General features: G+C 51.9%; 1 long non-coding RNA gene, 7 other non-coding genes and 1 pseudogene across 8 annotated transcripts; 4 read left to right on the top strand and 5 right to left on the bottom strand.

The window, feature by feature from the left end:
- The first annotated feature begins 49,695 nt into the window (after positions 1–49,695).
- Positions 49,696–49,769, top strand: trnai-aau (transfer RNA isoleucine (anticodon AAU)). Its single transcript has one exon. It is a non-coding gene; the product is annotated as a tRNA-Ile (tRNA).
- Positions 49,770–49,966: 197 nt separating this feature from the next.
- On the top strand, positions 49,967–50,048 carry trnas-cga (transfer RNA serine (anticodon CGA)). Its single transcript has one exon. It is a non-coding gene; the product is annotated as a tRNA-Ser (tRNA).
- Positions 50,049–50,265: 217 nt separating this feature from the next.
- Positions 50,266–50,339, bottom strand: trnai-aau (transfer RNA isoleucine (anticodon AAU)). The gene has a single exon. It is a non-coding gene; the product is annotated as a tRNA-Ile (tRNA).
- Positions 50,340–55,313: 4,974 nt separating this feature from the next.
- Positions 55,314–55,405, bottom strand: trnar-ucu (transfer RNA arginine (anticodon UCU)). The gene is given in 2 exon segments: positions 55,314–55,349; positions 55,369–55,405. It is a non-coding gene; the product is annotated as a tRNA-Arg (tRNA).
- Positions 55,406–57,446: 2,041 nt separating this feature from the next.
- On the top strand, positions 57,447–57,538 carry trnar-ucu (transfer RNA arginine (anticodon UCU)). The gene is given in 2 exon segments: positions 57,447–57,483; positions 57,503–57,538. It is a non-coding gene; the product is annotated as a tRNA-Arg (tRNA).
- A 16,074-nt stretch (positions 57,539–73,612) lies between these two features.
- trnai-aau (transfer RNA isoleucine (anticodon AAU)) lies at positions 73,613–73,686 on the bottom strand. Its single transcript has one exon. It is a non-coding gene; the product is annotated as a tRNA-Ile (tRNA).
- A 2,818-nt stretch (positions 73,687–76,504) lies between these two features.
- LOC148135284 (uncharacterized) lies at positions 76,505–89,999 on the bottom strand. Its single transcript, XR_015755342.1, has 3 exons — positions 89,898–89,999; positions 85,088–85,207; positions 76,505–77,591 (listed from the first exon to the last, which is right to left on the bottom strand). It is a non-coding gene; the product is annotated as an uncharacterized LOC148135284 (long non-coding RNA).
- On the top strand, positions 81,352–81,443 carry trnar-ucu (transfer RNA arginine (anticodon UCU)). The gene is given in 2 exon segments: positions 81,352–81,388; positions 81,408–81,443. It is a non-coding gene; the product is annotated as a tRNA-Arg (tRNA).
- Positions 90,000–127,285: 37,286 nt separating the features above from the next.
- Positions 127,286–130,610, bottom strand: LOC148135283 (immunoglobulin kappa light chain-like; annotated as a pseudogene).
- Positions 130,611–144,179: the final 13,569 nt, after the last annotated feature.

Raw genomic sequence — 144,179 nt, 5'->3', positions numbered from 1 at the left:
GAGCAGACTGACACCACTGTGTGTGTATCACTGACCCCTGGGGGGGGGGGGGGGAGCAGACTGACCCCCACTGTGTGTGGAGCAGTGACCCCTGGGGGGGGGAGCAGACTGACCCCACTGTGTGTGTATCACTGACCTCGGGGGGCGGAGCAGACTGACCCCATTGTGTGTGTATCACTGACCCCGTGAGGGAGCAGACTGACCCCACTGTGTGTGTATCACTGACCCCGGGGGGGGGGGGAGCAGACTGACCCCACTGTGTGTGTATCACTGACCCCGGGGGTGGGGAGCAGACTGACCCCACTGTGTGTGTATCACTGACCCCGGGGGGCGGGAGCAGACTGACCCCACTGTGTGTGTATCACTGTCCCTGGGGGGGGGGGGAGCAGACTGACCCCACTGTGTGTGTATCACTGACCCCGGGGGTGGGGAGCAGACTGACCCCACTGTGTGTGTATCACTGACCCTGGGGGGTGGAGCAGACTGACCCCACTGTGTGTGTATCACTGACCCCGGGGGGCGGGAGCAGACTGACCCCACTGTGTGTGTATCACTGTCCCTGGGGGGGGGGGGGAGTAGACTGACCCCACTGTGTGTGTATCACTGACCCCCGGGGGGAGCAGATGACCCCACTGTGTGTGTATCACTGACCCCGGGAGGGAGCAGACTGACCCCACTGTGTGTGTATCACTGACCCCGGGGGGAGCAGACTAACCCCACTGTGTGTGTATCAGTGACCCCTGGAGGGGGGAGAAGACTGACCCCACTGTGTGTGTCTTCCTGACCCCGGGGGGGGAGCAGACTGACCCCACTGCGTGTGTATCACTGACCCCACTGTGTGTGTATCACTGACCCTGAGGGGGGGAGCAGTCTGACCCCACTGTGTGTGTATCACTGACCCCGGGGGGAGCAGACTGACCCCATTGAGTGTGTATCACTGACCCCGGGAGGTAGCAGACTGACCCCACTGTGTGTGTATCACTGACCCCGGGAGGGAGCAGACTGACCCCACTGTGTGTGTATCACTGACCCTGGGGGGGAGCAGACTGACCCCACTGTGTGTGTATCACTGACCCCGGGAGGGAGCAGACTGACCCCACTGTGTGTGTATCACTAACCCTGGGGGGGGAGCAGACTGACCCCACTGTGTGTGTGTGTGTATCACTGACCCCCGGGGGGAGCAGATGACCCCACTGTGTGTGTATCACTGACCCCGGGGGGGGGGAGGAGCAGACTGACCCCACTGTCTGGGTATCCCGGACCCCGGTGGGGGGAGCAGACTGACCCCACTGTGTGTGTATCTCTGACCTCGGCGGGGTTGGGGGGGGCGAGCAGACTGACCCCACTGTGTGTGTATCACTGACCCCAGGCGAGAGCAGACTGACCCCACTGTGTGTGTATCACTGACCCCGGGGTGGGGAGCAGACTGACCCCACTGTCTGGGTATCCCTGACCCCGGGTGGGGGTGCAGACTGACCCACTGTGTGTGTATCACTGACCCCGGGCGGGGGGGGGTTAGCAGACTGACCCACTGCGTGTGTATCACTGACCCCGGTGGGGGGGGGGTTAGCAGACTGACCCACTGCGTGTGTATCACTGACCCCGGGGGATTAGCGGACTGACCCACTGCGTGTGTATCACAGACCCCTGGAGGGGGGAGCAGACTGACCCCACTGTGTGTGTATCACTGACCCCGGGGGGAGGGAGCAGACTGACCCCACTGTGTGTGTGTCACTGACCCTGGGGTGGGGAGCAGACTGACCCCACTGTGTGTGTATCACTGACCCTGGGGGGGCGAGCAGACTGACCCCACTGTGTATGTATCACTGACCCTGGGGGGGGGGCGAGAGCAGACTGACCCCACTGTCTGTGTATCACTGACCCCGGGGGGGGAGCAGACTGACCCCACTGTGTGAGTATCACTGACCCTGGGGTGGGGAGCAGACTGACCCCACTGTGTGTGTATCACTGACCCTGGGGGGGCGAGCAGACTGACCCCACTGTGTGTGTATCACTGACCCTGGGGGGGGGGCGAGAGCAGACTGACCCCACTGTCTGTGTATCACTGACCCCGGGGGGGGAGCAGACTGACCCCACTGTGTGAGTATCACTGACCCATGGAGGGGGGGGAGCAGATTGACCCCACTGTGTGTGTATCTCTGACCTCGGCGGGGGTGGGGGGGGCGAGCAGACTGACCCCACTGTGTGTGTATCACTGACCCTGGGGGAGAGCAGACTGACCCCACTGTGTGTGTATCACTGACCCTGGGGGAGAGCAGACTGACCCCACTGTGTGTGTATCACTGACCCTGGGGGAGAGCAGACTGACCCCACTGTGTGTGTATCACTGACCCTGGTGGGGGAGCAGACTGAACCCACTGTGTGTGTATCACTGACCCCGGGGGGAGGGAGCAGATGACCCCACTGTGTGTGTATCACTGACCCCGGGAGGGAGCAGACTGACCCCACTGTGTGTGTATCACTGACCCCGGGTCGGGGGGGCGCAGACTGACCCCACTGTGTGTGTATCACTGACGCTGGTGGGGGAGCAGACTGAACCCACTGTGTGTGTATCACTGACCCCGGGGGGAGGGAGCAGATGACCCCATGTGTGTGTATCACTGACCCCGGGAGGGAGCAGACTGACCCCACTGTGTGTGTATCACTGACCCTGGTGGGGGAGCAGACTGACCCCACTGTGTGTGTATCACTGACCCCGGGGCGAGGGAGGAGACTGACCCCACTGTGTGTGTATCACTGACCCCGGGAGGGAGCAGACTGACCCCACTGTGTGTGTATCACTCACCCTCTGGGGGGAGCAGACTGACCCCACTGTGTGTGTATCACTGACCCCCGGGGGGAGCAGACTGACCCCACTGTGTGTATATCACTGACCCTGGGGGAGGGGGAGCAGACTGACCCCACTGTGTGTATATCACTGACCCCTGGAGGGGGAAGCAGACTGAACCCCACTGTGTGTGTATCAGTGACCCCTGGAGGGGGGAGCAGACTGACCCCACTGTGTGTGTATCACTGACCCCGGGCGAGAGCAGACTGACCCCACTGTGTGTGTATCACTGACCCCGGGGGAGCAGACTGACCCCACTGTGTGTGTATCGCTGACCCTGGTGGGGGGAGCAGACTGACCCCACTGTGTGTGTATCACTGACCCCGGGCGAGAGCAGACTGACCCCACTGTGTGTGTATCACTGACCCCGGGTGGGGGGGAGCAGACTGACCCACGCTGTGTGAGTATCACTGACCCTGGGGGGGGGGAGCAGACTGACCCCAATGTGTGTGTATCACTGACCCCGGGGGGGGGGGGGGGAGCAGACTGACCGACAGTGTGTGAATCACTGACCTCGGGGGGCGGAGCAGACTGACCCCATTGTGTGTGTCACTGAACCCGGGGAGGGAGCAGACTGACCCCGGGGGGGAGCAGACTGACCCCACTGTGTGTGTGTCACTGACCCCCGGGGGGAGCAGACTGACCCCACTGTGTGTGTATCACTGGCCCCGGGGGGGGAGCAGACTGACCCCACTGTGTGTGTATCACTGACCCCGGGGGGGGGGTAGCAGACTGACCCCACTGTGTGTGTATCACTGACCCCGGGGGTAGCAGACTGACCCCACTGTATGTGTATCACTGACCCAGGGGTAGCAGACTGACCCCACTGTGTGTGTATCACTGACCCCAGGGTGGAGCAGACTGACCCCACTGTGTGTGTATCACTGACCCCGGGGGGGGGGGGAGCAGACTGATCCCACTGTGTGCGTATTGCTGACCCTGGGGCGGAGGGGGGGAGCAGACTGACCCCACTGTGTGTGTATCACGAACCCTGGGGGGGGGAGCAGACTGACCCCAATGTGTGTGTATCACTGACCCCGGGGGGGGAGCAGACTGACCCCACTGTGTGTGTATCACTGACCCCGGGGGAGCAGACTGACCGCACTGTGTGAGTATCACTGACCCCGGGGGAGCAGACTGACCCCACTGTGTGTGTATCACTGACCCCGGGGGAGCAGACTGACCCCCACTGTGTGTGTATCACTGACCCCGGGGGAGAAGACTGACCCCACTGTGTGTGTATCACTGACCCCCGGAGGGAGCAGACTGACCCCACTGTGTGTGTATCACTGACCCCCGGAGGGAGCAGACTGATCCCACTATCTGCGTATCACTGGCCCCGGGGGGGAGCAGACTGACCCCACTATGTGCGTAACACTGACCCCGGGGGGGGAGCAGACTGACCCCACTGTGTGTGTATCACTGGCCCCGGGGGGGGAGCAGACTGACCCCCACTGTGTGTGTATCACTGACCCCTGGGGGGGGGAGCAGACTGACCCCACTGTGTGTGTATCACTGACCCCGGGCGAGAGCAGACTGACCCCACTGTGTGTGTATCACTGACCCCCGGAGGGAGCTGACTGACCCCACTATCTGCGTATCACTGGCCCCGGGGGGGAGCAGACTGACCCCACTAAGTGCGTATCACTGACCCCGGTGGGGGGAGCAAACTGACCCCACTGTGTGTGTATCACTGACCCCTGCGGGGGGGAGCAGACTGACCCCACTATGTGCGTATCACTGGCCCCGGGGGGATGGGGGTGGGGGAGGGTGGTGGGGGGGGGAAGACTGACCCCACTGTGTGTGTATCACTGACCCCGGGGCGGAGGAGACTGACCCCACTGTGTGTATCACTGACCCTGGGGGGGGGGGGGGGGGGGGGAGCAGACTGACCCCTCTGTGTGTGTATCACTGACCCCGGGGGGGCGGGTGGAGAGCAGACTGACCCCACTGTGTGTGTATATCACTGGCCCCGGGGGGAGGGGAGCAGACTGACCCCACTGTATGTGTATCACTGACCCCGGGGGCGGGGGGAGCAGACTGACCCCACTGTGTGTGTATATCACTGGCCCCGGGGGGAGGGGAGCAGACTGAGCCCACTGTGTGTGTATCACTGACCCCGGGGGGGGGGCGGGTGGAGAGCAGACTGACCCCACTATGTGTGTATATCACTGGCCCCGGGGGGAGGGGAGCAGACTGACCCCACTGTGTGTGTATCTCTGACCTCGGGGGGGGGGGGGGAGCAGACTGACCCCACTGTGTCAGTATCACTGACCCTGGGGGGGGAGGGTAGCACACTGACCCCACTGTGTGTGTATCACTGACCCCGGGGGGTGAGCAGACTGACCCCACTGTCTGGGTATCCCTGACCCCAGCGGGGAGCACACTGACCCCACTGTGTGTGTATCACTGACCCCAGGGGGAGCAGACTGACCCCCACTGTGTGTGTATCACTGACCCCTGGCGGGGGGGAGCAGACTGACCCCGCTGTGTGTGTATCACTGACCCCGGGGGGAGCAGACTGACCCCACTGTGTGTGTATCACTGACCCCGGGTGGGGGCGGAGCAGACTGACCGACAGTGTGTGTATCACTGACCTCGGGGGGCGGAGCAGACTGACCCCATTGTGTGTGTATCACTGAACCCGGGGGGGGGAGCAGACTGACCCCACTGTGTGTGTATCACTGACCCCGGGGGGGCGGGTGGAGAGCAGACTGACCCCACTATGTGTGTATATCACTGGCCCCGGGGGGAGGGGAGCAGACTGACCCCACTGTATGTGTATCACTGACCCCGGGGGCGGGGGGAGCAGACTGACCCCACTGTGTGTGTATATCACTGGCCCCGGGGGGGGAGCAGACTGACCCCACTGTGTGTATATCACTGGCCCCGGGGGGAGGGGAGCAGACTGACCCCACTGTATGTGTATCACTGACCCCGGGGGCGGGGGCAGCAGACTGACCCCACTGTGTGTGTATATCACTGACCCCTGGGGGCGGGAGCTGACTGACCCCACTGTATGTGTATCACTGACCCCGGGGGCGGGGGGAGCAGACTGACCCCACTGTGTGTGTATATCACTGGCCCCGGGGGGAGGGGAGCAGACTGAGCCCACTGTGTGTGTATCACTGACCCCGGGGGGGGGGGGCGGGTGGAGAGCAGACTGACCCCACTATGTGTGTATATCACTGGCCCCGGGGGGAGGGGAGCCGACTGACCCCACTGTGTGTGTATCTCTGACCTCGGGGGGGGGGGGAGCAGACTGACCCCACTGTGTCAGTATCACTGACCCCGGGGGCGGGGGGAGCAGACTGACCCCACTGTGTGTGTATATCACTGGCCCCGGGGGGAGGGGAGCAGACTGACCCCACTGTGTGTGTATCTCTGACCTCGGGGGGGGGGGGGAGCAGACTGACCCCACTGTGTCAGTATCACTGACCCTGGGGGGGGGGGTAGCACACTGACCCCACTGTGTGTGTATCACTGACCCCGGGGGGTGAGCAGACTGACCCCACTGTCTGGGTATCCCTGACCCCAGCGGGGAGCACACTGACCCCACTGTGTGTGTATCACTGACCCCAGGGGGAGCAGACTGACCCCCACTGTGTGTGTATCACTGACCCCTGGCGGGGGGGAGCAGACTGACCCCGCTGTGTGTGTATCACTGACCCCGGGGGGAGCAGACTGACCCCACTGTGTGTGTATCACTGACCCCGGGAGGGGGCGGAGCTGACTGACCCACTGTGTGTGTGTCACTGACCCCGGGAGGTAGCAGACTGACCCCACTGTGTGTGTATCAGTGACCCCAGGGGAGCAGACTGACCCCACTGTGTGTGTATCACGAACCCTGGGGGGGGGAGCAGACTGACCCCACTGTGTGTGTATCACTGACCCCGGGGGGGGGGGGGAGCAGACTGACCCCACTGTGTGTGTATCACTGACCCCGGGGGTAGCAGACTGACCCCACTGTATGTGTATCACTGACCCAGGGGTAGCAGACTGACCCCACTGTGTGTGTGTCACTGACCCCCGGGGGGAGCAGACTGACCCCACTGTGTGTGTATCACGAACCCTGGGGGGGGGGGAGCAGACTGACCCCACTGTGTGTGTATCACGAACCCTGGGGGGGGGAGCAGACTGACCCCAATGTGTGTGTAACACTGACCCCTGGCAGGGGCAGGGGGGGAGGTCGGAGCAGACTGACCCCACTGTGTGTGTATCACTGACCTCGGGGGGCGGAGCAGACTGACCCCATTGTGTGTGTATCACTGACTCCCGGGGGGAGCAGACTGACCCCACTGTGTGTATATCACTGACCCCCGGAGGGAGCAGACTGACCCCACTATCTGCGTATCACTGGCCCCGGGGGGGAGCAGACTGACCCCACTATGTGCGTATCACTGACCCCGGGGGGGGAGCAGACTGACCCCACTGTGTGTGTATCACTGGCCCCGGGGGGGGAGCAGACTGACCCCACTGTGTGTGTATCACTGACCCCTGGTGGGGGGGAGCAGACTGACCCCACTGTGTGTGTATCACTGACCCCGGGGGGGCGGGTGGAGAGCAGACTGACCCCACTGTGTGTGTATATCACTGGCCCCGGGGGGAGGGGAGCAGACTGACCCCACTGTATGTGTATCACTGACCCCGGGGGCGGGGGGAGCAGACTGACCCCACTGTGTGTGTATATCACTGGCCCCGGGGGGGGGGGGGGGGGGGGGAGCAGACTGACCCCACTATGTGTGTATATCACTGGCCCCGGGGGGAGGGGAGCAGACTGACCCCACTGTATGTGTATCACTGACCCCGGGGGCGGGGGCAGCAGACTGACCCCACTGTGTGTGTATATCACTGACCCCTGGGGGCGGGAGCTGACTGACCCCACTGTATGTGTATCACTGACCCCGGGGGCGGGGGGAGCAGACTGACCCCACTGTGTGTGTATATCACTGGCCCCGGGGGGAGGGGAGCAGACTGAGCCCACTGTGTGTGTATCACTGACCCCGGGGGGGGGGGGCGGGTGGAGAGCAGACTGACCCCACTATGTGTGTATATCACTGGCCCCGGGGGGAGGGGAGCCGACTGACCCCACTGTGTGTGTATCTCTGACCTCGGGGGGGGGGGGGAGCAGACTGACCCCACTGTGTCAGTATCACTGACCCTGGGGGGGGGGGGGGTAGCACACTGACCCCACTGTGTGTGTATCACTGACCCCGGGGGGTGAGCAGACTGACCCCACTGTCTGGGTATCCCTGACCCCAGCGGGGAGCACACTGACCCCACTGTGTGTGTATCACTGACCCCAGGGGGAGCAGACTGACCCCCACTGTGTGTGTATCACTGACCCCTGGCGGGGGGGAGCAGACTGACCCCGCTGTGTGTGTATCACTGACCCCGGGGGGAGCAGACTGACCCCACTGTGTGTGTATCACTGACCCCGGGAGGGGGCGGAGCTGACTGACCCACTGTGTGTGTATCACGAACCCTGGGGGGGGGGGAGCAGACTGACCCCACTGTGTGTGTATCACGAACCCTGGGGGGGGGGAGCAGACTGACCCCAATGTGTGTGTAACACTGACCCCTGGCAGGGGCAGGGGGGGAGGTCGGAGCAGACTGACCCCACTGTGTGTGTATCACTGACCTCGGGGGGCGGAGCAGACTGACCCCATTGTGTGTGTATCACTGACTCCCGGGGGGAGCAGACTGACCCCACTGTGTGTATATCACTGACCCCCGGAGGGAGCAGACTGACCCCACTATCTGCGTATCACTGGCCCCGGGGGGGAGCAGACTGACCCCACTATGTGCGTATCACTGACCCCGGGGGGGGAGCAGACTGACCCCACTGTGTGTGTATCACTGGCCCCGGGGGGGGAGCAGACTGACCCCACTGTGTGTGTATCACTGACCCCTGGTGGGGGGGAGCAGACTGACCCCACTGTGTGTGTATCACTGACCCCGGGCGAGAGCAGACTGACCCCACTGTGTGTGTATCACTGACCCCCGGAGGGAGCAGACTGACCCCACTATCTGCATATCACTGGCCCCGGGGGGGAGCAGACTGACCCCACTATGTGCGTATCACTGACCCCGGGGGGGGAGCATACTGACCCCACTGTGTGTGTATCACTGGCCCCGGGGGGGGAGCAGACTGACCCCCACTGTGTGTGTATCACTGACCCCTGGGGGGGGAGCAGACTGACCCCACTGTGTCAGTATCACTGACCCTGGGCGGTAGCAGACTGACCCCACTGTCTGGGTATCCCTGACCCCAGGGTGGGAGCAGACTGACCCCACTGTGTGTGTATCACTGACCCCAGGGGGAGCAGACTGACCCCCACTGTGTGTGTATCACTGACCCCGGGAGGGGGCGGAGCTGACTGACCCACTGTGTGTGTATCAGTGACCCCTGGAGGGGCGAGCAGACTGACCCCACTGTGTGTGTATCACTGACCCCGGGGGGGAGCAGACTGACCCCACTGTGTGTGTATCACTGACCCCGGGGGGGGAGCAGACTGACCCCACTGTGTGTGTATCACTGACCCCGGGGGGGGAGCAGACTGACCCCACTGTGTGTGTCTCACTGACCCCGGTGGGGGAGCAGACTGACCCCACTGTGTGTGTCTCACTGACCCCGGTGGGGGAGCAGACTGACCCCCACTGTGTGTGTATCACTGACCCCTGGGGGGTGAGCAGACTTACCCCCACTGTGTGTGTATCACTGACCCCTGGGGGGGGGTGCAGGCTGACCCCACTGTCTGGGTATCCCTGACCCCGGGCGGGAGCAGACTGACCTCACTGTGTGTGTATCACTGACCCCTGGGGGGGGGTGCAGGCTGACCCCACTGTGTGTGTATCACTGACCCCTGGGGGGGGGTGCAGGCTGACCCCACTGTCTGGGTATCCCTGACCCCGGGCGAGAGCAGACTGACCCCACTGTGTGTTTATCACTGACCCGGCGGGGGGGAGCAGACAGACCCCACTGTGTGTGTATCACTGACCCCGGGCGGGGAGGGGGTTAGCAGACTGACCCACTGTGTGTGTATCACTGACCCCGGGGGGGGGGGTTAGCAGACTGACCCACTGCGTGTGTATTCCTTACCCCGGGCGAGGGGAGCAGACTGACCGCACTGTGTGTGTATCACTGACCCCCGGGGGAGCAGACTGACCCCACTGTGTGAGTATCACTGACCCATGGAGGGGGGGTAGCAGATTGACCCCACTGTGTGTGTATCTCTGACCTCGGCGGGGGTGGGGGGGGGCGAGCAGACTGACCCCACTGTGTGTGTATCACTGACCCCTGGGGGGGGGAGCAGATTGACCCCACTGTGTGTGTATCTCTGACCTCGGCGGGGTTGGGGGGGGGGCGAGCAGACTGACCCCACTGTGTGTGTATCACTGACCCCAGGCGAGAGCAGACTGATCCCACTGTGTGTGTATCACTGACCCCGGGGTGGGGAGCAGACTGACCCCACTGTCTGGGTATCCCTGACCCCGGGTGGGGGTGCAGACTGAACCACTGTGTGTGTATCACTGACCCCGGGCGGGGGGGGGTTAGCGGACTGACCCACTGCGTGTGTATCACTGACCCCGGTGGGGGGGGGGTTAGCAGACTGACCCACTGCGTGTGTATCACTGACCCCGGGGGGGGGGATTAGCGGACTGACCCACTGCGTGTGTATCACAGACCCCTGGAGGGGGGAGCAGACTGACCCCACTGTGTGTGTATCACTGACCCCGGGGGGAGGGAGCAGACTGACCCCACTGTGTGTGTGTCACTGACCCTGGGGTGGGGAGCAGACTGACCCCACTGTGTGTGTATCACTGACCCTGGGGGGGCGAGCAGACTGACCCCACTGTGTGTGTATCACTGACCCTGGGGGGGGGGCGAGAGCAGACTGACCCCACTGTCTGTGTATCACTGACCCCGGGGGGGGAGCAGACTGACCCCACTGTGTGAGTATCACTGACCCTGGGGTGGGGAGCAGACTGACCCCACTGTGTGTGTATCACTGACCCTGGGGGGGCGAGCAGACTGACCCCACTGTGTGTGTATCACTGACCCTGGGGGGGGGGGCGAGAGCAGACTGACCCCACTGTCTGTGAATCACTGACCCCGGGGGGGGAGCAGACTGACCCCACTGTGTGTGTATCTCTGACCTCGGCGGGGGTGGTGGGGGCGAGCAGACTGACCCCACTGTGTGTGTATCACTGACCCTGGGGGAGAGCAGACTGACCCCACTGTGTGTGTATCACTGACCCTGGGGGAGAGCAGACTGACCCCACTGTGTGTGTATCACTGACCCTGGGGGAGAGCAGACTGACCCCACTGTGTGTGTATCACTGACCCTGGGGGAGAGCAGACTGACCCCACTGTGTGTGTATCACTGACCCTGGGGGGGGGGAGCAGATGACCCCACTGTGTGTGTATCACTGACCCCGGGAGGGAGCAGACTGACCCCACTGTGTGTGTATCACTGACCCCGGGTCGGGGGGGCGCAGACTGACCCCACTGTGTGTGTATCACTGACGCTGGTGGGGGAGCAGACTGAACCCACTGTGTGTGTATCACTGACCCCGGGTGGAGGGAGCAGATGACCCCACTGTGTGTGTATCACTGACCCCGGGAGGGAGCAGACTGACCCCACTGTGTGTGTATCACTGACCCTGGTGGGGGAGCAGACTGACCCCACTGTGTGTGTATCACTGACCCCAGGGGGAGGGAGCAGACTGACCCCACTGTGTGTGTATCATTGACCCCGGGAGGGAGCAGACTGACCCCACTGTGTGTGTATCACTGACTCCGGGGCGGGGGTAGCAGACTGACCCCACTGTGTGTGTATCATTGACCCCGGGAGGGAGCAGACTGACCCCACTGTGTGTATATCACTGACCCTGGGGGAGGGGGTGCAGACTGACCCCACTGTGTGTATATCACTGACCCCTGGAGGGGGAAGCAGACTGAACCCCACTGTGTGTGTATCAGTGACCCCTGGAGGGGGGAGCAGACTGACCCCACTGTGTGTGTATCACTGACCCCGGGCGAGAGCAGACTGACCCCACTGTGTGTGTATCACTGACCCCGGGGGAGCAGACTGACCCTACTGTGTGTGTATCACTGACCCCGGGCGAGAGCAGACTGACCCCACTGTGTGTGTATCGCTGACCCTGGTGGGGGGAGCAGACTGACCCCACTGTGTGTGTATCACTGACCCCGGGGGAGCAGACTGACCCCACTGTGTGTGTATCGCTGACCCTGGTGGGGGGAGCAGACTGACCCCACTGTGTGTGTATCACTGACCCCGGGCGAGAGCAGACTGACCCCACTGTGTGTGTATCACTGACCCCGGGTGGGGGGGAGCAGACTGACCCACGCTGTGTGAGTATCACTGACCCTGGGGGGGGGGAGCAGACTGACCCCAATGTGTGTGTATCACTGACCCCGGGGGGGGGGGGGGGGAGCAGACTGACCGACAGTGTGTGTATCACTGACCTCGGGGGGCGGAGCGGACTGACCCCATTGTGTGTGTATCACTGAACCCGGGGGGGAGCAGACTGACCGACAGTGTGTGTATCACTGACCTCGGGGGGCGGAGCGGACTGACCCCATTGTGTGTGTATCACTGAACCCGGGGGGGAGCAGACTGACCCCATTGTGTGTGTATCACTGAATCCGGGGGGGGAGCAGACTGACCCCACTGTGTGTGTAACACTGGCCCCGGGGGGGGGGGAGCAGACTGACCCCCACTGTGTGTGTATCACTGACCCCGGGGGTAGCAGACTGACCCCACTGTATGTGTATCACTGACCCAGGGGTAGCAGACTGACCCCACTGTGTGTGTGTCACTGTCCCCCGGGGGGAGCAGACTGACCCCACTGTGTGTGTATCACTGGCCCCGGGGGGGGAGCAGACTGACCCCACTGTGTGTGTATCACTGACCCCGGGGGGGGGGTAGCAGACTGACCCCACTGTGTGTGTATCACTGACCCCGGGGTTAGCAGACTGACCCCACTGTATGTGTATCACTGACCCAGGGGTAGCAGACTGACCCCCACTGTGTGTGTATCACTGACCCCGGGGGTAGCAGACTGACCCCACTGTATGTGTATCACTGACCCAGGGGTAGCAGACTGACCCCACTGTGTGTGTGTCACTGTCCCCCGGGGGGAGCAGACTGACCCCACTGTGTGTGTATCACTGGCCCCGGGGGGGGAGCAGACTGACCCCACTGTGTGTGTATCACTGACCCCGGGGGGGGGGTAGCAGACTGACCCCACTGTGTGTGTATCACTGACCCCGGGGGGGAGCAGACTGACCCCACTGTGTGTGTATCACTGACCCCGGGGGGGAGCAGACTGACCCCACTGTGTGTGTATCACTGACCCCGGGGGGGGAGCAGACTGACCCCACTGTGTGTGTCTCACTGACCCCGGTGGGGGAGCAGACTGACCCCACTGTGTGTGTCTCACTGACCCCGGTGGGGGAGCAGGCTGACCCCACTGTCTGGGTATCCCTGACCCCGGGCGGGAGCAGACTGACCTCACTGTGTGTGTATCACTGACCCCTGGGGGGGGGTGCAGGCTGACCCCACTGTGTGTGTATCACTGACCCCTGGGGGGGGGTGCAGGCTGACCCCACTGTCTGGGTATCCCTGACCCCGGGCGAGAGCAGACTGACCCCACTGTGTGTTTATCACTGACCCGGCGGGGGGGAGCAGACAGACCCCACTGTGTGTGTATCACTGACCCCGGGCGGGGAGGGGGTTAGCAGACTGACCCACTGTGTGTGTATCACTGACCCCGGGGGGGGGGGTTAGCAGACTGACCCACTGCGTGTGTATTCCTTACCCCGGGCGAGGGGAGCAGACTGACCGCACTGTGTGTGTATCACTGACCCCCGGGGGAGCAGACTGACCCCACTGTGTGAGTATCACTGACCCATGGAGGGGGGGTAGCAGATTGACCCCACTGTGTGTGTATCTCTGACCTCGGCGGGGGTGGGGGGGGGGCGAGCAGACTGACCCCACTGTGTGTGTATCACTGACCCCTGGGGGGGGGAGCAGATTGACCCCACTGTGTGTGTATCTCTGACCTCGGCGGGGTTGGGGGGGGGCGAGCAGACTGACCCCACTGTGTGTGTATCACTGACCCCAGGCGAGAGCAGACTGATCCCACTGTGTGTGTATCACTGACCCCGGGGTGGGGAGCAGACTGACCCCACTGTCTGGGTATCCCTGACCCCGGGTGGGGGTGCAGACTGACCCACTGTGTGTGTATCACTGACCCCGGGCGGGGGGGGGTTAGCAGACTGACCCACTGCGTGTGTATCACTGACCCCGGGGGGGGGGATTAGCGGACTGACCCACTGCGTGTGTATCACAGACCCCTGGAGGGGGGAGCAGACTGACCCCACTGTGTGTGTGTATCACTGACCCCGGGGGGAGGGAGCAGACTGACCCCACTGTGTGTGTGTCACTGACCCTGGGGTGGGGAGCAGACTGACCCCACTGTGTGTGTATCACTGACCCTGGGGGGGCGAGCAGACTGACCCCACTGTGTGTGTATCACTGACCCTGGGGGGGGGGCGAGAGCAGACTGACCCCACTGTCTGTGTATCACTGACCCCGGGGGGGGAGCAGACTGACCCCACTGTGTGAGTATCACTGACCCTGGGGTGGGGAGCAGACTGACCCCACTGTGTGTGTATCACTGACCCTGGGGGGGCGAGCAGACTGACCCCACTGTGTGTGTATCACTGACCCTGGGGGGGGGGGCGAGAGCAGACTGACCCCACTGTCTGTGAATCACTGACCCCGGGGGGGGAGCAGACTGACCCCACTGTGTGTGTATCTCTGACCTCGGCGGGGGTGGTGGGGGCGAGCAGACTGACCCCACTGTGTGTGTATCACTGACCCTGGGGGAGAGCAGACTGACCCCACTGTGTGTGTATCACTGACCCTGGGGGAGAGCAGACTGACCCCACTGTGTGTGTATCACTGACCCTGGGGGAGAGCAGACTGACCCCACTGTGTGTGTATCACTGACCCTGGGGGGGGGGAGCAGATGACCCCACTGTGTGTGTATCACTGACCCCGGGAGGGAGCAGACTGACCCCACTGTGTGTGTATCACTGACCCCGGGTCGGGGGGGCGCAGACTGACCCCACTGTGTGTGTATCACTGACGCTGGTGGGGGAGCAGACTGACCCCACTGTGTGTGTATCAGTGACCCTGGTGGGGGAGCAGACTGACCCCACTGTGTGTGTATCACTGACCCCAGGGGGAGGGAGCAGACTGACCCCACTGTGTGTGTATCACTGACTCCGGGGCGGGGGTAGCAGACTGACCCCACTGTGTGTGTATCATTGACCCCGGGAGGGAGCAGACTGACCCCACTGTGTGTATATCACTGACCCTGGGGGAGGGGGTGCAGACTGACCCCACTGTGTGTATATCACTGACCCCTGGAGGGGGAAGCAGACTGACCCCACTGTGTGTGTATCAGTGACCCCTGGAGGGGGGAGCAGACTGAACCCCACTGTGTGTGTATCAGTGACCCCTGGAGGGGGGAGCAGACTGACCCCACTGTGTGTGTATCACTGACCCCGGGCGAGAGCAGACTGACCCCACTGTGTGTGTATCACTGACCCCGGGGGAGCAGACTGACCCTACTGTGTGTGTATCACTGACCCCGGGCGAGAGCAGACTGACCCCACTGTGTGTGTATCGCTGACCCTGGTGGGGGGAGCAGACTGACCCCACTGTGTGTGTATCACTGACCCCGGGCGAGAGCAGACTGACCCCACTGTGTGTGTATCGCTGACCCTGGTGGGGGGAGCAGACTGACCCCACTGTGTGTGTATCACTGACCCCGGGCGAGAGCAGACTGACCCCACTGTGTGTGTATCACTGACCCCGGGTGGGGGGGAGCAGACTGACCCACGCTGTGTGAGTATCACTGACCCTGGGGGGGGGGAGCAGACTGACCCCAATGTGTGTGTATCACTGACCCCGGGGGGGGGGGGGGGGAGCAGACTGACCGACAGTGTGTGTATCACTGACCTCGGGGGGCGGAGCAGACTGACCCCATTGTGTGTGTATCACTGAACCCGGGGGGGGAGCAGACTGACCTCACTGTGTGTGTATCACTGACCCCGGGGGGGGGGGGGGGGGGGGGGGGGGAGCAGACTGACCCCATTGTGTGTGTATCACTGAATCCGGGGGGGGAGCAGACTGACCCCACTGTGTGTGTAACACTGGCCCCGGGGGGGGGGGAGCAGACTGACCCCCACTGTGTGTGTATCACTGACCCCGGGGGTAGCAGACTGACCCCACTGTATGTGTATCACTGACCCAGGGGTAGCAGACTGACCCCACTGTGTGTGTGTCACTGTCCCCCGGGGGGAGCAGACTGACCCCACTGTGTGTGTATCACTGGCCCCGGGGGGGGAGCAGACTGACCCCACTGTGTGTGTATCACTGACCCCGGGGGGGGGTAGCAGACTGACCCCACTGTGTGTGTATCACTGACCCCGGGGTTAGCAGACTGACCCCACTGTATGTGTATCACTGACCCAGGGGTAGCAGACTGACCCCACTGTGTGTGTATCACTGACCCCGGGGGGGGGGGGGGGAGCAGACTGACCCCACTGTGTGCGTATTACTGACCCTGGGGCGGGGGGGGGGGGAGCAGACTGACCCCACTGTGTGCGTATTACTGACCCTGGGGCGGGGGGGGGGGGAGCAGACTGACCCCACTGTGTGTGTATCACGAACCCTGGGGGGGGGCAGCAGACTGACCCCAATGTGTGTGTAACACTGACCCCGGGGAGGGGGGTTGGGTGAGCAGACTGACCCCACTGTGTGTGTATCACTGACCCCGGGGGGGGAGCAGACTGACCCCGCTGTGTGTGTATCACTGACCCCGGGGGAGCAGACTGACCGCACTGTGTGAGTATCACTGACCCTGGGGGAGCAGACTGACCCCACTGTGTGTGTATCACTGACCCCGGGGGAGCAGACTGACCCCCACTGTGTGTGTATCACTGACCCCGGGGGAGAAGACTGACCCCACTGTGTGTGTATCACTGACCCCGGGGGAGCAGACTGACCGCACTGTGTGAGTATCACTGACCCCGGGGGAGCAGACTGACCCCACTGTGTGTGTATCACTGACCCCGGGGGAGCAGACTGACCCCCACTGTGTGTGTATCACTGACCCCGGGGGAGAAGACTGACCCCACTGTGTGTGTATCACTGACCCCCGGAGGGAGCAGACTGACCCCACTGTGTGTGTATCACTGACCCCCGGAGGGAGCAGACTGATCCCACTATCTGCGTATCACTGGCCCCGGGGGGGAGCAGACTGACCCCACTATGTGCGTAACACTGACCCCGGGGGGGGAGCAGACTGACCCCACTGTGTGTGTATCACTGGCCCCGGGGGGGGAGCAGACTGACCCCCACTGTGTGTGTATCACTGACCCCTGGGGGGGGGAGCAGACTGACCCCACTGTGTGTGTATCACTGACCCCGGGCGAGAGCAGACTGACCCCACTGTGTGTGTATCACTGACCCCCCGGAGGGAGCTGACTGACCCCACTATCTGCGTATCACTGGCCCCGTGGGGGAGCAGACTGACCCCACTAAGTGCGTATCACTGACCCCGGGGGGGGGAGCAAACTGACCCCACTGTGTGTGTATCACTGACCCCTGCGGGGGGGAGCAGACTGACCCCACTATGTGCGTATCACTGGGCCCGGGGGGATGGGGGTGGGGGGGGGGGGTGGGGGGGGGAAGACTGACCCCACTGTGTGTGTATCACTGACCCCGGGGCGGAGGAGACTGACCCCACTGTGTGTATCACTGACCCTGGGGGGGGGGGGGGGGTGGGGGGGGGGGGGGGAGCAGACTGACCCCTCTGTGTGTGTATCACTGACCCCGGGGGGGCGGGTGGAGAGCAGACTGACCCCACTGTGTGTGTATATCACTGGCCCCGGGGGGAGGGGAGCAGACTGACCCCACTGTATGTGTATCACTGACCCCGGGGGCGGGGGGAGCAGACTGACCCCACTGTGTGTGTATATCACTGGCCCCGGGGGGAGGGGAGCAGACTGAGCCCACTGTGTGTGTATCACTGACCCCGGGGGGGGGGGGGGGAGCAGACTGACCCCACTGTGTCAGTATCACTGACCCTGGGGGGGGAGGGTAGCACACTGACCCCACTGTGTGTGTATCACTGACCCTGGGGGGTGAGCAGACTGACCCCACTGTCTGGGTATCCCTGACCCCAGCGGGGAGCACACTGACCCCACTGTGTGTGTATCACTGACCCCAGGGGGAGCAGACTGACCCCCACTGTGTGTGTATCACTGACCCCTGGCGGGGGGGGGCAGACTGACCCCACTGTGTGTGTATCACTGACCCCGGGGGGGGAGCAGACTGACCCCACTATGTGCGTATCACTGGCCCCGGGAGGGGGGGGGGCAGACTGACCCACTGTGTGTGTATCACTGACCCCTGGGTGGGGAGCAGACTGACCCCACTGTGTGTGTATCACTGACCCCGGGGAGACGGGGGTGTGGGTGGGGCAGACTGACCCCACTGTGTGTGTATCACTGACCCCGGGGTGGAGGAGACTGACCCCACTGTGTGTGTATCACTGACCCTGGGGGGGGGGGGGTGGAGAGCAGACTGACCCCACTGTGTGTGTATCACTGACCCCGGGTGGGGGGGAGCAGACTGACCCCCACTGTGTGAGTATCACTGACCCTGGGGGGGGGGAGCAGACTGACCCACTGTGTGTGTATCACTGACCCCGGGTGTGGGGAGCAGACTAACCCCACTGTGTGTGTACTACTGACTTGGGGTGTGGCGGGGGGGGGGTGCTGACTGACCCACTGTGTGTGTATCACTGGCCCCGGGGGGGAGCAGACTGACCCCACTGTGTGTGTATCACTGACCCCAGGGGGAGCAGACTGACCCCCACTGTGTGTGTATCACTGACCCCGGGAGGGGGGAGCCGACTGACCCCACTGTGTTTGCATCACTGACCCCGGGGAGGAGGGTTGGGTGAGCAGACTGACCCCACTGTGTGTGTATCACTGACCCCGGGGAGGAGGGTTGGGGGAGCAGACTGACCCCACTGTGTGTGTATCACTGACTCCCGGGGGGAGCAGACTGACCCCACTGTGTGTGTATCACTGACCTCCGGAGGGAGCGGACTGACCCCACTATCTGCGTATCACTGGCCCCGGGGGGGAGCAGACTGACCCCACTATGTGCGTATCACTGACCCCGGGGGGGGAGCAGACTGACCCCACTGTGTGTGTATCACTGGCCCCGGGGGGGGAGCAGACTGACCCCCACTGTGTGTGTATCACTGACCCCTGGGGGGGGGAGCAGACTGACCCCACTGTGTGTGTATCACTGACCCCGGGCGAGAGCAGACTGACCCCACTGTGTGTGTATCACTGACCCCCGGAGGGAGCAGACTGACCCCACTATCTGCGTATCACTGGCCCCGGGGGGGAGCAGACTGACCCCACTGTGTGTGTATCACTGACCCTAGGGGGAGCAGACTGACCCCCACTGTGTGTGTATATCACTGACCCCGGGCGAGAGCAGACTGACCCCACTGTGTGTGTATCACTGACCCCGGGAGGGGGGAGCAGACTGACCCCACTGTGTGTGTATATCACTGACCCCGGGCGAGAGCAGACTGACCCCACTGTGTGTGTATCACTGACCCCTGGGGGGGGTGCAGACTGACCCCACTGTGTGTGTATCACTGACCCCGGGCGAGAGCAGACTGACCCCACTGTGTGTGTATCACTGACCCCTGGGGGGGGTGCAGACTGACCCCACTGTGTGTGTATCACTGACCCTGGGTGGGGGGAGCAGACTGACCCCACTGTGTGTGTATCACTGACCCCGGGGGTGTGGGGGAGCAGACTGACCCCACTGTGTGTGTATCACTGACCCCTGGTGGGGGGGGGTGCAGACTGACCCCACTGTGGGTGTATCACTGACCCCTGGGGGGGGGGTGCAGACTGACCCCACTGTGTGTGTATCACTGACCCCGGGGGTGTGGGGGAGCAGACTGACCCCACTGTGTGTGTATCACTGACCCCTGGTGGGGGGGGGTGCAGACTGACCCCACTGTGGGTGTATCACTGACCCGGGGGGGGGGAGCAGCCTAACCCCACTGTGTGTGTATCATTGACCCCTGGTGGGGGGGGGTGCAGACTGACCCCACTGTGTGTGTATCACTGAGCCCTGGTGGGGGGGGTTAAGACCGACCCCACTGTGTGTGTTTCACTGACCCCGGGGGGGGGCAGACTGACCCCACTGTATGTGTATCACTGACCCCAGGGTGGAGCAGACTGACCCCACTGTGTGTGTATCACTGACCCCAGGGTGGAGCAGACTGACCCCACTGTATGTGTATCACTGACCCCTGGAGGGGCGGGAGCAGACTGACCCCCACTGTGTGTGTATCACTGACCCCTGGGGGGGGGGGCGCAGACTGACCCCACTGTGTGTGTATCTCTGACCTCGGGGGGCAGAGCAGACTGACCCCACTGTGTGTGTATCACTGACCCCGGGGGGGGGGGTGGGCGAGCAGACTGACCCCACTGTGTGTGTGTCACTGACCCCGGGAGGTAGCAGACTGACCCCACTGTGTGTGTATCAGTGACCCCAGGGGAGCAGACTGACCCCACTGTGTGTGTATCACGAACCCTGGGGGGGGGAGCAGACTGACCCCAATGTGTGTGTAACACTGACCCCTGGCGGGGGCAGGGGGGGAGGTTGGAGCAGACTGACCCCACTGTGTGTGTATCACGAACCCTGGGGGGGGGAGCAGAGTGACCCCACTGTGTGTGTATCACTGACCCCGGGGGGGGGGGGGGGAGCAGACTGACCCCACTGTCTGGGTATCCCTGACCCCAGGGGGGGAGCAGACTGACCCCACTGTGTGTGTATCACTGACCCTAGGGGGAGCAGACTGACCCCCACTGTGTGTGTATCACTGACCCCGGGAGGGGGCGGAGCTGACTGACCCACTGTGTGTGTATCAGTGACCCCTGGAGGGGCGAGCAGACTGACACCACTGTGTGTGTATCACTGACCCCTGGGGGGGAGGGGAGCAGACTGACCCCCACTGTGTGTGGAGCAGTGACCCCTGGGGGGGGGAGCAGACTGACCCCACTGTGTGTGTATCACTGACCTCGGGGGGCGGAGCAGACTGACCCCACTGTGTGTGTATCACTGACCCCGGGGGGAGCAGATGACCCCACTGTGTGTGTATCACTGACCCCGGGAGGGAGCAGACTGACCCCATTGTGTGTGTATCACTGACCCTGGGGGGGGAGCAGACTGACCCCACTGTGTGTGTATCACTGACCCCGGGGGGAGCAGACTAACCCCACTGTGTGTGTGTCAGTGACCCCTGGAGGGGGGAGAAGACTGACCCCACTGTGTGTGTCTTCCTGACCCCGGGGGGGGAGCAGACTGACCCCACTGCGTGTGTATCACTGACCCCACTGTGTGTGTATCACTGACCCTGGGGGGGGGAGCAGTCTGACCCCACTGTGTGTGTATCACTGACCCCGGGGGGAGCAGACTGACCCCATTGAGTGTGTATCACTGACCCCGGGAGGTAGCAGACTGACCCCACTGTGTGTGTATCACTGACCCCGGGAGGGAGCAGACTGACCCCACTGTGTGTGTATCACTGACCCTGGGGGGGAGCAGACTGACCCCACTGTGTGTGTATCACTGACCCCGGGAGGGAGCAGACTGACCCCACTGTGTGTGTATCACTAACCCTGGGGGGGGAGCAGACTGACCCCACTGTGTGTGTGTGTGTATCACTGACCCCCGGGGGGAGCAGATGACCCCACTGTGTGTGTATCACTGACCCCGGGGGGGGGGAGGAGCAGACTGACCCCACTGTCTGGGTATCCCGGACCCCGGTGGGGGGAGCAGACTGACCCCACTGTGTGTGTATCACTGACCCCAAGGGGGGGAGGAGCAGACTGACCCCACTGTGTGTGTATCACTGACCCCGGGGGGAGCAGACTGACCCCACTGTGTGTGTATCACTGACCCCGGGGGGGGAGCAGACTGACCCCACTGTGTGTGTATCACTGACCCCGGGGGGGGGAGCAGACTGACCCCACTGTGTGTGTATCACTGACCCCGGGGGGAGCAGACTGACCCCACTGTGTGTGTCTCACTGACCCCGGTGGGGGAGCAGACTGACCCCCACTGTGTGTGTATCACTGACCCCTGGGGGGTGAGCAGACTTACCCCCACTGTGTGTGTATCACTGACCCCTGGGAGGGGGTGCAGGCTGACCCCACTGTCTGGGTATCCCTGACCCCGGGCGGGAGCAGACTGACCTCACTGTGTGTGTATCACTGACCCCTGGGGGGGGTTGCAGGCTGACCCCACTGTGTGTGTATCACTGACCCCTGGGGGGGGGTGCAGGCTGACCCCACTGTCTGGGTATCCCTGACCCCGGGCGAGAGCAGACTGACCCCACTGTGTGTTTATCACTGACCCGGCGGGGGGGAGCAGACAGACCCCACTGTGTGTGTATCACTGACCCCGGGCGGGGAGGGGGTTAGCAGACTGACCCACTGTGTGTGTATCACTGACCCCGGGGGGGGGGGTTAGCAGACTGACCCACTGCGTGTGTATTCCTTACCCCGGGCGAGGGGAGCAGACTGACCCCACTGTGTGTGTATCACTGACCCCCGGGGGAGCAGACTGACCCCACTGTGTGAGTATCACTGACCCATGGAGGGGGGGTAGCAGATTGACCCCACTGTGTGTGTATCTCTGACCTCGGCGGGGGTGGGGGGGGCGAGCAGACTGACCCCACTGTGTGTGTATCACTGACCCCTGGGGGGGGCGAGCAGACTGACCCCACTGTGTGTGTATCACTGACCCCGGGCGAGAGCAGACTGATCCCACTGTGTGTGTATCACTGACCCCGGGGTGGGGAGCAGACTGACCCCACTGTCTGGGTATCCCTGACCCCGGGTGGGGGTGCAGACTGACCCACTGTGTGTGTATCACTGACCCCGGGCGGGGGGGGGGTTAGCAGACTGACCCACTGCGTGTGTACCACTGACCCCGGTGGGGGGGGGGTTAGCAGACTGACCCACTGCGTGTGTATCACTGACCCCGGGGGTGGGGGATTAGCGGACTGACCCACTGCGTGTGTATCACAGACCCCTGGAGGGGGGAGCAGACTGACCCCACTGTGTGTGTATTCCTTACCCCGGGCGAGGGGAGCAGACTGACCCCCACTATGTGTGTATCTCTGACCTCTGCGGGTGGAGCAGACTGACCCCACTGTGTGTGTATCACTGACCCCGGGGGGAGGGAGCAGACTGACCCCACTGTGTGTGTGTCACTGACCCTGGGGTGGGGAGCAGACTGACCCCACTGTGTGTGTATCACTGACCCTGGGGGGGCGAGCAGACTGACCCCACTGTGTGTGTATCACTGACCCTGGGGGGGGGGGGCGAGAGCAGACTGACCCCACTGTCTGTGTATCACTGACCCCGGGGGGGGAGCAGACTGACCCCACTGTGTGAGTATCACTGACCCTGGGGTGGGGAGCAGACTGACCCCACTGTGTGTGTATCACTGACCCTGGGGGGGCGAGCAGACTGACCCCACTGTGTGTGTATCACTGACCCTGGGGGGGGGGGGCGAGAGCAGACTGACCCCACTGTCTGTGTATCACTGACCCCGGGGGGGGAGCAGACTGACCCCACTGTGTGAGTATCACTGACCCATGGAGGGGGGGGAGCAGATTGACCCCACTGTGTGTGTATCTCTGACCTCGGCGGGGGTGGGGGGGGGCGAGCAGACTGACCCCACTGTGTGTGTATCACTGACCCTGGGGGAGAGCAGACTGACCCCACTGTGTGTGTATCACTGACCCCGGGGGGAGGGAGCAGATGACCCCACTGTGTGTGTATCACTGACCCCGGGAGGGAGCAGACTGACCCCACTGTGTGTGTATCACTGACCCCGGGTCGGGGGGGCGCAGACTGACCCCACTGTGTGTGTATCACTGACCCCCGGGGGGAGCAGACTGACCCCACTGTGTGTGTATCACTGACCCTGGTGGGGGAGCAGACTGACCCCACTGTGTGTGTATCACTGACCCCGGGGGGAGGGAGCAGATGACCCCACTGTGTGTGTATCACTGACCCCGGGAGGGAGCAGACTGACCCCACTGTGTGTGTATCACTGACCCTGGTGGGGGAGCAGACTGACCCCACTGTGTGTGTATCACTGACCCCGGGGGGAGGGAGCAGACTGACCCCACTGTGTGTGTATCACTGACCCTGGTGGGGGAGCAGACTGACCCCACTGTGTGTGTATCACTGACCCCCGGGGGGAGCAGACTGACCCCACTGTGTGTATATCACTGACCCTGGGGGAGGGGGAGCAGACTGACCCCACTGTGTGTATACCACTGACCCCTGGAGGGGGAAGCAGACTGACCCCACTGTGTGTGTATCACTGAGCCCGGGCGAGAGCAGACTGACCCCACTGTGTGTGTATCGCTGACCCTGGTGGGGGGAGCAGACTGACCCCACTGTGTGTGTATCACTGACCCCGGGCGAGAGCAGACTGACCCCACTGTGTGTGTATCACTGACCCCGGGTGGGGGGGAGCAGACTGACCCACGCTGTGTGAGTATCACTGACCCTGGGGGGTGGGAGCAGACTGACCCCAATGTGTGTGTATCACTGACCCCGGGCGAGAGCAGACTGACACCACTGTGTGTTTATCACTGACCCTGGGGGAGTAGACTGACCCCACTGTGTGTGTATCAGTGACCCCTGGGGGGGGGAGCAGACTGACCCTACTGTGTGTGTATCACTGACCCCGGGGGAGCAGACTGACCCAACTGTGTGTGTATCAGTGACCCCTGGGGGGGGGGAGCAGACTGACCCCACTGTGTGTGTATATCACTGACCCCGGGAGGTAGCAGACTGACCCCACTGTGTGTGTATCACTGACCTCGGCGGGGGGGGTGGGCCAGAAGACTGACCCCACTGTGTGTGTTTCAATGACCCCAGCGGGGGGGGTGGGCCAGAAGACTGACCCCACTGTGTGTGTATCACTGACCCCGGGCGAGAGCAGATTGACCCCAATGTGTGTGTATCACTGACCCCGGGATGGGGAGCTGACTGACCCCACTGTGTGTGTGTCACTGACTCCTGGGGGAGGGAGCAGATGACCCCACTGTGTGTGTATCACTGACCCCGGGAGGGAGCAGACTGACCCCACTGTGTGTGTATCACTGACCCCCGGGGGGAGCAGACTGACCCCACTGTGTGTGTATCACTGACCCTGGGGGGGGAGCAGACTGACCCCACTGTGTGTGTATCACTGACCCCCGGGGGGAGCAGACTGTCCCCACTGTGTGTATATCACTGACCCCTGGAGGGGGCAGCAGACTGACCTCACTGTGTGTGTATCACTGACCCCTGGAGGGGGAAGCAGACTGAACTGCACTGTGTGTGTATCAGTGACCCCTGGGGTGGGGGGGAGCAGACTGACCCCACTGTGTGTGTATCAGTGACCCCTGGGGTGGGGGGGAGCAGACTGACACCACTGTGTGTGTATCACTGACCCCAGGGTGGAGCAGACTGACCCCACTGTGTGTGTATCACTGACCCCTGGAGGGGCGGGAGCAGACTGAACCCACTGTGTGTGTATCTCTAACCTCGGGGGGGGGGGGAGCAGACTGACCCCACTGTGTGTGTATCACTGACCCCAGGGTGGAGCAGACTGACCCCACTGTGTGTGTATCACTGACCCCTGGAGGGGCGGGAGCAGACTGACCCCACTGTGTGTGTATCACTGACCCCGGGGGGGGAGCAGACTGAACCCACTGTGTGTGTATCACTGATCCCGGGGTGGGGAGCAGACTGACCCCACTGTGTGTGTATCACTGACCCCGGGGGGAGGGAGCAGATGACCCCACTGTATGTGTATCACTGACCCTGGTGGGGGAGCAGACTGACCCCACTGTGTGTGTATCACTGACCCCCGGGGGGAGCAGACTGACCCCACTGTGTGTATATCACTGACCCCTGGTGGGCGAGCAGACTGACCCCACTGTGTGTATATCACTGACCCCTGGAGGGGGAAGCAGACTGAACCGCACTGTGTGTGTATCAGTGACCCCTGGAGGGGGGAGCAGACTGACCCCACTGTGTGTGTGTATCACTGACCCCGGGGGGAGCAGACTGACCCCATTGAGTGTGTATCACTGACCCCGGGAGGTAGCAGATGACCCCACTGTGTGTGTATCACTGACCTCGGGAGGGAGCAGACTGACCCCACTGTGTGTGTATCACTGACCCTGGGGGGAGAGCAGACTGACCCCACTATGTGTGTATCACTGACCCCCGGGGGAGCAGACTGACCATACTGTATGTATATCACTGACCCTGGGGGAGGGGGAGCAGACTGACCCCACTGTGTGTGTATCAGTGACCCCTGGAGGGGGGAGCAGACTGACCCCACTATGTGTGTATTCCTGACCCCGGGGCTGAGCAGACTGACCCCACTGTGTGTGTATCACTGACCCCTGGAGGTGCGGGAGCAGACTGACCCCCACTGTGTGTGTATCAGTGACCCCTGGGGGGGGGAGCAGACTGACCCCACTGTGTGTGTATCTCTGACCTCGGGGGACAGAGCAGACTGACCCCACTGTGTGTGTATCACTGACCCCGGGGGGGCGGGCGAGCAGACTGACCCCACTGTGTGTATATCACTGACCCCGGGGGGGCGGGCGAGCAGACTGACCCCACTGTGTGTGTATCACTGACCCCGGGGGGGCGGGCGAGCAGACTGACCCCACTGTGTGTGTATCACTGACCCCGGGCGAGAGCAGACTGACCCCACTGTGTGTGTATCACTGACCCTGGTGGGGGGGGGGGGGGAACTGACCCCACTGTGTGTGTATTACTGACCCCGGGGGGGGAGCAGACTGACCCCACTGTGTGTGTATCACTGACCCCGGGGGGGGAGCAGACTGACCCCACTGTGTGTGTATCACTGACCCCGGGGGAGCAGACTGACCGCACTGTGTGAGTATCACTGACCCCGGGGGAGCAGACTGACCCCACTGTGTGTGTATCACTGACCCCGGGGGAGCAGACTGACCCCCACTGTGTGTGTATCACTGACCCCGGGGGAGAAGACTGACCCCACTGTGTGTGTATCACTGACCCCGGGGGAGCAGACTGACCGCACTGTGTGAGTATCACTGACCCCGGGGGAGTAGACTGACCCCACTGTGTGTGTATCACTGACCCCGGGGGAGCAGACTGACCCCCACTGTGTGTGTATCACTGACCCCGGGGGAGAAGACTGACCCCACTGTGTGTGTATCACTGACCCCCGGAGGGAGCAGACTGACCCCACTGTGTGTGTATCACTGACCCCCGGAGGGAGCAGACTGATCCCACTATCTGCGTATCACTGGCCCCGGGGGGGAGCAGACTGACCCCACTATGTGCGTAACACTGACCCCGGGGGGGGAGCAGACTGACCCCACTGTGTGTGTATCACTGGCCCCAGGGGGGGAGCAGACTGACCCCCACTGTGTGTGTATCACTGACCCCTGGGGGGGGGAGCAGACTGACCCCACTGTGTGTGTATCACTGACCCCGGGCGAGAGCAGACTGACCCCACTGTGTGTGTATCACTGACCCCCGGAGGGAGCTGACTGACCCCACTATCTGCGTATCACTGGCCCCGGGGGGGGAGCAGACTGACCCCACTAAGTGCGTATCACTGACCCCGGGGGGGGGAGCAAACTGACCCCACTGTGTGTGTATCACTGACCCCTGCGGGGGGGAGCAGACTGACCCCACTATGTGCGTATCACTGGGCCCGGGGGGATGGGGGTGGGGGGGGTGGTGGGGGGGGGAAGACTGACCCCACTGTGTGTGTATCACTGACCCCGGGGCGGAGGAGACTGACCCCACTGTGTGTATCACTGACCCTGGGGGGGGGGGGGGGGGAGCAGACTGACCCCTCTGTGTGTGTATCACTGACCCCGGGGGGGCGGGTGGAGAGCTGACTGACCCCACTGTGTGTGTATATCACTGGCCCCGGGGGGAGGGGAGCAGACTGACCCCACTGTATGTGTATCACTGACCCCGGGGGGGGGGGGAGCAGACTGACCCCACTGTGTGTGTATATCACTGGCCCCGGGGGGAGGGGAGCAGACTGAGCCCACTGTGTGTGTATCACTGACCCCGGGGGGGGGGGGCGGGTGGAGAGCAGACTGACCCCACTATGTGTGTATATCACTGGCCCCGGGGGGAGGGGAGCAGACTGACCCCACTGTGTGTGTATCACTGACCCCGGGGGGCGGGTGCAGACTGACCCCACTGTGTGTGTATCACTGTCCCTGGGGGGGGGGGAGTAGACTGACCCCACTGTGTGTGTATCACTGACCCCCGGGGGGAGCAGATGACCCCACTGTGTGTGTATCACTGACCCCGGGAGGGAGCAGACTGACCCCACTGTGTGTGTATCACTGACCCTGGGGGGGGAGCAGACTGACCCCACTGTGTGTGTATCACTGACCCCGGGGGGAGCAGACTAACCCCACTGTGTGTGTATCAGTGACCCCTGGAGGGGGGAGAAGACTGACCCCACTGTGTGTGTCTTCCTGACCCCGGGGGGGGAGCAGACTGACCCCACTGCGTGTGTATCACTGACCCCACTGTGTGTGTATCACTGACCCTGGGGGGGGGAGCAGTCTGACCCCACTGTGTGTGTATCACTGACCCCGGGGGGAGCAGACTGACCCCATTGAGTGTGTATCACTGACCCCGGGAGGTAGCAGACTGACCCCACTGTGTGTGTATCACTGACCCCGGGAGGGAGCAGACTGACCCCACTGTGTGTGTATCACTGACCCTGGGGGGGAGCAGACTGACCCCACTGTGTGTGTATCACTGACCCCGGGAGGGAGCAGACTGACCCCACTGTGTGTGTATCACTGACCCCGGGCGAGAGCAGACTGATCCCACTGTGTGTGTATCACTGACCCCGGGGTGGGGAGCAGACTGACCCCACTGTCTGGGTATCCCTGACCCCGGGTGGGGGTGCAGACTGACCCACTGTGTGTGTATCACTGACCCCGGGCGGGGGGGGGGGTTAGGAGACTGACCCACTGCGTGTGTATCACTGACCCCGGTGGGGGGGGGGTTAGCAGACTGACCCACTGCGTGTGTATCACAGACCCCTGGAGGGGGGAGCAGACTGACCCCACTGTGTGTGTATTCCTTACCCCGGGCGAGGGGAGCAGACTGACCCCCACTATGTGTGTATCTCTGACCTCTGCGGGTGGAGCAGACTGACCCCACTGTGTGTGTATCACTGACCCCGGGGGGAGGGAGCAGACTGACCCCACTGTGTGTGTGTCACTGACCCCGGGGGGCGGGTGCAGACTGACCCCACTGTGTGTGTATCACTGTCCCTGGGGGGGGGGGAGTAGACTGACCCCACTGTGTGTGTATCACTGACCCCCGGGGGGAGCAGATGACCCCACTGTGTGTGTATCACTGACCCCGGGAGGGAGCAGACTGACCCCACTGTGTGTGTATCACTGACCCTGGGGGGGGAGCAGACTGACCCCACTGTGTGTGTATCACTGACCCCGGGGGGAGCAGACTAACCCCACTGTGTGTGTATCAGTGACCCCTGGAGGGGGGAGAAGACTGACCCCACTGTGTGTGTCTTCCTGACCCCGGGGGGGGAGCAGACTGACCCCACTGCGTGTGTATCACTGACCCCACTGTGTGTGTATCACTGACCCTGGGGGGGGGAGCAGTCTGACCCCACTGTGTGTGTATCACTGACCCCGGGGGGAGCAGACTGACCCCATTGAGTGTGTATCACTGACCCCGGGAGGTAGCAGACTGACCCCACTGTGAGTGTATCACTGACCCCGGGAGGGAGCAGACTGACCCCACTGTGTGTGTATCACTGACCCTGGGGGGGAGCAGACTGACCCCACTGTGTGTGTATCACTGACCCCGGGAGGGAGCAGACTGACCCCACTGTGTGTGTATCACTGACCCCGGGCGAGAGCAGACTGATCCCACTGTGTGTGTATCACTGACCCCGGGGTGGGGAGCAGACTGACCCCACTGTCTGGGTATCCCTGACCCCGGGTGGGGGTGCAGACTGACCCACTGTGTGTGTATCACTGACCCCGGGCGGGGGGGGGGGTTAGGAGACTGACCCACTGCGTGTGTATCACTGACCCCGGTGGGGGGGGGGTTAGCAGACTGACCCACTGCGTGTGTATCACAGACCCCTGGAGGGGGGAGCAGACTGACCCCACTGTGTGTGTATTCCTTACCCCGGGCGAGGGGAGCAGACTGACCCCCACTATGTGTGTATCTCTGACCTCTGCGGGTGGAGCAGACTGACCCCACTGTGTGTGTATCACTGACCCCGGGGGGAGGGAGCAGACTGACCCCACTGTGTGTGTGTCACTGACCCTGGGGTGGGGAGCAGACTGACCCCACTGCGTGTGTATCACTGACCCTGGGGGGGCGAGCAGACTGACCCCACTGTGTGTGTATCACTGACCCTGGGGGGGGGGGCGAGAGCAGACTGACCCCACTGTCTGTGTATCACTGACCCCGGGGGGGGAGCAGACTGACCCCACTGTGTGAGTATCACTGACCCTGGGGTGGGGAGCAGACTGACCCCACTGTGTGTGTATCACTGACCCTGGGGGGGCGAGCAGACTGACCCCACTGTGTGTGTATCACTGACCCTGGGGGGGGGCGAGAGCAGACTGACCCCACTGTCTGTGTATCACTGACCCCGGGGGGGGAGCAGACTGACCCCACTGTGTGAGTATCACTGACCCATGGAGGGGGGGGAGCAGATTGACCCCACTGTGTGTGTATCTCTGACCTCGGCGGGGGTGGGGGGGGGCGAGCAGACTGACCCCACTGTGTGTGTATCACTGACCCTGGGGGAGAGCAGACTGACCCCACTGTGTGTGTATCACTGACCCCGGGGGGAGGGAGCAGATGACCCCACTGTGTGTGTATCACTGACCCCGAGAGGTGGCCGACAGACCCCACTGTGTGTGTATCACTGACTCCGGGGCGGGGGTAGCAGATGACCCCACTGTGTGTGTATCATTGACCCCGGGTGGGAGCAGACTGACCCCACTGTGTGTGTATCACTCACCCTCTGGGGGGAGCAGACTGACCCCACTGTGTGTGTATCACTGACCCCCGGGGGGAGCAGACTGACCCCACTATGTGTATATCACTGACCCTGGGGGAGGGGGAGCAGACTGACCCCACTGTGTGTATATCACTGACCCCTGGAGGGGGAAGCAGACTGAACCCCACTGTGTGTGTATCAGTGACCCCTGGAGGGGGGAGCAGACTGACCCCACTGTGTGTGTATCACTGACCCCGGGGGAGCAGACTGACCCCACTGTGTGTGTATCGCTGACCCTGGTGGGGGGAGCAGACTGACCCCACTGTGTGTGTATCACTGACCCCGGGCGAGAGCAGACTGACCCCACTGTGTGTGTATCACTGACCCCGGGTGGGGGGGAGCAGACTGACCCACGCTGTGTGAGTATCACTGACCCTGGGGGGGGGAGCAGACTGACCCCAATGTGTGTGTATCACTGACCCCGGGCGAGAGCAGACTGACACCACTGTGTGTTTATCACTGACCCTGGGGGAGCAGACTGACCCCACTGTGTGTGTATCAGTGACCCCTGGGGGGGGGAGCAGACTGACCCCACTGTGTGTGTATCACTGACCCCGGGGGAGCAGACTGACCCAACTGTGTGTGTATCAGTGACCCCTGGGGGGGGGGAGCAGACTGACCCCACTGTGTGTGTATATCACTGACCCCGGGAGGTAGCAGACTGACCCCACTGTGTGTGTATCACTGACCTCGGCGGGGGGGGTGGGCCAGAAGACTGACCCCACTGTGTGTGTTTCAATGACCCCAGCGGGGGGGGTGGGCCAGAAGACTGACCCCACTGTGTGTGTATCACTGACCCCGGGCGAGAGCAGATTGACCCCAATGTGTGTGTATCACTGACCCCGGGATGGGGAGCTGACTGACCCCACTGTGTGTGTGTCACTGACTCCTGGGGGAGGGAGCAGATGACCCCACTGTGTGTGTATCACTGACCCCGGGAGGGAGCAGACTGACCCCACTGTGTGTGTATCACTGACCCCCGGGGGGAGCAGACTGACCCCACTGTGTGTGTATCACTGACCCTGGTGGGGGAGCAGACTGACCCCACTGTGTGTGTATCACTGACCCCCGGGGGGAGCAGACTGTCCCCACTGTGTGTATATCACTGACCCCTGGAGGGGGGAGCAGACTGACCTCACTGTGTGTGTATCACTGACCCCTGGAGGGGGAAGCAGACTGAACTGCACTGTGTGTGTATCAGTGACCCCTGGGGTGGGGGGGAGCAGACTGACCCCACTGTGTGTGTATCAGTGACCCCTGGGGTGGGGGGGAGCAGACTGACCCCACTGTGTGTGTATCACTGACCCTGGTGGGGGAGCAGACTGACCCCACTGTGTGTGTATCACTGACCCCCGGGGGGAGCAGACTGTCCCCACTGTGTGTATATCACTGACCCCTGGAGGGGGGAGCAGACTGACCTCACTGTGTGTGTATCACTGACCCCTGGAGGGGGAAGCAGACTGAACTGCACTGTGTGTGTATCAGTGACCCCTGGGGTGGGGGGGAGCAGACTGACCCCACTGTGTGTGTATCAGTGACCCCTGGGGTGGGGGGGAGCAGACTGACCCCACTGTGTGTGTATCACTGACCCCAGGGTGGAGCAGACTGACCCCACTGTGTGTGTATCACTGACCCCTGGAGGGGCGGGAGCAGACTGAACCCACTGTGTGTGTATCTCTAACCTCGGGGGGGGGGAGCAGACTGACCCCACTGTGTGTGTATCACTGACCCCAGGGTGGAGCAGACTGACCCCACTGTGTGTGTATCACTGACCCCTGGAGGGGCGGGAGCAGACTGACCCCACTGTGTGTGTATCACTGACCCCGGGGGGGGAGCAGACTGAACCCACTGTGTGTGTATCACTGATCCCGGGGTGGGGAGCAGACTGACCCCACTGTGTGTGTATCACTGACCCCGGGGGGAGGGAGCAGATGACCCCACTGTATGTGTATCACTGACCCTGGTGGGGGAGCAGACTGACCCCACTGTGTGTGTATCACTGACCCCCGGGGGGAGCAGACTGACCCCACTGTGTGTATATCACTGACCCCTGGTGGGCGAGCAGACTGACCCCACTGTGTGTATATCACTGACCCCTGGAGGGGGAAGCAGACTGAACCGCACTGTGTGTGTATCAGTGACCCCTGGAGGGGGGAGCAGACTGACCCCACTGTGTGTGTGTATCACTGACCCCGGGGGGAGCAGACTGACCCCATTGAGTGTGTATCACTGACCCCGGGAGGTAGCAGATGACCCCACTGTGTGTGTATCACTGACCTCGGGAGGGAGCAGACTGACCCCACTGTGTGTGTATCACTGACCCTGGGGGGGGAGCAGACTGACCCCACTATGTGTGTATCACTGACCCCCGGGGGAGCAGACTGACCATACTGTATGTATATCACTGACCCTGGGGGAGGGGGAGCAGACTGACCCCACTGTGTGTATATCACTGACCCCTGGAGGGGGAAGCAGACTGAACCCCACTGTATGTGTATCAGTGACCCCTGGAGGGGGGAGCAGACTGACCCCACTATGCGTGTATTCCTGACCCCGGGGCTGAGCAGACTGACCCCACTGTGTGTGTATCACTGACCCCAGGGTGGAGCAGACCGACCCCACTGTGTGTGTATCACTGACCCCTGGAGGTGCGGGAGCAGACTGACCCCCACTGTGTGTGTATCAGTGACCCCTGGGGGGTGGGAGCAGACTGAACCCACTGTGTGTGTATCTCTGACCTCGGGGGACAGAGCAGACTGACCCCACTGTGTGTGTATCACTGACCCCGGGGGGGCGGGCGAGCAGACTGACCCCACTGTGTGTATATCACTGACCCCGGGGGGGGCGGGCGAGCAGACTGACCCCACTGTGTGTGTATCACTGACCCCGGGGGGGCGGGCGAGCAGACTGACCCCACTGTGTGTGTATCACTGACCCCGGGCGAGAGCAGACTGACCCCACTGTGTGTGTATCACTGACCCTGGTGGGGTGGGGGGAAACTGACCCCACTGTGTGTGTATTACTGACCCCAGGGGAGCAGACTGACCCGACTGTGTGTGTATCGCTGACCACGGTGGGGGGGGGAGGAAACTGACCCCACTGTGTGTGTATTACTGACCCCAGGGGAGCAGACTGACCCCACTGTGTGTGTATCACTGACCCCGGGGGAGCAGACTGACCCCACTGTGTGTGTATCGCTGACCCTGGTGGGGGGAGCAGACTGACCCCACAGTGTGTGTATCACTGACCCCGAGGGAGCAGACTGACCACACTGTGTGTGTATCACTGACCCCGGGGGAGCAGACTGACCCCACTGTGTGTGTATCACTGACCACTGGTGGGTGGAGCAGACTGACCCCCACTGTGTGTGTATCGCTGACCACGGTGGGGGGAGCAGACTAACCCCACTGTGTGTGTATTACTGACCCTGGGGGTGGGGGGGAGCAGACTGACCCCAATGTGTGTGTAACACTGACCCCTGGCGGGGGCAGGGGGGGAGGTCGGAGCAGACTGACCCCACTGTGTTTGCATCACTGACCCCGGGGAGGAGGGTTGGGTGAGCAGACTGACCCCACTGTGCGTGTATCACTGACCCCGGGTGGGAGCAGACTGACCCCACTGTGTGTATATCACTGACCCCTGGTGGGCGAGCAGACTGACCCCACTGTGTGTGTATCACTGACCCCTGGAGGGGCGGGAGCAGACTGACCCCACTGTGTGTATCACTGACCCCGGGCGGAGGGAGCAGATGACCCCACTGTATGTGTATCACTGACCCTGGTGGGGGAGCAGACTGACCCCACTGTGTGTGTATCACTGACCCCCGGGGGGAGCAGACTGACCCCACTGTGTGTATATCACTGACCCCTGGTGGGCGAGCAGACTGACCCCACTGTGTGTATATCACTGACCCCTGGAGGGGGAAGCAGACTGAACTGCACTGTGTGTGTATCAGTGACCCCTGGAGGGGGGAGCAGACTGACCCCACTGTGTGTGTATCACTGACCCCGGGGGGAGCAGACTGACCCCATTGAGTGTGTATCACTGACCCCGGGAGGTAGCAGATGACCCCACTGTGTGTGTATCACTGACCTCGGGAGGGAGCAGACTGACCCCACTGTGTGTGTATCACTGACACTGGGGGGGGAGCAGACTGACCCCACTATGTGTGTATCACTGACCCCCGGGGGAGCAGACTGACCATACTGTATGTATATCACTGACCCTGGGGGAGGGGGAGCAGACTGACCCCACTGTGTGTATATCACTGACCCCTGGAGGGGGAAGCAGACTGAACCCCACTATGTGTGTATTCCTGACCCTGGGGCTGAGCAGACTGACCCCACTGTGTGTGTATCACTGACCCCAGGGTGGAGCAGACCGACCCCACTGTGTGTGTATCACTGACCCCTGGAGGTGCGGGAGCAGACTGACCCCCACTGTGTGTGTATCAGTGACCCCTGGGGGGGGGAGCAGACTGACCCCACTGTGTGTGTATCTCTGACCTCGGGGGACAGAGCAGACTGACCCCACTGTGTGTGTATCACTGACCCCGGGGGGGCGGGCGAGCAGACTGACCCCACTGTGTGTATATCACTGACCCCGGGGGGGCGGGAGAGCAGACTGACCCCACTGTGTGTGTATCACTGACCCCGGGGGGGCGGGCGAGCAGACTGACCCCACTGTGTGTGTATCACTGACCCCGGGCGAGAGCAGACTGACCCCACTGTGTGTGTATCACTGACCCTGGTGGGGGGGGGGGGAAACTGACCCCACTGTGTGTGTATTACTGACCCCAGGGGAGCAGACTGACCCGACTGTGTGTGTATCGCTGACCACGGTGGGGGGGGGAGGAAACTGACCCCACTGTGTGTGTATTACTGACCCCAGGGGTGCAGACTGACCCCACTGTGTGTGTATCACTGACCCCGGGGGAGCAGACTGACCCCACTGTGTGTGTATCGCTGACCCTGGTGGGGGGAGCAGACTGACCCCACAGTGTGTGTATCACTGACCCCGAGGGAGCAGACTGACCACACTGTGTGTGTATCACTGACCCCGGGGGAGCAGACTGACCCCACTGTGTGTGTATCACTGACCACTGGTGGGTGGAGCAGACTAAACCCACTGTGTGTGTATCACTGATCCCGGGGTGGGGAGCAGACTGACCCCACTGTGTGTGTATCACTGACCCCGGGGGGAGGGAGCAGATGACCCCACTGTATGTGTATCACTGACCCCGGGAGGGAGCAGACTGACCCCACTGTGTGTGTATATCACTGACCCTGGTGGGGGAGCAGACTGACCCCACTGTGTGTGTATCACTGACCCGCGGGGGGAGCAGACTGACGCCACTGTGTGTATATCACTGACCCTAGGGGAGGGGGAGCAGACTGACCCCACTGTGTGTGTATCACTGACCCTGGTGGGGGAGCAGACTGACCCCACTGTGTGTGTATCACTGACCCCCGGGGGGAGCAGACTGACCCCACTGTGTGTATATCACTGACCCCTGGAGGGGGAAGCAGACTGAACCGCACTGTGTGTGTATTCCTGACCCCGGGGGTGAGCAGACTGACCCCACTGTGTGTGTATCACTGACCCCAGGGTGGAGCAGACTGGCCCCACTGTGTGTGTATCACTGACCCTGGGGGGAGCAGACTAACTCCACTGTGTGTGTATCACTGACCCCGGGGGGAGCAGACTGACCCCATTGAGTGTGTATCACTGACCCTGGGGGAGCAGACTGACCCCACTGTGTGTGTATCACTGACCCCGGGGGAGCAGACTGACCCCACTGTGTGTGGATCACTGACCCCGGGAGGTAGCAGACTGACCCCACTGTATGTGTATCACTGACCCCGGGGGGGGGGAGCAGACTGACCCCACTGTGTGTGTATCACTGACCCCGGGGGGAGCAGACTGACCCCACTGTGTGTGTATCACTGACCCCGGGAGGTAGCAGACTGACCCCACTGTGTGTGTATCACTGACCCCGGGGGAGCAGACTGACCCCACTGTGTGTGTATCACTGACCCCGGGGGGGCGGGCGAGCAGACTGACCCCACTGTGTGTGTATCAGTGACCCCTGGAGGGGGGAGCAGACTGACCCCACTGTGTGTGTATTCCTGACCCCGGGGGTGAGCAGACTGACCCCACTGTGTGTGTGTATCACTGACCCCAGGGTGGAGCAGACTGACCCCACTGTGTGTGTATCACTGACCCCGGGCAAGAGCAGACTGACCCCACTGTGTGTGTATCACTGACCCCGGGAGGTGGCCGACTGACCCCACTGTGTGTGTATCACTGACTCCTGTGGGGGGGGAACAGATGACCCCACTGTGTGTGTTTCACTGACCCCGGGAGGGAGCAGACTGACCCCACTGTGTGTGTATCACTGACCCTGGGGGGCGAGCAGACTGACCCCACTGTGTGTGTATCACGGACCCCCGGGGGGAGCAGACTGACCCCACTGTGTGTAAATCACTGACCCCTGGAGGGGGAAGCAGACTGACCCCACTGTGTGTATATCACTGACCCCTGGAGGGGGGAGCAGACTGACCCCACTGTGTGTGTATATCACTGACCCCGGGGGTGGTGGGGAGCAAACTGACCCCACTGTGTGTGTATTCCTGACCCCGGGGGTGAGCAGACTGACCCCACTGTGTGTGTATCACTGACCCCGGGCGAGAGCAGACTGACCCCACTGTGTGTGTATCACTGACCACGGTGGGGGGGGGGGGGGGGAACTGACCCCACTGTGTGTGTATTACTGACCCCAGGGGAGCAGACTGACCCCACTGTGTGTGTATCGCTGACCCTGGTGGGGGGAGCTGACTGACCCCACTGTGTGTGCATCACTGACCCCGGGGGTGCGGGGAGCCGACTGACCCCACTGTGTGTGTATCACTGACCCCTGGGGGCGGGAGCAGACTGACCCCACTGTGTGTGTATCACTGACCCCGGGCGAGAGCAGACTGACCCCACTGTGTGTGTATCACTGACCCCGGGGGAGCAGACTGACCCCACTGTGTGTGGATCACTGACCCCGGGGGGAGCGGACTGACCCCACTGTGTGTGTATCACTGACTCCCGGGGAGAGCAGACTGACCCCACTGTGTGTGTGTCACTGACCCTGGGGAGGGAGCAGACTGACCCCACTGTGTGTGTATCACTGACCCCCGGGGGGAGCAGACTGACCCCACTGTGTGTATATCACTGACCCCGGGGGGGAGCAGACTGACCCCACTGTGTGTGTGTCACTGACCCTGGGGAGGGAGCAGACTGACCCCACTGTGTGTGTATCACTGACCCCCGGGGGGAGTAGACTGACCCCACTGTGTGTATATCACTGACTCCGGGAGGGGGCAGCAGACTGACCCCACTGTGTGTGTATCACTGACCCCGGGGGGGAGCAGACTGACCCCACTGTGTGTGTATCACTGGCCCCGGGGGGGGGGAGCAGACTGACCCCCACTGTGTGTGTATCACTGACCCCGGGGCGGAGGAGACTGACCCCACTGTGTGTGTATCACTGACCCCGGGGGGGGGGGAGCAGACTGACCCCCGCTGTGTGAGTATCACTGATCCTGGGGGGGGGGGAGCAGACTGACCCCAATGTGTGTGTATCACTGACCCCGGGTGGGGGGGAGCAGACTGACCCCACTGTGTGTGTATCACTGACCCCGGGCGAGAGCAGACTGACCCCACTGTGTGTGTATCACTGACCCCGGGCAAGAGCAGACTGACCCCACTGTGTGTGTATCACTGACCCCGGGTGGGGGGGAGCAGACTGACCCCCGCTGTGTGAGTATCACTGATCCTGGGGGGGGGGGGAGCAGACTGACCCCAATGTGTGTGTATCACTGACCCCGGATGGGGGGGAGCAGACTGACCCCACTGTGTGTGTATCACTGACCCCGGGCGAGAGCAGACTGACCCCACTGTGTGTGTATCACTGACCCCGGGCGAGAGCAGACTGACCCCACTGTGTGTGTATCACTGACCCCGGGTGGGGGGGAGCAGACTGACCCCACTGTGTGTGTATCACTGACCCCGGGCGAGAGCAGACTGACCCCACTGTGTGTGTAGCACTGACCCCGGGCGAGAGCAGACTGACCCCACTGTGTGTGTATCACTGACCCCGGGTGGGGGGGAGCAGACTGACCCCACTGTGTGTGTATCACTGACCCCGGGCGAGAGCAGACTGACCCCACTGTGTGTGTATCACTGACCCCGGGTGGGGGGGAGCAGACTGACCCCCGCTGTGTGAGTATCACTGATCCTGGGGGGGGGGAGCAGACTGACCCCAATGTGTGTGTATCACTGACCCCGGGCGAGAGCAGACTGACCCCACTGTGTGTGTATCACTGACCCCGGGTGGGGGGGAGCAGACTGACCCCCGCTGTGTGAGTATCACTGATCCTGGGGGGGGGGGGAGCAGACTGACCCCACTGTGTGTGTATATCACTGACCCCGGGAGGTAGCAGACTGACCCCACTGTGTGTGTATCACTGACCCCGGGAGGTAGCAGGCTGACCCCACTGAGTGTGTATCACTGACCCCGGGGGGAGCAGACTGACCCCACTGTGTGTGTATCACTGACCCCGGGCGAGAGCAGATTGACCCCAATGTGTGTGTATCACTGACCCCGGGATGGGGAGCTGACTGACCCCACTGTGTGTGTGTGTCACTGACTCCTGGGGGAGGGAGCAGATGACCCCACTGTGTGTGTATCACTGACCCCGGGAGGGAGCAGACTGACCCCACTGTGTGTGTATCACTGACCCCCGGGGGGAGCAGACTGACCCCACTGTGTGTGTATCACTGACCCTGGGGGGGGAGCAGACTGACCCCACTGTGTGTGTATCACTGACCCTGGGGGAGGGGGAGCAGACTGTCCCCACTGTGTGTGTATCACTGACCCCCGGGGGGGGGTGCAGACTGAACCGCACTGTGTGTGTATCAGTGACCCCTGGAGGGGGGAGCAGACTGTGTGTGTATCACTGACCCCGGGGGTGGGGGGGAGCAGACTGACCCCACTGTGTGTGTATCACTGAGCCCGGGCGAGAGCAGTCTGACCCCCACTGTGTGTATATCACTGACCCCGGGTGGGGGGGAGCAGACTGACCCCCGCTGTGTGTGTATTCCTGACCCCGGGGGGGGAGGGTTAGCAGACTGACCCACTGCGTGTGTATTACTGACCTGGGCGGGGTGGGGGGGTGTTGTGCTGACTGACCCACTGTGTGTGTATCACTGACCCCGGGGGAGCAGACTGACCCCACTGTGTGTATATCACTGACCCTAGGGGAGGGGGAGCAGACTGACCCCACTGTGTGTGTATCACTGACCCTGGTGGGGGAGCAGACTGACCCCACTGTGTGTGTATCACTGACCCCCGGGGGGAGCAGACTGACCCCACTGTGTGTATATCACTGACCCTGGGGGAGGGGGAGCAGACTGACCCCACTGTGTGTGTATTCCTGACCCCAGGGTGGAGCAGACTGACCCCACTGTGTGTGTATCACTGACCCCGGGGGGAGCAGACTAACCCCACTGTGTGTGTATCACTGACCCCGGGGGGAGCAGACTGACCCCATTGAGTGTGTATCACTGACCCTGGGGGAGCAGACTGACCCCACTGTGTGTGTATCACTGACCCCGGGGGAGCAGACTGACCCCACTGTGTGTGGATCACTAACCCCGGGGGGAGCAGACTGACCCCACTGTGTGTGTATCACTGACCCCGGGAGGTAGCAGACTGACCCCACTGTGTGTGTATTCCTGACCCCGGGGGAGCAGACTGACCCCACTGTGTGTGTATCACTGACCCCGGGGGAGCAGACTGACCCCACTGTGTGTGTATCACTGACCCCGGGAGGTAGCAGACTGACCCCACTGTGTGTGTATCACTGACCCCGGGAGGTAGCAGACTGACCCCACTGTGTGTGTATCACTGACCCCGGGGGGAGCAGACTGACCCCACTGTGTGTGTATCACTGACCCCGGGAGGTAGCAGACTGACCCCACTGTGTGTGTATCACTGACCCCGGGGGAGCAGACTGACCCCACTGTGTGTGTATCACTGACCCTGGTGGGGGGAGCAGACTGACCCCACTGTGTGTGTATCACTGACCCCGGTGGGGGAGCAGACTTACCCCCACTGCGTGTGTATGACTGACCTGGGCGGGGTGGGGGGGTGTTGTGCTGACTGACCCACTGTGTGTGTATCACTGACCCCGGGGGAGCAGACTGACCCCACTGTGTGTGTATCACTGACCCCGGGGGAGCAGACTGACCCCACTGTGTGTGTATCACTGACCCTGGTGGGGGAGCAGACTGAACCCCACTGTGTGTGTATCAGTGACCCCTGGAGGGGGGAGCAGACTGACCCCACTGTGTGTGTATTCCTGACCCCGGGGGTGAGCAGACTGACCCCACTGTGTGTGTGTATCACTGACCCCAGGGTGGATCAGACTGACCCCACTGTGTGTGTATCACTGACACCGGGCAAGAGCAGACTGACCCCACTGTGTGTGTATCACTGACCCCGGGAGGTGGCCGACTGACCCCACTGTGTGTGTATCACTGACTCCTGGGGGGGGGGGGAACAGATGACCCCACTGTGTGTGTATCACTGACCCTGGGAGGGAGCAGACTGACCCCACTGTGTGTGTATCACTGACTCCTGGGGGGGGGGAACAGATGACCCCACTGTGTGTGTATCACTGACCCCGGGAGGGAGCAGACTGACCCCACTGTGTGTGTATCACTGACCCCGGAGGGGAGCAGACTGACCCCCACTGTGTGTGTATCACTGATCCTGGGGGGCGAGCAGACTGACCCCACTGTGTGTGTATCACTGACCCCGGGGGGAGCAGACTGACCCCACTGTGTGTAAATCACTGACCCCTGGAGGGGGAAGCAGACTGACCCCACTGTATGTATATCACTGACCCTGGGGGAGGGGGAGCAGACTGACCCCACTGTGTGTATATCACTGACCCCTGGAGGGGGGAGCAGACTGACCCCACTGTGTGTGTATATCACTGACCCCGGGGGTGGTGGGGAGCAGACTGACCCCACTGTGTGTGTATTCCTGACCCCGGGGGTGAGCAGACTGACCCCACTGTGTGTGTATCACTGACCCCGGGCGACAGCAGACTGACCCCACTGTGTGTGTGTCACTGACCCCGGGAGGTAGCAGACTGACCCCACTGTGTGTGTATCACTGACCCTGGGGGAGCAGACTGACCCCACTGTGTGTGTATCACTGACCCCGGCGGGGGAGCAGACTGACCCCACTGTGTGTGTATCACGAACCCTGGGGGGGGAGCAGACTGACCCCAATGTGTGTGTAACACTGACCCCTGGCGGGGGCAGGGGAGGAGGTCGGAGCAGATGTGTATCACTGGGTGTGTATCACTGACCCCGGGAGGGAGCAGACTGACCTCAATGTGTGTGTATCACTGACTCCTGGTGGGGGGAGCAGATGACCCCTCTGTGTGTGTATCACTGACCCCGGGGGGGAGCAGACTGACCCCCACTGTGTGTGTGTCAGTGACCCCTGGAGGGGGGAGCAGACTGACCCCACTGTGTGTGTATTCCTGACCCCGGGGGTGAGCAGACTGACCCCACTGTGTGTGTGTATTCCTGACCCCGGGGGTGAGCAGACTGACCCCACTGTGTGTGTATCACTGACCCCGGGGGAGCAGACTGACCCCACTGTGTGTTTATCACTGACCTCGGGTGGCGGAGCAGACTGACCCCACTGTGTGTGTATTACTGACCCCGGCGGCGGGGGGGTGGGGGGAACAGACTGACCCCACTGTGTGTATCACTGACCCCGGGAGGGGGGAGCAGACTGACCCCACTGTGTGTGTATCACTGACCCCGGGAGGGGGGAGCAGACTGACCCCACTGTGTGTGTATCACTGACCCCGGGGGAGCAGACTGACCCCACTGTGTGTGTATCACTGACCCCGGGGGGGGGGAGCAGACTGACCCGACTGTGTTTGTGTCACTGACCCCTGGTGGGGGGAGCAGACTGACCCCACTGTGTGTGTATTACTGACCCCGGCGGGGGGGGTGTGGGGAGCAGACTGACCCCACTGTGTGTATCACTGACCCCGGTGGGGGGGGAGCAGACTGACCCGACTGTGTGTGTATCACTGACCCCGGGGTGGGGGGGGGGGGAGCAGACTGACCCCACAGTGTGTGTATCACTGACCCCGGGGGGGGGGGGGGGGGAGCAGACTGACCCCACTGTGTGTGTATCACTGACCCCGGGGGGGGGGGGGGAGCAGACTGACCCCACTGTGTGTGTATCACTGACCCCGGGTCGGGGGGGAGCAGACTGACCCCACTGTGTGTGTATCACTGACCTCTGGTGGGGCGAGCAGACTGACCCCACTGTGTGTGTATCACTGACCCCGGGTCGGGGGGGAGCAGACTGACCCCACTGTGTGTGTATCACTGACCCCTGGTGGGGCGAGCAGGCTGACCCCACTGTGTGTGTATCACTGACCCCGGGCGGGGGGGGGAGCTGACTGACCCCACTGTGTGTGTATCACTGACCCCGGGCGGGGGGGGGAGCTGACTGACCCCACTGTGTGTGTATTACTGACCCCGGGTCGGGGGGGAGCAGACTGACCCCACTGTGTGTGTATCACTGACCCCGGGTCGGGGGGGAGCAGACTGACCCCACTGTGTGTGTGTCACTGACCCCGGGTCGGGGGGGAGCAGACTGACCCCACTGTGTGTGTATCACTGACCCCGGGCGGGGGGGGGAGCTGACTGACCCCACTGTGTGTGTATCACTGACCCCGGGTCGGGGGGGAGCAGACTGACCCCACTGTGTGTGTATCACTGACCCCGGGCGGGGGCGGGAGCAGACTGACCCCACTGTGTGTGTATCACTGACCCCGGGCGGGGGGGGGAGCAGACTGACCCCACTGTGTGTGTATCACTGACCCCGGGTCGGGGGGGAGCAGACTGACCCCACTGTGTGTGTATCACTGACCCCGGGGGGGAGCAGACTGACCCCACTGTGTGTGTATCACTGACCCCGGGCGGGGGGGGAGCAGACTGACCCCACTGTGTGTGTATCACTGACCCCGGGGGGGAGCAGACTGACCCCACTGTGTGTGTATCACTGACCCCAGGGGGGGGGAGCAGACTGACCCCACCGTGTGTGTATCACTGACCCCGGGGTGGGGGTGGGGGAGGGGAGCAGACTGACCCCACTGTGTGTGTATCACTGACCCCGGGGGGGGGGGAGCAGACTGACCCCACTGTGTGTGTATCACTGACCCTGGGTCGGGGGGGAGCAGACTGACCCCACTGTGTGTGTATCACTGACCCCGGGGGAGCAGACTGACCCCACTGTGTGTGTATCACTGACCCCAGGGGAGCAGACTGACCCCACTGTGTGTGTATCACTGACCCCGGTGGGGGAGCAGACTTACCCCCACTGCGTGTGTATGACTGACCTGGGCGGGGTGGGGGGGTGTTGTGCTGACTGACCCACTGTGTGTGTATCACTGACCCCGGGGGAGCAGACTGACCCCACTGTGTGTGTATCACTGACCCCGGGGGAGCAGACTGACCCCACTGTGTGTGTATCACTGACCCTGGTGGGGGAGCAGACTGAACCCCACTGTGTGTGTATCAGTGACCCCTGGAGGGGGGAGCAGACTGACCCCACTGTGTGTGTATTCCTGACCCCGGGGGTGAGCAGACTGACCCCACTGTGTGTGTGTATCACTGACCCCAGGGTGGATCAGACTAACCCCACTGTGTGTGTATCACTGACACCGGGCAAGAGCAGACTGACCCCACTGTGTGTGTATCACTGACCCCGGGAGGTGGCCGACTGACCCCACTGTGTGTGTATCACTGACTCCTGGGGGGGGGGGGAACAGATGACCCCACTGTGTGTGTATCACTGACCCTGGGAGGGAGCAGACTGACCCCACTGTGTGTGTATCACTGACCCCGGGGGGGGGGGGGGGAGCAGACTGACCCCACTGTGTGTGTATCACTGACCCCGGGTCGGGGGGGAGCAGACTGACCCCACTGTGTGTGTATCACTGACCTCTGGTGGGGCGAGCAGACTGACCCCACTGTGTGTGTATCACTGACCCCGGGTCGGGGGGGAGCAGACTGACCCCACTGTGTGTGTATCACTGACCCCTGGTGGGGCGAGCAGGCTGACCCCACTGTGTGTGTATCACTGACCCCGGGCGGGGGGGGGAGCTGACTGACCCCACTGTGTGTGTATCACTGACCCCGGGCGGGGGGGGGAGCTGACTGACCCCACTGTGTGTGTATCACTGACCCCGGGTCGGGGGGGAGCAGACTGACCCCACTGTGTGTGTATCACTGACCCCGGGTCGGGGGGGAGCAGACTGACCCCACTGTGTGTGTGTCACTGCCCCGGGTCGGGGGGGAGCAGACTGACCCCACTGTGTGTGTATCACTGACCCCGGGCGGGGGGGGGAGCTGACTGACCCCACTGTGTGTGTATCACTGACCCCGGGTCGGGGGGGAGCAGACTGACCCCACTGTGTGTGTATCACTGACCCCGGGCGGGGGCGGGAGCAGACTGACCCCACTGTGTGTGTATCACTGACCCCGGGCGGGGGGGGGAGCAGACTGACCCCACTGTGTGTGTATCACTGACCCCGGGTCGGGGGGGAGCAGACTGACCCCACTGTGTGTGTATCACTGACCCCGGGGGGGAGCAGACTGACCCCACTGTGTGTGTATCACTGACCCCGGGGGGGGGGAGCAGACTGACCCCACCGTGTGTGTATCACTGACCCCGGGGTGGGGGTGGGGGAGGGGAGCAGACTGACCCCACTGTGTGTGTATCACTGACCCTGGGGGGGGGGGAGCAGACTGACCCCACTGTGTGTGTATCACTGACCCTGGGGGGGGGGGAGCAGACTGACCCCACTGTGTGTGTATCACTGACCCTGGGTCGGGGGGGAGCAGACTGACCCCACTGTGTGTGTATCACTGACCCCGGGGTGGGGGTGGGGGAGGGGAGCAGACTGACCCCACTGTGTGTGTATCACTGACCCCGGGGGGGGGGGAGCAGACTGACCCCACTGTGTGTGTATCACTGACCCTGGGTCGGGGGGGAGCAGACTGACCCCACTGTGTGTGTATCACTGACCCCGGGGGAGCAGACTGACCCCACTGTGTGTGTATCACTGACCCCAGGGGAGCAGACTGACCCCACTGTGTGTGTATCACTGACCCTGCGTGCGAGCCTCTCAGCGATATTCCTGCCCGGTACAGCTCAGGTTGGGTCAGGGTGAATCACCGATCTCGGAGCAGACCTGACCCAACTGGCGATGACCTTTGACAAGATTTTATAATCCACATTCAACAGTGAGATTGGTTGCCCATTTCCAATCTCCTCCCTGTCCCCCTTCCGCTTGTCGATGAGGGTAATGATGCCTTTCCTCATGGGTCCACACCTGCAAGTAGCATACTGGCATACACCTGCGGCAGGTCCTGACCAATCGGGTCCCACAGAGCAGCATAACGTTCGACCGGGAAGTCATCGCTTCCGAGAGTTTTATCCTTTTTGAAGGATTTGAGGACCTTGGTCAGCTCATCCAGGGATAGTGGCTGGACCAGCCTCTCCCGTGTTCTGTCGTCTAAGACCTCCGTGATAGAGGACAGGAACGACGGGGAGGCCGCGCTGTCGGTTGGCTTCGAGTCATACAGACTGGCACAGAAGGATTTACAGATCCTCATGACGTCAGCCTGAGGTGACGTTACTGAGCCATCACCTTCCTTCAGGCTGCTGAGCACAGATTCCTCCTTGTACACCTTCTGGATGAAGAAATGTGAAGAAGATTATCTTGGAGGCCTCCGGGGCAGAGAGTGAGGCTTGCTGGCCTTTCACCTCCTCCACCACACTGACCCCCATCGTCTGCAGCGGGACCAAGTTCTGCATGATTTCCCGGAGTCTGGACAGTTTTCCCCGCCTCTCTCTTGCCTCCTGAACCCCTTTGAAGACGAAGAACCTCTTGATGTTCCCTTTTCCCGTTTCCCACCAGTTCTCTGGAGACTCAAAGAGGGTTCTCCAGCCTCTTGAGCTCCTCAATGTTTTCTTGGGGTCAACAGCTTGGTGTTCAGCGTCCACGTTCCCTTGCCAACCTGCTGCTTGTCCTGTAGGTGACAGTCGGCCAGCAGGAGGCAGTGGTCAGAGAAGAACACCGACTTGACGTCGGTGGATCTGACCGAGGGCATTCGGCGGATGGTCTGATGGCCTTCATTGTGAGAGGAATTGAGCACTGGGACAGGGATGTCTTGCTGCAACTTTACAAGGCCTTGGTCAGACCGCACCTGGTTATATTGTGTGCAGTTGGTCTCTTCATCTGAGGGAAAATGTTGTGATGCAGGAGGTGCAGGACTGGCGGGCCTGATCTACAAGGAGAGACTGGACCAGTTCAGACTATATTTACTGGAATTCACAACTTGGAGTAGCCGGTGTTGGATTGGCTGGACAAAGTTAAAAATCACACGGCAGGTTATAGTCCAACAGGTTTAATTGGAAGCACACTAGCTTTCGGAGCGACACTCCTTCATCCGGTGGTTGTGGAAGTTAAGATTGTGCTCACAGAATTTATAGCCATGTGTCATGGAGATGTGATGCAGCAGACAATCTTAGGTAAACACTTCCATCTTTTATAACGGGACACGCTGTTCTTTGATATGGAGTTTAGGACGAGCAGAATAAGCAGCCATGGCCCTGTTGAATAACAAAGCAGGATAGACTGGTCCAATGGCTTTGTCCTCTTCTTCATCCTCTGCTCCTGAAAGACATCTGATGCTCCTGCTTGGATTAGAAGTCAGGGTATCTCTTTGGCTGAGAGAGGAACGCAGGAGCAGAAAACCTCCGAGTGAAAGTTTGTCATGCATTCAGTCAACATTTGTGTACAAGGGAGAGTGCATTGTTTTACAATTGTGGTCAAGATTAAAGTGGTGCTGGAAAAACACAGTAGGTCAGGCAGCATCTGAGGAGCAGGAGAATCGACATTTTGGGCAAATGCCCTCCATCAGGAGATTGATTTTTCCTGCTCCTCTGATGCTGCCTGACCTGCTGTGCTTTTCCAGCACCACTCTAATCTTGACCCTGATCTCTAGCAAGTACATTTTGCAGAATAGGTGGTGTCCTTCACAAAGCTGGACATGAGACATGCATGATGCTTGGTCACTACTTTTCGTCATTTATGTAAATGATTTGGATGTGAGCATAAGAGGTTAGTAAGTTTGCAGATGACACCAAAATTGGAGGGGTAGTGGACAGCGAAGAAGGTTACCTCATATTACAACAGGATCTTGACTAGTTGGACAAATGGGCTGAGAAGTGGCAGCTGGAGTTTAATTTAGTTAAATGTGAGGTACTGTATTTTGGGAAGGCAGGTCTTGGTGGGACTTATACACTTAATGGTAAGGACCTAGGTAGTGTTGCTGAATAAAGAGACCCTGGAGTGCAGGTTCATAGCTCCTTGAAAGTGGAGTTGCAGGTAGATAGGATAGTGAAGAAGGCGTTTGGTATGCTTTCCTTTATTGGTCAGAGTATTGAGTACAGGAGTTGGGAGGTCATGTTACAGGACATTGGTTAGGTCACTGTTGGAATATTGTGTGCAATTCTGGTCTCCTTCCTATCGGAATGATGTTGTGAAACTTGAAAGGATTCAGAAAAGATTCACAAGGATGTTGCCAGGGTTGGAGGATTTGAACTATAGGGAGAGGCTGAACAGGCTGGGGCTGTTTTCCCTGGAGCATCAGAGGCTGAGGGGTGACCTTATAGAGGTTTATAAAACCATGAGGGGCATGAATAGGGTAAATAGGCAAAGTTTTTTTCCCTGGGGCGTGGGAATGCAGAACTAGAGGGTATAGGTTAGGATGAGAGGGGAAAGATATACAAGAGACCTAAGGGGCAACTTTTTCACCCAGAGGGTGGTACGTTTATGGAATGAGCTGCCAGAGGAAGTGGTGGAGGTTGGTACAACTGCAACATTGAAGAGGCATTTGGATGGGTATATGAATAGGAAGGGTTTGGAGGGATATGGGCCGGGTGCTGGCAGGTGGGACTAGATTGGGTTGGGGTATCTGGTCGGCATGGACGGGTTGGACCGAAGGGTCTGTTTCCGTGCTGTACATCTCTATGACTCTATCTGCAGTACCCATTTTTGCCCTGTGCTTAGGGAGACACGAAGGAGGCGGGAGGAACTCAGCAAGCCTGGGACTGGCCTCACAAGTGGCAGGGTTGGGATTGAGCAACCAGTAGTGTCAGGGAAAGAGAGAGATATTTATATATATATATATATATATATATATATATAGGGTAGTAGCAGTGAGCTACCATGAATTGAATTGAATTGGATTTATTGTCACGGTGTACCGAGGCACAGTGAAAAGCTTTGGTTATAAATGTAGTTCAAAGAGATTAAATTCTTACTCAATGACTGGGAAACTCGGCGAGCGCTGGTTGCGTGAGACGGCCGGTTAGCTCAGTTGGTTAGAGCGTGGTGCTAATAACGCCAAGGTCGCGGGTTCGATCCCCGTACGGGCCATGCTCAAGTTTTTTTTTGTTACCAAAAGCAGTGAGTTGTTTCCCTTTGACAGCCAGCGACGTGGGGGGTGGGCAGGTATTTGCAAAAGGAAACACACGGAAAGTAAACACGCAGAGGGGTGAAAAACCCCATACTCGGAGCTGGAAAGCACTTGCTGCCCGGTATTAGTATGAGAAATGCAAAGGCAGTTTCCTGTAGCTGCGATGGCCGAGTGGTTAAGGCGTTGGACTCGAAATCCAATGGGGTTTCCCCGCGCAGGTTCGAACCCTGCTCGCAGCGAGCTCCTCACTCTTTTTTGGCAATTTGAAAGGTTTCCCCCCCGAGTGAGACGCCACTCAGACATCGTTTTACAGTAAACATTAAAGGGTGCAAGGTCCCCTTTGCAACTCCCCTGCCCTGTTCCTGACTTAGCCTCTCCTCCCCAAAGCAATGTTAAACCGTCTTCCCTTTATGCACCAAGGAAGATAATCAAAATTACTAAAACAAATTAAATTAATGGCCCGTACGGGGATCGAACCCGCGACCTTGGCGTTATTAGCACCACGCTCTAACCAACTGAGCTAACCGGCCAGTTGCAAGGATTTCCCTTTGTACTCTTTCATAGAGTTGCTGTACTAATTGGTTTGCTCTCATGCTCTGCTACCTTCCACACAGAATTGTGGCACCACCCCATTGCTCTCTCACTTAGAATCGCAGTAACCCATGATTACTCTCTTTCCAGCACTGTTTTACTTATTGCACTCTCACAAGATGTTTCTGTGACAGCACCTTACTCCTCTCAAAATTGTTACAGCTCTTGGAGTGCTCTCTTCACAGCTGTTTTGCAACTACTCCTGCCCAGGTCAAAATCAGATTATAGTCCAACAGGGCTATTTAGAAACATTAGCTTTCTCCTCACAGCTTCAGTGCATTATCTGGGCCAGCATTGTTCAAGTTCACCTGACAATAAAGAAAATTCTAGGATTTACTTATGAAAGAACTGAAACCAACATGCCCATTCTAAAAGATGAGGGACTTAACAAACAATCAAGGTATTTTTCAATGTATAATTTCAGTTACATCACACTGTAAACTTTCGTTATAAGTTCTGTGTCTTACAATTGCGTACTCCACAACCAACTGATGAAGGAGCAGCGCTCTGAAAGCTAACATTCACACAACACCAGATTATAGTCCAACAGGTTTAATTGGAAGCACTAGCTTTCAGAGCGCTGCTCCTTCATCAGTTGGTTGTGGAGTACGCAATTGTAAGACACAGAACTTATAACGAAAGTTTACAGTGTGATGTAACTGAAATTATACATTGAAAAATACCTTGATTGTTTGTTAAGTCTCTCATCTGTTAGAATGACCATGTTAGTTTCACTTCTTTCATATGTAATAGAGTCATAGAGATGTACAGCATGGAAATAGACCCTTCGGTCCAACCCGTCCATGCCGACCAGGTATCCCAACCCAATCTAGTCCCACCTGCCAGCACCCAGCCCATATCCCCCCAAACACTTCCTATCCATATACCCATCCATATGCCTCTTCAATGTTGCAGTTGTACCAGCCTCCACCACATCCTCTGGCAGCTCATTCTATACACGTACCACCTTCTGCGTGAAAAAGTTGCCCCTTAGGTCTCTTTTATATCTTTCCCCTCTCACCCTAAACCTACGCCCTCCAGTTCTGGACTCCCCAACCCCAGGGGAAAGATCTTGTCTATTTACCCTATCCATGCCCCTCATAATTTTGTAAACCTCTATAAGGTCACCCCTCAGTCTCCGACCCTCCAGGGAAAACAGCCACAGCCTGTTCAGCCTCTCCCTCTAGCTCAGATCCTCCAACCCTGGCAACATCCTTGTAAATCTTTTCTGAACCCTTTCAAGTTTCACAACATCTTTCCAATAGGAAGGAGACCAGAATTGTAAATCACAAAACTTTTTTTTAAAAGTTACATTCTCAGGTTAACTGTAACAATTGGTGTCAGTCCAGACAATGTGTTGAAGGTGTTAGCCCCCTGTGTGCTGTGGTCTGTGCCATAATGTTTAGATTGATTCTAATCTAAACAAAATAAGTTAACAGAGATTCATGCAGTTTTTGAGCAAAGTATGATGTAACTCTGCAAGTTCAAATTCACCCCACAAACATATAAGTGTATGTGTGCATGTGTGTGTGTCTGTACACCTCAGTCCAGCACCAGCATCTCCAAATCAGCTCTGCCCAGGATTACAGAGAGTCATGAACACAGCCCTTCTCACCTGCTGGGTACAGCAGGTGAGAAGGAAAGCAAATGTAATTTTAGCATTTATTGCCAAAGGAACAGTGTATAAATGAAAAGGCATTTTAGAGACTTAGAGTATTGCACACAATTTTGGTCCCTTACTTGATGACGGATGTACTGAAAGCAGTTCAGAGGAGATTCAGAGAGTCATAGAGATGTACAGCATGGAAACAGACCCTTCGGCCCAACTCATCCATGCTGACCAGATTTTCTAACCTGAACTAGTCCCGTTTGCCTACATTCAGCCCTCTAAACCTTTCCTATCCACGTATGTGTCCAAATGTCTTTTAAATGTTATAATTGTACCAGCATCTACCATTTCCTCTCGCAGCTCGTTCCATGTACACACCACCCTCTGCATGAAAAAGTTGCCCCTTAGGTCCCTTTTAAATTTTTCCCTTCTCACCTAAAACCCTATGCCCTCTACTTTTGGACTCTCCTATCCTGGGGAAAAGACCTTGGCCATTCATTTTGTCATGATTTTATAAACTTCTATAAGGTCACCCCTCAGCCTGCTACGCCCCAGCCTTTCCTTACAATACAAACCCTCCAGTCTTGGTTCCATCCTTGTAAATGTTTTTTTGCATCCGTTCCAGTTTAGGGACATCCTTCCCATAGCAGGCTGACCCAGAATTGTGTGCAGTACTCCAAATGTAGTCTTACCAATGTACTGTACAGCTGTAATGTGACACCCCAATTCCTGTAATTAATGCTGAAGGCAGGTGAGTGCTGTCTACCTGTGATGCCACCTTCAGTGGGTTATGTGCATGCACTCCTAAGTTTGTCTGTTTGAAAATATTCCCTAAGCCCCTACCATTAAGTGTGTAAGTCCCGCCCTGGTTTGTCTTACCAAAATGCAACATCTTGCATTTATGGAAATTAAACTTCATCTGCCACTCCTCGGCCCATTGGCCCAGTTGATCAAGATTCCTTTCTACCCCGCGATAATGTTCTTCACTGCCTGCTATGCCACCAAATTTGTTGTCATCTACAAACTGACTAACCATTCCTCTTATGCATTCTCATCCAAATTGTTTATGTAAACGACAAACTACAGTGGACCTAGCACCGATCCAGGCATCAAGCCTGAACAACAACCCTCTACCCACCACCCTCTGTCTCCTACCATCCACCCACTTTTGTATTCAGTTAGCTGGCTCTCCCATGTGGCCTAACCTTACTAACCAGTCTACCTTGTGGAACCTTGTCGAAGGCCTGGCTAAAATCCGTGTCGTCGAAAAGTATGGCGCTGGAAAAGCACGCGGGTCAGGCAGCCTCGAAGGAGCAGGGGAGTCAATGTTTCGGATGTAAGCCCTTCATTAGGAATGTTCATCAGGAATCCTAAAGTCCACGCAGAGCATGTCTACTGCTATGACTTCATTGGTCATTTCTTCGAAAAGTTCCATCAAGTTTGTGATACACGGCTTCCCACGCACAAAGCTGTGTTAGCTATTCCTAATCAGTCCTTACCTTTCCAAATGCACGTAGCATCTCTCTCAGAATCCCCTCCAACTCCCTGGCCTTTCCTTGCAATCTTTTTAAATAATAGCACAACATTAGAGTCATAGAGATGTACAGCACAATTGTCCAACCCGCCCATGCTGACCAGATATCCTAACTTCATCTAGTCCCACTTTCCAGCACTTGGCCCATATCCCTCTAAACCCTTCCTATTTATATACCCATCCAAATGCCTTTTAAATGTTGTAATTGTACCAGCCTCTACCACTTCCTCTGGCAGCTCATACCATACCTGTACCACCCCTGCGTGAAAAAGTTGCCCCTTAGATCCCTTTTAAATTTTTCCCCTCTCACCCTAAACCTATGCCCCTCTAGTAGTTACTCTCCAAGTCTTCCAGCACTAGTATTTCCAAATAAACCGGTTGGACATGTAACCTGGTGTTGTTTTGATTTTAACTTTGTCCACTCCAGTCCAGCACCGGCACCTCCATATCAACCCGATTCCTCTTACAACTATCTGTGACCTCCCGAGATATTTGTTGCTCAATTTCCCGCTGACTATTGGGGGCCTAATGTACAATCCCATCAAAGTGATCACCCTCTTTTATTTTTGCAATTCCAGCCACAGAGCTTCACTGGATGATCCCTCAATCCTCTCCAAGTATTGTCGCATTGTTATCCTTCATCAAAAAAAGGCATTTTCCCTCCTCTCTTGCCTCTCCTTCTATCCTTCCATGTGCATCTCTACCCTGGAACATTGAGCTGCCAGTCCTCTCCCTCCCTCAGCAAGGCAGTGTGTTCTATGCCCCTACTATTCTCTGAGTAAAGAAGCTACCTCTGACATCTGTCCTATATCTATCACCCTTCAATTTAAAGCTATGTGACCTCGTGCCAGCAGAAGGAAAAGGCTTTCACTGTCCACCCTATCTAACCCTCTGATTATATTATACGCAGTCACCCCTCAACCTTCTTCTCTTTAACGAAAACAGCCTCAAGTCCCTCAGCCTTTTCTTCGAAGACCTTCCCTCCATACCAGGCTACACCTTATAAATCTCCTCTGCACCCTTTCCAAAGCTTCCACATCCTTCCTATAATGCAGTGACCAGAACTGTATGCAATACAGCCGCACCAGAGTTTAAGGGTGAAACTTTTAGAGTTGAGACTAGAGGCAATTTCTTTCCTCAGAGAGTGGTGAAATTCAACAGATAGGGTTGAGACCAAAACATTGTGTGTTTTCAAAAAGAAAGTAGATATAGATCTTGTGATTAAAAGATTGAGGAACGTGGGGCAAGGTCGGATTGGGGTATTGATGATCAGCCATAAAGATGGCAGAGCAGGGTCCAAGTGTACAGTGGGCTAGACTTATGCCTATTTGCTACATTCCTTTGTTGAGTTACAGTTAGTTGAAAGGTTATGGAGCGCAGGTTGGAAAGTGAACACGAGGCCAAGATGAAATCAGTTACAACCAAGGAGCAGTGCTCCGAAAGCTGCTGCTTCCAAATAAAGCTGCTGGACTATAAATTTTAAATTCCCTACAGTATGGAAACAGGCCCTCCGGCCCAATGAGTCCACACTGACCCTCCGCAGAGTAACCCTCCCAGACCCATTTCCCTCTGACGAATGCACCTAACACTGTGGGCAATTTAGAATGGCCAATTTGCCTGACCTGCACATCGCACCCAGACACAGGGAGAATGTGCAGACACCACGCCAGGCCGGAATCGAAGCTGGGTCGCTGGCGCTGTGAGGCAGCAGTGCTAACCACTGAATCACCCCAAAATAGCCCTGCACCCCAAAGAATGCAGCTTAAAACCCAACTCTGGTGGGACTCGAACCCACAACCTTTGAATACCTTCAACAGTCTCAGACTAGAAGTCCAACACGCTATCCATTGTGCCACAGAGCTTGGTACATCACAGTCCAACATTGGCACCTTCAAGAGGTGAAATTGTATCGAATGACAAAAGAGACTGGCGGGACTGCTCCTCATTCCATTATATTCTCTCTTCAAGAATATTTACAACACCTTATCACTCTCTCAGCAGACTTATTTAACTCTCTCTCTCTCTCAGAATTGTCACTCAAACTTGCTAGTGTCTCTCGGAATCGTTCCAGTTTAAGAAGGAGAGTTCCACAAGTCAGCACTGCCCCTTTTTCACCACCTCCCCGACCTCCCCCACCCCAGCCATCCTGCCAGAGTTAAAGAAAACAACTCTCAAAAGTCACATCTTCCCTCGCAGGGGTGCATGGAGCCCAGAAACAATCCAGGCCGTGACGTTTTGCGTTGTTTACAAATGGCAGTATCAGTGTGCCATTGAGAGCATTCTGTCTGGATGTATCACTACCTGGTATGGCAACTGTACCATTCAAGGTCGGAGACGGTTACAGAGAGTGGTGAACTCGGCCCGGACAATCACAGAGGCCTACCTCCCATCTATAGCATCCATCCACCAGGCCCCGCTGTCAAGGGAAGGCCGCCAGCATTCTCAAAGATCCACCCCCACCCTGACAATGGTTTTCTACAACCTCTACCATCGGGGAGAGGATACAGAAGCCTGAACACACGCACCAGCCGGTTTCTACCCTCCTGTTGTTAGAATACTGAATGGACTCACAAACTCTGAACATTGGCCTGTCCCTGTGTTTTTGTTTTTGTCGCTGTTTACCCATCATGTACTTCTCTATGCTACTTAACCATGTGATCTGCCTGTATTGTTCGCAAAACAAAGCTTTACATTTTCTTTTCTTTCTCTTTTTTTTGAACTTTACCCCCACACTACCACATGTGGTAGGGCTTATATTTTCCCCAGCACCCATGTTGTAATCACAGCGTGTGTGTATACAGAGAGACTGATCACAGTGTGTGTGTATACAGAGAGACTGATCACAGTGTGTGTGTATACAGAGGGACTGATCACAGTATGTGTGTATACAGAGGGACTGATCACAGTGTGTGTGTATACAGAGGGACTGATCACAGTATGTGTGTATACAGAGGGACTGATCACAGTGTGTGTGTATACAGAGGGACTGATCACAGTGTGTGTGTATACAGAGGGCTGATCACAGTGTGTGTATACAGAGGGTTGACACAGTGTGTGTGTATACAGAGGGCTGATCACAGTGTGTGTATACAGAGGGCTGACACAGTGTGTGTGTATACAGAGGGACTGATCACAGAGTGTGTATACAGAGGGCTGACACAGTGTGTGTGTATACAGAGGGACTGATCACAGTGTGTGTATACAGAGGGACATGATCACAGTGTGTGTATACAGAGGGACTGATCACAGTGTGTGTATACAGAGGGACTGATCACAGTGTGTGTGTATACAGAGGGACTGATCACAGTGTGTGTATACAGAGGGACATGATCACAGTGTGTGTGGATACAGAGGGACTGATCACAGTGTGTGTATACAGAGGGACATGATCACAGTGTGTGTATACAGAGGGACATGATCACAGTGTGTACACAGAGGGACTGATCACAGTGTGTGTATACAGAGGGACATGAGCATACACACACTCTGTTATCTCACTTTTTAGATTGGAATCAATCTAAACATCAGGTCATAGACAGAGAACACAGGGGGCTAACACCTTCAACATATTGTCTATCTATCACCATTGTTAACAGCTAACCCGAGAATGCAACTTTAAAGAAAAGGTTTTGTGATTTACACATGAAAGAAGTGAAACTATCACTGTATTCTAACAGATGAAAGACTTAACAGACAACCAATTTTTCAATGTATAATTTCAGTTACATCACACTGCAAATTTTTGCTATAAATTCTGTTACGATCGAGCCCTCCACTACCATCTGATGAAGGAGCATCGCTCCGAAAGCTAGTGCTTCCAATTAAACCTGTTGGACTATAACCTGGTGTTATGTGAGTTTTAGCATCATCATAGGAAGCATATATCGCAGGGGCGACGCAAGAGGCTCTGTGGCGCAATGGATAGCGCGTTGGACTTCTAGTCTGAGGCTGTTGAAGGCATTCAAAGGTTGTGGGTTCGAGTCCCACCAGAGTCGGGTTTTAAGCTGCATTCTTGGGGGTGCGGGGCTATTTTTCCTGCAGCCCCAGGGACAGGTGAGTCAAGGTCCGCTGGACCCGAGGCTGAACGACCTGTGATACGTCCTGCCTGCAGTGAGTCTCGGGCAGGTGAGGGGCATGTGAAGCGAGATTGACTCGCCCAAAGCCTTGCTCTGATGGGGTCTGTTTGCACCGCACTGTCCGGGGTCTGGAGGAGGTGGGGGGAAGGGAGGGAGGCATGTTCGCTTTGTTGTGTTGGCTGTTTTTGTGTGTTTTGTTTTTCTCGAAAGATGCATTTGGAAAAACGGCTAGTTCTGCGTTTGTCTGCAAGGCAAGGGAAAGCCAACAGGCGCTTCCAGCTTCAGAGTATTTGTTTGGGAAATAACCCTGCAATTTCACGCACACCCCCCCAAACACACACACACACACAACCCCCCAAACACACACAGACACACACAAAATCCCCCAAACACACACAGACACACACACAAAACCCCCCAAACACACACAGACACACACACAACCCCCCAAACACACACAGACAAACACACACAGACACAAAACCCCCCAAACACACACACACACACACACACACAACCCCCCAAACACACACACACACACAACCCCCCAAACACACACAGACACACACAACCCCCCAAACACACACACACAAAACCCCCCAAACACACACAGACACACACACAACCCCCCAAACACACACACACAAAACCCCCCAAACACACACAGACACACACACAACCCCCCAAACACACACAGACAAACACACACACACACAAAACCCCCCAAACACACACACAACCCCCCAAACACACACACACAAAACCCCCCAAACACACACAGACACACACACACAACCCCCCAAACACACAAACACAAAACCCCCCAAACACACACAGACACACACACAACCCCCCAAACACACAAACACAAAACCCCCCAAACACACACAGACACACACACAACCCCCCAAACACACACACACAAAACCCCCCAAACACACACAGACACACACACAAAACCCCCCAAACACACACAGACACACACACAACCCCCCAAACACACACAGACAAACACACACACACACACACAACCCCCCAAACACACACACACACACACAACCCCCCAAACACACACAGACACACACAACCCCCCAAACACACACAAAAACAAAACCCCCCAAACACACACAGACACACACGCAACCCCCCCAAACACACACACACAAAACCCCCCAAACACACACAGACACACACACAACCCCCCCAAACACACACACACAAAACCCCCCAAACACACACACAACCCCCCAAACACACACACAAACACAAAACCCCCCAAACACACACAGACACACACACAACCCCCCCAAACACACACACACAAAACCCCCCAAACACACACACAACCCCCCAAACACACACACACACACAAAACCCCCCAAACACACACAGACACACACACACACAACCCCCCAAACACACACAAACCCCCCAAACACACACACACACACAAACCCCCCCAAACACACACACACACAACCCCCCAAACACACACACACACACAAACCCCCCAAACACACACAGACACACACACACACAAACCCCCCCAAACACACACACAACCCCCCAAACACACACACACACACACAAAACCCCCCAAACACACACAGACACACACACACACAAACCCCCCCAAACACACACACAACCCCCCAAACACACACACACACACAACCCCCCAAACACACACACACACAAAACCCTCCAAACACACACAGACACACACACACAACCCCCCAAACACACAGAGACACACACAACCCCCCAAACACACAGAGACACACACAACCCCCCAAACACACACACACACAAAACCCCCCAAACACACACAGACACACACACACAACCCCCCAAACACACAGAGACACACACAACCCCCCAAACACACACACACACAAAACCCTCCAAACACACACAGACACACACAAAACCCCCCAAACACACACAGACACACACACACAACCCCCCAAACACACAGAGACACACACAAAACCCCCCAAACACACACAGACACACACACACAACCCCCCCAAACACACAGAGACACACACAAACCCCCCCCAAACACACACACACACAACCCCCCCAGACACACACACACACAACCCCCCCCAAACACACACACACACTAACCCCCCCAAACACACACACAACCCCCCAAACACACAGAGACACACACAAACCCCCCCAAACACACACACGGAATCATTATTAAACCAAAACAGCTATCCCCCTGTGCTCTGACGTGGCACTTTCTTTGTCGGCTGAAACCAAACGCACAGGAAGACATTTTGCATCCACTGCGATGTGTGGTCGCGAAAAACGGCCCTTTGGCCCATCCTGTTCACTCCGCACACGAGCGAGAGCCGGGCAGATGAAAACGGGACGGCTCGTACGGAGACCGAACCCGCGACCGCGGTGTTACTAGCACCACGCTCTAACCAACTGAACTAACCGGCCAAGACAGGCCAAGAACATCCATTAGAGTCCCCATCATGCAGCATTGCCGGTGTGATGGTTCCTGTTCAAATTCACTCAAAAATGTGTTGCTAAAAAAGCGCAGCAGGTCAGGCAGCATCACAGGGGCAGGACAATCGGCGTTTCCCTTTGCTCAAATTCCCTGCCATTCTCCACTGTGCTGGGACACTTCCATCAAACATCTGTGTGCACAGGGGCTGGTCACAGTGTGTACACAGAGGGACTGATCACAGTGTGTGTACAGAGGGACTGATCACAGTGTGTGTACACAGAGGGGCTGATCACAGTGTGTGTGTGTATACAGAGGGACTGATCACAGTGTGTGTGTACAGAGGGGCTGATCACAGTGTGTGTACACAGAGGGGCTGATCACAGTGTGTGTGTGTACACAGAGGGACTGATCACAGTGTGTGTGTGTACAGAGGGGCTGATCACAGTGTGTGTACACAGAGGGGCTGATCACAGTGTGTGTGTGTACAGAGGGACTGATCACAGTGTGTGTACACAGAGGGGCTGATCACAGTGTGTGTGTATACAGAGGGACTGATCACAGTGTGTGTACAGAGGGACTGATCACAGTGTGTGTACACAGAGGGGCTGATCACGGTGTGTGAATACAGAGGGACTGATCACAGTATGTGTACACAGAGGGACTGATCACAGTGTGTCTATACAGAGGGGCTGATCACAGTGTGTGTACACAGAGAGACTGATCACAGTGTGTGAGTATACAGGGAGACTGATCACAGTGTGTGTATACGGAGGTGCTGATCACAGTGTGTGTACACAGAGGGACTGATCACAGTGTGTGTATACAGAGAGACTGATCACAGTGTGTGTATACAGAGAGGCTGATCACAGTGTGTGTGTATACAGAGGGGCTGATCACAGTGTGTGTATACAGAGAGACTGATCACAGTGCGTGTACACAGAGGGACTGATCACAGTGTGTGTACACAGAGGGGCTGATCACAGTGTGTGTGTGTATACAGAGGGACTGATCACAGTGTGTGTACACAGAGGGAGTGATCACAGTGTGTGTGTGTGTACAGAGGGACTGATCACAGTGTGTGTACACAGAGGGACTGATCACTGTGTGTGTACACAGAGGGGCTGATCACAGTGTGTGTATACAGAGAGACTGATCACAGTGTGTGTACACAGAGGGACTGATCACAGTGTGTGTGTGTATACAGAGGGACTGATCACAGTGTGTGTACACAGAGGGACTGATCACAGTGTGTGTACACAGAGGGGCTGATCACAGTGTGTGTGTATACAGAGGGACTGATCACAGTGTGTGTACACAGAGGGACTGATCACAGTGTGTGTACACAGAGGGGCTGATCACAGTGTGTGTATACAGAGGGGCTGATCACAGTGTGTGTATACAGAGGGACTGATCACAGTGTGTGTATACAGAGGGACTGATCACAGTGTGTGTACACAGAGGGACTGATCACAGTGTGTGTGTACACAGAGGGACTGAACACTGTGTGTGTGTATACAGATGGGCTGATCACAGTGTGTGTATACAGAGGGACCGATCACAGTGTGTGTGTACAGAGAGGGACTGATCACAGTGTGTGTGTACACAGAGGGACTGATCACAGTGTGTGTGTATACAGAGGGGCTGATCACAGTGTGTGTATACAGAGGGACTGATCACAGTGTGTGTGTATACAGAGGGACTGATCACAGTGTGTGTGTATACAGAGGGGCTGATCACAGTGTGTGTATACAGAGGGAACGATCACAGTGTGTGTACACAGAGGGACTGATCACAGTGTGTGAGGAGACAGAGAGACTGATCACAGTGTGTGTATACAGAGGGGCTGATCAGCAGTGTGTGTACACAGAGGGACTGATCACAGTGTGTGTGTATACAGAGGGACTGATTACAGTGTGTGTATACAGAGGGGCTGATCACAGTGTGTGTATACAGAGGGGCTGATCACAGTGTGCGTGTATACAGAGGGACTGATCACAGTGTGCGTGTGTATACAGAGGGGCTGATCACAGTGTGTGTGTATATACAGAGGGACTGATCACAGTGTGTGTGTATACAGAGGGGCTGATCACAGTGTGTGTGTATATACAGAGGGACTGATCACAGTGTGTGTGTATACAGAGGGACTGATCACAGTGTGTGTGTATACAGAGGGACTGATCACAGTGTGTGTGTATACAGAGGGGCTGATCACAGTGTGTGTATACAGAGGGACTGATCACAGTGTGTGTATATACAGAGGGACTGATCACAGTGTGTGTGTATACAGAGGGGCTGATCACAGTGTGTGTATACAGAGGGAACGATCACAGTGTGTGTACACAGAGGGACTGATCACAGTGTGTGAGGAGACAGAGAGACTGATCACAGTGTGTGTATACAGAGGGGCTGATCAGCAGTGTGTGTGTGTATACAGAGGGACTGATCACAGTGTGTGTGTATACAGAGGGACTGATTACAGTGTGTGTATACAGAGGGGCTGATCACAGTGTGTGTATACAGAGGGGCTGATCACAGTGTGCGTGTATACAGAGGGACTGATCACAGTGTGTGTGTGTATACAGAGTGACTGATCACAGTGTGTGTATACAGAGGACTGATCACAGTGTGTGTGTACAGAGGGACTGATCACAGTGTGTGTGTACAGAGGGACTGATCACAGTGTGTGTGTATACAGAGGGACTGATCACAGTGTGTGTGTACACAGAGGGACTGATCACAGTGTGAGTGTATACAGAGGGACTGATCACAGTGTGTGTATACAGAGGGACCGATCACAGTGTGTGTGTACACAGAGGGACTGATCACAGTGTGTGTCTATACAGAGGGGCTGATCACAGTGTGTGTGTACAGAGGGACCGATCACAGTGTGTGTGTACACAGAGGGACTGATCACAGTGTGTGTGTATACAGAGGGACCGATCACAGTGTGTGTGTACACAGAGGGGCTGATCACAGTGTGTGTATACAGAGGGACTGATCACAGTGTGTGTGTACACAGAGGGACTGATCACAGTGTGTGTGTAGACAGAGGGGCTGATCACAGTGTGTGTATACAGAGGGACTGATCACAGTGTGTGTGTATACAGAGGGACTGATCACAGTGTGTGTGTATACAGAGGGGCTGATCACAGTGTGTGTATACAGAGGGATCGATCACAGTGTGTGTGTACACAGAGGGACTGATCACGGTGTGTGAATACAGAGGGACTGATCACAGTATGTGTACACAGAGGGACTGATCACAGTGTGTCTATACAGAGGGGCTGATCACAGTGTGTGTACACAGAGAGACTGATCACAGTGTGTGAGTATACAGGGAGACTGATCACAGTGTGTGTATACGGAGGTGCTGATCACAGTGTGTGTACACAGAGGGACTGATCACAGTGTGTGTGTATACAGAGAGACTGATCACAGTGTGTGTATACAGAGGGACTGATCACAGTGTGTGTACACAGAGGGACTGATCACAGTGTGTGTATATAGAGGGACTGATCACAGTGTGTGTATAGAGGGAGTAATCACAGTGTGTGTGTATACAGAGGGGCTGATCACAGTGTGTGTATACAGAGGGGCTGATCACAGTGTGTGTATACAGAGGGGCTGTTCACAGTGTGTGTGTACACAGAGGGACTGATCACAGTGTGTGTGTACACAGAGGGACTGATCACTGTGTGTGTGTATACAGAGGGGCTGATCACAGTGTGTGTATACAGAGGGACCGATCACAGTGTGTGTGTACACAGAGGGACTGATCACAGTGTGTGTGGATAGAGAGGGACCGAACAAAGTGTGTGTGTACACAGAGGGACTGATCACAGTGTGTGTGTATACAGAGGGACTGATCACAGTGTGTGTATACAGAGGGACTGATCACAGTGTGTGTGTATACATAGGGACTGATCACAGTGTGTGTGTATACAGAGGGGCTGATCACAGTGTGTGTATACAGAGGGAACGATCACAGTGTGTGTACACAGAGGGACTGATCACAGTGTGTGAGGAGACAGAGAGACTGATCACAGTGTGTGTATACAGAGGGGCTGATCAGCAGTGTGTGTACACAGAGGGACTGATCACAGTGTGTGTGTATACAGAGGGACTGATTACAGTGTGTGTATACAGAGGGGCTGATCACAGTGTGTGTATACAGAGGGGCTGATCACAGTGTGTGCATACAGAGGGACTGATCACATGTGTGTGTGTATACAGAGACACTGATCTCAGTGTGTGTACACAGAGGGACTGATCACAGTGTGTCTGTATACAGAGAGACTGATCACAGTGTGTGTACACAGAGGGACTGATCACAGTGTGTGTATACAGAGGGGCTGATCACAGTGTATATACACAGAGGGACTGATCACAGTGTGTGTGTATACAGAGAGACTGATCACAGTGCGTGTACACAGAGGGACTGATCACAGTGTGTGTGTACACAGAAGGACTGATCACAGTGTGTCTATACAGAGGGGCTGATCACAGTGTGTGTACACAGAGGGATTGATCACAGTGTGTGAGTATACAGGGAGACTGATCACAGTGTGTGTATACAGAGGGGCTTATCACAGTGTGTGTACACAGAGGGACTGATCACAGTGTGTGTGTATACAGAGAGACTGATCACAGTGTGTGTATACAGAGAGGCTGATCACAGTGTGTGTGTATACAGAGAGGCTGATCACAGTGTGTGTATACAGAGGGGCTGATCACAGTGTGTGTACACAGAGGGACTGATCACAGTGTGTGTGTATACAGAGGGACTGATCACAGTGTGTGTATATAGAGGGACTGATCACAGTGTGTGTGTATACAGAGAGACTGATCACAGTGTGTGTACACAGAGGGACTGATCACAGTGTGTCTGTTTCCACAGAGACTGATCACAGTGTGTGTATACAGAGGGACTGATCACAGTGTGTGTGTACAGAGGGACTGATCACAGTGTGTGTGTATACAGAGGGGCTGATCACAGTGTGTGTATACAGAGGGGCTGATCACAGTGTGTGTATACAGAGGGGCTGTTCACAGTGTGTGTACACAGAGGGACTGATCACAGTGTGTGTGGATAGAGAGGGACCGATCACAGTGTGTGTGTGTACACAGAGGGACTGATCACAGTGTGTGTGTATACAGAGGGACTGATCACAGTGTGTGTGTATACAGAGGGACTGATCACAGTGTGTGTGTACACAGAGGGACTGATCACAGTGTGTGTGTATACAGAGGGGCTGATCACAGTGTGTGTATACAGAGGGACTGATCACAGTGTGTGTGTATACAGAGGGAACGATCACAGTGCGTGTACACAGAGGGACTGATCACAGTGTGTGAGGAGACAGAGAGACTGATCACATTGTGTGTATACAGAGGGGCTGATCACCAGTGTGTGTACACAGAGGGACTGATCACAGTGTGTGTATACAGAGGGGCTGATCACAGTGTGTGTACACAGAGGGGCTGATCACAGTGTGTGCACACAGAGGGACTGATCACAGTGTGTCTGTATACAGAGAGACTGATCACAGTGTGTGTACACAGAGGGACTGATCACAGTGTGTCTGTATACAGAGAGACTGATCACAGTGTGTGTACACAGAGGGACTGATCACAGTGTGTGTATACAGAGGGGCTGATCACAGTGTGTATACACAGAGGGACTGATCACAGTGTGTGTGTGTGTGTGTACAGAGAGACTGATCACAGTGCGTGTACACAGAGGGACTGATCACAGTGTGTGTGTACACAGAGGGACTGATCACAGTGTGTGTATACAGAGGGACTGATCACAGTGTGTGTGTATACAGAGGGACTGATTACAGTGTGTACACAGAGGGACTGATCACAGTGTGTGTATACAGAGGGACTGATCACAGTGTGTGTGTACACAGAGGGACTGATCACAGTGTGTACACAGAGGGACTGATCACAGTGTGTGTGTATACAGAGGGACTGATCAAAGTGTGTGTATACAGAGGGATTGATCACAGTGTTTGTGTATACAGAGAGACTGATCACAGTGTGTGTACACAGAGGGACTCATCACAGTGTGTGTGTATACAGAGGGACTGATTACAGTGTGTACACAGAGGGACTGATCACAGTGTGTGTATACAGAGGGACTGATCACAGTGTGTGTGTATACAGAGCGACTGATCACAGTGTGTGTGTATACAGAGGGGCTGATCACAGTGTGTGTGTATACAGAGGGACTGATCACTGTGTGTATACAGAGGGACTGATCACAGTGTGTGTGTACATAGAGGGACTGATCACAGTGTGTACACAGAGGGACTGATCACAGTGTGTGTGTATACAGAGGGACTGATCAAAGTGTGTGTATACAGAGGGATTGATCACAGTGTTTGTGTATACAGCGAGACTGATCACAGTGTGTGTACACAGAGGGACTGATCACAGTGTGTGTGTATACAGAGGGACTGATTACAGTGTGTACACAGAGGGACTGATCACAGTGTGTGTATACAGAGGGACTGATCACAGTGTGTGTGTATACAGAGCGACTGATCACAGTGTGTGTGTATACAGAGAGACTGATCACAGTGTGTGTACAGAGGGACTGATCACAGTGTGTGTGTATACAGAGAGACTGATCACAGTGTGTGTACAGAGGGACAAGATCACAGTGTGTGTATATAGAGGGACTGATCACAGTGTGTGTATACAGAGGGACTGATCACAGTGTGTGTGTACAGAGGGACTGATCACAGTGTGTGTATACAGAGGGGCTGATCACAGTGTGTGTATACAGAGGGGCTGATCACAGTGTGTGTGTACACAGCGGGACTGATCACAGTGTGTGTATATACAGAGGGACTGATCACAGTGTGTGTATACAGAGGGACTGATCACAGTTTGTGTGTACAGAGGGATTGATCACAGTGTGTGTATACAGAGGGACTGATCACAGTGTGTGTGTACAGAGGGACTGATCACAGTGTGTGTATACAGAGGGGCTGATCACAGTGTGTGTATACAGAGGGGCTGATCACAGTGTGTGTGTACACAGCGGGACTGATCACAGTGTGTGTATATACAGAGGGACTGATCACAGTGTGTGTATACAGAGGGACTGATCACAGTTTGTGTGTACAGAGGGATTGATCACAGTGTGTGTATACAGAGGGACTGATCACAGTGTGTGTGTACAGAGGGACTGATCACAGTGTGTGTGTGTATACAGAGGGACTGATCACAGTGTGTGTGTGTACAGAGGGACTGATCACAGTGTGTGTGTGTATACAGAGGGACTGATCACAGTGTGTGTGTACGGAGGGACTGATCACAGTGTGTGTATACAGAGGGACTGATCACAGTGTGTGTGTATACAGAGGGACTGATCACAGTTTGTGTATACAGAGGGACTGATCACAGTGTGTGTGTACAGAGGGACTGATCACAGTGTGTGTGTATACAGAGGAACTGATCACAGTGTGTGTGTATACAGAGGGACTGCTCACAGTGTGTGTATACAGAGGGACTGATCACAGTGTGTGTGTACACAGAGGGACTGATCACAGTGTGTGTGTATACAGAGGGGCTGATCACAGTGTGTGTGTGTATACAGAGGGACTACTCACAGTGTGTGTATATACTGAGGGACTGATCACAGTGTGTGTGTATACAGAGGGACTGATCACAGTGTGTGTATACAGAGGGGCTGATCACAGTGTGTGTGTACACAGAGGGACTGATCACAGTGTGTGTGTATACAGAGGGACCGATCACAGAGTGTGTTTGTATACAGAGGGGCTGATCACAGTGTGTGTATACAGAGAGACTGAACACAGTGTGTGTACACAGAGGGACTGATCACAGTATGTGTGTATACAGAGAGACTGATCACAGTGTGTGTATATAGAGGGACTGATCACAGTGTGTGTATACAGAGGGACTGATCACAGTGTGTGTGTACAGAGGGACTGATCACAGTGTGTGTGTACACAGCGGGACTGATCACAGTGTGTGTATATACAGAGGGACTGATCACAGTGTGTGTATACAGAGGGACTGATCACAGTGTGTGTGTACAGAGGGACAGATTACAGTGTGTGGATACAGAGGGACTGATCACAGTGTGTGTGTACAGAGGGACTTATCACAGTGTGTGTGTGTATACAGAGGGACTGATCACAGTGTGTGTGTGTACAGAGCGACTGATCACAGTGTGTGTGTATACAGAGGGACTGATCACAGTGTGTGTGTACGGAGGGACTGATCACAGTGTGTGTGTACAGAGGGACTGATCACAGTGTGTGTGTATACAGAGGGACTGATCACAGTGTGTGTGTAGACAGAGGGACTGATCACAGTGTGTGTATACAGAGGGACTGATCACAGTGTGTGTGTATTCAGAGGGACTGATCACAGTGTGTGTATACAGAGGGACTGATCACAGTGTGTGTGTACAGAGGAACTGATCACAGTGTGTGTGTATACAGAGGGGCTGATCACAGTGTGTGTGTACAGAGGGACTGATCACAGTGTGTGTGTATACAGAGGGACTGATCACAGTGCGTGTGTACAGAGTGACTGATCACAGTGTGTGTGTATACAGAAGGTCTGATCACAGTGTGTGTATTCAGAGGGACTGATCACAGTGTGTGTGTACAGAGGGACTGATCACAGTGTGTGTGTATACAGAGCGACTGATCACAGTGTTTGTGTATACAGAGAGACTGATCACAGTGTGTGTGTATACAGAGGGACTGATCACAGTGTGTGTGTACACAGAGGGACTGATCACAGTGTGTGTATACAGAGGGACTGATCACATTGTGTGTGTACACAGAGGGATTGATCACAGTGTGTGTACACAGAGGGACTGATCACAGTGTGTGTGTATACAGAGAGACTGATCACAGTGTGTGTGTACACAGAGGGACTGATTACAGTGTGTACACAGAGGGACTGATCACAGTGTGTGTATACAGAGGGACTGATCACAGTGTGTGTGTATACAGAGCGACTGATCACAGTGTGTGTGTATACAGAGGGACTGATCACAGTGTGTGTGTACACAGAGGGACTGATCACAGTGTGTGTATAAAGAGGGACTGATCACATTGTGTGTGTACACAGAGGGATTGATCACAGTGTGTGTATACAGAGGGACTGATCACAGTGTGGGTCTATACAGAGGGACTGATCACAGTGTGTCTGTATACAGAGAGACTGATCCCAGTGTGTGTATACAGAGGGACATGATCACAGTGTGTGTATACAGAGGGACTGATCACAGTGTGTGTATATAGAGGGACTGATCACAGTGTGTGTGTATACAGTGGGACTGATCACAGTGTGTGTATATACACAGAGGGACTGATCACAGTGTGTCTGTATACAGAGAGACTGATCACAGTGTGTGTACACAGAGGGACTGATCACAGTGTGTGTATACAGAGGGGTGATCACAGAGTGTGTACACAGAGGGACTGATCACAGTGTGGGTCTATACAGAGGGACTGATCACAGTGTGTCTGTATACAGAGAGACTGATCACAGTGTGTGTACACAGAGGGACTGATCACAGTGTGTGTACACAGAGGGACTGATCACAGTGTGTGTGTATACAGAGGGACTGATCACAGTGTGTGTACACAGAGGGACTGATCACAGTGTTAGTGTATACAGAGGGACTGATAACAGTGTGTGTATATAGAGGGACTGATCACAGTGTGTGTGTATACAGTGGGACTGATCACAGTGTGTGTATATACACAGAGGGACTGATCACAGTGTGTGTATACAGAGGGACTGATCCCAGTGTGTGTATACAGAGGGACATGATCACAGTGTGTGTATACAGAGGGACTGATCACAGTGTGTGTATATAGAGGGACTGATCACAGTGTGTGTGTATACAGTGGGACTGATCACAGTGTGTGTATATACACAGAGGGACTGATCACAGTGTGTCTGTATACAGAGAGACTGATCACAGTGTGTGTACACAGAGGGACTGATCACAGTGTGTGTATACAGAGGGGTGATCACAGAGTGTGTACACAGAGGGACTGATCACAGTGTGTGTGTATACAGAGAGACTGATCACAGTGTGTGTACATAGAGGGACTGATCACAGTGTGTGTGTACAGACGGACTGATCACATTGTGTGTGTACACAGAGGGATTGATCACAGTGTGTACAGAGGGACTGATCACAGTGTGTGTGTGTATACAGAGGGACTGATCAAAGTGTGTGTATACAGAGGGATTGATCACAGTGTTTGTGTATACAGAGAGACTGATCACAGTGTGTGTGTATACAGAGGGACTGATCACAGTGTGTGTGTACACAGAGGGACTGATCACAGTGTGTGTATACAGAGGGACTGATCACATTGTGTGTGTACACAGAGGGATTGATCACAGTGTGTGTACACAGAGGGACTGATCACAGTGTGTGTGTATACAGAGAGACTGATCACAGTGTGTGTGTACACAGAGGGACTGATTACAGTGTGTACACAGAGGGACTGATCACAGTGTGTGTATACAGAGGGACTGATCACAGTGTGTGTGTATACAGAGCGACTGATCACAGTGTGTGTGTATACAGAGGGACTGATCACAGTGTGTGTGTACACAGAGGGACTGATCACAGTGTGTGTATAAAGAGGGACTGATCACATTGTGTGTGTACACAGAGGGATTGATCACAGTGTGTGTATACAGAGGGACTGATCACAGTGTGGGTCTATACAGAGGGACTGATCACAGTGTGTCTGTATACAGAGAGACTGATCACAGTGTGTGTACACAGAGGGACTGATCACAGTGTGTGTACACAGAGGGACTGATCACAGTGTGTGTGTATACAGAGGGACTGATCACAGTGTGTGTACACAGAGGGACTGATCACAGTGTTTGTGTATACAGAGGGACTGATCACAGTGTGTGTATATAGAGGGACTGATCACAGTGTGTGTGTATACAGTGGGACTGATCACAGTGTGTGTATATACACAGAGGGACTGATCACAGTGTGTGTATACAGAGGGACTGATCCCAGTGTGTGTATACAGAGGGACATGATCACAGTGTGTGTATACAGAGGGACTGATCACAGTGTGTGTATATAGAGGGACTGATCACAGTGTGTGTGTATACAGTGGGACTGATCACAGTGTGTGTATATACACAGAGGGACTGATCACAGTGTGTGTATACAGAGGGACTGATCCCAGTGTGTGTATACAGAGGGACATGATCACAGTGTGTGTATACAGAGGGACTGATCACAGTGTGTTTTGTGTTTTAAATAGTGCGGTGAGGAAGGCATATGGCGTACTGGCTTTTATTGGTAGAGGAATTGAGTTCCGGAGTCCTGAGGTCATGATGCAGTTGTATAAGACTCTGGTGCGGCCGCATCTGGAATATTGTGTGCAGTTTTGGTCGCCATACTATAGGAAGGATGTGGAGGCACTGGAACGGGTGCAGAGGAGGTTTACCAGGATGTTGCCTGGTATGGAAGGAAGATCGTATGAGGAAAGACTGAGACACTTGGGGCTGTTTTCATTAGAGAAAAGAAGGTTTAGAGGTGACTTGATTGAGGTGTACAAGATGATTAGGGGGTTAGATAGGGTTGACAGTGTGAACCTTTTCCCGCGTATGGAGTCGGGTATTACAAGGGGGCATAGCTTTAAATTAAGGGGGGGTAGATATAGGACTGAAGTTAGGGGTAGGTTCTTCACTCAGCGAGTCGTGAGTTCATGGAATGCCCTGCCAGTAGCAGTGGTGGACTCTCCCTCTTTATGGGCATTTAAGCGGGCATTGGATAGGTATATGGAGGATAGTGGGTTAGTATAGGTTAGGTGGGCTTGGATCGGCGCAACATCGAGGGCCAAAGGGCCTGTACTGTGCTGTATTCTTCTATGTTCTATGTTCTATCACAGTGTGTGTGTATACAGAGGGACTGATCACAGTGTGTATACAGAGGGACTGATCACAGTATGCGTGTACACAGAGGGAGTGATCATAGTGTGTGTATACAGAGGGACTGATCACAGTGTGTATACAGAGGGACTGATCACAGTGTGCGTGTATACAGAGGGACTGATCACAGTGTGTGTATACAGAGGGACTGATCACAGTGTGTGTGTATACAGAGGGACTGATCACAGTGTGTGTATACAGAGGGACTGATCACAGTGTGTGTTTCTACAGAGGGACTGATCAGAGTGTGTGTGTGTACAGAGGGACTGATCACAGTGTGTGTATACAGAGGGACTGATCACAGTGTGTGTACACAGAGGGACTGATCAGAGTGTGTGTGTATACAGAGGGACTGATCACAGTGTGTGTGTACAGAGGGACTGATCACAGTGTGTGTATTTCCACAGAGGGACTGATCACAGTGTGCGTATACAAAGGGACTGATCACAGTGTATGTATACAGAGGGACTGATCACAGTGTGTGTACACAGAGGGACTGATCACAGTGTGTGTGTATACAGAGCGACTGATCACAGTGTGTGTGTATACAGAGGGACTGATCACAGTGTGTGTGTACGGAGGGACTGATCACAGTGTGTGTGTACAGAGGGACTGATCACAGTGTGTGTATGCAGAGGGACTGATCACAGTGTGTATACACAGAGGGACTGATCACAGTGTGCGTGTACACAGAAGGACTGATCACAGTGTGTGTGTACAGAGGGGCTGATCACAGTGTGTGTGTATACAGAGGGGCTGATCACAGTGTGTGTGTACACAGAGGGACTGATCACAGTGTGTGTATACAGAGGGACTGATCACAGTGTGTGTGTATACAGAGGGACTGATCACAGTGTGTGTGTACACAGAGGGAGTGATCACAGTGTGTGTATACAGAGGGACTGATCACAGTGTGTGTATGCAGAGGGACTGTTCACAGTGTGTATACACAGAGGGACTGATCACAGTGTGCGTGTACACAGAAGGACTGATCACAGTGTGTGTGTGTACAGAGGGGCTGATCACAGTGTGTATACTGTCCAGAGAGTCCGATCACAGTGGTCTTGCCCCTCTTGATAAAACCCACAAGATGGAAACATTAACCGTGGGACGTCTTCCAAACGGGCTCGGTGCTCGCCTTCACAGCCTGCCCGCAGCATCCCCGGGGGTTTGGGGGGGGGGGGGGGGGGAGCCGCTGAACATCTGAAATACCAGCTGAGACAGTGTTGCGAGAGGGGCAGACCCCCACAGAACTCTGTGTGAAGGGACGAAAATGGAACTTGTTGGGTGTTTGCTCCCTCTCCGGCCGCTGGACCGCCCTCAGGTGGAAGGCAAGCGGTTGCCCTGGGACCAGGGAACGGGGAGAAACACAAGTTGCGGCGATCGTTTGGGAAACGCCGAGCCCCAAACGAGTGTTCCCAGCGGAAACTGGGGATCGTGGTCCACGTTTCCCGGGCGGCTCAGCTCGGGTTTCCCGGGAAGCCTGGAGTCTGTTCTCAGCAAGAGCTGAAAGGTGGGGAATATTCCGGTAGTAAAACACGGGCTGGCCCGTACGGGGATCGAACCCGCGACCTTGGCGTTATTAGCACCACGCTCTAACCAACTGAGCTAACCGGCCAAGACATGCATCGTTACCTTGTTAAAACCCCTGTATTGTTCAGATCCTGGTAAAACTATTGGGAGAGAGGAGAAGTTGCAGTTTCCAGCCTCACACTGTCAGTTCCTCCCTCTCTGACAACCCAACACTCCTGGTTTACTCCCTCCCTACCCCATGACTTGCTGAGACACTTTCTCTGACAGAAACAACTGCAATTCATTACACTCTTGCCAAGCAATCAAATTTTCTTAAAATATCTTGAGGGCTCTCATCTCCACCTCCCCCCCCCATCCTCAATGGGCCCAATGGCCTTACTTCCTATGTCTTATTGGTGAGGTCCAGCTGACCACCACCCTCTGGGTAATCTTCCTTCAGTCAGATTGAGCCATAGGGAGAGAGGCTGAACAGGCTGGGGCTGTTTTCCCTGGAGCGTCGGAGGCTGAGGGGGTGACCTTATCCAGGTTTATAAAATCATGGATAGGGTAAAGAGGCAAAGTCTTTTCCCTGGGGCCGGGGAGTCCAGAACTCAAGGGGCATAGGTTTAGGGTGAGGGGGAAAGATATAAAAGGGACCTAAGGGGCAACCTTTTCACCCAGAGGGTGGTACGTGATTGGAATGAGCTGCCAGAGGAAGTGGTGGAGGCTGGTACAATTGCAACATTTAAGAGGCATTTGGATGGGTATATGAATAGGAAGAGTTTGGAGGGATATGAGCCAGGTGCTGGCAGGTGGGACTAGATTGGGTTGGGATATCTGGTCAGCATGGATGGGTTGGACCGAAGGGTCTGTTTCCATACTGTACATCTCTATGCCTCCAAATCCCTTCTCACCCTCCTGCTCCTGACCTTAAAACTCTGCCCCCACCCACGCCCAGAGAGATTTATCCCAATCTAACATATCTTAGAGCTTTGCTCATTGATTAATACAGCATGGAAACAAACCCATGGTCCAACCAGTTCATTCCGACCATAATCCCAAATTAATCTAGTCCCGCCTGCCTGCTCCTGATCAATATCCCTCCAAACCTTTCCTATTCATGTACTTATCCAAAGTTGCCCCAACATTGTCTTTTATAAATTGGAACTGCACCCCATAATCCACCACTTCCTCAGGAAGTTGATTCCACACATAAACTCTCTGTGTAAAACAAAATGGCCCCATGTCTGGTGGCACGGTGGCTCAGTGGTTAGCGTGGCTGCCTCACGGGAGCCTGGGTTTGATTCCAGCCTTGGGGGGGGGGCGACTGTCTGTGTGGAGTTTGCACATTCCCCTCCCTGTGTCTGTGTGAGTTTCCTCCGGGTGCTTTGGTTTCCTGCCACATTCCAAAGATAGGAAGTTTAGGGTGGATTGGCCATGCTAAATTGTCCCGTAGTGTTCAGGGATGTGCAGGTTAGGGTGGATTGGCCATGCTAAATTGTCCCATAGTGCCCAGGGATGTGCAGGTTAGGGTGTATTGGCCATGCTAAATTGTCCCATAGTGCCCAGGGATGTGCAGATTAGGGTGGATTGGTCATGCTAAATTGTCCCATAGTGCCCAGGGATGTGCAGGTTAGGGTGGATTGGCCATGCTAAATTGTCCCATAGTGCCCAGGGATATGCAGGTTAGGGTGGATTGGCCATGGGAAAATGTCCCATAGTGCCCAGGGGTGTACAGGTTAGGGTGAATTGGCCATGCTAAATTGTTCCATAGTGTTCAGGGATGTGCAGATTAGGGTGGATTGGTCGTGCTAAATTACCCCGTAGTGCCCAGGGATGTGCAGGTTAGGGTGGACTGGCCATGCTAAATTGTCCCGTAGTCCGCAGGGATATGCAGGTTAGGGTGGATTGGCCATGGGCAATTGTCCCGTAGTGCCCATGAATGTGCAGGTTAGGGTGGATTGGCTATGCTAAATTGCCCCGTAGTGCCCAGGGATGTATAGGTTAGGGTGGATTGGCTGTGCTAAATTGTCCCATAGTGCCCAGGGATGTATAGGTTAGGGTGGATTGGCCATGCTAAATTGTCCCATAGTGCCCAGGGATGTGCAGGTTAGGGTGGATTGGCCATGCTAAATTGTCCCATAGTGCCCAGGGATGTGTAGGTTAGGGTGGATTGGCCATGCTAAATTGTCCCATAGTGCCCAGGGATGTACAGGTTAGGGTGGATTGGCCATGCTAAATTGTCCCATAGTGCCCAGGGATGTGCAGGTTAGGGTGGATTGGCCATGCTAAATTGTCCCATAGTGCCCAGGGATGTGCAGGTTAGGGTGGATTGGCCATGCTAGATTGTCCCATAGTGCCCAGGGATGTGCAGGTTAGGGTGGATTGGCTGTGCTAAATTGTCCCATAGTGCCCAGGGATGTGCAGGTTAGGGTGGATTGGCTGTGCTAAATTGTCCCATAGTGCCCACGGATGTGCAGGTTAGGGTGGATTGGCTGTGCTAAATTATCCCATAGTGCCCACGGATGTGCAGGTTAGGGTGGATTGGCTGTGCTAAATTATCCTAGGTTAGGTGCATTAATCAGAGGGAAATGTAGAGTAATAGGGTCTGGGTGGGTTACTCTTCGGAGGGCCAGTGTCGACTTGCTGGGCCGAAGGGCCTGTTTCCACACTGTAGAGATTCTAATTCTAAAAATAATTCTAAACTTCTCACCTTAAAAATGTGTTTCCTAGTCTTGAAATTTCCCCATCCTCGGGAAAAGACAACTGACATTAACTCTAACCTATACCTCTGATTATTTTATAAGTTGTATACAGATTCATCAGAACATTGCTTCAGTTGGACAATTTCAGTTCTGAGGAGACATTGGATAGATTGGAATTGTTTCTCTTGGGACAGAGGAGACTAAATCCTTGGAATTAGAATGAACTTTATTGTCACTTGTACTTGCTTTAGTGCAGTGCAAAGTTTGCTCACAGCGCCATCTCAGGGACAGAGTCCTCACTTACAAATTCTTAAGAGAAAAAAAAAATCCAAAAATAGAACATAGAACATAAGCAATAAAACGTCCAGAATAACAGTCCTCCCAACCCAGTCCACACCAGCACCTAATCTCTATTTGTATTGGGTCTTCACTCAAATCAAATCATGAGGGGCATGGGTAGAGTAAAGAGACAAGGTGAAAATGAGTACTGCAGATGCTGGAGATCAGAGTCGAGAGTGTGGTGCTGGAAAAGCACAGCAGATCAGGCAGCATCCGGTCAGGTCAGGAGATTCGACGTTTCGGACAAAAGCCCGATTGAAGGCCTGAATGAAGGGCTTCTGCCCGAAACTTCAATTTTCCTGCTCCGAGGATGCTGCCTGACCTGCTGTGCTTTTCCAGCACCCCACTCTCGATTCTAAATAGACAAGGTCTTTTCCCTGGGGTGGGGGGATGCCCACAATTAGAGTGGGCATAGGTTTAGGCTGAGAGGGGAAAGATTTAAAAGGGACCTCAGGGGCAACTTTTTCACGCAGAGGGTGGTGCGTGTTTGGAATGAGCTGCCAGAGGAAGTGATGGAGGCTGGTACAATTACAACATTTAAAAGGCATCTGGATGGGTAAATGAATAGGAAGGGTTTAAGAGGGATATGGGCCACGTGCTGGCAAATGGGACGAGATTAGGTTAGGGTATCTGGTTGGCATGTAACAGAGTTGTATCAAAGGGTCTGTTTCCGTGCAGTACATCTTTATGACTCTATAACTCAGTGAAAAGTTGATAAGTGGCCACTTACTGGGCCATCTCAGGTACAAAGTGAGGACTGCAGATGCTGGAGATCAAAGTTGAGAGTGTGGTGCCGAAAAAGCACAGCCAGTCAGACAGCGTTCGAGGAGCAGGGGAATCGACATTCTGGGCAAAAGCCCGATTGAAGCCTGATGAAGATTAATTAGTTGCACGTTCATTCCAGTGTAGCACTGACTTGAATTGTTGGGTCATATGGCCTGTTTCCACACTGTGGGGATGCCATGATCTATGATAATGAATATCACCAACTTACAGCACTATCTTAGATACATCGTACCTCAGGTACAACCCTTGGGTTCCAGAATAGAGAAATGAAGAGAAAAAAGTTACATTACTGATGCAATACATTTGGTGAAAGAGTCAGGAAAACAGGACAAATATCACAGTCTCTCTCCAAGGGCTGTCTTTGGCAGACTAGCGCAGTGCGCCTCCTTGTGGTCTGATCACAGGCTGCTGCCACGCTCAGCCCTGGACTGCTGCCCTCTCTGGGCTGCTGGTCGCTGGTGTCCCTGCTTCAGGCCCCTGGACTCCACCCACGCTCTGTAGGCCCGGAGTCAGAGGCCGGGACCTGAGAGAAGGGAGGAAAGGGAGAGGAAAAGGACGGGCAGAGTAGAGGAGCACCTGTTGGAGTGCCCCACTCCTCTTACTGAGGGTATCTGAGGTGGTATGCACACCAGGACGTACACTTGCGCTGCCAAGGCTGCGGCCTAGTACTGAAGGACAGGATTAGAACAGGCCGCTGATGTGTTTTGACTGATGCAGGAAGGCTGTCATCTGGGCTGTGGATCCCAATGGCACAACGTCGTCGGGGGTGGGGGTTGTGTGTGGATTGCCTGACCAATCTGTTATAATCCCTCGAGCAAGTTAGACTAAGGAAAGCCATCGGACGTGACCTATTTGATTTCCCAGAAGGGCTTTCACGAGGTGCTGTACAGGAGGCTGCTGAGTAAGATAGTGGATGGTTCGAGGATTGGGGGGACTGGCAGAAGGCAGAGGGTAGGGATGAAGGGGTCTTTTGCAGGACGGCACGAGGAGTTCAACAAGGATCTGTGTCGGGACAACAGCTATTCATGTGATACATTAATAATCTGAACTGAAGAGTGTGCTGCCAGAGGAAGTGCTAGAGATGGGTACATTTACAACAATGGGGCTAGGTTCATTTAGGATATCTGGTTGGTATGGGTCTATTTCCGCGCCGTACATCTCTATGACTCCACAGCTCTATATCCATTCTCTCCCTCAATATTCAGCCTTGTTACATTTCTCTTTCTCCATCGTGTACAACCCCTTTGACTTTTGAGCTGGGTCTCTGCTTCTATCAAAAGCAGACCTTTGAGCACAGGAGTTGGGCTGTCATGTTGAGGTTGTACAGGATGTTGGTGAGGCTTTTTCAGGAGTACTGTGTCCTGCTATAGGAAGGATTTTATCAAATCGGAGAGGGATCAGAAGAGATTTACCAGGCTGTTGCCAGGGGAGCAAGGTTTGAATTTATAAAGAAAGGCTGGATAGGCTGTGATCTTTTTTCACAGGTGACCTGACAGAAGTTTATAAAAGGTATAGATACAGTTGAGCGTAGTTGACTTTTCCCTAAGATGGGGAATTTCAAGAAAAGGGGGTATGTTTTTAAGGTGAGAGGAGTTATAGAGTCCTATAGCACAGAGACAGGCTCTGGTGGCCCAAACTGGTCCATGCCGAACGAAATGTCCATTAACGCCAACCCCACTCCCCTGGACTTGTCTCACAGTGTGTGTACATTCAGAGGGACTGATCACAGTGTGTACATTCAGAGGGACATGATCACAGTGTGTGTATACAGAGGGACTGATCACAGTGTGTGTATACAGAGGGACTGATCACAGTGTGTGTATACAGAGGGACTGATCACAGTGTGTGTATACAGAGGGACTGATCACAGTGTGTGTGTACACAGAGGGACTGATCACAGTGTGTGTATACAGAGGGACATGATCACAGTGTGTGTGTACACAGAGGGACTGATCACAGTGTGTGTGTATACAGAGGGACTGATCACAGTGTGTGTGTACACAGAGGGACTGATCACAGTGTGTGTGTATACAGAGGGACTGATCACAGTGTGTGCATATACAGAGGGACTGATCACAGTGTGTACATACAGAGGGACTGATCACAGTGTGTGTATACAGAGGGACTGATCACAGTGTGTGTGTACAGAGGGACTGATCACAGTGTGTGTGTATACAGAGGGACTGGTCACAGTGTGTGTGTATACAGGGGGACTGATCACAGTGTGTGTATACAGAGGGACTGATCACAGTGTGTGTATACAGAGGGACTGATCACAGTGTGTGTGTATACAGAGGGACTGATCACAGTGTGTGTACACAGAGGGACTGATCACAGTGTGTGTATATACAGAGGGACTGATCACAGTGTGTGTATACAGAGGGACTGATCACAGTGTGTGTGTACACAGAGGGACTGATCACAGTGTGTATACACAGAGGGACTGATCACAGTGTGTGTGTATACAGAGGGACTGATCAAAGTGTGTGTGTGTACAGAGGGACTGATCACAGTGTGTGTGGATAGAGAGGGACTGATCACAGTGTGTGAATACAGAGGGACTCATCACAGTGTGTGTATATACAGAGGGACTGATCACAGTGTGTGTGTACACAGAGGGACTGATCACAGTGTGTATATGCAGAGGGACTGATCACAGTGTGTGTACACAGAGGGACTGATCACAGTGTGTGTGTACAGAGGGGCTGATCACAGTGTGTGTGTATTCAGAGGGGCTGATCACAGTGTGTGTGTACACAGAGGGACTGATCACAGTGTGTGTACACAGACGGACTGATCACAGTGTGTACATACAGAGGGTTACGATCACAGTGTGTGTGTACACAGAGGGACTGATCACAGTGTGTGTGTATACAGAGGGACTGATCACAGTGTGTACATACAGAGGGTCATGATCACAGTGTGTGTGTATACAGAGGGACTGATCACAGTGTGTGTGTATACAGAGCGACATGATCACAGTGTGTATTCAGAGGGACTGATCACAGTGTGTGTATACAGAGGGACTGATCACAGTGTGTGTGTATACAGAGGGACTGATCACAGTGTGTGTATATACAGAGGGACTGATCACAGCGTGTGTATACAGAGGGACTGATCACAGTGTGTGTACAGAGGGGCTGATCACAGTGTGTGTGTATACAGAGGGACTGATCACAGTGTGTGTATACAGAGGGACTGATCACAGTGTGTGTGTACACAGAGGGACTGATCACAGTGTGCGTATACAGAGGGATTGATCACAGTGTGTATACAGAGGAACTGATCACAGTGTGTGTGTATACAGAGGGACTGATCACAGTGTGTGTATACAGAGGGACTGATCACAGTGTGTGTACAGAGGGGCTGATCATAGTGTGTGTGTATACAGAGGGACTGATCACAGTGTGTGTACAGAGGGGCTGATCACACTGTGTGTATACAGAGGGACTGATCACAGTGTGTGTGTATACAGAGGGACTGATCACAGTGTGTGTGTACAGAGGGACTGATCACAGTGTGTACATACAGAGGGTCATGATCACAGTGTGTACATACAGAGGGTCATGATCACAGTGTGTGTGTGTATACAGAGGGGCTGATCACAGTGTGTGTATACAGAGGGACTGATCACAGTGTGTATATACAGAGGGACTGATCACAGTGTGTGTAGGTGTGAGACACAGTGAGAGATAACAGGTCTACAAACCTTTACTCATTCCCCCACCAGGAAGTAAGGAAACAGCAGGGTGGCCAGTGACAAGCAGTGCCCTTCCCATCAAAGGGCAGTGTTACAGTGATCAAAAAAAGGGATGGAAGGCTAAGGATTAAATGACAAAGCTTTCCACTGTGCCTCGGTACACATGACAATCATTTCAATTCAATTCCATCTGTGTACAGCATCATCATAGGAAGTGTATGAAGCAGGGGCCCTTGCAAGTGGCTCTGTGGCGCAATGGATAGCGCATTGGACTTCTAGTCTGAGGCCGTTGATGGCATTCAAAGGTTGTGGGTTCGAGTCCCGCCAGAGTCAGGTTTTAAGCTGCATTCTTGGGGTGTGCGGGGCTGTTTTTCCTGCAGCCCAGGGACAGGTGAGTCAAGGTCCCCTCGACCTGCGATACGTCCTGTCTCTCGGTTGGCATGGTGACTCAGTGGTTAGCACTGCTGCCTTACAGCACCAGATGTGCCGGGCAGGTGAATTGGCCACGCTAAATTGCGCATAGTGTTGGGTGCCTTAGTCAGAGGGGAATGGGTGTGGGTGGGTTACTCTTCTGAGGGTCGGTGTGGACTGGTTGGGCCGAAGGGCCTGTTTCCACACTGTAGGGAACCTAATCTAACCCATATATTTGTCCAACTGTTGTTTATGTACTCATCTCAACCACCTCTACTGCCAGCTCATTCCATATTTGTACCACCCTCTGGGTAAAAGTGTTGCCCCCTTGTACTCTTGCCCCTCTAACCTTGAACTGATGCCCTCGATTCCCCTATCCTGGGAAAAAGACTGAGTGCATTCACCCTATCCATGCCTCTCATGACCTTATACACTTCTATAAAGTCTCCCCCACTTCAGTCTCCTACACTCTAAAGAAAACAGTCCTAGCCTGTCCAATCTCTCCCTATAACTCAGACCCTTGAGTCTCGGCAATATCCTTGTAAATTCTTTCTGCACTCTTTCCATTTTAATAACATCTTTCCGATAGCAAGGTGTTCAAAACTGAACACAATGCCCCAAGTGTGTCCTCACCAGCCTTCTGTACAACTGCAACATGACTTCACAAAATTTATATTCTGTGGGTGGCACGGTGGCACAGTGGTTAGCACTGCTGCCTCACAGCGCCAGAGACCCGGTTTCAATTCCCGCCTCAGGCAGCTGTCTGTGTGGAGTTTGCACATTCTCCCTGTGCCTGCGTGGGTTTCCTCCGGGTGCTCTGGTTTCCTCCCACAGTCCAAAGATGTGCAGATTAGGTGAATTGGCCATGTTAGATTGCCCATAGTGTTAGGTGTAGGGGAATGTGATTTCTAAATGTCATTTCTAAATCTCTCTCCCATGAAGAAGGCTTTTGGCACGCTGCCTTTCACAGTCAGGGCATTGAATATTTTTAGATTACATTACTTACAGTGTGGAAACAGGCCCTTCAGCCCAACAAGTCCACACTGACCCTCCGAAGAGCAACCCACCCAGACCCCCTTCCCTATCCTATATTTACCCCTGACTAATGCACCTAACACTATAGACAATTCACTTGACCTGCACATCTTTGGATTGTGGGAGGAAACCCATGGGGAGAACATCCAAGCTCCACACAGACAGTCACCCGAGGCTGGAATTGAACCTGGGCCCCTGGAACGGTGAGGCAGCAGTGCCAACCACAGTGCCACCGTGTTTCGGAATCAGACATTGGGTTTAGACGGTAGATTTGGATGGGCTCAGGCTTGGAGGGCCGGAGGGCCTGTTCCTGGGCTGTAAAGTTTCTTTGTTTTTCCTTTGTTCTTATGCACCTGGTCTAAGCCTTATTTCAGCTTTGGTCACATGCTCGAGGCAATCAAGGTAGTTTGAAGGGGATTTGGTTCACACATACTCTCACTCTCAAATATACACACATACACAAGCTCACTTTCAAGCACACAGACACACACACTCTGATACACCCTCAAACACCCACACTCAAACACTCACACACTTTCTGACTCACCCTAAAATATACAGACACTGTTGTATGCTGCCACACACACACACACTCTCTCAACATCAAACACACACTCACTCGCACACTCTCAACATCACACACACACACTCACTCACACACTCTCAACATCACACACACACACTCATTCACACACTCTCACCCTCAAACACACACACACTCACTCCCACACTCTCACCCTCAAACACACACTCACTCACACACTCTCAACATCAAACACTTAGACACACACTCACTCGCACACTCACCCTCAAACACACACACACTCACTCACACACTCTCACCCTCAAACACACACACACTCACTCACACACTCTCACCCTCAAACATCCACACTCACTCACACACTCTCACCCTCAAACACACACACGCTCACTCACACACTCTCACCCTCAAACACCCACACTCACTCACACACTCACTCACACACTCTCACCCTCAAACACCCACACTCACTCACACACTCTCACCCTCAAACACACACACACTCACTCACACACTCTCAACATCAAACACTTAGACACGCACACTCACTCACACACTCTCACCCTCAAACACACACACACACACACTCACTCACACACTCTCACCCTCAAACACACACACACTCACTCACACATTCTCACCCTCAAACACACACACTCTCACCCTCACACTCACACACACTCATTCACACACTCTCTCACCCTCACACACACACACACACTCACACACTCATCCTCGAATACGCACACTCACTCACTCACACTCTCACCCTCAAACACACACACACACTCACTCACAAACTCTCACCCTCAAACACACACACACTCTCACCCTCACACTCACACACACTCACTCACACACACTCTCACCCTCAAACACAGACACACTCTCACCCTCACACTCACACACACTCACTCACTCACACACTCTCACCCTCAAACACACACACACTCTCACCCTCAAACACGCTCACACACTCTCACCCTCACACTCACACACACTCACTCACACACACGCTCACCCTCACACACACACACTCACTAACACACTCTCACCCTCAAACACACACACACTCACTCACACACTCTCACCCTCATACACACACACTCACTCACACACTCTCACCCTCACTCACACTCACTCATACACTCTCACCCTCAAACACACACACTCACTCACACACTCTCACCCTCAAGCACACACACTCTCAACCTCAAACACACACACTCTCACCCACCCACACACTCTCAACATCAAAGACTTAGACCTACACACTCACACACTGTCACCCTCAAGCACACACACTCTCACCCTCAAACACACACACACACACACACACCCACACACTCTCAACAGCAAATACTTAGACATATACTCATACTCAAACACACACACCCTCACTTGCAGACTCTCAAATGCACTGATACACACACTGATATACTGTCATCCTCAAACATATACACACATACTCTGACTCACTGTCAAACAGACGCATACATGCGCGCGCGCGCGCACACACACACACTCACTCACCCTCAAACACACACACCCTCACTTGCAGACTCTCAAACGCACAGATACACACACTGATATACTGTCATCCTCAAACACACACACAAGTATTCTGACTCACTGTCAAACACACACTGACTCACTCTCAAGCATGCACACACACAGGCACCCACATAGAAACTAATATTTACCCTAAACACACACCCATACTCACCCTCTCACCTGCAAACACCCCCCCCCACACACCCCCCCCCCCCACACCCACTGTCATTCTGAGAAACACACACACTCACCAGCTCACCCTTAAAAACACATGCACGCGCCCACACACAGACTTACAGCCAGACACACTGACACAGTTGCACACATCCTCACACTCACAGACACACACTCTCTCAGATTCACCTTGAAACAAAAACACACACAGTCAGACACATAGACACACTCACCCATTCCTGAACATGTGCTCTCTCACCCATAAATTAATTTCTTTTCCCCCTCCTGCCTCGAACACAGAAATCTCCTTCCATGTGTCTGTCCATTTTCTCTATCGTCCTCAGGTCTGCTGTTATTCTCTTCCTTGTTATTACATATCCTGTGAACACAAGTCCAGTTCATTTATGTAGGAGAAGGAAGGCAGTGGTTCTAATATGGGTCAACTGTGGGTAGCACTTTCTATGTTCCTCCACTCTGAACAATTGTAGACCACTACACTCATTGCTGAAATCGGAAAGTTCAGTTCTCTCTCATGGAGACCTTAGTCCCATGTCTCATCATGCACACTTCCCTCGCCTCTCTCAAAGTATTTGTACAGTTCCAACAATATCATGTAGCCATTTTTACAACACAGTGGAAATTTTATCACCCAATGTCTGTGTCATCATAGTGAGCTTTCCCAAACTTTGTCCTCCAAATCCCCAGAATAATCACCAGATTACCATTGTTGGCTGTACCAGTGAGAGGGAAACAGTGTGTGCGTGTTGTCAGTACATGTTTTTGTCTGCCTATGTGTGTGTGTGTGTCTGTGTGTGTGTGGGTGGTGTGTGTGTGTGTGTCGGGTGTGTGTGTGAGTGTGGGGTGTGTGTGTGAGTGTGGGGTGTGTGTGTATGTGTGTGTGTATGGGGTGTGTGTGTGAGTGTGGGGTGTGTGTGTGAGTGTGTGTGAGTGTGTGTGGTGTGTGTGTGTGCATGTGTGTGTGAGTGTGTGTGTGCGTGTGTGCATATGTGTGTGTGCATGTATGTGTGTGTGGGGTGTGGGTGTGTGAGTGGGGTGTGTGTAGGGTGTGTATGTGTGGGGTGTGTGTGTGTGTGGGGTGTGTGTGTGAGTGTGTGTGTGTGAGGGGGGTGTGTGTGTGAGTGTGTGTGGGGTGTATGTGGGGGTGTGTGTGTGTGTGGGGTGTGTGTGTGAGTGTGTGTGTGTGAGGGGGGTGTGTGTGTGAGTGTGTGTGGGGTGTATGTGGGGGTGTGTGTGTGTGTGTGGGGTTTGTGTGTGTGGGGGGGTGTGTGAGTGTGTGTGTGTATGGGCTGTGTGTGTGTCGGGTGTGTGTGTGTGAGTGTGAGTGTGTGTGTGCGTGTGTGTGAGTGTATGTGTGTGTGGGTGCGGGTTTGTGTGTGTGAGTGTGGGGGGTATGTGAGTGTGTGTGGGGGTGTGTGGGGAGTGTGTGTGTGTGGGGTGTGTGTTTGTGTGGGGTGTGTGTCTGTGGGGTGTGTGTGTGTATGTGTGTGTGTGTGGGGGGTGTGTGTGTGTGGGGTGGGGGTGTGTGTGAGTGTGTGTGTGTGTGGGGTGTGTGTGCGTGTGTGCATGCGTGTGTCTGTGTGTGGGTGCGGGTTGTGTGTGTGTGTGTGTGTGTGTGTGGTGTATGTGAGTGTGTGTGTGGGTGTGTGTGTGTGTGTGTGTGGGGAGTGTGTGTGTGTGGGGTGTGTGTTTGTGTGTGGGGTGTGTGTGAGTGTGGGGTGTGAGTGTGTGTGTGTATATGTGTGTGTGTGGGGTGTGTGTGTGGATATGTGTGGGGTGTGTGTGTGGGTGTGTGTGTGTGTGAGGTGTGTGTATGGGTGTGAGTGTGGGGTGTGTGTGTGTGGTGTGTGTGTGTGGGGTGTGAGTGTGTGTGTGTATGTGTGTGTGCGTGTGGGGTGTGTGTGTGGGTGTGTGTGTAGGGTGTGTGTGTGTGTGTGGGGGTGTGTGTGTGTGTGGGATGTGTGTGAGTGTGTGTGCGGGGTGTGTGTGTGTGTGTGTGTAGGGTGTGTGCGTGTGTCTGTGTGTGTGAGGGTATGTGTGTGTGTGGGGTGTGTGTGTGAGAGTGTGTGTGTGTGAGGTGTGTGTGTGGGGTGTATGTGTGGGGTGTGTGAGTGTGGGGTGTGTGTGTGAGTGTGTGTGGGGGGTGTGTGTGTGTGGGGTGTGTGTGGGGGGTGTGTGAGTGTGTATGTGTGTGTGTGGGGTGTGTGTGTGTGTCGGGTGTGAGTGTGGGTGTGTGTGTGTGGGGGGAGTGTGTGTGTGTGTGATGTGTGTGTGAGTATGGGGTGTGAGTGTGTGGGGTGTGTGTGTGTGGGGTGTGGGTGTGTGGGATGTGTGTGTGTGGTGTGTGTGTGTGTGGGGTGTGGGTGTGTGGGATGTGTGTGTGTGGGGTGTGTGTGTGGGGTGTGTGTGTGGGGTGTGTGTGTGTGTGGTGTGTGTGTGTGTGTGGTGTGTGTGTGTGTGGGTGTGTGTGTGGGGTGTGTGTGTGAGTGTGTGTGTGGTGTGTGTGTGTGGGTGTGTGTGTGTGTGGGTGTGTGTGTGTGTGTGGGGCGTGTGTGTGAGTGTGTGTGTGTGTGGGGTGGTGTTTGTAGGGTGTGTGTGTGTGGGGTTTGTGTATGTGTGGGGTGTGTGAGTGTGTGTGTGTCGGTGTGAGTGTGTGTGTGTGGGGTGTGTGTGTGTGGGGTGTGTGTGTGTGTGGGGGGTGTGTGTGTGTGGTGTGCGTGTGTGGTGTGTGTGTGTGTGGTGTGTGAGTGTGTGGGGTGTATGTGTGTGTGGGGGTGTGTTTGTGGGGTGTGTGGTGTGTGTGTGGGGTGTGTGTATGTGGTGTGTGTGTGTGGGTGTGTGTGTGGGTGTGTGTGTGTGTGGGGGGGTGTGTGTGGGGTGCGTATGTGTGTGTGGGGGGTGTGGTGTGTGTATGTGTGGGGTGTGTGTGTGTGAGTGTGTGGGGTGTGTGTGTGTGTGTGGGGTGTGTGTGTGTGTGTGGTGTGTGTGTGTGTATGTCTGGGGTGTGTGTGTGTGGGGTGTGTGTGTGGGGTGTGTGTGTGGGGTGTGTGTGTGTGTGTGTATGTTTGTGGGGTGTGTGTATGTGTGTGGGGTGTGTGTGTATGTGTGTGGGGTGTGCATGTGTATGTCTGGGGTGTGTGTGTGTGTGTGTGAGGTGTGTGTGTGGGGTGTGTGTGTGTGGGGTGTGTGTGTGAGGTGTGTGTGTGTGAGTGTGTGGTGGATGTGTGTGTGGGGTGTGTGTGTGTGTATGTTTGTGGGGTGTGTGTGTGTGGGGTGTGTGTGTATGTGTGTGGGGTGTGCATGTGTGTGTATGTGTGGGGTGTGTGTATGTGTGTGTGAGGTGTGTGTGTGTGGGGTGTGTGTGTATGGGGGGGTGTGTTTGTGTGGGGTGTGTGTGAGGTCTGTGTGTTTGGGGTGTGTCTGTGTGAGGTCTGTGTGTGTGGGGTGTGTGTGTGTGGGGTGTGTCTGTATGTGTGGGGTGTGGGGTGTGTGTGTGTGAGGTCCGTGTGTGTGGGGTGTGTGTGTGTGGGGTGTGTGTGTATGGGGTGTGTGTGTGTGTGTGGGGTGTGTGTGTGGGGTGTGTGTGTGTGGGATGTGTGTGTGTGGTGTGTGTGTGAGGTCTGTGTGTGTGGGGTGTTTGTGTGTGGGGTGTGTGTGTATGTGAGCTATTTAACATAAGTTTGAGTTTTTTTGTTGTCTGCTATCCAGACTGTTCTCTGTTACCCAACCGATAAAATTAGAATTACAGATAACTGGGAGTGAATCAGCCTGAAATTTAATCGAGGAATATATCTGTGTGTGGAACAAGAGATATCTGAGAGTGAATTACACACTGGCATGTAAATAGAGGTATTCGGGAAGTTTAAATAGAGAGAAACTGATATCAGGAAATGTGTTACAGACTGGAATCTATTCTAGGGGTTTGGGAGGACTTATATATATAGAATAATAGATATCTGTGAGATACTTACAAACTGGAATCTAATTGAGCAGTTCAGGGTGATTATATACAGAATGACAGATACCCGGGAGTGAGTTAAAGACTGGAATCTAATCAATGAGTTTCTTGATGGTTTGCATATAAAGTCACAGATGCCTGGGAGTGAGACGTAAACTGGAATCTAATCGAGGGGTTCGGGATGGTTTATATACAAAATAACAGACACCCAGGAGTGAGTTACAGACTGGAATCTAATTGAAGGGTTTGGGGTGGTTTATACACAGAATAACAGCTCCCCAGGAGTGAGTTACAGACTGGAATCTAATCAAGGGATTTGGGGTGAGTTATATACAGAATAACAGATGCCTGGGAGGGAGTTACAGACTGGAATCTAATCGAGGGGTTCAGGATGGTTTATATACAGAATAACAGATACCCGGGAGGGAGTTACAGACTGGAATCTAATTGAGGGGTTCGGGGTGGGTTATATACAGAATAACAGAGACCCGGGAGGGAGTTACAGACTGGAATCTAATTGAGGGGTCGGGGTGGTTTATATACAGAATAACAGATACTGGGAGTGAGTTACAGACTGGAATCTAATCGAGAGCTGTGGGATGGTTTATATACAGAATAACAGATACCCGGGAGGGAGTTACAGACTGGAATCTAATCGAGGGCTGTGGGATGGGTTATATACAGAATAACAGATACCCCGGGAGGGGGTTACAGTTTGGAATGTAATTGAGTGGTTCGGGGTGGTTTATATACAGAATAACAGATACCGGGGGAGTGAGATACAGACTGGAATCTAATCGAGGGCTTTGGGGTGGTTTATATACAGAATAACAGATACCGGGGGAGTGAGATACAGACTGGGATCTAACATACATGAAAAGCTTGATTATCAATATTACACACTGGCATGATCACAAACTTTGCACACACTTGCCCACTTTACATGTTCACATTAATACACATATTAACACACTCACACAAGCATGCAATCTCTTCCTGCCACACCATTAAACACACAGGCAAAAACATTTTCACAAATACACACACACACACACATAACCATAATTATATTTCAGGAACAACTGGCCTGTACCATGCGGGATGTTTTGTTCTCTGTGTCGATGTCCGTGAACTAAAAAAGGCTCTCTCCCTGCTTCCTCTCTCTCTCGAGATTAATGTGATACAAGGATACCCCCCGCTGGTGGCTCAGAGACTGCAGTTTAAATCTTCAGGAGGTTGGAAGATGCTAATTTACAAAGCGTGAGGCGTCAAGTTGGGACGAATGATTAACGCGGGGTCTGAAATAACTCCACACAGGCTGATATCCCGTCACCAGGTCACCATTTGTTTCAAAGTGCATTGCACAAGACACTGACCCAACCAGGGTGAGTGGAACCCATGACCCTCCTGTTTCTTTTTTATATAACCCCCCCCACACGCTACCACCTAATCGCAGAATGCTTATTTATTCCCCAGCACCCATTTCGTGGGTGTACAGGTGTGAGACACAGTGAAAGGGGCACAAATCTTTATTCAGTTCCCACCACCAGGAAGAAAGGAAACACCCAAGTGACCAGTGACATCAAAGTTCACATCAAACTGTGTGATCAAACAGTGAGGGGGGAGGGCAGGGATTAAATCGAAAGAGTTGGAGGGGGAAGTAATACACTCCACTCCCTGCGGCGCCCACCTCTCCCTGAACAATTCCAGGGTGTTGGTCGACACCGCGTGCTCCTTCTTCAGAGACACCCCGGGCTCTAACGTAACCGCGGAAGAGGGGCAGGCAGGCGGCCCTAACGACCCCCTCCACGGCCTGCTGCCTGGACCCGTTTATGGCCTGTTGGCCAGGCCCAGGTGCAGATCCATGAGGGGGGGGGTCCTCTGACCTACCCTCTTTCCACCGCACGGGGTGCCCAAAGATCAGGAGCGTGGGACTGAACAGAGAAGGAGACTTTTTTTGTAAATATATTTATCAGCAAAAATTTTTTTTTTTTAACTTTACAAGCATAAAATTATGGCAAAATACAATCAATAGCAAATATCAGTATAATAAAAAGAATTACAACGCAACTACTGTCTCCTAACTATTAACCTACCCTCTAATACAAAACAAACCCTAGCACTGTGCAAAGCAACACCAAGAAAAGAGAAAGAAACACAAAAAAACAAACAAAATACAGAACAGCTATGCTCGGTGCAAAGCTTCCAAACAAAGGATTGCATACACTCATATTAACTCAGGAGACCCCCCTCTCGGGCTTGACAAATCTAACCATCCTGGTTAAATAAACGCCCTAGTTAAGACAACTGACAAATCTATTTCCAAATAACTCAAGTGGGGTTGCCATGTCTTATAAAAATGGTCTGAAAATGTGTTGCTGGAAAAACGCAGCAGGTCAGGCAGCATCCAGGGAACAGGAGAATCGACGTTTCGGGCATAAGCCCTTCTTCAGGAATTATGCCCGAAACGTCGATTCTCCTGTTCCCTGGATGCTGCCTGACCTGCTGCGCTTTTCCAGCAACACATTTTCAGCTCTGATCTCCAGCATCTGCAGCCGTCACTTTCTCTCCTTATGAAAATGGTCTGTTGTGTGGTGCACTATGTTTGTAAAAATGTCCAATGGAATATGATCCATAATTAATGTCTGCCATCCCAGCAAGCCCAGCGGGTTCTCAGACACCCAGTTCATCAGAATATTCTTCTGAGCACAGTATGCAAGAATTTTAAATCGTTTCTTCCCAGGCCTGTTTGAAGATGGTAAATTCGGTAGACCTAAGAGGAGAGATATCGGGTCTACCTTAACTTCAGTCGAGACGGAGGTTTTTAAGAAAATCAAAGAGGGAGTGCAAGCGCCCACACTCAATGTATACATGGTCCACGGACTCCCCAGCGCCACAGAACAAGCAGTTGGGCTGGGAGTCCGTGAACCTCCACAATCTGTGGTTGCAGGGGACCGCTGCGTGCAGCACCCTCCACCCCAGATCCCCGACAGAGAGAAGGGAGGACTCCCGCGTAGGGAGCCCTCCACCGTGTAGCCCCATGGCCCGGTGGCAAGTGGGTAGGCCAAGGCGGTGGGTGAGGGAGAAGAGGTGGACGGTGTGCAGCAGCAGTCGATACAGGGCCCACCGTTTTATGTCTTTAAAAGGGACAAAATTCAAATTCTGGAGGCGGCTCAGGTTGTGGGGCACGGGGTTTGGTGGGTGAGGGGGGGGGTGGTGGGAGCGGATGTACGGGACCTTGGGGCTGGAGTGAGCACGGGTGGGATTCCACCGCACACCCGAGCATCCTCCAACTGGTGAACTACGTCGGGTCCGAGCACCACCATCTTGAGGCGTCGAATGGCAGTGGCTAACTGTCCCGTTTCTTTTTTTGTAAATTTTATGAAACAATTCGCAGGTTACAAAACAATGAACAGCTGTCTACAGAGAAACAGCAATTTTACGAGGGAGAGGAGCAGCAAAGCCAGGCCCCGAACCCTAACGTTCAACCAGTTTTCAGGGAAATGAGGAACCTCAAATCCCACCGTCCTGTATCTAACTGTCAGCCAGAGCTCCCTGATTGGACCAGGGTTAACAGCCCCAATCAGGGAACTCTGATTCGAAGAGGTTCAGCTGCCTGCCCTCTTTCCAATCACTGCATCCCTGTAGGTCCGGGGATATACGCTCGTTCTTTTCCCTGGAGCATTCCCCGGGGGTTTGCCCACCAGGTCCAATCCGGCAGACGCTGCCTCGGACACTGGTGGGGGGGGGTGTATTGGACTGTAACCCGCCTCTCGCTCCTGGAGCGCCTTGTCTGAAATTCCCCTCCTTTGAGAGGTAATGTGTCAGTGTCTGCTACGTTTGTCTTATTGTCAGACGTTTCTCCGAAGCTCGGCATTGGGGGGGGGGGGGTGGAAACCCACAGGGGAGGAGGGGTGGGGGGGTGGAGTGCTCAAACAGCTCTCCTGGATGTTCCGATTGTGTGGGGTGGGGGGGGGGGGGGATGTTTAGCTCCTGCCCCGTTCGCCGCTTGGCAGCGTTCAGGCCTTTGTTCAGGACCCCGCCTCTCCGACCCTGTACATTGTGGGACCCGATCTCATGTTGCCCACGCCTCTTACCCCACGCAGGGCCACCCCACCCCACCCCCGCCCTCCCCTCTTAGAGGAGTCTGGTGTTGGCGTTCCTGATGCCGTTTCATCCCACTCCCAGCACCAGGAAGATCGGGTTTAGCCAGTTGCGGAGTCGTCTACCCGCGTGGCAGCTCTGTTGGAGCTATCCCTGTAGTTGGGTGAGGGCTGGTGCGTTAATCAAACAGGAACCAGGACAGTTTGGTACCGAGTGTAAGTGAGGACTGCAGATGCTGGAGATTAGAGTCAAGATTAGAGTGTGGTGCTGGAAAAGCACAGCAGGTCAGGCAGCATCCGAGGTGCAGGAAAATCGACATTTCAGGCAAAAGCCCTTCATCAGGAATGAAAAGATGAAAGACTTAACAGCAATCTGGGTTTGTTCAGTATGTCAATTGCAACGACACTGTGATCTTCTACTATAAATTCTGTGTCAGCTACCTGATGAAAGAGCAGCACTCCGAAAGCTAGTACTTCCTGATGAAGGACTCCTGCCTGAAACGGCGATTTTCCGGCTCCTCGGATGATGCCTGACCTGCTGTGCTTTTCCAGCACCACTCTAATCTTGACGCACATCCAACCGCTCTGAGTGGACGTCCACAATGCCTCAAAACATTGAGCCTGTAAAAGAACCAGCATGGTTGACTTGAAATCGAGTCCAGGTTTTACCGGGACAGTCCCACGAATGTGAGGGAGCCGTTGGGAGTACGTTTTGTCCTTGTTGGCCCTCTTGGTCTGGTCAGCATCCAGTCCTGGTCACCTGACATAAGGAGAAAGTGAGGTCTGCAGATGCTGGAGATCAAAGTTGAAACTTTATTGCTGGAACAGCACAGCAGGTCAGGCAGCATCCAGGGAACAGGAGATTCGACGTTTCGGGCACAGGCCCTTCTTCAGGAATGAGCAGAGAGTGTTCAGCAGGAGAAGATAAAAGGTAGGGAGGAGGGACTTGGAGGAGGGGAGTTGGAAATGTGATAGGTGGAAAGAGGTCAAGGTGAGGGTGATAGGTCGGAGTAGGGTGGAGGCGGAGAGGTCAAGAAGAAGACTGCAGGTCAGGAAGGCGGTGCCGGGCTGGAAGGATCCGGCTGAGACAAGGTGGGGGGAGGGGGGATGAAGAAACTGGTGAAGTCCAAGTTCATCCCCTGCGGTTGGAGGGTTCCCAGTCGGAAGATAAGACGCTCCTCCTCCGACCGTCGGGTTGTTGTGGTTTGGCGGTGGATGAGTCCAATGACCTGCATATCCTCGGTGGAGTGGGAGGGGGAGTTGAAATGCTGTGCCACAGGTTGGTTGGGTTGGTTCGTCCGGGTGGCCCAGAGGTGCTCCCTGAATCGCTCCGCAAGTAGGCGGCCTGTCTCCCCAATATAGAGGAGGCCACACCGGCTGCAGCGGATGCAGTAGATGATGTGGGTGGAGGTGCAGGTGAATCTGTGGCGGATATGGAAGTTTCCCTTGGGGCCTTGGAGAGAAGTGAGGGGGGAAGTGTGGGCGCAAGTGTTGCACCTCCTGCGGTTGCAAGGGAAGGTGCCGGGAGTGGAGGTTGGGTCGGTGGGGGGTGTGGATCTGACAAGGGAGTATCTCAGGCGACCGAATCAACACGGACATCTACTACAAACCTACCGACTCCCACAGCTACCTGGACTACACCTCCTCCCATCCTGCCCCCTGTAAAAACGCCATCCCATTCTCCCAATTCCTTCGTCTCCGCCGCATCTGCTCCCAGGAGGACCAGTTCAAAATACGTACAACACAGATGGCCTCCTTCTTCAAGGACCGCAATTTCCCCCCCGACGTGGTCGACGGTGCCCTCCACCGCATCTCCTCCACTTCCCGCTCCTCCGCCCTTGAGCCCCGCCCCTCCAACCGCCACCAGGACAGAACCCCACTGGTCCTCACCTACCACCCCACCAATCTCCATGTACAGCGCATCATCCGCCGTCACTTCCGCCACCTCCAAACAGACCCCAGCACCAAGGATATATTTCCCTCCCCTCCCCTATCAGCTTTCCGTAGAGACCACTCCCTCCGCGACTCCCTTGTCAGATCCACACCCCCCACCGACCCAACCACCACTCCCGGCACCTTCCCTTGCAACCGCAGGAGGTGCAACACTTGCGCCCACACCTCCCCCCTCACTTCTCTCCAAGGCCCCAAGGGAAACTTCCATATCCGCCACAGATTCACCTGCACCTCCACCCACATCATCTACTGCATCCGCTGCAGCCGGTGTGGCCTCCTCTATATTGGGGAGACAGGCCGCCTACTTGCGGAGCGATTCAGGGAGCACCTCTGGGCCACCCGGACGAACCAACCCAACCAACCTGTGGCACAGCATTTCAACTCCCCCTCCCACTCCACCGAGGATATGCAGGTCATTGGACTCATCCACCGCCAAACCACAACAACCCGACGGTCGGAGGAGGAGCGTCTTATCTTCCGACTGGGAACCCTCCAACCGCAGGGGATGAACTTGGACTTCACCAGTTTCTTCATCCCCCCTCCCCCCACCTTGTCTCAGCCGGATCCTTCCAGCCCGGCACCGCCTTCCTGACCTGCAGTCTTCTTCTTGACCTCTCCGCCTCCACCCTACTCCGACCTATCACCCTCACCTTGACCTCTTTCCACCTATCACATTTCCAACTCCCCTCCTCCAAGTCCCTCCTCCCTACCTTTTATCTTCTCCTGCTGAACACTCTCTGCTCATTCCTGAAGAAGGGCCTGTGCCCGAAACGTCGAATCTCCTGTTCCCTGGATGCTGCCTGACCTGCTGTGCTGTTCCAGCAATAAAGTTTCAACACCTGACATAAGGTCTTGCCAACACCTTCATTTTGGAAACCCTTGAATGACCCTGGTGCAGTTCAGACAATATCGACAGTGACCTAGGATCGGGACAATCACTCTTGCTCCCCATAATAATAATAACGTGGAGGTGCCAGTGTTGGACTGGGCTCTGAGCTGAGATGTCAGCATATTTTTTATAAAACCTTCTGTTATCTCGAGAATATGACTTGAAAGAAGTTCTGGGATTTACATATTAATGAACCAAAATCTGCAACCCATTTAAAAAGATGAAAGCCTTAACAGCAATCTAGGTTTGTTCAATTTATCATATCAGTTTATATTACATTAGATTCCCTACAGTGCGGAAACAGGCCCACACCGACCCTCCGAAGAGTAACCCACCCAGACCCATTTCCCTCTGATTAAAGCACCGAACACTATGGCCTATTTAGCACAGCGAATTCACCTGGGCTGCACATCTTTGGACTATGGGAGGAAACCCACGCAGACGCAGGGAGAATGTGCAGACTTCACACAGACAGTCAGCCGAGGCTGGAATCGAACCCAGATTCCTGGCGCTGTGAGGCAGCCGTGCTAACCACCGAGTCACCGTGCCACCCAGTTCCATGAGACTACGATCTTCTGCTATAAAATCTGCGTCTTATGATCTGCTCCTCAGCTACCTGGTGAAGGAGCAGTGCTCCGAAAGCTAGTACTTCCAAATAAATCCGTTGGACCAAACCCTGGTGTTATGGAACATTACAACGTGGTATGTTTCTGCCCTCGATGTTGCGCTGACCTGTGGAACCAATCGGAAGCCCATCTATCCTACACTATTCCATTTTCATCCATATGTCTATCCAATGCCCATCGAAATGCCATTAAAGTTGGCAAGTCTACTACTGTTGCAGGTGGTGCATTCCATGTCCCTACTACTCTCTGAGTAAAGAAACTACCTCTGCCATCTGTCCTATATGTTGAGTGATTTTTAACTTTGCTGATAACAATAAGGCACCCTCTGTGGTGATTTATGTTTACCAGAATACATACTGGGGAGCCTTTACAGATTAAGGGTACAACTACACTTCTGCTCTCTTATGAGAAACAGCTAGTTCACTTATTACGGATTGTAGGAAAAAAGCTTGGGCCTGCACTTGAAATCGGTGGCCGGAAGGGCTGCACAAAATGATGGATTTATGAGAACTGGACAATAAATGAGGCATGCTGGGAAATTGGGGCAAGCCTTGGCCGAAGTGACTGTGCTAATAAACATGCTGCAGAATCCAGACCGGCTGCAGCTACATGCAGACCCAGCAGCTGCTGGTAAGACCATTTGCTCTCGAATTCGTGTCGAATGGAATCGACCTGAGGACAATCAGAGCCTTAAACTGTTTGCCACACACAGGGGCGCCTCACACCCTTGTGCAGACAGGGCTACCTGACCTACATGCCCTCAACAGCTCCAGGAATGGATGCCCCCAAACCAATATTGCCGCCAATGGGTGTCGCTGCAAGTAGATGCCTCCTCCGAGGCAGTCCTCCGGAAAGTGGTGGCGGCGCAACTGGATGACTCCTCCTAACAAGTTAAAAATCACACAACATCAAGTTATAGTCTCCAAATCAGCCCTCCTAAACTAGTCCTCCAGATAGTGGGGACGCTGCATGGCGATGACTCCTCCTAAACATTCCTCCAATCATTGGGTGGCGCTGCAGGTGGATGACTCCTCCTATCCAGTCCTCCAGACAGTGGTGGCGCTGCAAGGGGATGAGTACTCCTAGCTAGTCCTCCAGACTCTGGTGGCGCTGCACGTGGATGACTTCTCCAAGTAAGTCCTCCGGACACTGGTGGCGCTGCAGGTGGATGACTCCTCCTATCCAGTCCTCCAGACATGGTGGCGCTGCAAGGGGATGAGTACTCCTAGCTAGTCTTCCAGACTCTGGTGGCGCTGCACGTGGATGACTTCTCCAAGTAAGTCCTCCGGACACTGGTGGCGCTGCAGGGGGATGACTCCTCCTATCCAGTCCTCCAGACATGGTGGCGCTGCAAGGGAATGAGTACTCCTAGCTAGTCCTCCAGACTCTGGTGGCGCTACACGTGGATGACTTCTCCAAGTAAGTCCTCCGGACAGTGGTGGCGCTGCAAGGGGATGAGTATTCCAAGGCAGTCCTCCATACAGTGGTGGCGCTGCAGGTGGATGACTCCTCCTATCCAGTCCTCCAGACAGTGGTGGCGCTGCAAGGGGATGAGTACTCCAAGGCAGTCCTCCAGACAGTGGTGGCGCTGCAAGGGGATGAGTACTCCAAGGCAGTCCTCCAGACAGTGGTGGCGCTGCAGGTGGATGACCCCTCCTATCCAGTCCTCCAGACAGTGGGGGCGCTGCAAGGGGATGAGTACTCCAAGGCAGTCCTCCAGACAGTGGTGGCGCTACAGGTGGATGACCCCTCCTATACAGTCCTCCAGACAGTGGTGGCGCTGCAAGGGGATGAGTACTTCAAGGAGAAAGTGAGGTCTGCAGATGCTGGAGATCAAAGTTGAAACTTTATTGCTGGAACAGCACAGCAGGTCAGGCAGCATCCAGGGAACAGGAGATTCGACGTTTCGGGCACAGGCCCTTCTTCAGGAATGAGTACTTCAAGGCAGTCCTCCAGACAGTGGTGGCGCTGCAAGGGGCTGAGTACTCCAAGGCAGTCCTCCAGACAGTAGTGGCGCTGCAGGGGGATGACTCCTCCTATCCAGTCCTCCAGACAGTAGAGGCGCTGCAGATGGATGACTCCTCCTATCCAGTCCTCCAGACAGTAGAGGCGCTGCAGGGGTATGACTCCTCCTATCCAGTCCTCCACACAGTGGTGGCGCTGCAAGGGGATGAGCACTCCAAGTCATTAGTGGTTTTTAAGAAGATTTGTAGCTCAGGTTGATGGTAAGTCTGTAAGTTAGCTTGCTGAGATGGAATGCCCTGCTTCTAAGAATTCTTGTACATGTCTTTATTACGATTGTCCCAGGATGTGTGTATTGTCTCAGTCAAGATTTGGAGACGCCGGTGTTGGAGTGGGGTGTACAAAGTTAAAACTCACACAACACCAGGTTATAGTCCCACAGGTTTAATTGGAAGCACTAGCTTTCGGAGCGCAGCTCCTTCATCAGGTGATTGTGGAGGGCTCGATCGTAACAGAATTTATAGCAAAAAATTTGCAGTGTGATGTAACTGAAATTATACATTGAAGAATTGATTGTCTGTTAAGCCTTTCATCTGTTAGAATACAGTGACAGTTTCACTTCTTTCATGTGTAAATCACAAAACCCTTTTTTTAAAAAGTTGCATTCTCGGGTTAGCTGTTAACAATGGTGATAGCTAGACAATATGTTGAAGGTGTTAGCCCCGTGTGTTCTCTGTCTATGACCTGATGTTTAGATTGATTCCAATCTAAAAAGTGAAATAACCGAGTTTTACATAAATTCATGCAGTTTTTGAGCTCAGAGTTCGACATGTGGTTTTTGAGCAAAGTGCAATGTAACTTTGTACCAAAAAAATTCACCACACACAATATATATGTGCGCATGTGGGTCTTTGTCTGTCTGTGTGTGTGTCTGTCTGGGGTGGGGGTTGTGAGTGTGAGAAAGTGTGTGTAGTGAGTGCAGAGTGTCTTAAGTCTGTGAGGGGGTGCATGTGTGCACGTCTGTGTGCGCATCTGTGTGTATCTGTGTCCGTGTGCATGTGAGAGTGTGTGTGTGTGTGTAGGAATATCTGTGTGTGTGTGTAGTGCAATGGTGATCACCTGTAATGTGACATGAACCCAAGGTCCCGGTTGAGGCCCTCCCTATGGGTACCGAACGTATCTATCAGCCTCTGCTCGGCCACTTTTCTCTGCTGCCTGTCCCCAAGTCCACCTTGGAGGATGGTCACCCGAAGGTCCGAGGCTGAATGTCCTGGACCACTGAAGTGTTTCCCAACTGGGAGGGAACCCTCCTGTCTGTTGATTGTTGTGCGGTGCCCATTCATCCGTTGTCGTAGCCTTTGCTCAGTTTCCCCAATGTACCATGCCTCTGGGCATCCCTGCCTGCAACGTATAAGATAGACAATGTTGGCTGAGTCACATGAGTACCTGCCATGTACACGGTGGGAGGTGTTCCCACGCGTAACAGTGGTATCTATGTGCACAATCTGACATGTTTTGCAGCGTCCACCGTGACAGGGTTGTATGGAGATGTCCTGAGAGCCGGGCAGTTTGCTACAAACAATGATCTGTTTGAGGTTTGGCGGTTGTTTAAAGGCAAGTAGTGGAGGTGTGGGGAAGGTCTTGGTGAGGTGCTCATCTCCATTGATAATGTGAGCAGATCCGGTGTATGCGTAGGGCTTGTCCATAGGGAATGGCTGTTTTAATATGTTTTGGGTGGAAGCTGGAGAAGTGTAGCATTGTGAGGTTGTCTGTCGGTTTGCGGTAGAGTGTGGTGCTGAGGTGTCCGTCCTTGATGGAGACGCACGTTCTAAGAATGAGACAGACAGTTGAGAGTAGTCCATGGTGAGTTTGATGGTGGGATGAAAATTGTTGTTGTCACTGTGTAGTTTTATCAGTGACTCCTCGCCATGGGTCCAGAGGAAGAAAATGTCATCAATGTGCCTGGTGTACAATGTCGGTTGGAGATCCTGCATCGAGAAGAAATCTTGTTCGAACCTGTGCATAAAAACGTTGGCATATTGTGGTGCAAATTTGGTCCCCATGGCTGTTCCGTGTGTCTGGATGAAGAATTGGTTGTCAAAGGTGAAGACGTTATGATCGAGGGTAAAGTGGATGAGTTGTAGGATGGTGTTTGGAGAATGGCAGTTGTTGGTGTTGAGTACTGAGGCTGTTGCCGCGATGCCATCATTGTGGGGGATGCTGGTGTAGAGTGCGGAAACATCCATTGTGACGAGGAATGTTCCTGGTTCGACTGGTCCATGGGTGCTGAGTTTCTGTAAGAAATCTGTAGTGTTGCGACAGAAGCTGGGGATCCCCTGTACAATAGGTTTCAAGATGCCTTCCACATAGCCAGAGAGATTCTCACATAGGGTCCCATTTTCCGACATGATGGGACATCCCGGTGTGTTGGCTTTGTGTATCTTTGGAAGGTACGTGGGATGAGGGCGCATAGGGAGCTCTGAAGAACTGGATTCAAAGTTCTGATCAGTGTGTTTAATTCTCGGATATGTTCTTTGGTCGGATCAGCTGGTAGTTGCCTGTAGTGTTCCTGGTTGTTTAGTTGTCGGTACACTTCCTTGCAGACAGACACACACACACAGACAGACAAAGACCCACATGCACACATATATATTGTGTGTGGTGAATTTTTTTGGTACAAAGTTACATTGCACTTTGCTCAAAAACCACATGTCGAACTCTGAGCTCAAAAACTGCATGAATTTATGTAAAACTCTGTTATTTCACTTTTTAGATTGGAATCAATCTAAACATCAGGTCATAGACAGAGAACACGGGGCTAACACCTTCAACATATTGTCTAGCTATCACCATTGTTAACAGCTAACCCGAGAATGCAACTTTTAAAAAAAGGGTTTTGTGATTTACACATGAAAGAAGTGAAACTATCACTGTATTCTAACAGATGAAAGGCTTAACAGACAATTAATTTTTCAATGTATAATTTCAGTTACATCACACTGCAAATTTTTGCTATAAATTCTGTGTTACGATCGAGCCCTCCACAATCACCTGATGAAGGAGCGTCGCTCCGAAAGCTAGTGTGCTTCCAATTAAACCTGTTGGACTATAACCTGGTGTTGTGTGATTTTTAACTTTGTCTCAGTCAAAGTAGTGTCCTTCTTTGTCTGCATTTGTGGGCGGCACGGTGGCACAGTGGTTAGCACTGCTGCCTCACAGCGCCAGAGACCCGGGTTCAATTCCCGACTCAGGCGACTGACTGTATGGAGTTTGCACATTCTCCCCGTGTCTGCGTGGGTTTCCTCCAGGTGCTCCGGTTTCCTCCCACACTCCAAAGATGTGCAGGTTAGGTGAATTGGCCATGCTAAATTGCCCTTAGTGTTAGGTAAAGGGGTAAATGTAAGGTATTGGGTGGGTTGCGCTTCGGCGGGTCGGTGTGGACTTGTTGGGCTGAAGGGCCTGTTTCCACACTGTAATTAATCTAATCTAATATGGAGACTACTCAATGCTGTGGCATTCGAACCAGAGCTCCATCAATAAACACATTGACTGAGATCCCATCTACCCTCCCCTTGAGAAAAAAGAACCGGAAATGACATCGCCCACTTTAGGAAACCAAGACCTATAAATAGAGAGGCAGGACGTACCACCAGCGCTTCAATGGAGACACTCTCACTGACGATGTTACCTAGTCATGGTGATGGAATGCCTGAAAACAAACCTTCCAGTTCAGTGGGCTGACTTACATACTCCAAGTCAGTCCTCCAGGTGCTTCAAGGGGATGTGAGAAAGTTAAGACCTCAGATGCTGGAGATTCAGAGACGAAAAGTGTGGCGCTGGAAAAACACAGCCGGTCAAGCAGCATCCAAAGAGCAGGAGAGTTGGCTTTCAAGCATACACAAGCCCCTTGTCAGGGATGTGGGATGGGAGTGCGAAGAGGGCTGAGAGATAAATAGGAGGGTGGGGGTTGCCTGGGGGCAGGTAGCTGGGAAGGCGATAGGTAGATGCAGGTGGGATGTGATAGTGATATGTCAGAGCGGAGGGTGGAGCGGGTAGGTGGCAAGGAAGATGGACAAGTAGGAGAGATCAAGAGGGCGGTGCTGAATTGGAGGGTTGGTTAGAGGATGAGGTGGGGGGAGGGGAGATGCGGAAACTAGTGAAATCGATGATGCTGTGTGGTTGGAGGGTCCCAAGATGGAAGTTGAGGCGTTCATCCTCCAGTTGTTGGGTGGCTAGGATTTAGTACTGGAGGAGACCCAGAACTTGCATGTCCTTGGCGGAGTGGGAGGGGGAGTTGAAGTGGTCAGCCACAGGGCGGTGGGGTTGTTGCGTGCGTGTGACCTAGAGATGTTCCCTGAGACGTTCTGCGATTGGGCGTCCCGTCTCCCCGATGTAGAGGAGGCCACATCGAGAGTAATGAACACAGTAGGTGACGTGTTTGGAGGTGCAGGAAAATCTTTGCCGGATGTGGAAGGTTTCTTTGGGACTTGGCGTGGAGGTGGGGGGGGGGGGGGGGGGGGAGGTGTGGGTTTTACATCTCTTGCGGCGGCAAGGGAAGGTGCCGGGAGTGGAGGGTGGGTTGGTGGGGGGGGGGGGGGGGGGGGTGTGGACCTAATAAGGAAGTCGCGGAGAGAATGGTCTCTGTGGAATGCTGATAAGGGTGGGGATGGGGTGTCAGGAGGTGAGTTACTCACTGCAGGATTCCAGTGGATGAACCACAGTGTGAGAAGAAAGATTCTGTAGTGATTGCAACAATATCAACCAGGTGTACCTCAACAAATAAGAATTCCCTGGTTGGGGCTATTAATCTGGTCCAATTGGGGAGTCCTGGTTGACAGATAAGAACAGGAGTGTGGTCCCTACCCTCCCCCTCACTGTTTTGATCACACAGCACTGCCCTTTGATGTGAAGGGCAGTGTTTGTCACTGGACACCCGGGTGTTTTCCTATCTTCCTGGTGGTGGAAATTCAATAAAGATTCGTGCACTTTGTGATTTTCACTGTGTCTCACACCTGCACACAAACACCATGGGTGCTGGGGAAACAATAAGCACTACCGCACTTAGGCGGTAGTGTGGGGGTTTAAAAGAAAAAAAAAGAACGGGAGTGTGAGAGGTGGGCACCGCATGGAGTGGAGTGTTTTATTTCCCCCTTCAACCCTATTTAGATTTAATCCCTGCCTCCCCTTCACTTTTTTTTTGATCATGTAGCCCTTTGAGAAGGACACTGCTTGTTACTGGCCACTTGGGTGTTACCTTTCTTCCTGGTGGTAGAACATAAATAAAGATTTACGCACTTGTTTGTTCTTCACAGTGCACACTCACAACATGGGTGCTGAGGGAAAAAATAAGCACTACCGCTGTTAGATAGTAGTGTGGGTGGGGGTGAAGAATAGGAGTGTGAGACATTCCCTTCCCTCTCTGTGCGCTTGCTCTGAGGGAGCTGGATCAGAGTCAAGGACTCTCCATGAATAAATTGTGGTAACTGCTTCACCAGAATGCTTTGTAGACTTATAGAGGACAGGCAGAGGTGAAGTGGTGTGCATGGAATTGCTCTGTTTAATGATCACATGGACATAATTGATGCCACAACTTCACTTTGTACTCCAGCACACCATGGTGACAGTACGTAGATAAGTCCAGACAGTAGGGGAAGAGTTATAGGTAGAACTTTTCACTCATTTCAGTTAAGATGAGAGATTGTTAAAAATCACACAACACCAAATTATTGACCAACAGCTTTATTTGGAAGCAATAGATTTTGAAGTGCCACTCTTTCATCAGATGGTTGTGGAGTATAAGATCATGATCACAGAATTTATAGCCAAAGGAGTTTATGGTGTCATGGAGATGTGATGCATTAAACAATTTTAGTTTCACTCTTTCTTCTTTTAGAATTGGGTTTGCTGTTTTCTGTTCTTCGATATCTAAATCCCAGAACTCCTTTTCAATTACATACTCAAGATAGCTCAGCTTTTCTAACAATAGGTGTCAATTTGGCTGCATCCCAATATTTGGTCAGAATGATAAGCCCTCTGCATAGTTTTATATGGATTCATGCAGTTTTTTGAGCAAAATAAAATGCAATTCCGCAAAAACAAATTCACCCTGTAGACTTTTATGTGTGCACGTGTAGGAGCGACAGAGTGAGTGTGCATGTGAGTGTCCGTACGTGGGTGTGAGTGCACGTGATAGAGTGTGTGTGTGTGTATGTGTGTGTGAAAGCTTAGTTAAGTGTGTCTGTGTGTGAGTGTGGTGGGGTATGTCACTGTGAGAGGGTATGTGTGTGGGTGTGAGTGTGGGGGGTGTCTCTGCATATGAGATGGAGAGCTTGTGTATGAGAAGGAGTCTGCATGGATGTGTGAGCATGTAGGAGTGTGTGTGTGTGTAGTGGGGTCACCTGTAGTGTGACATGAACCCAAGGTCCCGGTTGAGGCCATTCCCATGGGTATTGAACATGGCTATCAGCTTATACTGAGCCACCTGAATTGTTGCTTGTCCCGAAGTCCACCTTGGGGATGGTCACCCGAAGGTCTGAGGCCGAATGTCCTCGACCGCTGACGTATTCCCCGACTGGGAGGGAACTCTCCTGCCTTGTGATTGTTGGGTGGTGTTCATTCATCCATTGTCGTAATGGTTGCTCGGTCTCACCAATGTACCATGCCTCAGGGCATCCTTACCTGCAATGTATGAGATAGACCACGTTGGCCGAGTCACATGAGTAACCTGCCGCGTACATGGTGGGAGGTGCCCCTATGTGTAATGGGGTTATCCGTGTCGATACTTTGACACGTCTTGCTGCTGCGATAGGGTTATGTGGTGGTGTTGTCCTGAAGGCTGGGCAGTTTTTTTGTGCACGATTTGTTTAAGGTGTGCTGGTTGTTTCGTAGTGAGAAATGAAGATGTGGGAAAGGTCTCGGTGAGGTGCTCATCCTCAGCGATTATGTGTTGAAAGCTGCGAAGAACATGGTGTGGTCGTTCAGCTCCTGGGAAAAACTGGACAACGACTGCATGAATCCACATAAAACTCTGCAAAACTATGCAGCGGGCTTGTCAGTCTGACTAACCATTGGGACACAGACAGACTTCACACTTATCGTTAGAAAAGCTGAGCTATCTTGAGAATGTAATTTAAAAGAAGTTCTGTGATTTAGATATCAACAGAAACCAACATATCCAATTTTAACAGATGAAAGGTTTAATCTAAAATTGTTTAATGTATCACATCTCTGTGACACTGGACTCCTTTGGCTATAAGTTCTACGATCATGATCTTATACTCCACAACCACCTGGTGAAGGCGCTCCGAAAGCTAGTGCTTCCAAATAAACCCGTTGGACTATAATCTGGTGTTGTGTGATTTTTAACTTTGTCTGCTCCAGTCCAAGTGATGAGAGATTGAACAGACTGGGATTGCTTTCCTCAGAGCAGAGGAGATATGATTGAGATGGATAAAATTACGAGGGGCATAGATAAGGGCGGCAGGTAGAAACCTGAATGAGGGATCAATGACCCGGGACATAAATTTAAGGGAAGGGGCTGAAGGGTTAGAGGAGGTGTGAGGAAAGGTCATTGTCACCAAGAGGGTCATGGGAATTCAGAGCTCTTTGCTTGTTACGAGTAGTGGAGGCAGAAACCTCCCCAATGTGTCAAAGAATAATAGAATTGTTACAGTGCCGCATGAGGCCGTCCAGAGCATTTAATTCTGTTATCAAGTGCCCCGATCTCCTGCATTTTCTACACATTCCTGCACGACATTTCTGTTCAAGTATTCATCCAAAGCCCTTTGAATGCCTCAATTGAACCTGCATTTCCGGACAGGACATAGTGTAATAGAGATGTACAGCATGGAAACAGATCCTTTGGTTCAACTCTTCCATTCCGATCAGATGTCCTAAATTAATCCAGTCCCATTTGCCAGCACTTGGCCCCTATCCCTCTAAACCCTTCCTATTCATGTTCCCATCCAGATGCCTTTTAAATGTTGTCATTGTACCAGCCTCCACCACTTCCTCTAGCAGCTCATTCTGCATAAAATTGTTGCCTCTTAGGTCCCTTAAAAATTTTTTTTTTTTACCTCTCATGTTAAACCTATGCTCTCTAGTTCTGGACTCACTCATCCCAGGGAAAAGATCTTGTCTATTTACCGTATCCACACCCCTCATGATTTTATAAACCTCTATAAGGTCACCCCTTAGCCTCTGACACTCCAAGGAAAACAGCTCCAGCCCAACAGCTTCTCCCTTTAGCTCAAACCGTCTAACCCTGGCAATATCCTTGTAAATCTTTTCTGAACCCTTTCAAACTTCACAACATCTTTCCAACAGGACGGAGACCAGAATTGCAAGCTATATTCTAAAAGCGGCCTAACCAATGTCCTGTACAGAGGCAACATGGCCTCCCAACCCCTATACTCAATTCTCTGACCAATAAAGGAAAGCATACCAAATGCCTTCTTCACTATCCTATCTACCTGTAACTCTGCATTCAAGGAGCTATGAACCTGCGCTCCAAGGTCTCTTTGTTCAGCAACTCTGCTCAGGACTGTACCATTAAGTGTATAAGTCCGGCCCTGATTTGCCTTTCCAAAGTGCAGCACCTCACGTTTATCTAAATTAAACTCCATCTGTCACTCCTCGGCCCATTCCAGACCTTAATTATTGACTGTGTGAAGATTTTCCTCAATTCAGCATTGCTTTATTGATGTAAAACTTTTTACACAAAACTTTAAGTCTATGCCCCTCGTTTTTGTTATTTTTGTGAGCAGGAACATCTTCTCCCTGTCTACTCTTTTCCGACTTGCTCATAATTTTACGAACCAGTGTCAAATTTCCTCTCAGCCTTCTTCCTTTGAAGGAGGGCAGTCCCAACTTCTTAGAGTATTATTGTGTTGCGATCCATTTTGTATTGCATTCAACTGTGGTCCCTACGTCACAGGAAGGAGGTGGAGGCTTTGGGGAGGGCACAGAAGAGGTTTACCAGGATGCTACATGGATCAGAGGCTATGAACTATAAGGAGAGGCTGGACAAACTAGGATTGTTTTCTCTGGAGTAGCAGAGGGTGCGAGGAGTCCTGATACAAGTATATAAAATTATAAGAGCCAGAGATAGGGTTCATTGTCGGAATTTTTTTCCCAGAATTGAAATGTCCCATACTCGAGGGGGAAAGTTCAAAGGAGATGTGAGGGGCAGGTCTTTTACACAAAGAGTCGTAGATGCCTGGAATATACTGCCAGGTGTTAATGGTGGAGGCAAATATGTTAGAGGTGTTTCAGTAGCTTATAGATAAGCTCATGGATAAGCAAAGAATAGAGGGATATGGGTCGATAAGTGTGGCACTGGAAAAAGCACAGCAGGTCAGGCAGCTTCTAAGGAACAAGAGAGTCGCTGTTTCAGGTGTAACTCTTCATCAGGGATATGGACCAAAAGGAGGCAGAAGGGATTAGTTAAATTGGTATCATTTTGGCAGAACATCGTGGACCAAAGGGTCTGTTCCTGTGCTGTACTACTCTATGATCCATACTCTCAATCTGTCCTCACAGTTTCTCATCCCTGGAACCGTTCTTGTAAGCCGTTTCTGCACTCCCTCCAATTCATTCACATCTTTCTGACAATGGTGGCACCCAGAACCACACGCAGTCCTCCAGCTGAGGTTTCACCAAGTGTCTCGGTCAACATCCCCTCCTTGCTCGCATACTCTGTGGGCCTGTTAATGTATGATGCATGAACTGCGCTTTCTAAATGTCCTACCAACTTTCCCTGAGAATGATCGCATGATCCGGGGGACCCTTCTGCATTTCTGGAAGTCACAGGTACAACCCGTGCACTGGAATCACTCGGGCTATCCTTGCCCCTTCTGGAAAGTAGTCATCCCATTTCATAAAATGTCAATCTCCTGGATTTTCTAAATTTGCTTGCACACTATTCCTATCCAAATACCCATCCAATGGCCCACTTGAATGCCATAATTGAACCTGCCTCCACCACATTTCTGGGCAGAGATAATGGCTAAACACTGAAATGGTTCTACTTAGAGATCGATCAGTTGGCACAACCATCCTCTTTGTGGGCCGGCTGGAATAGTGTCTATTTTTTGGTTAAGTTGGAGTCCACACCACACTGTTACCTTGTGCACTATCTGCATGTAAATCTGTCATACATTATCTCCAACCAGCACCATAATGTGTATTCTAGAATGGACCACAGCTATTGGTTTCACAGGCAATCACCAGAACGTGCGCTATATCCAGCATCAGCACCAGCTTTGTGTTGAAAACACACAGAGAATGCTGGAGAAATGCAGCAGGTCTAGCAGAGAACATGCTGATGAAGGGTCATTGAACTCAGGAGGAGATCAGAGTTAACATTGCAAGTTCAGGGACCCTCCATCCCTACCAATGCTGCCAGCCCTGCTGCGTTTCTCCAGCATTTTGTGTGTTTTCTACATAAAGTTTCACTGCAGCTAGAACTGTAAACTCTCTTGTTCTCTCGATGACCCTTCATCAGAATTTTCCCTCTACGGATGCTGCTAGAATTACTGTGTTTCTGTAGCACATTCTGTTCCTGTATCACTGCAGATCTTCACATATATCATCCTTTGTTTTAGAATTAGATTCGCAGCATCACAGCATCATACGGTACGGAAACAGACCCTTCAGTCCAACCAGTCCATGCTGACCTTAATCTCAAATTAAACTAGTCCCACCTGACTGCACTTGGCCCATATCCCTCCAACCATTTCTTATTTACATCCTTATCCAAATATCTTTTAGATGTTGTAACCGTACCCACATCCATCTGGGAGCTCATTCCATACACAAACCACTCTGTGTGTAAAAAAATTGCCCCTTGCGTCTTTTTAAAATCTTTCTCCTTTAAAATCTTTGAAAATATCTCTCCTAGTCTTGAAAACCCAAACCTGTGGGAAAGGGCACCTGTCATTCACTTTAACTATAGCCCTCATGCTTTTATAAACCTCTACAAGGTCATGCCTCAATGTCCTATGCTCCAATGAAAAAAGTCCCAGGCTATCCAGCATCTCCTTATAACTCAAATCCATTCCCATTAATATCCTGGTAAATCTTTTCCAAACTCTCTCCAACCGTACAGGGAGACCAGAACTGCACACAGTAGTCCAGAAGATGTTTGATCAGTTTCCCCATGGTAGGCTCATTCAGAAAGTAAGGAGGCATGGGATATAGGGAATTTTGGCTGACTGGATGCAAAACTTGGTTGGCCCATAGTAGATAGAGGGTGGTAGTTGATGGAAAGTTTTCAGCCTGCTGCTCGGTGACCAATGGTTCTGCAATGATCTGTTCTGGGACCCCTGCTCTTTGTAGTTTTTATAAATGGCTTGGATGAGGAAGTGGAAGGGGAGTGGTTGGTAAGTTCAACAACGACACAAAAGTTGGTGGAGTTGTGAATAATGTGGAAGAGTGTTGTAGGATGCAGAACTGGGCTGATAAGTGGTAGATGGAATTCAACCTGGAAAACTGTGAAGTGATTCATTTTGGAAGGTCAAATTTGAATACAGAAGACAGGGTTAAAGGCAGAATTCTTGGTAGTCTGGAGGAACAGAGGGATCTCAACGATCCCTCAATGTTGCCACCCAGGTTGATAGGATTGTTAAGAAGGCATATGGTGTGTAGGCTTTCATTACCAGGGTCTTGAGTTTAAGAGCTGTAAGGTTACTGCAGTTCTACAGAGCCCTGGTTAGGTCACACTTGGAATATTGTGTTCAGTCGCCTCATTACAAGAATAATGTGAAAGCTTTAGAGAGGATGCAGAGGAGATTTACCAGGATGCTACCTGGACTGGAGGGCATGTCTAATAAAGAGAGGTTGAGGGAGCTAGGGCTTTTCTAATTGAAGTGAAGAAGGATGAGAGGTGACTTGATAGAGGTGTACAACATGATGAGAGGCATAGATAGAGTGGATAGTCAGAGACTTTTCCCCATTGCAGAAATGGCTATCACAAGGGGGAATAATTTTAAGGTGAATGGAGGAACGTTTATGGGAGATGTTTGAGGTAGGTTCTTTACACAGAGAGTGGTGGGTGTGTGGAATTCACTGCCAGCAGTGGTAGTACAGTCAGATACATTAGGGACATTTAAGCGACTCTTGGATGAGAGTAAAATGAAGGGTGTGTAGGTTAGTAGGTTAGTTTGATCTGAAAGTAGGCTAACAGATAGAGGGCCAAAGGGTCTGTACTGCGCTGCACTGTTCTATGTTCAACATTCTAAGTGGCCTCACCAATGTCCTTTATAACCTCAACATGACGTCCTGACTCCTAGACTCAAAGGTCTAAGCAATAAATGGAAATGTGCTAAACAACATCTTAACCATCCTGTCTGCATGTGACGCAAACTTATGTACATGAACCCCTAGGTCTCCCTGTTTTACAGCACTACCCAAAAAGTCAGTCCGATCATGGGGTGGGCTATTGATGAGTCTTGGGGTTTCTGCCAAAAAATCGATCTGTGAATTTTACTCTGTCCTGGGAAATAAGGTAATTGGAAGGACTGGTCAAGACCAGCCTTAAAGTGGATAGCCAGCGACTTCTTCTGTTGGTGGAAATGTCTATCACGAGGGGGCATACTTTAAAGGTGATTGGGGGAAGGTTTAGAGGAGATTTCAGAGTTAGGTTCTTTACACAGAGAGTGGTGGGTGTGTAGAATGCACTGCCAAGCAGTGCTAGTAGAGTCAGATACATTAGGGACATTTAAGCGACTCTTGGATAGGTACATGGAAGATAGCACGATGAAGGGTGTGCAGTTTAATCTAATCTTAAGAGTAGGATAAAAGGTTGGCACAACATCAAGGGCCTGTACTGTGCTATACTGTTTTATGAAGCAGGTACGTCACCACTGCACCACAGGAATTCTCACCAATACTTTACCTGTACAACCCGTGTACCACAAGGATCTGATCTGGGGCCACTGCTGTTTGTCATTTTTATAAATAACCTGAATGAGAGCATAGAAGGATGAGTTAGTAAATTTGCACATGACGCTAAGGTCAGTAGAGTTGAGGACAGTACCGAAGGATTTTGCGGGTTACAGAGGGACATAGATAAGCTGCAGAGCTGGGCTGAAAGGTGGCAAATGGAGTTGAATGCAGAAAAGTGTGAGGTGATTCACTTTGGAAGGAGCAACAGGAATAAAGAATACTGGGCTAATGGTAAGATTCTTGGTAGTGTAGATGAGCAGAGAGACCTCGGTGTCCATGTGCATAGATCCTTGAAAGTTGCCACCCAGGTTGATAGGGTTGTTAAGAAGATAGACAACGTGTTAGCATTTATAGGTAGAAGGATTGAGTTTCAGAGCCATGAGGTCATGTTGCAGCTGGACAAAATTCTGGTGCAGCTACACTTGGAGTATTGCATACAGTTCTGGTCGCTGCATTATAGGAAGGATGTGGAAGCTTTAGAACAGGTTCAGAGAAGCTTTACCAGGGTGTTGCCTGGGATGGAGGGAAGGTCTTATGAGGAAAGGCTGAGAGATTTGAGGCTGTTTTCGTTAGAGGGAAGAAGGTTGAGACATACAAGATGATCAGATGATTAGATAGGGTGGACAGTGAGAACCTTTTTCCTCAGATGGTGATGGCTAGCATGAGGGAATGTAGCTTTACATTGAGGGGTGATAGATATAGGACAGATGTCAGAAGTAGCTTCTTTACTCAAAGAGTAGTAGGAGCGTGGAACGACTGTCTGCAACAGTCATAGACTCACTAACTTTAAGGGCATTTGAGTGGTTATTAGATAAACATATGGACCATAATGGAATAGTGTAGGTTAGATGGGCTTCAGATTAGTTTCACAGGTCAGTGCAACATCGAGGGCCAAAGTAATGCACTGAGCTGTAAGATTCTATGTTCTACATTCTAATGTTAATGCAAAACATGCAGACAAAGCAAACCAGTTCTAATTGCGCATTACTCTTCTGCGCCAAAGTTAAGAGGCTCAGTGGTTAGCACCGCTGCCTCACAGTACCAGGGACCCAGGTTTGATTCCAGCCTCGGGTGATTGTCTGTGTGGAGTTTGCACATTCTCTCCGTGTCTGTGTGGGCTTCCTCCGGGTGCTCCGGTTTCCTCACAATCCAAAGATGTGTAGATTAGGTGAATTGGTCATGCTAAATTGCCCATAGTATTCAGGAATGTGTATGTTAGGTGCATGAGTCAGGGGGCAAATATAGGGAAGAGGGAATGGGTCTGGGTGGGTTACTCTTGAGAGGCTCGGTGTGGACCGAAGAGCCTGTTTCCACACTGTAGGGATCCTACTCTATTCTAAGGATCAGTGTAGGATTAATTATTAGTGTAGGATCAAAGAGTTAACAAATGCACATTGACATGATTCAGTTTTTTCCTTGAAGCAGATGTTCATTTACAAGAAATGAACAATTCCATTGACCTGGGGTGGAAATTCATTACTTCACAAGTTGCCCATGTCTTTTGACCTTTGCAGAAAATTATGTATGTGTCCCGCAACAAACAGGAAAACCGCAGAGAGCATCAAATTCACCAGCATGCTGAACTTGGGTCAGCAATATCTGGCCATCGTTGTGGTTTTCACAACCCATTTTAACTGATCTCCAGAGCATAGTGATCTGCCTCGTTATTACAAAAATAGAAGCTCACAGTTTAGGGGTAACGCATTGGCATGGCTCGATATTTTTATGTCTGATGGAAATCAGAACATAAACCTTTCTCATGTTGGCAAGGCACAGTGAGTCATGTGCTACAGTAGTTTTGCCGGGTACTCATTTTCCCTTCACCAGTTACATAAATGTCTTAACTGAAGGGTTGGAGGACACTGTCGCCAAATTTGTTGTTGGAACTTAGAGTCACAGAGTTGTACAGCACAGAAACAGCTTATTCGGTCCAACTCATTCGCGCTGACCACATATCCTAAATTGTGCCAGCACTTGGCCCATATCCCTCTAAACCTTTCCCATTCATACACCCATCCAGATGCCTTTTAAATGTTGTAATTGTCCCAGCGTCCACCACTTCCTCTGGCAGCTCATTCCATACACGTACCGCCCTCTGTGTGAATAAGTTGCCCCTTAGGTCTCTTTTACATCTTTCCCCTCTCACCCTAAACCTACGCCCTCTAGTTCTGGACTCCCCCACTCCAGTGATAAGACATTATCTATTCACCCTATCCATGCCCCTCATGATTTTATAAACCCCTATAAGGTCACCCCTCAGCCTTCGACGCGCCAGGTAAATTCAGCTCCATCCTATTCAGCCTCTCCCTATAGGTCAAACCCTCCAACCCTGGCAACATCCTTGTAAATCTTTCTGAACCCTTTCAAGTTTCACAACATCCTTCCTATATCAGGGAGACTAGAATTGCACGCAATATTCCAAAAGTAATCTAATCAATGTCCTGTGGAACAGCAACATGACCTCCCAACTCATAGAGGAGAAAGTGAGGTCTGCAGATGCTGGAGATCAAAGTTGAAACTTTATTGCTGGAACAGCACAGCAGGTCAGGCAGCATCCAGGGAACAGGAGATTCGACGTTTCGGGCACAGGCCCTTCTTCAGGAATTCCTGAAGAAGGGCCTGTGCCCGAAACGTCGAATCTCCTGTTCCCTGGATGCTGCCTGACCTGCTGTGCTGTTCCAGCAATAAAGTTTCAACTCCCAACTCATATACTCAATAAAGGCAAGCGTAACAAACTCCTTCACTATCCTGTCTACCTGTGACTCCACTTTCTAGGATCTACGGACCTGCACTTCAAGGTCTCTTTGTTCAGCAAGACACTCCCTAGGACCTTATCATTGTAAGTCCTGCCCTGATTTGCCTTTCCAAAATGCAACAGCTCACATTTATCTAAACTATGAAATTCAAAGTTTGGGTGAAGATCTGTAGCTCGGGTGCTCGTTGTAGTGGTTCTGTTCGCCGAGCTGGAAATTTTTGTTGCAAACGTTTTGTCCCCTGTCTAGGTGACATCCTCAGTGCTTGGGAGCCTCCTGTGAAGTGCTTCTGTGGTGTTTCCTCCGGCATTTATAGTGGCCTGTCCCTGCCGCTTCCGGTTGTCAGTTTCAGCTGTCTGCTGTAGTGGCCGGTATGTTGGGTCTAGGTCGATGTGTTTGTTGATGGAGTTTGTGGATGAGTGCCATGCTTCTAGGAATTCCCTGGCTGTTCTCTGTTTGGCTTGCCCTATAATGGTAGTGTTGTCCCAGTCGAATTCATGTTGCTTGTCGTCTGCATGTGTGGCTACTAAGGATAGCTGGTCGTGTCGTTTCGTGGCTAGTTGATGTTCATGGATGCGGATCGTTAGCTGTCTTCCTGTTTGTCCTATATAGTGTTTTGTGCAGTCCTTGCATAGGATTTTGTACACTACATTAGTTTTGCTCATGCTGGGTATCGGGTCCTTCGTTCTAGAACATAGAACATAGAAGAATACAATGCAGTACAGGCCCTTTGGCCCTCGATGTTGCGCCGATCCAAGCCCACCTAACCTATACTAACCCACTATCCTCCATATACCTATCCAATGCCTGCTTAAATGCCCATAAAGAGGGAGAGTCCACCACTGCTACTGGCAGGGCATTCCATGAACTTACGACTCGCTGAGTGAAGAACCTACCCCTAACTTCAGTCCTATATCTACCCCCCCTTAATTTAAAGTTCTGGTGAGTTGTCTGAGGGTGGCTGTTGGTTTGTCTGCTGTTATAAGTCCTAGTGGTCGCAGTAGTCTGGCTGTCATTTCTGAAATGCTCCTAATGTATGGTAGTGTGGCTAATCCTTTGGGTTGCGGCATGTCCTCGTTCCGTTGTCTATGAAATTACCAGTTCCTCTGGCTGCTTGTTCCACATACACGCATGAAAAAGTTACTCTGTGTGAAAAAGTTGCCCCGAGATGGGACTGCTATTTAGACAAAGGTGCAAAATCAGGCAGATTGGCTAAATGAGTGGGTAAACATGTGGAAAATGGAGTGTAACATCAGAAACTGCTCAATTTGGCAAGAAAAATAAAACAGCATACTGTCGAAACTGTGACAGGTTGAATTTCAGAGCGACCTGCGTTTCCTCACACCGAATTAAAAGTATGCGGGTACAGCAAGCAATTTGGAAAGCTAATAAAATGGTCTGATTTATTGTGAAGGGATTTGAATACAACACTAGGGCGGTGATGTTGCAGTTATCAAGGGCACTAGTGAGGCCACTTCAGGAGTTCATACTGAAGGGAGATTGTAAATGCATTGGATGCAGACCATAGAAAGGTAAGCCAGAATTAAAGTGTTAGATTATGGGGAAAAAAAAGGTTGGACAGGCTAGATTTATGATTGCTGGGAGTTTGAAAGATTAAGAAGATGAGGTAAGGAGTGAATGAATGGGTGGTGATGGAGCCCAAAGAGAGAGAGAGAGAGAGAAAGGAAGTTGGTCAGATAATAGAGGTAGTTAATAGTAAGCTAGGGAGGAAGAAAAGCTGAGACTAGGGTCAATAGTTAGATGAAAATGTGTTGGCTGTGCTGAAAGCAGCCCATGTCACGACAAGATAGGTAAAGACATGAAATGAAGGATTCAGACTGTCAAATTATTGAGCTTGCTGTTGAGTCCCCATGTGGTAGATAAGATGCTGTTCTTGCAGCTTGCACTCAATGGAACATTGGAGCAAGCCCAAGGTGATCTTATCAAATGGCAGAGAAGGCCCAAGGGCTGAATGGCCTCTAAATTTGAACATTTGCCTGTTTATACCAATGTCTCACAAACAGTGTTGGCAAACCCCCTTCAGTCTCAGGCAACGTGCCTTGATTTATAAAACAGCAGTTTATTTACCTAGTGGACTTATTAGTTACATACATCGTGCAGCTCGGGTCTTGCTGCAAATGGAATTATATTTTCTGCATCTCAGCTATCAAACCGTTTAAACTCCTTGTTTGATTCCCTCGTCAGGTTATCTATTCCTTTGGGGAAAACAAGTCCATCACTTTACCCGGATTGTACACCCTCTCAGTTCATTATTCATGTCGATCTATTTGCCTTTGACTTTTAAATCAGGCGTGTGTGTGTTTGAGAACTATGTGCACCTTTTGGGGAGGCAATAGTCTTGTGGGAGTATCATTGGGCTAGTAATCCAGAAACTCAGCTACAATTTGGGGGTGGGTTGGGGAGGGGTGCGGTGGGGAGGGGTGCGGATGGAGGGGTGAGAGGGGGAGGTGTGGTGGGCTCCTGGTTTGAGCCCCAATCTGACCGATGGTGGAGATTGAATTCAACTTTTGAAAACAAATCTGTAATTCAGACCCTGCTGAAGATCGTGAAATGATGATGGAAAACCCCTCTGGCTCACAAATGTCCTTCACAAATGCCATCCTCACTCGGTCAAGTCTGTAAGTTACTCCAGACCCACAGCAACGCGGTTCACTCTCAACTGCCCCTGGAAATGACCTAGCAAGCCACTTAATTTAAGGGCAACTAGGGACAAGGCAATAAACACTGGCCAACCAGCAATGCCCAACTCTCGTGAGTGAATTAAGAAAAACAGCCTCAGTAATGAACTGAGTTAAACCAGACTAAAGCTCCAAAAACAAGCCCATACGTGTTAATTTATCAATGACACACCAAAGATTAGCTAAGAGAATTGAATCACATCATTCTTACTTGTGTTAAAAAAACCACACATTAAATTTGCAGTCATAGAAGTGAGAAACGTTTTTATGCTGACAGGGAATCATTGCTTAACTATGATGTGGCGGTGCTGGTGTTGTACTGGGGTAGACAAATTGAGAAATCATGCAACGCCAGGTTATAGTCAAACAGGTTTCTTTGAAAGGACAAGTCTGACTCAAGGTTGGGTTACAGACTCTAACCTCACACCTTTAATGCATTGTCTGAGCTGACACGTCACCTTTTTTATACTCATAAAACCTTAAGTTATCTTAGGGCTGTGACTTCAGAGAAACTCTTGGGGTTTACATATTAATCAATCGAAACCTGCAACCCCATTCTCAGTGATTAAAGACTTCCCAGCAATTAAGGTTTGTTCAATACGTTGTGAAATGTAGGGGACACGGTGCCTCGGGCAACTGTCTGTGAGGAGTTTGCACATTCTCCCCGTGTCTGCATGGGTTTTCTCCAGGTGCTCCGGTTTCCTCCCACTGTCCAAAGATGTGCAGGTTAGGTGAATTGGCCATGCTAAATTGTAGTCCGTAGTGTTAGGTGAAGGGGTAAATGTAGGGGAATGCTCTTCGAAGGGTCAGTGTGGAGTTGTTGGGCCGAAGGGCCTGTTTCCACACTGTAGGGAGTCAGAAAAAAAGTACATCACATCGAGTGCATGATGCTTTGTTCTTTTACTGTAAATTCTGCGTCCTATGACCCTGCCCTACTAGCGACCTGACAAAGGAGCAGCGTTCTGATAGCTTGTACTTTCAAATAAACCCTTTGGACCTAGTGTTATGTGATTTTTAACTTAAACTCTCGGAGGTCTCTGAAGGCTATAATCTGTTCCCTCTCTCTAATTAGCTTTGAGAAGGTGTAGTGTGCCACTTCATGAATCTCTACTTTGTCTGGTGCTGCGACAGGGAAAATGCTGTCTGCTGAATGGTGAGGGGATATATTTCAATTGAAAGACACACCTTTCAACCCTCTTTCGAGAAATCGACCAAAGAGAAGCCAACTAATTCGACTTGGATTCCAGGTCCATTGTTTGAAAAGTTGTATGAAATGTAACTTTGGTAGGTATGGGATATTCTGAATGAGTCAGCGCAGATTAGCTGAGGGGAGTGTAATGGTTTTCTCATGAGCTGAATAAAGTGTTTTGAGGAACTGAGACTTTTTCTCAAGGAGAGTTTTAAGAAGTTTTGCCATAGATCCACGTGACAGGCCCATTGAGGCAGAAAACATCTCGGAAATCCAAGGGACCACGGGAATGTGGATCCAACCATGGCTTTATACCAGGCAGTGATTGATGTTGGCGAAGATGTAGTTTTGGAACTCAAGAGTTTTAGTCTAGTGGGCACCTGACAGGCTCAGGAAACAACGCTGGCTTTTTGATAATTAAGTTGATTCTTTAGATTGAATTTCAGTGAGAATGACAGACACCACATCAATGCTTCATTTCTGTTCTGTTAAGAACACTCCACTTCAGACTATTGCTCAAAACAAACACAGAGAGCAACATTAATCCCAGAGGTGAAGAGGTAAAGTGCAAGTCTGTGTCTTTCGCAACATTTGACCAAATTTGATGTGAAGAGATTGCAGTGAAGGTAAATCAAAGCTAATATGTACAAACTGAATCATGCCAGATACTGGTTAATGTAGTTGTGCTCGTCCTAGACCAATTGTCTCCTTCAAGAACATCATAGCTGGTGGTCTACAGAAATGTGACTTAAGGCATTCATCATCAGATGACATTCACTGATTATTATTATTCATCATTAATGACATTCACTGCCTCACAATTGTGGCTAGCACGTCATCTTCTTAATCCATATAGTCTATAAAATGAAAAACAATCATGGAACTCAAGGTGGAGTTCTGGATAGTGTGGAGGGCTGTTATAGGTTGCAATGAGACATTGACAAGATGCAGAACTGGGATAATACATGGCAGGTGGATTTCAACCAGGAAATGTGTGAATGAATTCAGTTTGGAAGGTCACGTTTGAATGCAAATTACAGGGTTGAAAGCAGTGTGGAGGAACAGAGAGATCTTGGGGTGAATGTCCACAGACCCTTCAGAGTTATTAATCAGGTCAATAGATTGAGGATTGGCTGTCTGACAGAAGGCAGAGAGTTGGAATAAAAGGTTCTTTTTCGGAATGGCAGCCGGTGACAAGCGGTGTCCCGCAGGGTTCAGTGTTGGGGCTGCAACTGTTCACATTATATATTAATGATCTGGATGAAGGGACGGGGGCATTCTAGCGAAGTTTGCCGATGATACAAAGTTAGGTGGACTGGCAGGTAGTACTGAGGAAGTGGGGAGGCTGCAGAAGGATCTAGACAGTTTGGAAGAGTGGTCCAGGAAATGGCTGATGGAGCAAATGCGAGGTCTTGCACTTTGGAAGAAAGAATACAAGCATGGACTACTTTCTAAACGGTGAGAAAATTCATAAAGCCAAAGTACAAAGGGATCTCGGAGTGCTAGTCAAGAATTCTCTAAAGGTAAACATGCAGGTTGAGTCCGTGATTAAGAAAGTGAATGCAATATTGTCATTTATCTCAAGAGGGTTGGAATATAAAAGCACCGTTGTGCTACTGAGACTTTATAAAGCTCTTGTTAGGCCCCATTTGGGGTACTGTGACCAGTCTTGGTCCCCACACCTCAGGAAGGACATACTGGCACTGGAGCGTGTCCAGCGGAGATTCACACGGATGATCCCTGGAATGGTAAATCTAACATACCAGGAACGGCTGAGGATCCTGGGATTGTATTTATTGGAGTTTAGAAGATTAAGGGGAGATCTAATGGAAACTTACAAGATAATACATGGCTTGGAAATGGTGGACGCTAGGAAAGTGTTTCCGTTAGGTGAGGAGACTAGGACCCGTGGACACAGCCTTAGAATTAGAGGGGGTAAATTCAGAACCGAAATGTGGAGACATGTGTTCAGCCTGAGAGTGGTAGGCCTGTGGAATTCATTGCCACAGAGTGCAGTGGAGTCCGGGACACTAAATGTGTTCAAGGCAGAGATTGATAAATTCTTGATGTCACAAGGAATTAAGGGCTACGGGGAGAATGCGGGTAAGTGGAGTTGAAATGCCCATCAGCCATGATTGAATGGCGGAGTGGACTCGATGGGCCGAATGGCCTTACTTCCACTCCTATGTCTTATGGTCTTAATACAGCTTTCACACTCTCTTAAAGGTACAGTACACACCTTCACCTTCATAACAATAGTTCTATAAAAGTAGAGCAAGGAAAGCATATAGTGAGAGGAAAAAAAAAATCCTCACCTCCTGCGTTATTTCACACAGTCGTGGCTCCATGACTTTCTTACCTGAAATTGTAATCACCTGATATAACGTGAAAAATAAACAGCTTTTAAAATTGTAATCATCCCAATTGAGTTAATTCACGTGGAGGCAACAAATATCACAATAACACACAGACCCGGGTGTTGAACATGGTGGATTAACAGCACCAATGGTCTCGTACCTGACTGCTGATTCCTGTAGGTCCATCCCACAGCAACAGTCAAGAGAATGAGGAGGACAGTCATCACCAACACACTCCCATAAAGCAATAAACGGCAAGTTGTATGCCATACCTCTGAAGAAGACAAAGAGATACCTTTTCAATAGATTGACAGCTTAAAGCAGTGGGGACCTGCCCAAAGGTCAAAGATAACAAGAAACGCCAAATGAATGTCAATGAATGAGGTGTTACTGATTCTTCATTTCGTTCATGCTAAGTCCATCCCTCTACTCGGATCTCTCTCCATATGCTTGCATCAATTCGAATCCAATTCAAAAATGAAACCCACTCCTGGAATGGAAATACTTCCTGTTTATTACCAATGAAACAATTTACCGTTTGCCCATTCATAGTCACTGCCTGCCTGTCAACTAACATTTCTATCCATGTTTGTATATGCTTTTTTCACCTTAAGCTGAGTTCAGTCCTTATTCAAGGGACACAGTCTGTCATTTCTTCAATTCCCATAATAAAATCCCTGAAGCTTTTAACTGTCCAATTGACCAGTCTGTCCAAGATACACTATTAAATATGTTGAAAACCATTCCCGCTTTCACAGCTGGTGTTATTTTACATAGCTACCCCTCATTATAAATGGTGATCACTTTCCTTTCCATTTTTAATGATAGTGCTTTGGCCAAGACCCCTGACAGATAAAGTCCTTTATCGTTATCTAAATTATTTCTTCATCATGGATGGAAGGGTTGAGAGATTTTTCATTTTGCTTCATAGATTAGGTAGGCTATGTACCATTAGAGTCAAAGAGTCGTGGAGATGTACAGCATGGAAACAGAACCTTCGGTCCAACCCGTCCATGCCGACCAGATATCCCAACCCAATCTAGTCCCATCTGCCAGCACCCGGCCCATATCCCTCCAAACCCTTCCTATTCATATACCCATCCAAATGCCTCTTAAACGTTGCAATTGTACCAGCCTCCACCACATCCTCTGGCAGCTCATTCCATACACGTACCACCCTCTGCATGAAAAAACTGTCCCTTAGGTCTCTTTTATATCTTTCCCCTCTCACCCTAAACCTATGCCCTCTAGTTCTGGACTCCCCAACCCCAGAGAAAAGACTTTGCCTATTTATCCTATCCATGCCCCTCATAATTTTGTAAACCTCTATAAGGTCACCCCTCAGCCTCCAACACTCCAGGGAAAACAGCCCCAGCTGTTCAGTGTCTCCCTGTAGCTCAGTTCCTCCAACCCTGGCAACATCCTTGTAAATCTTTTCTGAACCCTTTTAAGTTTCACAACATCTTTCCGATAGGAAGGAGACCAGAATTGCACGCAATATTCCAACAGTGGCCTAACCAATGTCCTGTACAGCCGCAACATGACCTCCCAACTCCTGTACTCAATACTCTGACCAATAAAAGAGAGCATACCAAACGCCTTCTTCACTATCCTATCTACCTGCGACTCCACTTTCAAGGAGCTATGAATCTGCACTCCAAGGTCTCTTTGTGCAGCAACACTCCTTAGGACTTTACCATTAAGTGGATAAGTTCTGCTAAGATTTGCTTTCCCAAAATGCAGCACCTCGCATTTATCTGAATTAAACTCCATCTGTCACTTCTCAGCCCATTGGCCCATCTGGTCAAGATCTTGTTGTAATCTGAGGTAATCCTCTTCGCTGTCCACTACACCTCCAATTTTGGTGTCATCTGCAAAATTACTAACTGTACCTCTTATGCTCGCATCCAAATCATTTATGTAAATGACAAAAAGTAGAGGGCCCAGCACCGATCCTTGTGGCACTCCACAGGTCACAGGTCTCCAGTCTGAAAAACAACCCTCCACCACCACCTTCTACCTTTGAGCCAGTTCTGTATCCAAATGGCTAGTTCTCCCTGTATTCCATGAGAACTAACCTTGCTAATCAGTCTCCTATGGCGAACCTTGTCGAACGCCTTACTGAAGTCCATATAGATCACATCTACTGCTCTGCCCTCATCAATCTTCTTTGTTACTTCATCAAAAAACTCAATCAAGTTTGCGAGACATGATTTCCCACACACAAAGCCATGTTGACTATCCCGAATCAGTCCTTGCCTTTCCAAATACATGTACATCCTGTCCCTCAGGATTCCCTCCAACAACTTGCCCACCACCGAGGTCATTTTGGAAATAAATTATCAAAGTGGGTAAAGGAGCAGATTTATGTGGCATAACAATGCACAAGTTGTTTAAAACTGAGTGGTGGCAGTTTAGGAAAAGGTGAGGTGCAACGAGACCTGGGTGTCATGGTAGAATAGTTGCTTAAGTTTAGCATGCACGTGCAGCAGGCAGTAAGGAAAGCTAATGGAATGCTGACCTTCATAGGGAGAGGATTTGATCATCGGAGTAGGGAGATGCTGCTGCAGTCATACAGGGCCTTGGTGACGCCACACCTTGAGTATTGTATGCAGTTTTGTCTCCTAGTCTGAGGAAGACATTCTTGCTATTGAGGGGGTCCAACAAAAGTTCACCAGACTGATTCCTGGGATGGCAGGACTGACGTATGAAGAAAGATCGGATCAACTGAGCTTGTACTCGCTGGAAGAATGAGGAGGGATGATGCTGTCATAGAAACATATGAAATCCTAATGGGACTGGACAGACGAGATGCAGGAAGAACATTCCCCATGTTGGGAAGTTCAGAACCAGGGGCCACAGTCTAAGCAATAAAGGGGCAAGCCATTCAGGACTGAGATGAGGGAGAATTCCTTCACCCAGGGAGCTGAGAACCTGTGGAACTTTCTCCCACAGGAAGCTATTGGGGCCAGTTTATTAGATATACTCAAGAGGGAGCTGGACGTGGCCCTGGCGGTTAAAGTGATCAAGGAGGATGGGGAGAGGGTGGGAGTGGGATACTGAGATTGCATGATCAGCCATTGTAGTATTGAATGGTGGTTCAGGCTCGAAGAGCCGAATGTCCTACTCTTGCATCTATTTTACATGTTTCTATATTTCTATATTTGATTATGATCATGGCTGATCCTCTATCTCAATGTTATTTTCCCACTTACTCTCGCCCCCACTCTTGGTACATTCAAAACCCCCACAAAAAATAAGGGGTTATCTCATAAATAATAAATATAAAAATAAATCCTCCCTGTATTTAGTTTGCCTGACATGTCAGAATTTGACATGTTTCAATCAGGTCTTCCATTCATCTCAGTCCGATGGAAAAAGTGAGGACTGCAGATGCTGGAGATCAGAGCTGAAAAATGTGTTGCTGGAAAAGCGCAGCAGGTCAGGCAGCATCCAAGGAGGTCCTTTGATGCTGCCTGACCTGCTGCGCTTTTCCAGCAACACATTTTTCATCTCAGTCCGATGGTTAACATAAGCCATTTCAAATCAATTGCTCTTCATCCAATAGTCCTCCCGTTCCTGTTACAGTAGTGACCTCCCTTGTGCAGAGAGATCAAAACATCCCACAATGCTCTAGGTATAGACTTAGCAAGGCCCTGTATAACTGTGGTAAGGTTTCACTGTTTCTGAGCTCAAAGCTTCTTGAAATGAGGGTCAGTATACCATTTGGCTTCGTACTTGCCTGATGCACCTGCCTGTCTTCTTTCATTGACTGGTACACAGGATACCCAGATCCATTTGTACGTTCATATTTCCCAAAATGCCACCAGTTAGATAATACTGTTCCTTCCTGTTTTTCACACTCATGTGTATAACCACATTTAACCAAGGTTTACCGGGTCTGCCATGCTCACTCAACTCGTCTAAATCACCTTGAAACCTCCTTGCATCCTTTCCACAGCTCACAATCCCACCTAGTTTTGTGCCATCAGACAACTTGGAAACATTGCCTTTGGTTTCCCCCCATCCGGGTCATTTATATATGTCGTCAATAGCTCAGGCCCTAACATTGATCTCTGTGGAACACCATAAATCACGGCCCACCACCAGATAAGATACCATTCATTCCAACTCTGTTTCGAGTCTGTCACCAATTCTCGATCCATGCAAGCATTTTACCCACATGCTTTAATTTTGGCCAGTAGCCTTTTATAAGAAGGGCATTAGAAGCAATGAAAAGAACGGATCGGAAAGAACGGATCTACCTGCAAGGCAGACCGAATCTACAAAACTACAAGTGGCCGGTGGTTTTACAGTGAGGAAGAAGGTCTTAGGTTTTACAGGATTATATAACTGGATTGGTCAGATGGGTAGATCAGTTGCAGATAGAATTTTATCCTGGGAAATGTGGGGTGATGCACTTTGGAAGGCAAGGGAGACAAGAGAAGGGAGTACTCAGTGAATAGCAAGGAAACACTGAGGAATTGAGGAATCTTGTGGTGCTTGACCACGGATCCCTGAAGGCTGCTGGACAGGTTAATGTGATAGTTAAGGAGTCATATAGGATGCTTGCCCTTATCAATCGAAGCATATATTATCATAGCATCCCTATAATGTCGAAACAGGCCCTTCAGCCCAACAAGTCCACACTGACCCTCTGAAAAGAACCCACCCAGTCCCATTCCCCGAACCTATTACTCTATATTTACCCTAACCTACACATCCCTGAACAATATAAGCCATTTAATATTATCAATTCACTTAATCTGCATATCTTGGGAGGAAACTGAAGCACCCGGAGGAAACCCACACAGAGGTAGTGAAAATGGCAAACTCCACACAGACAGTCACCGAGGCTGGACTCAAACCCAGGTCACTGGTACTGTGAGGCAGCAGTGCTAACCACTGAGCCATCATGTAAGAGGGAGCAGTTGGAGCTGCCCAGGGGTTGAATTAGACCTCAACTCGTGTACTATGCCCTGTTCTGGTCACAGCGCTATAGGAAGGATGTGATTGCACTGGAGGAGGTGCAGAGGAGATTCACCTGGGTGTTACCCGAGAGAGTTGTGGAGAGAGGCTGGTTTAATTTGGGTCACTTTCTTTGGAGCAAAAAAGGTTAAGCAGAGACTATATAAAGGTGTATACGATTATGAGGGGGATGGCAGGGAGAATGGAAAGCAGCACACCCTTTTAGTTGATAGATTGATTCAATTTCAGGATTTGAGGATAAATGCATTTCACCCAGAGGGTGGTGAAGGTCTGGAATGCACTGCATGGAGGATAGTTGAGGCTGGTGACTTACTCCTTTTAAAAACTACTTGGATGAGTATTTGAAATGTCACACCATTCAAATCTATGGGCCAAGTGCTGCAAAGTGGGACTGGTCAAGATTTAATGTAGCTTTAGTGGTAAAGACTTGATGGGCCAAAGAGCCTCTTCTGTACTGTGTGATCCTATCGTGCCAGTATTATTGCCTCGCTACTATATCCAAAATCAATTACTTCTCAAACAGTGCTTAGTATGGTATATGAATAGCTATGCTTCAAGGAGGAGTGGAAACGGTGTGCAATTAGCATGGTTATTCCTTAAACACATGTGGGAGAAAGGGACATGAGAACAGGAGCACCAGCTTAAGGTATTATTAATATATAGTTAGGGAAGGGTTTACGAGAAGTAGGAGCACTACCATTTACCTGTTGGGTTTAATTGAAACACAGGCTCAATGAGGAAAGTTATGGATTGGAAATGGACCTTGTATTTTCCAATCTAATTTGTAAAATTCAAGCCAGTAGCTTAATAATCAACGATTCAAAACTTTTCTAATGAAACAAATGCAGTTACGTATTCTGAAAACTAACCTACTCGAGATAGTGGACAGTGAAGTAGGTTACCTCAGAGTACAACAGGACCATGATCTAATGGGCCGACTAGTGGCAGATGGAGTTTAATTTAGATAAATGTGAAGTGCTGCTCTTTGGAAAGGCAAATCAGGGCAAGACTTATACACTTAATGGTAAGGTCCTGGGGAGTGTTGCTGAACAAAGAGACCTTAAGTCCAGGTTCATAGTTCATTTGGTCGCAGGTAGACAGGTTAGCAAATAAGGCATTTGGCATGCTTGCCTTTATTTGTTAGTGCATTGAGTATATGAGTTGGGAGGTCATGGTCCTGTACAGGACATTGGTGAAGCCACTTATGGAATACTGTGTGCAATTCTGGTCTCCCTCATATCAGAAGGATGTTGTGAAACTTGAAAGGGTTCAGAAAAACATTTACAAGGATGTTGGAGGATTTGAGCTAGAGGGAGTGGCTGAATAGGCTGGAGCACTGGAGGCTGAGGGATGACCTTACAAAAGTTTATAAAATCATGAGGGGCATGGATAGGATAAATAGTCAAGGTCTTTTCTTTAGGATAGGGGAATCCAAAACTGGAGGGTATAAGGTTTAAGGTGGGAAGGGAAAGATTGAAAAGGGACTTAAGGCGTAACATTTTTCACACAGCATGTGATACATGAATGGAAGTGGTGGAGGCTGGTAAAATTACAACATTTAAAGGGCATCTGGATGGGTATGGGATTAGGAAGCATGTAGAGGAATGTAGGCCAAATGGTGGCAAATGGGGCTGGATTAATTTAGGATATCTGGTCAGCGTGGATGAAGTGGAGCAAAGGGTCTGTTTCTGTGCTGTGCATGTCCACGACTCTATGCTTTTATATGAAAGTTAGAGACAAAACAACTACAAATGCTGGAACCTAAAGTAGATAAGCAGGATGCTGAAAAAACACAGCAAGCCCAGGCAGCATTGAGTAGTGCAGAAGTCAACGTTTCGGGTATAACCCTTCTTCAGGACAGAAGGAGGGTTACATCTGAAACATTGACTTCTCCAGCTCTGTATGCAAGTGGCGGATGACCAGGTAATTTGTCATGGATGCAAATAAAATGAGCCACTTTGATGAATAAAGACTCAAACATTAGAAGGCAGTAAACATTAGAATTAAAAGCTGTGTTCAATATTTACCTCTCGGATTGGAGATACTTTCACTGAGAAGAATTGTAGTTGAGTTGATTTGAACTGAGCAATTATAGGCAGCACCATCGTACCAAGCTTCAGCTGGGACCCGGATATGATTTCTGATACTGTATTTGCCAGCAGAGTCCACCATTCCAGAATCTGCCCAACGTTTGTCACCCAATGTCAAAACGTTCCAGCGGACGGAGAGGCTATCAGAGAGCATGTTGCTCACCAAACACACCAATGGGACAGTTTCCATGGAAAACATTTCATCCAGAGGTGGATATAGGAGAAGTATGGTGGGGGAACCTGATGAGTGTAGTAGGTGAGAAGCAATTACTGTTCAACATTCCTAGTCGTTCATGGCAAAGTGAATAAATCAGTCTTAACTCTTACCTGTTATGAATAACTTGGATCCATTGCCGAACATGAAAGGCCTTGTGGGAAATTTCCTTCAGCGCAGTAATACAGAGCCGAATTATTTCTCTGGATATCCTTAATCACAAGAGTGTAAGTCGTCGATTTGTTGTTAACTTGTCCAGAAAACATTCCATCTGGAGGGAGGTGCTTGCTCACAGTGTAAACATTGTGCAGTTGATGCCCTTGGTGCTGTTGGTACCAGTAGACAGCTCCACTCGCCAATCTGTCAATGTGGCAATGCAGCTTAGCGGTATCAGTAACACTCAAGGCTGGCGGTGACTGCCAGGGCACTACCTGAGAGGCAATAACTGAGCAAACAGGACATAGCACAATCAGTAATTTCATGACCAAACAAAACTGAGAGAAGGAAGGGGGAAAGAAAGAGATAAAGAAGGAAATGCAGACGGAAAGAAAGGATACAAATAAAGAAGGAATGAAGAGAGGAAGAGACTGAGGGAAAAAAGAAAAGGTTAAGAAAGAATGATATAAGGAAAGAAATAAACAACGAGAGAAACAATGAAAGAGCGAATGAAGGAGAAAAAGAAATAAAGTGGGAAAGAAAAAAAGAAAGATAGAAAGAAATATGTAGAGAATAAGTCACTGCACAGCCAATTAAATCAATCTTGACGTGCAGTCATAATTCATGAAGGCATAGAGTGACACATTGTGGAAACAGACCCCAGATCATAATCCCTAACTAAACTAGTCCCACCTGTCTGCACTTGGCCCTTATTCCTCCAAACGTTTCTTCTTCAAATGTCTGTTAAACGTTATAACTCTACCCCCATTCACCACATGGAAGTGCATTCCATACACGGACTACTCTCTGTGTAAAATCATTACCCCCGTGTCTTCTTCGAATCTTTCTCCACTCAGTTTAAAAATATGTCTCCTTGTCTTGAAATCTCCCATCTTAGAGAAAAGACACCTGCCATTCGTCTAATATACACCCCTCATGATTTTATAGACCTCTATAAGGTCACACCTCAACCTCCTATGCAGCCAACCTATCCAGCCTCTCCTTATAACTCAAACCCGCTATTCCTGGCAACGTCCTGGTAAATCTCTTCTGAACCCTCTCCAGTTTAATAATATCCTATCAGATCTGGACGCAGTACTGCGGAAAACGCTTCTCCAATGTCCTGTACGACCTCAATGTAATGACTCAACTCTTATACTCAAAAGGTGTAGCAATGATGGTAAATGCACTAAATGTCTTCTTAACCACCCTATCTATATGTGATTCAAACTTCAAAGAATTATGTGCCTGAACCTCTAGGTCTATCTGTTTTGCAACACTACCCAAGGCTCTTTTTTAAATTATATACTTCCTGTCTTTGTTTGTTGTATCAAAATGCAAAACTTCGCATTTATCCAAATTAAATTCCACCTGCCATTCTTCAGACAATTGACCAAATTGATGTAGATCTCTTTGTAATCTTAATAACTCTCTTCACTTGTCACAATACCATTACACTTTGTGTCATCCACAAGCATACTGATCACACCTTCTATATTCTCATCTAAATCATTTATATAAATGACAAACATAAGTGGACTCAGAGGCCTCCAGTCCAAAAAAATAACCCCCCACCATCACTTTCTGTCTCCTGCTCTTCAGCCAATTTTGTATCCAAATTGACAAGCTCACCCTGAATCCAATATGATCTAACTTTAAATTAGTCTACCATATAGAACCTTGCCAAAGGCTTTACTAACGTCCAAGTTAACAATGTCTACTGCTCATTAATTTTCTTGGTTACCTCCTGAAAGAACTCAGTGTCAAAAAGTGTGGCGCCGGAAAAGCACAGCCAGTCAGGCAGCATCCGAGGAGCAGGAGAGTCGATGTTTCGAACGTAAAGCCAATCCTAATGAAGGGCTTATGCTTGAAGTTTTGACCCTCCTGCTCCCCGGATGCTGCCTGCCTGACTGGCTGTGCTTTTCCAGCACTATGCGTTTCGACTCTGAACTCCAGCATCTGCAGTCCTCATTTTCTCTTGAAAGAAATCAATCAAGTTTGTGAGACATGATTTCCCTCACACCAAACCATGCTGACTATCCCTAATCAATGCACATACTGTGAATCCTATCCTCCAAAATCAACTCTAACAACTTAATCACCAAGAAGTCAGACTCACAGGTCTACAGTTCCCCGGCTTTTCCTTACATTTCTTCTTCAACAAAAAAAAACACAGCATTAGCTACTCATCCAGCACATTATCTGTGGTTATCGATGATACAAATATTTCTGCAAGGGGCCCTGCAATTTCTTCCCTAATTTCCCACAAAGTGCGGAGGTATACTAAATCAGGTCCTGGAGATTTTTCACCTTTATATTTTCAAAGAACTCCAGCACTTACTTTTGTGTAATGTGAACTGTTTTTCAAAATATCAATATTTACTCCATTTCTCTCTCTTAAGTAAAGCTGATGCAAAATGTTCATTTAATGTCTCCCCCGTCTCATGGGGGTTCAACACAAAGAGGACCTCTTTGATCTTTAAGGGGCCCTATTCTTTCTCGAGATATTCTCATGCTCTTAATGTTCTGATAGAATCTATTTGAATTATCCTTAATCTTATTTTCCAAGGCTATCTCATAACATCTCTCTGCCTTTCTGATCTCCCTCTTAAGAATCCCTACATTCTTCATACTGTTCAAAAGATTCATTTGAACCCAGCTGTCCATATTTATGATTTTAGAAATTCTTGACTAGAACCTCAATATCTTTATTCATCCATTGTTTTCTAAGCCTACAAGTCTTACCTTTCGCTCTAACAGCAAAATAATGACTCTGAACTCTCCTTATGGCGTTTTTGTAACCACCCCCAATGATCACACGTTCCTTAATTTGCAAACAGTTTACTTCAATCAGTTTTTGAAAGTTCTTGTCGCACGACATTAAAAATTGCCTTACTCCAAATGAAAATTTTAGTTTTTTATGGAAGTCTTATCTCTTTCCATAACAATTTTAAAACAAATAGAACTATGATCACGAGACCCAAATTGTTTCCCTACTATAACTTCAGTCACTTGCCCTGTCTGATCACCCAAGAGAAAGTCAAGTTTTAGATTAGGTTAGAATCCCTAGAGTGTGGAAACAGACCTTTCTGCCCAACAAGTCCACACTGACCCATTCTCCTACTATTTTGCTCCTTCTGTTGTAAGAACATTTACATATTGATAACGAACATTTTTTTTTACATTATATTCCCGACAGTGTGGAAACAGGCCCTTCAGCCCACCCTGACCCATTTCCCTCTGACTAATGCACCTAACATTTTGGGCAATTTAGCATGGCCAATTAACCTGACCTGCACATCTTTGGGCTGTGGGAGTAAACCGGAGCAAAGCCACGCAGACACGGGGAGAATGTACAAACTCCACGCAATCACCCGAGGTTGGAATTGAACCTGGGACCTGGTGCTGTGAGGCAGCAGTGCTAACCACTGAGCCACCGTGCCTCCCTCCTTAAACGCATTTAACAACTTCTTCATCATCCAAACCTTTAACATTCTGGTAGTCCCAGTCAATTTCAATCTAGGAAAACTGGCAGACAAATTTATATAGAAGAAGATTCCGCAAACAACTTTGCCAGTGTTATCAGAAGTGGTATTTTAATTATTTTTGTGGAGAGATAAACATTGGCATGGATTGACAACATCAACCATCAGTTTATTTTCCAATAGTAGCCATCAGATTTGTCTATTGTATAGACTTTTGATAATACTGACGCGAAAGAATGCAGCCACTTAATCTTCTGCTTGATCAAGTTTCCTATTGATCACACCTTGGAAGTACCCCATAGACTAAACGTAAGAAGGTCTAACCTGGTAGAAGATGATACAGTCTGCACAGGGCTGAGAAATTCATTGCCTGAAGGTGAAATTCTTACAATCAGCTTCGCACTGACTAACGTATTTGTGAAGCTTGATCTTGAAATGCAATAACATACAGCTCTAGAGGCGGAAATTGCCATCCCGTGTAAAGGATGTCTGTGTGTTTCCTGTTTGACACTTAAGTGTCAATGCACAGTTCTACCTGAAAAATGGCGGTTATCACAATTCAACTTCAACTCACTTCAAAGGCGTTTTGCAGTACAAAATAATTCTAAAAGGTTTGTTTCGCATTCCGCTGAACAATGTTTCAGTCATATGGGATGGAGGAAGTGGTTTGATATGGTCTGTCGTTCTTAGGTCCAGAATACAGCAACTTATACACTTTTACCAGCATCAAGGAAACGCTAGCAGGTTGCAGAAATCATTTGAAAGAAAGAGAGGGCAGTTTCTGGAAATCTGAGGGATAAAGAGAGAACGCTGGGGAAACGGAATAGACCTGGGAGCATTTGTGGAGAGACAAAAGGGAATTCACATTTAAAGAAGGATGATGTCGCACTCAGAAAATGGAAGTGAAGGTCTGAAATCACAGTCTTATATCCGGATACAAGACATAGATGCTGGAATTTGGTTGCAAGCATTAATGAAAGTCTAAGAAAATCATTTTTCTCTCTCATTTCTGTCTGGCTTGGGAGATGCTGTAATTTGAATTTTTGCCCTCCCTCGCCCCCTTGTGCGACAATGCTGAAGACTTCAAGAGTTTAAAGCTTCAGTGAATGTCTCCTGGCTGCAACTCGCTCTGAATTTTCTCGTGATGTTTTTTTTTCCTCCTGAATTAAAGAACTGCATGTGAGAATCTGTGTCTGACTTTTCCATTTTACCAAGGGGTGTATTTATGGACGGTTACCACTTTGGAACAGTTAATTAGTAATAATTATTATATCTATTAGTCAGTTATGTTTTCCGATACAGTTGTTATTCTAAATTCCTCTGTCTTTGGTTGATTTTAATTACAGTGTTTAAATAAATTGGGTCTTGCTTAACGTTGAGCAGTTTGACCAGTTACATTGCATTGGGAAACAGATACTTTCCATCTCCCTTGAAAATAAGAAAACATTATGTTCCAGACTACCTTGTTAAAATATTTTGTGAGGGTCTGATGTGGTCCATAACCAATCGGGGACCCGGGTTGGAATCAAAATCTGCAGTTCCAGATTGGGTTTAGGATTGCTGGAATCAAAGGCTGTGAGTGATAAATGTTGGTGTCATTTATATCGGCGGTTGAATTTGGTTGCTTTAAACTGGGTGTGCTTTGTGCTGTAATGGCTTTTTCAGTGACTACGAGGTTTTCTGGGAGTGGACGAAGTGACTTCGGGAGTTTTTCAAGAAGTGAGCAAACAAGCTGGATTGCCTCGGTTTGCGACGAAGGGGAAGGTGCTTGTGGCAATTGTACAGCATTGAACATTGGCGGAAAAGCCATCAGTGTCTTTGGAAATGGCCGAAATTCAACTGCAAATAACGCAGCTTGAATTAGAAGCAAAAGGAAATTAACTGGAAATGAGACAATTTGAATTACCATGAAAAGCAGAGGGAAAAGAAAAGGAGAGGAAGTCCCCAGAAGAATAAGGAGAGAAAGAGAGAGAAGAAACACAGTAAGAGCGAGAGTTGAACTCCAAAAGTTGGTAATTAGAGAGGAGAGTTGACTTAAAAAACCACTTCAGTGGTTAGCAGTGCAGCCCCACAGCACCAGGGATCTGGGTTCGATTCCCGCCTCGGGTGACTGTGTGGAGTTTGCACATTCTCCCCGTGTCTGCGTGGGTTTCCTCCGGGTGCTCCAGTTTCCTCCCGCAATCCAAAAATGTACAGGCCAGATGAATTGGCCATGCTTAACTGCCTAGAGCATTAGGTGCATTCATCAGGGATAAACATACGGTTGGGGAATGGGTCTGAGTGGTTCTTCAGAAGGTCGGTGCGGACTTGTTGGTCTGAAGGGCCTGTTTCCATACTGTAGGGAGTCTAATCTAAAGGGAAGAGGTGAGGGTAGCAGTCCGCTTACTGTGGAGGCTAGTGATGGAGAGCAATCCCATTATAGTCAAAGGCCTGGGATCTGTTTGAATATGTCCAAGCATCGCTTAAATTCAAAGAGAAAGCTGGAGAAGCATTTTTACATTTAATAAGAGAGTGTGGCTAAACAATTGAAATGGCCAGTGACAATGTGGTTATTGTTGATCCAAATGAAGTTGGTAGGTAGTGCCAGTGAGGTTTTTGCATTACTCTCTGAGGAGGTATCTGGGGAATATGAGGAGGTGAAGAAAGCCATCTTAAGTGCACATGAGCTAGCGCCAGAAGCCGACAGGCAATGTTTTAGGAATCTAAGGAGGGACCCTGGTCAAACGCACATTGAGTTTGAAAGGATCAAGCAAAGTAATTTTGATAGGTGGATAAGGGCATGGAAAATAGATCGAATGTATGATTCTGAGAGAAGCTATTATTTTTGGAGGAATTCAAAAATTAACTTCCTGAGGTAGTGGAAGAGCAGAGAGTTAAGACTGCAAGATTAGCAGCTGAAATGGCTGATGATTATGAGTTGGATCATAAATCACAGTTTGGCTTCCGACATTAATTTCAATCTGTGAAGGATAGAAATTGGGGAAAGGAGAAATCCTCATGTGTTCAGGGAAAAGGAGATCTCACTGAAAACAAAAAGAAAGATAACTTACAGGGTAAAAGGAAGCCATGACAGGGGAAAGAGATGTAAGAAAGTTCTGAGAAGATTTGTAGCTCAGGTTGAGGTTCTGGTTTGCTGGCTGTGCTGGAAGGTTCATGTCCAGTCATTTCGTCACCCTATTAGGTAACATCTTGAGTGGGCCTCAGGCGAAGTTCTGCTCATAATTCCTGCTTTCTAGTTATATGGTCTTTGAGTTGGTGATGTCATTTCCTATAGTGATGTGATTTCCTGTGATGAGGTCACTTCCTGTTGTTTTTTTTTCAAGGGGTGGTAGATGGGGTCGATTTCAATGTGTTTGTTGATGGAGTTTTAGTTGAAATGCCATGCTTCTAGGAATTCTTGCACGTGTCTTTGTTTGGCTTGTCTTCAGAAAGATGTCGTGTCCTAGTCGAAGTGGTGTCCTTCCTTATCTGATGTGAGGATACTAGTGAGAGAGGTTCATGTCATTTTGTGAACCTTCCAGCTCAGCGAGCAAACCTACATCCAGATGTAAGAAAGCTTAGGTGGTTTCACGGCAATAAAGTAGGCCACATGATATCACAGTGTCGGTGGTTTCGAAAACACTGGGAAGTTGGATTTGGGAAAACAGGATAACCCCGTGAATTTTGTTGAAGTGGTGAAGGGAAGCACAGTGGAAGCTAATGAGCCACGCCAGAATATACAGCTTTGTCAGAGGTTGGTTGAGAGGAAAGTGACAGATGTCCTCCAATGATTTAGTTGGGAATGTAAGTTTTATTTGTATATGCCGGCTGGTAAAGAAATTACAATTTTAAGAGATCCGGGAGCATGTCAATCTTTGATGTTGAGAGGTGAGGTGATATATATCATTCAGAAGGAGTATTGTCAGAAAAAACCTGATGATATATAGAATCCATGGTGAGATGAGGAGTATGCGAGTGAAGTTGGAGTATCTGGTGAAAACTGGAGAAGTGATGGTAGGAGGAATTCTCAGCTTCAGAAATACAATTTGTCCTTGGTCACTAGAGGTGGGAGTGTTTCCTCACCTGGTTGAAAAGCCAGTGGGAAATTGAGCAACCGAGGTATTATAGGAAGTGGAAGATAAAAACATACAACAGAACAGCACAGGAATGGGTCCCTTCGGCACATAACATTGTGCCGAACATGACACTAAATTAATTTAATCCATCTGGGTGCCCATGGTCCACATCTCCCCATTCCCTGCCTATTAATGTGTTTATCTAAGAGTTCCTTAAATGCCCTGAATGCAACTGCCTCCATCACCACTCCTGGCACTGCATTTCAGACTTCTGCGTGAAAACAAAATTGCCCTCACATCTCATTTGAACTTTTCCCCTCTCACCTTAAATGCATTGCCCCTAATCGTAGACACTGCAAGTCTAGGAGAAAGATTCTGATGGTCAACCCGATCTATGCAACTCATAATTTTGTATACTTCAATCAAGTCTCCCCTCAGCCTCTGCTGTTCCAGAGAAAACAACTCGATTTTTTCTAGCCTCTCCTTATAGTTCATACTCGGCAGCATCCTGATAAACTTCCTCTCCAAAGCCTCCACATCCATCCTATAATATGGTGACCAGAATTGAACAAAGTACTCTAAGTTTAGCCGAACAAAAGTCTTATAAAGCTGCAACATGACATCCTGACTCTTCTGCTCAATTCTCTGACCAATAAAGTCAAGTATGCTGTATGCTTTCTTTGTCACCCTATCTACTTGCATGGTCACTTTCAGGGAGCTATGGACTTGAATCCCAAGATCCCTCTGTTGATCAGTTCTGTTTGGGGTCCTGCCATTAACTGTATGCTTTCCTTAACAGTTGATCTCCCAATATGCAGCATTTCACTCTGACCCGGATTAAACTCCACTGCCATTTCTCCACTCATATCAGCAACTGATCCCTATCCCACTGTATCATTTGACAACCTTCTGCACTGTCGACAACTCTACCAATCATTGTATCGTGGGTAAACGTACTAACCCACTTATCTACATTTTTATCCATGGCATTTATGCAGAGGCCCCAGTACTGAACCCTGTGGAACACCTCTAGTCATGGACCGTCAGCCTCAAGAACACTCTTCTACCACTACCCTCTGTTTTCTATGGGTAACCCTATTCTGGATCCACACGGCCATGCATCTTAATCTTCTGGATGAGCAACCACGAGGGACCTTGTAAAAAGCTTTATTATAATCCATAGAGACAATGTCTACTGCTCTACCCTCATCGATCAACTTCATCACTTCCTCAAAAAATTCAATTAGGAAAACATGCCCTGCCCCACACAAAGTCATACTCACTGTCACTAATGGGTCATGTTTGTCCAAATGCACATAAATTCTATTCCTAAGAATTCTCTCCAACTGCTTCCCAATCACCCATGTGAGACTCACTGATCCATTGTTTCCTGGATTATCCCTATTTCCCTTCTTGAGCAGAGGACCATGTTATGAAGGTATAGGTGCGTACTGTACCTTTAAGAGGGAGAGGAAGCTGGCAAGGACTGACTGAAAGCACAGAGTGCGCTGAACAATTTAAAAATGTAACATTTAGTTGGAACAAATAGCTGGAGTTGCATTGCCTTGGAATAAAAACAAATTCGAATTCGGCCAATCAGTTAATGCCACGGGTACCAAAATCCAATAGAATATGAATTTCACAGTTTGGGACGACATCAAGCCAATGAAATGATCCAATGTTTTGAGGCACAAAACCAGACATTTTTGAACAGTTAAAGGGAGAACTGCAAAGAGCACCAACAAGTACAGACTGCTCGCCAAATAGTTCTCTGAAAGGTACCTATCCATCACAAAAGTTGTGTAGCAGAAGACTGAAGAAAAGTTGACCCAGGAAAATACAAAGGAAAATCGACAGATGAAAATCTGCAAAGGAGAATCGATAAAGCTGACTGGTTTTGAAATGGGACTTTTTTGGATAAATCTTAATTGGGTTATTTTTATCGGACTAGTATTGAAGTGTGGGAGGTTAAAAGTACATTTTTGGTAAAGGAGTTGTAAATTGGGCGGCACGGTGGCTCAGTGGTTAGCACTGCTGCTTCATAGTCCCAGGTTCGATTCCAGCCTCGGGGGCAACTGTTTGTATGGAGTTTGTACATTCTCCCCGTGCCTGCTTGGGTTTCCACCGGGTGCTCCAGTTTCCTCCCACAGTCCAAAGTTGTGCAGGTCAGGTGAATTGGCCACGCTAAATTGCCTGTAGTGTTAGGTGCATTAGTCACAGGGAAATGAGTCTGGGTGGGTTACTCTTCGGAGGGTCGGTGTGGACTGGTTGGGCTGAAGGGCCTGTTTTCACAATGTCGGGAATCTAATCCAATAGTTGTCATTTTAATGTTCTCTTTTGAAGTTAAAGAATAAACTTGTTAATTTTTACTTTAAATAGTGAGACAGGGGATCATTCTTGCCTCTCAAAATTTAACAGACTACAGCAGAAGGTAAGCTTCTCTGTGTGTCACGTTTAAATTAGCAGAGGGGTTTACCCCGTGTTGTAACAGTTTGGGGGCTCACGTCCGTGATTTGTACAGTTTGGGGATCCTCGTCCGTGATTTCAACAGGTTTAGATAGATCTAGTCTGAGGTTTAGACAGATTGCACAGATTTGGTTAATGAAAGGAAAAAAAAGCCGAGTAGATTTCAAGATCTTTAAATAAAAGTTAGGTGAGACAATTTGTTTAATTTTGCTTACTTGAGGTTGGTTAATTAAAAGTGAGAGAAATGGCTCTTAAAATTGCTAAAGAGGTTCTGGGGTTTAAAGATGATCCCCAAATTTGCCAAGTAATTTTAAAAAGAAAACGACCATAGTCTTAGCATTCGCAAAAAGGTTAGAATTGGGTGTAGCCAAGGACTTAAGTAAAACTGAACTTGTAAGGGAATTATGGATTAGTGGTGCTGGAAGAGCACAGCAGTTCAGGCAGCATCCAAGGAGCTTCGAAATCGACATTTCGGGCAAAAGCCCTTCATCAGAATGGGCTTCATCATCCCTTCATCAACCATTTCTGATGAAGGGCTTTTGCCCGAAATGTCGATTTCGAAGCTCCTTGGATGCTGCCTGAACTGCTGTGCTCTTCCAGCACCACTAATCCAGAATCTGGTTTCCAGCGTCTGCAGTTATTGTTTTTACCTTGTAAGGGAATTAGTCAAGCACTTTGGTATGTCAGAGAAACAGAGAAGTGCAGTAGAGTTAGAGAAACTTAACTTACAATTGAGGAGAATGGAGGGAGAAGATAAAGAAAGGGAGAGAGAAAGAGAAAGAGAGAGAGGAGAGAGAGCGAGAGGGAAAGGAAAATGAAGGTTCTCAGCTGAGCAAAGAGAAGAAAGAGAGAGAAAGCGAGTGAGAATAAAGGGAGAGAGGGAGAGAGGGGGAGGCGAGAGAGAGGAAAAAGAATGAGGAAAGGTTCTCGGCTGAGCAAAGAGAGAGAGAATTTGAAGTTGAGAAATTGCGAAATGTCAGCATAATCAAGTTAACAGGATGGACATTAAAAGAGAAGGGAGCTATGTATACAAATATGTCAAAACTCTGCCACGTATTGATGAGAAACATGTTGAAGCCTTCTTTATTTCATTTGGAAAATTGGCGAGATAGATGGGGTGGTCAGAGGATTTATGGGTAATGTTAGTTCAGATTAAAATAGTAGGCAGAGCTAGTGACGTATTTGCCACGCTGTCAGATGAGGGGTCAAGAGATTATGAAGAGGTCAAACAGGCTATTTTCAGTGCTTATGAATTGGTACCGGAAACGTATAAACAGTGGTTCAGAAGCATAAAGAAGGAACCCAGTAAACTTTGTTGAGTTCGAAAGAATTAAACATAGCCATTTTAATAGAGGGGCCTTAAAAATAGATAGGACCTATGAGGCTCTAAGGGAGATTGTTCTGCTGGAGGAGTTTAAAAACACATTTTCAGAGATGGTAAGGAATTCACGTAGATGAAATGTCAGGAAATGAGAAGGGCAGCAGAAATAGCAAATGAATGCATGTTGGTGCGCACAAGACAAGCTTCCGGCCAGCATTCCGTCCTGTGAGGGACAGCAGTTGGGAGAAATGGAGATCGTACACAATGAAACAAAGAGTAGAGAACACTGATAAGTGTTTACCACAGGTTAAAGAAACAGAAGAGGGTGAAAAGGAAGTGAAAGCCCCCCGGTACTTTCATTGAAATGGAATGGGACACAAAAAATTACAGCACTGGTGTTTCAGGGCACTGGGAGAAAATGAGTTTTCAATGTCAGAAAGTAGGATATGTAAATTCACAGTGCTGGTCGTTAAAGACAGGCACAGTGGGAAATGATGTGTTTTAAAAGGCTAAGCCAGTTTCATTGGTGAAGGTATTAAAGGAAACGCCAAGAAAAGCTGAGAAGCTGCAGAAGTGTGCACAGCCGAGGCAGGGGCTGGGTATGGAGCTAATGCCTGATCTCTATAAAGAATTCGCCTCTGTGGGTAAAGTTGACTCCTACAGAACAGTGAATTTGCACTCTTTCTGACATTTTACCCGATAGATGGACAGAATTTAGCATTCCCTTATGGAAGAACAGGTTGGAACTCTGAAGACTGGGGAAGTAACAGTAGGAGTACTGACAGCATGTCAGTTCCAGGAATCCAGTTTGTTCTTGGGCATGTTTTAAAAGGGTCCAAGGTGTAAGTGACATCCCTTGTTGTGGAGAAGCCAAACTGAGGCCAGGCGTTCGAGTCCACACTGAGGCCAGGCGTTCGAGTCCACACTGAGGCCAGGCGTTCGAGTCCACACTGAGGCCAGGCGTTCGAGTCCACACTGAGGCCAAGAGTTTGAGTCCACACTGAGGCCAGGCGTTCGAGTCCACACTGAGGCCAGGCGTTCGAGTCCACACTGAGGCCAAGAGTTTGAGTCCACACTGAGGCCAGGCGTTCCAGTCCACACTGAGGCCAAGAGTTTGAGTCCACACTGAGGCCAGGCGTTCGAGTCCACACTGAGGCCAGGCGTTCGAGTCCACACTGAGGCCGCGAGTTCGAGTCCACGCTGAAGCTGCGAGTTCAAGTCCATGCTGAGGTGGGGAGTTTGAGACTGTGCAAAGGCTGGGAGATTGACTCTGGCCTGAGGATAGGAGACAGAGTCCATGCTGAGGCAGTAAGTTCGAGTGTGTGTTGAGGCCAGGAGTCCAAGTCCACACTGAGGCAGTAAGTTCAAATCCACATTGAGGCCAGGAGCCTGAGTCCACGCTAAGGCAGCAAGTTCGAGTCTGTGTTGAGGCCGGGAGTTCTAGTCCACGCCGAGGCTGGGAGTTTGAGCCTGTACTGAGGCCAGGAGTTCGAATCCATGCTGAGGACAGGGGTTCGAGTCCATGCTGAGGCCGAGTGTTTGAATCCAGGCCGTGACTGTCAGTTCAAGTGCACCATCAGTCCGGGAGTTTGAATCCATGCTAATGTTCAGAAGAAAGATTTACTTTACAAAGATGTTAATCAGATAGGCTCATGTTAAGTCAGGTGGATAGGATTGTGACGAAGATCCAAGCATACCATTTGATATGCTTTCATTTATTGGTCACAGCATCGATTATAGGAGTTGGGAGGTCATGTTGCGGTTGTACAGGACATTGGAGAGGCCACTTTCAGAACATTGTGTGCCTTTCTGGTCACCCTTGTAAATTTCTTCTGCACTTTTTCCAGTTTAATAGCATCTTTTCTACAGCAAGATGATTAAAACTGAACACAATACTCCAAGTGTGACCTCTCCAATGTCCTACAACCACGATGTAACTTTCCAACTTCTGTTCTCAATGCCCTGACTGATGCAGGCCAGTGGGCCAAAAGCCTTCTTCACTGACCTGTCTACCTGTGACTCCACTTTCAGAGAACTTTGCACTGGATCTCCAAGATTCTTCTGCTCCATTACTGTCCTTAAGGCCCTACCATTGAACATGAAACTCCTACCTTGATTTGACTTTACAAAGTGAAAAACCTCAAACTTATCTACATGAAACTCCATTTGCCATTTTTGGCCCACTTTCCCAGCTAATCAGGGTCCTGCTGTAACTTCTGATCACCTTCCTCACTGTCCACAATAGTGCCTATTTTAGCGTCATCTGCAAACTTATTAATCATGCCTTGTACCTTCTCATCCAAATCATTTTATCGGTAACAAACAGTAATGGGCCAAGCACTGACCCCTGAGGCACACCACTAGTCACAGGCCTCCAGTCCGATAAGTATCCTTCCACTATTACCCTCTGCTTCCTACCATCAAGTCATTCGTGTATCCAATTTACCAGCTCCTCTTAGATTCCATGTGATCTAACCTTCCTGCGCAGCCTACCATGTGGAACCTTATCAAAGGCCTTACTGAAATCCTACCAGTATGCACTCATCAACATTCCTGGTCACTTCATCTAAGAAGTCCAACAAATTTGTGAGGCATGATCTTCCATGCACAAAGCCATGCTGACTACCCTTAATCAAAGCCTGTCTTTCCAAATGCATATATATCTTATCTCTAAGAATCTTCTCAAGTAACTTACCTTCCACAGGTATTAAACTTACCAGTCTATAGTTCTTAGATTTTCCTTTGTAACACTCTTAAATAAGGGCACAACATTCACTACTCTCCCGTCTACCCGGACCTTATCCATGGCTTACGATGATGCAAAAATATTAGCCAGCTCCCCCGCATTTCTTCTCTAGCCTCTTGCTTGGATATAGGATATATCTGGTCAGGATCAGGAGATTTATCAACCTTCGTACATCAAACACCTCCTCTACTGTGATATGGACTGTCCCCAAGAAGGCACTACTAACCCAAGTTCCCAAGTTCCCAGGTCTTAATGTCTTCCCTCACGATAAACACAGGAGAAATGTTCATTGATGACCTTGCCCAACCCCTGATGTTTCACACATACATGTTCACTTTGATCCTTGAGTCCTCGTGACATGTTCACTTTGGTCTCTCTAGTTATTCATTTTCCTTTAATACACAAAGAAACTCTTTGAGTTCACCATAATCTTTTCAGCCAAGGCCATATTGTGGCCCCTTTTGACCCTTTTGATTTCCTTCCTCAGTAAACTCCTGTACCCCCTATATACCTCCAGGTATTCCCGTGATCCGAGCTGCCTGTACCTGAGCCATGCCTCCTTTTCTTTGGTCAAAGCCTCAATATCTCTTGTCATCGAGAGTTCCCTCTTTCTGCCAACCTCGCCCTTCACCCTCACAGGAACATACAGACCTTGAATTCGAGCTATCTCACTTTTAAAGACCTCCCACTTACCGGAGGTCCCTTTGCCTGCAAACAAACTATTCCAATCAACCTCTTCAAGTTACTGTCTAATTCCATCAAAATTTGCCTTTCCTAAATTTAGAACTTCGATCTGTGGACCAGTTTTGTCCCCTTCCATAAGTATTTTAAATTTATGGAACAATGGCCTCAAAATGCTCCCGTGCTGTCACCTCAATCACCTGTCCCGCCCTATTTCCCTAAAGTAGGTTGAATTTGGCTCTTTCCAGAATAGGACCGTCGCTATACTACTTGAGACCGCTTTCCTGAACACACTTCACAAATGTCATCCAATCTAAGCCCTTAACGCTCTGGAAGTCCCAGTCTATGTTAGGAAATTTAAAATCCCCGACATTGACAGGCCTATTGATCCCGCACGTCTCCCCTAACTCCCTGCATATTTGTTTGTCTAATGCCTGCTGACTATTTGGAGGCTGTCAATAACGTCACAATCCCCTTCTTATTTCTTAGGTCCACCCACAAAGCCTCACTGGATATTCCTTCAGTCTATTTCACCTCTGACTAGTTCTGTGGTACTCGCTCTTAATCAAACATGCAACTCCCCCATCCCTCTTTCCACCACAACTGTCTCGCCTCAAGTTCCTGCACTCTGGCACATTAAGCTGCCAGTGCTGTCTCTTCCTTAGCCGTGTTTCTGTAATGGCTATAATAGCCCAGTCCCACCTACCTAGCCAAACCCCTGAGCTCATCGGTCTTACCTGTTAGCCCTCTTGCATTGAAAGATGCAATTTAATCCAACAGACTCTCCTTGCTCTGTGTCATGTTCCAGCCTAACCTGATTCTTCAACTTACTATTTCTGATTACTGTATCTCCTTCGAGCCTTGCACTTGCCTCCCTGCTGTTGATGACCTCACCCTCTGCCAATCTAGTTTAAACCCTCCCTTTAGTTCTAGCAAACCTGACCACCAAGATATTGGCCCCCTCTAGTTCAGATGCAATCTGTCCCTTTTGAACAGGTCACTTCTACCCCAGAAAAGATCCCAATATCTAAAAATCTGAATCTCTGCCTCCTGCACCAATTCTTTAGCCAAACATTTAGCTGGCATATCCTCCTGTTCTTACCCTCACTAGCAGGTGAAATAATCTGGAGATTCTCACCGACGAGGTCCTGGTTTTTAACTTTGTCTTAGCTCTCGATCATCACTGTGAAGGTCCTCATCGCTATTTCTACCTATGTCATTTGTGCTAACATGCACAATGACCTCTGGCTGCTCACCCTCTCGCTTGGGAGCATTCTGTAGCTGCTCAGAGACATCCTGGAACCGGGCAACAAGGAGGGAACACACCATCCTGGATTCCCGTTTGTGGCCATAGAATCTGCTGTCTGACCCACTAACTATTGGGTCTCCTGTCGCTAAGGTTCAGTTTAACTTTACCCTTTCCCGCTGTTCCCCAGAGCTAGTCATTGTGCCACCGACCTGCCTTCTGCTGCTTTTCTCTGTAAGTCGAGTGAAAAGTTTGAGTAATTTCTCTAAAATCCTTTTAGCTGTGATATTGTGTAATGGAATGGTCTCTGGAAATCCACTATTGATTACAAATACTGATTCCCACTTTTTATTCTAGATAGGTGTCCTCGGCAATGAGTTAAGACCTTTGTAAAATATTCGTCAAATACAAGGTGCTGGTTGTATCACTGCCTGAGGGTTTCCAATTCCC

The sequence above is a fragment of the Chiloscyllium plagiosum genome, unplaced genomic scaffold, assembly GCF_037043375.1.
Source record: "Chiloscyllium plagiosum isolate Xiang-an unplaced genomic scaffold, Cpla_swu_hap1 HiC_scaffold_50, whole genome shotgun sequence".
NCBI classification, from domain to species: domain Eukaryota; kingdom Metazoa; phylum Chordata; class Chondrichthyes; order Orectolobiformes; family Hemiscylliidae; genus Chiloscyllium; species Chiloscyllium plagiosum.
The sequence above is the reverse complement of the archived record's forward strand: the minus strand, read 5'-3'. Positions and strand labels throughout refer to the sequence as shown.